General features: G+C 37.1%; 1 protein-coding gene across 3 annotated transcripts; it reads right to left on the bottom strand.

Moving 5' to 3' along the window:
* Nucleotides 1–73,909: 73,909 nt before the first annotated feature.
* Nucleotides 73,910–138,486, bottom strand: LOC131066067 (protein-tyrosine sulfotransferase). Of its 3 annotated transcripts, XM_058000741.2 has the most exons (13): nucleotides 137,893–138,486; nucleotides 136,857–137,037; nucleotides 135,508–135,579; nucleotides 131,292–131,580; nucleotides 90,432–90,572; nucleotides 86,566–86,670; nucleotides 86,299–86,452; nucleotides 85,838–85,866; nucleotides 85,623–85,691; nucleotides 85,326–85,445; nucleotides 74,816–74,971; nucleotides 74,131–74,261; nucleotides 73,910–74,026 (listed from the first exon to the last, which is right to left on the bottom strand). In XM_058000741.2, the coding sequence occupies exons 1-13, from the start codon at nucleotides 137,948–137,950 to the stop codon at nucleotides 74,023–74,025; spliced, it is 1,509 nt and encodes a 502-aa protein (XP_057856724.2). In that variant the 5' UTR covers nucleotides 137,951–138,486; the 3' UTR covers nucleotides 73,910–74,022. The 3 variants fall into 3 exon arrangements, with proteins under 3 accessions (XP_057856724.2, XP_057856723.2, XP_057856725.2); XM_058000740.2 differs by having other exon boundaries at nucleotides 73,910–74,261; XM_058000742.2 differs by lacking the exon at nucleotides 85,623–85,691 and having other exon boundaries at nucleotides 73,910–74,261; nucleotides 137,893–138,484.
* Nucleotides 138,487–144,179: the final 5,693 nt, after the last annotated feature.

Genomic DNA, 144,179 nt, shown 5'->3' with positions numbered 1-144,179 from the left:
GAATAGTCCAAAAGAACAAATTGATTTTGGGAGTGAGACCTTTTAACCAAGCTTTAGACCAAAAGGGATTCATAGGAGGGGAGGGGGAAAGGATACAATACATCGAAGACATAGTAAAAATACCTTTGGGGTTATATTTCCAGATCAGGGAATCCTCTTCCTTATTCAGCCAGAATGCAGACAATTGGGTTTTGAGCTTAGAGAGACTAGGATGAATACTATCAATGTTCTTCCAGTTGTTTCCATCCTAGTAATCTGCCACTAAGGTACCAAAAGAGCCAATACATGAGGGGGCATGGGAAACCCACTCATAGAAATCCATAAGGGGTTTGTCAAAAAGCCAGGGATCCTCCCAGAATCTAACTTTTCTGCCATTTCCAAGTTTCCATGTCACACCTTTAGCAATCACATCTTTACATTTAGAAACATGGTTCCAAATATGGGATCCATTTATGCTGAGATCTGAATTAAGAAAAGAAGAAAGAGAAGAGGACAGAAGAGAATACTTACTTCTCCAAATTTTGCACCATTCAGAATCAGAGTGAAACCATCTCCAAGCTTGTTTAGACAAGAGAGCTTCATTTAAAGTGCGAATCCTCCTGAGCCCCAGACCACCTTTGCTTTTTGGCTTGCAGACCTGATCCTATGCCACCAAGGACATTCTTTGCTTTTCCTCAACCCCAGACCATAGGAATCTTCTTTGAATTTTCTCAATAGCTTCAGCGTACTTGACTGGAATTCTGAATAGGCTAAGAGCATAAATGGAGATACTTTGAAGAGTAGCCTTAAGGAGAAGGAGCTTACCAGCTTGACTTAAAAGAGCCCCTTTCCAACCTGCAAGTTTTTTGTGAAATTTATCAACCAACGAACTCCAATAGGAGTCAAGAGGGGCAATCCCCATGGGGAGACCAAGGTAGGTAGCAGGAAGGTCAGCAATCTTACACTCCAAAATTTTGTTGATCCTTTGTTGTCTTCTCTCCAAGGTATTAATGAAAAAGACATCACTTTTGGCCCAGTTAATAAGCTGCCCTGTAGCAGAAGCATATTTACACAAGGTACTCTTCAGGACTTTAGCTTCTAAGATGCTTGATTCCCCCATAATTATTGTATCATCAACAAACTGCTGGTGTGAACAAATAAGGTCAGCAGAAGAAGGTTGGAGGCCCTTAAAGGATCCTTTCTACACCAATTTTTCCATGGTCTGACCAAAGCATTCTACCATAATAATGAAAAGGATGGGGGAGATAGGATCTCCTTGCCTAAGACCTCTCGAAGCTTGGAAAAAATTTGAAGGAGAACCATTGACAAGAACAACAAAGGATGCAGTAGTGGTAAGTTGGGAGAAAAGATCCACAACTCTTGGGGCAAACCCAAAGGAAGTGAGAACTTTTTGAAGAAGAGACCAGTCAACCCTATCATAGGCTTTCGAGAGGTCGAGATTAAGGATGAGACCCTACTTCTTCGCTTTAACAAGAGAGTGAATATTCTCATGACAGTAATAATGGAATCAAGAATTTGTCTTCCAGGAACAAACCCATTCTACTGGTGTTTAATTAAAGTTAGGAGAATAGACAAGAGTCTAGAAGTCACGACCTTAGATATGATCTTGTAAAAGGATTTGCAGAGGCTAATAGGTCTGAACTTGTCCAAAGAATCAGCACCTTGAATCTTGGGGATGAGAGGAATAAAAGTACCATTGATTTCCTTCAAGAGTTTTCTAGCCCCAAAGAATTCCTCAACCCCATTAGCAACATCAGTCCCGATAATGTCCCAAAACTCTTGAAAAAAGAGCATTGGGAAACCATCAGGACCATGAGCTTTGTTTCCATCAAAGGAGAAAACAGCATTTTTAATTTCTAAGATGGAAGGAATGGAAGAGAGAAAGAAATTATTTTGGGCATCAATGAGATGAGGAATGTTCTGAAGAAAAGAGGACTGAGCTTCAGCATCCAGACTTTGATCCCTCATTAGGAGGTCTGAGAAATACCTCTTAGCTTCATTCCTTATTTCATCTTCCTTGACCAGCTCCCCACTATCCACAACTAACTTGTTCATCCTGTTGGCTGCTTTATGTTTGATGGTTGACATATGGAAGAATCTTGTATTCTTGTCCCCTTCCTTGAGCCAAATGCATCTCGATCTCTGCTTCCAAAACATTTCCTCTTTAGCAATAATGTCATGGTATTTCTTAAGAATCTCATTCTCCTCAGCAATAGAAACAGTGCTGAAACCATCCTTCTGGATCTAGTCCTATATTTCTTTAAGGTTTTCCTCAATTTTACTCTTGGCCTCAAATATATTCCCAAAGTTGTTCTTATTCCAAATTCGAATGTTGTCCTTTACACTTTTGAGCTTCTTAACCACTTTAAACATTTTCGTTCCCTCAACTTGTATACTCCACCATTTTTTAATATATTTTTTAATGTCGGGGTGAAGGGTCCACATTTTTTCAAATCTAAAGGGATAGTTTTTCCTTCTATTGATCAAATCAGCATTGAAGGTGATTGGAAAGTGATCAGAACCAACCCGGATATGTGCAGACAAAGAATAGAAATACTGACTATACCAGTCATCAAAAATAAGAGTTTGGTCTAGGCGCACTTGAATAAGGTCATTACCATTTCTTCTATTTGTCTAAGTGAAATTACAACCCTGTATCTCTAGATCATTAAGAGCTTGGGAATAAATAAAGTCCATGAGGGCCATCCTACTTTCCAGCTGAGGAGGACTGCCTCCAAATTTTTCCTCCTCTTTCAAAGGCATATTGAAATCCCCCATAACCATCCAACTAAGATTTTTGAAGCTTTCCCTAGCCTGTCTAATCCTTTTCCAAAAAGAGTTTCTAGCCTTTAAGGTATCAGGAGCATAAATGTTTGTGAGAACCCATGAAGAACCATCTTTAAGATGCTCAAATTTAATACAAGAAAAATTACTTTCGTGAATAATGACCTAGCCTTTAACAGTATTAAGATTCCAAATAGTTGCAATGCCTCCAGAAGCACCCTCAGAACTTCCCCCACTAATATTACCATTTTTGAAGAACTTCAAAGATTCAACTTTTTCTCTACTCATTTTGGTTTCTTGAATAAGAAAAATGTCAGGTTTTCTATCTCTTATCATATTCCTAATAATATCATGTTTATGGGGATTGTTTAGACCCCTTATGTTCCAAGAAATTATCTTCATAGCTACTTACCAATTCCCAGCTCCTTGAGAGTTTTTTGAGTTCCATTTGCTATGTTTTTGCTAGCCTCCATATCTCTAACTTTGTGGTTAGAGGGTCATCTTGGGGAAGAGGAGACATATCCCACATCAACTTGAGCTATTCTGCTGGATTTCCTAATCAGGGATATTGAGGGTGTTGCTGCTTTCTTACTCCTGTGTTTAGGTTGCTTCCATTCTGTTTCTGACACAAGAGCCGCTTCCGGATTGATGAGGATTTTAGAAATTTCATCTTCACTACCCCATTTAGGAGTTCTGGACTCAATTGATATAATTTTTTCTATTCTTGAGTTCTGATCCGAATCCAAAAGACTCAATCCCAAAATTGCACACTTTTGGGCTTCTTGAATTTCAAAACTAGGTATGGCTACAAAAGAGTCTATCCTTTCAACTTGTGGATCTGGGATCTCACCTTCCTCAGGTTGATAGTCTCTAGCTTCCACTACCTTGTTTTCATATGTGTCATCAACCACTTCATCTTTTGCTTTTGGAGGATCATTATGATCGTTCAAATCCTTTTTCTGAGTTGTTCTTATGGGACTGGCTTTGGTTGTTTCATTTCTATCTGCTTCCTATACAGTGCGACTGTAGATAGAGTTTGAGGCTTCTTGCTGTTCCCCCAAAGGAGAAAAGCGATTGGAATTTTCTTCCTTATTTTCTGTGTTTTTAACTTGCCACACCCATTTCTCTGGCATATTCTGGCTTTCAATCTGAGGTTTTAACTGTTTAGGCTCTGCCTTTTGCTTTTTTGGGCAAGATTTTTCCCAATGACCTACCTTTTTACAATGGAAACATGCAAAAGGAATAGTTTCATATTCTATATGTTGCTTCCAAGCTCCCAGTTTTGAAACTAGGTCAATCTGTTCCAGCATATCTGCCTCAGGGGCTACTCCAACACAGAACCTTGCATGGGTTAATCTTCTTTTTGAAGCAGTGATTGGGTCTATAGAGAGCAACTCACCAAAAGAACTTGCTATTCCAGAGAAGATGCTTTCTGCCCAATACTCAAGAGGCAATCCTGGGAGCTTTATCCAAACTGGAACCTGCGCCAGAAGAGAATCATTCATGTTTAATTTTGGATGCCATTTTCTTAGAACCAGGGCTATCTTTCCCACCATCCAGGGACTCCCGCACAAGATCTTAACCTTATCTTCTTCACATGAAAAAGAGAAAGATAGAAGACCTTTGGGTAGTGCCAAGACCTCAACGTTTCCTTAAGGGGCCAATTTTGTTTAACAAAGGCCCTAGCAGCTTCAATGTTTGGGTGCGGACCCATAAATTTCCCTACCAAGGAGTTTGACATACTGTTGATATTATGGTCCAGAACCTGGTCAGGGATGGAGATAGAAAACTTACCACCAGAAGGGTCAAAAATGTTCTTAACAAGAGGAAGGGAGGATTTACCAGTTGGTCTAGATCCAAAAAGGGAAGACCATTTTTTCCCCTCCCTCCCGCTATCCATGGGGTCAACTAGTGGCATGGGGCCCCCATTGGACCCTTCCCCCAGATGCCTAGAAGAATCTGTTGTCATGACAAATAGAGTACCATCGGACTGTGAGTCAGCAACAGGAACTAGGAAGTCTGGGGGCTTGTCCTTATCGTCAATAGGACTAGCACCATTGATTTGGCCGCTCTCACCATTGGAACCAGGGTTCCCGCCTTGCTGGAAATTTGAAATTTGAGCTCCTGCTTCCACTCCCACTCCTCCCATTGATCTTGACAAGTTGACTTGTTTGTTGTAGCTTCTTCTCCTTCTATTTTGGTAGCCTTGTAGATGGTTTAGAGTGCTTTGTCATTTTTCATCTAGGAATTCTAATTCTTGCAAATGTGCTACTCTATAGTTTTCTTCGGAGACAATGTTTTTAGAAAGACTCTTAGGGATGGCAATTCTACTTCGATAGGTAAAATGGCTTTTGTACCATAAACCAGAGATAATGGTGTTGTACCTATTGTCATGTGGATACTTGTTTGATAAGCCCATAGAGATAGATTTAGTTGGAGATGTGAATCTCATCCACTATCATTTACAACTTTCTTTAAAAAATTTAAAATAGTTTTTTTTGTTGCCTCAGCTTGACAATTGCTTTGGGGATAGTAGGGTGTTGCAAAACGTTGTTGGATGTTAAATTGTTCACAAAGCTCAGTCACTTCTTGATTTTTGAAGGGTTGGCCATTATCAGGCACAATGCACATGCGTACCCCATACCTGCAAATAATATAATTCAGGATGAATTTAGCTATTTTCTTTCCTATTGTGAAAATCATCGGGATTGCTTCAACCCATTTCATGAAATATTCCGTAGTTGTGAGAATAAACTTATGTCCATTGGAGGAGGTAGGATTTATTTTTCCTACAAGATCTAATCCCCATTGTGAAAATGGCCATGGTGATGTTATTGGTTGAAGATCTTGAGCAGGTGCATGAATGAGGTTCCCATGTATTTTGCATTGCTTGCATATTTAGACATACTTGTAAGCGTCCTTTTCTATTGTAGGTCAATAATAGCCTGTTCATAACATTTTTTTGCTAGAGTAGGTTCAGAAGAATGTGCGCCATATGTTCCATCATGAACTTCTTTTAAGGTGATTTGTGCCTCCTCAATATCAAGGCATCTGAGTCAGGTGTTGTTTATACTTTTTTTGTATAAAGTATTAGCAATAATTGTATGTTTTTATGATTGTCGGATGAGTGCCTTCCTTTGATTTTGTGAACGATCAAGAGGTATATATTGATCATGCAGGTATGTGTATGTATCTTTGTACCATGGAGACTTAGTCCTATTATCATACACACATATTCAGTGGATGGTATTTCATAAGCTAGGACAATGAGTTGTTCCACTTGAAATTCAAAGTGAGTTCCATCGTTTGAGATATCCAAGAGAGATCCTACTATTGTCATTGCATCTATTACCTTGTTTTGCACTCTCAGTATTTGTTCAAATGTGATCTTGGTGAAGTGTTGCTTGTATTCTTCCACCAATTATTTATAAGGTTGTAACTTATCATCTTTTGTATTGTAATCATCATTGACTTGATTAATAATGAGTTGTGAGTCTCCAAGGACCTATAGGTCTTTGATCTTCCATTGTAGTGCAATGTGTAGTCCTACCATCAGGGCTTCATATTCAACAATATTATTGGTCCAAGGGAAGAAAATCTTTAATGATTTGGGAATTGAATCTCCTTGAGGAGTTATGAACCGAATTCCTGCTCCTGCTCCATGATTTGTATGTGAACCATCAAATAATAATTTTTAGTGTGTTTGTGTCAATAGTGTAAATACTAATTCATCTAGAAAATATGTCACCATTGGATAATTATCTTGTAAAGGTTCTTCTAAAAGTTGTTCTGCTATGATTTGTCCTTTTATAGCTTTTCTACTGACGTATTCGATGCCGAATTCACTGAGTATCATGACCCACTTTGCAAGTCTTTCGGTTAGTGCTTCTCTATTCATAAGGTATTTGAGTGGATCAAATTGTACAATAAGCTATACTTTATGATGTTGCCATTTTTGATGTTTATGTTGTGATTTTCATTGATGGACACAGACTTGCATTAAGATCCTCTTTATATGTATAAGTTAGAGCACAACCGGTATTTGTTTCAACCGGTATGTTGCAAGTATGTTGTATTAAAGTCATTAGACTATTGATGTTTTGCAAAATGTGTTTACCGATCTAAAGTGACATGTTGACCTCAAGCGGTACGAGGGATTAAAGCGGCATAACACATTTCGACCAGTCTTCATTTTTGTCAATCTGGCAACCAGTATTTTGTATGAACTGGTAATACTCCGTGATGAGTTACCAACCGGCATTTTGTGATGAGTTATCAATCCACCATTTGTTTGATGGTGCCGACACACTAGCGGTGCTTCTTGTGTTGTGTTACTGAGTATGTCTAGATTCATTGAACCTAGGAAATTGAAATGTAATCCTATTGGACAGACATGAAATCAGATTCCTTTAAAAGGACATCATGTCTAGGGTTTTAGGTTGTTGCTGAAAGGGTTTATGTTGTGACTAAGGTTTAAGGTGGTTGAGGAGTTGAAAAGAATATGAATGTGTAGAAGACTGAAGTAATGCAGGAGTGCATTAAGAACGAGCTATCAAGGATCTAACTGAGTAGTCCATGCTATTATATAGATCAAACACTTGTTGATTACTCACATCTTTGACAAGTCTATAGCCCTTAACCGGGTAGGCCCAAAAGCCTTTTGTAAAATCCTCTAACAAGGTGGTTCACCTCTGTGAATCTAAAATCCTCTAGCAAGGTAGTCCTTGATCGGACTTATCTCCTAACAAAGATTGAGATTCCTAATAGGATCTATTCTGGTGAAGAACATTGTAAGACCTTAACCGATCTAACCTTAACCGGTCTAGTTTCTATTCTGCAGATAGTGACTTGTGAGTTCCATCTCACCATGGTTTTTCCCATTTGGGTTTCCACGTCAAATATCTTGTGTTATGGTTGTATTGCTTTTTTTGGTGAATGCATTATTTGCATTTTGGTTTGCATGTGTGATAACCGGTCTGTCTGTTAAACTGTTTTACCGGTTTATCTTTAAACTATTTAAGTGTTTAAGTGCAAGATTTTTTGGTATACTAATTCACCCCCCCCCTCTTAGTATTCATCAATTGGTATCAGAGCCTACCTTTCTATAAGTTTAACCACTTGGAAAGAGATATCGGGGAATACACATTGAGGGGACTTACTCAATGGCTCACTCAATCTGAGCAAGCCTATGTTGATCTTATGGTCAAATAGAAGGCATCTCAAGCAAAAAGGAGAGAACATGCAGAAAAGCTGATGGAGCTATCTGAAAATAGTTCTACAGATGAAGCAGACATAGAAGCCCTAATTGGAGAAGTAAATAAGTTGAATGAATAAAACTCCAACCTGAGAAAGGAGTTGGAAGGACTAACTATCCGGATGTGTCAAGAGCTTGAGAACCGGAGAAAAACTGAAGACCTAGTGAAAGAAAGAGATTGTGAGATCTCCAAGTTGAAACAAGAGATGAGTGCCCTAAATGTTCAACTCCATGCAAGCAAGGTGGAAAAGGAAGACATACAAGGAGAACTTAACACTGCCATCCCTGAGAATGAAAATTTGTTGGAAACAAATGCTGCTATTTCCAAAGAAGTCTCTGAGTCAAAGGAAATACTTGCTAAGTTCAGCAAAAGTATTGTCAAGCTAGAGCAAAAACTTGAGTCAACTAGACCGGTAAAGAATACCAATGGACTTGGTTTCTCTGGACATGAGGAAGGAGAATCCTCAAGAACAAATGTTGAAGCATCAAAGAAGCAACCGGCATTCAAAGGTAAAGGTAAGCAAAAATTCAAACCTGTTTGCTTTAACTGTCTTAAAGAAGGACACACTGCTAATGTATGTAGGAGCAAAGCCTATAATAATTTTCCTTACTTTAATAACAATGTACCTAGATCCAATAAGTTCAATGGTCATTGTTATGCATGCAACAAATATGGGCATAGAGCATTTGAATGCAGGTCTGTCATGAATGACACTGGAAGACATCCTCAGAGGACCCAAGGAGTTGGTCCTGAACCTTTTGTGAATCAGAATCACAACTGGTTTAATGTCTTCAATCATCAGCCAAGAAGCGGTGACTATCAAGCGGCAACCGGATGGAGAGAAAATTATAAGATCTGTCATGGTCATGGTCACACTACTGCAACATGCAGAAGGAAGAATGGAAACATGAACGATGGACCTTGGAGAGCACCTGGATTGGTTTGCTATCACTACAACAAACCGGGTCACATTGCAAGATTCTACAAAAGCAGAAAGAGTATATCTGATAATATATCGGTCACTCAGGAAGGAGGAATTGATGTTGAAACAGTACAAGCGGACATGAACAAAACCTAGAAGAGGAAATCAGTAATGTTGGAAGAGGAACCAGTTTCTGCACCTAGTGTGGAAATATCAGAACTGGCAAACTAAGCTTCAAAAGGCTTAGCGGGAGCAAATGGCAAAAAAATTTCGAACCCCCGGTTTATACCGGCAAAAGACCTTAACCGGTATATGATACCTGTCGCTTGGCAGAAGACCGAAAATGGTAAAAAGGCAAATTAGGGTTTATACCCTAATGGAGGAGCATTAACGATGGTAGGTGAGGACTATGTTTAAAAGAATTTTTGAAATCATTTCTCACTATCAGTTTTTTAGCGAAGAAAAGTTTTTCAAAGAGCAGAGCGACGAAAAGGCGATTTGAGCAAAGATTTGGAGAAATTGAGAAACCGCGAAGGAGATTCAAATTCAAATAGAAAATGGTCAAGTAGAGAACACAAAGCGGTGATTCAGCTACCAATGAAGTGAGGAGTAAAGGAGAATCGGAAAGCCCTAAATTCGTGTGTTTTGAAAGGTATTTCTCGAGTTCTTAAAAATTCTACAATGGCTTCCGCATCTCATACCAGTTCTAGTGCATCTATTGAGTCTGAAAGTTTTATTCAACGGAAGTCAAAGTATAATGCCCTATCACAAGTTTTGGCTGGAGTGATAGTAGAAGAGGGAATCTCAGATTATATTGATTGTAAACTCAAAGACCTAGGGTCTCTAGCTATCCATACCCAACTAGGTCTTTTTTGTGGACAAGATAAGATGATAAAACCAGAGTATAGTATTTTGGAGAAGAAGAAACTCCACAATGTTGTGTACTTCCTGGAGGATTTCATAGAAGATCATATAAGGATTATTCTGAGCAGGGTCCATGGTGACAAAATGTACTTGGAGAGGACGCATGATATCACACCGCAGGCAATTCATGCAGTCACCGATTTCTGCAATACAGGAGAAGTACCAGCCCTAAGGACAGTTAGCAAAACTAAGATGTCCAAGCTCACCGGTTTAGTGAGTGACTCACGGGGCATGACTATAAATTCAATCAAGGATGATCTGGTTAAGTATGTCTGCATGGTGATAGGCTACCAGACGTTCTCAGCTAGCAGAATCAACTCTGTATCTGTTGCAGCGGTAAATGCCACTTACCGAATGATAAAGGAGGATGCATCATTTGACCTATGCACCGGTATGCAGAGGCAACTCCTATTGAACTTGAAATCAATCAAACAAGATAATGCACTGAGGTTCAAGTTTGGACAACTATTGGTTGGGTTGTTCTTTTACTTTTAAGGATACTTCCCAAGAGTAGGAGACATTCAGTGGTCTGGTGACCAACCGGTAACCAAGCAAATCAAGAAAAGCATTGAAGCACTTGGAACCGATTACCCTGATATTCTGAACAAGTATTTTGATGAGTTCAGAAGGAAGATGAGCCAAAGAGTGAGGATATCAAGAGACATCATCAAGAAATATGAAGATGGTATCTACTTCACCATCCAAGTAGACAAATGTATAATGGAGGCTCTTGAGTCTAGAATGGAAGAAGTGGATCCAATGGGCTATGAGGTGATGTACGACATGCTAGAAGGGTATGCCTCTACCCTTATTGCCTCACCGCTTGATCCTAAGGTGAAGAGAACTGGCACCTACCTGGAGAGGATAGCACCAGCAGTGAAAGAGAAAGGACTAGTAGTGAAGAAGGCAAAGGCAGTGCCTGCAGCATCAGCACTGGTTACTACTGCAACTCCAAAAGTGACCAAGCAGTCACTAGCTAAGAAGAAACTGGAAGCTGCACCGGCTAAAGTGTTCTAGAGAAAGAGGAAGACGAGAAGCAACTCTCCGAACTCAAAAGAAACTATGTCTGAGGAGCAGCCCAAAAAGGTGAGACAGACAAGAAAGAAGACACAGAGTGAACTAGCATCTTCAGCACCAATAAATATAGATATCTCCTCCTATAAACCTTTGACACATTGTCAAAGAACAATAAAGAATATTAGGAGAAAAGTGTTAAATGATTTACTTGAGTGTTTCGATGACTTCAATGAGGATGAAAAGGAAGCAGTTGAGAAGGAAATAATTTAGTATATGTGTAGTAATGACCTGTCACCCTCAGAGATTAAGTCTCAGACACCGGATTCTTTATATATGTCATTAGATAATAGATGGCGCATTGCCATAGAGAAAGAACAGGAAATTAGAGAGAAGGTTTTTGCACACAATACTTTCCCGACCTATCAAAGTCTAAATTATATGATGTTATTGATCTAAATAAAGGACTCTTCTTCACTAGAAAAAGAAGACTCTGGTTGTTAGAAGGTAGAATTGCTCATGTCGAAAAGGACACCCATTTGTTTATGCAAATTGTTGTCCAGACTCACAAAGCACGTTTGGCCAACCGGCAAGCAGAAGAAGAATTGGTTATATCCAAACCAGATGAAGCATTTGATGATGAAGGAAATCTGGTTATGGAACCAATCGACGCTATTGATTTCGATGCCCTAGATGTAGAACATGTCACTCAGGACATACCTTCTGAGGGAACAGGACAGGAGCATCAGGTCAAACAGGGCAATGAGCAAGCCGAGGACAAACAGGAAGCGGCTAGGGAACAGGCAGAGAAGAAGAAGAGAGATGAAGATGAGGAAAAGTGGAAAGAGGAAGAGAAGAGAAAAGAGGAAGAGGAGAAAAGAAAAGGTGAAGAGAAGAAGAGGCAAGAAGATGAGAGGAAAAAGAAAGAAGAAGAGGATAAAGAAGAGAAGAAGCAAAAGGAAGAGGAAAAGAAGAAGGAAGAAGAAGATAAAGAAGAGGAAAAGTGGAAGGAAGAATAAAAGAAAAAGAAGGAAGAGGAAGAGAAAGAAGAGGAGAAGAGGAAGGAAGCTGAGAGGAAGAAGAAGGAAGAGGAAGACAAGAAATAGGAAAAGAAGAAGGAAGTAGAGAAAAAGAAGAAGAAGGAAGAAGAAGATAAGGAAGCAGAGAAAAGGAGAGAAATGGAGAAAAAGAAGTGGAAAAGGACAAGACAGGAGAAGCGAAGAAGAGCACACAGATGGAGACTCCAAAGGCAATCGGGAGTCAAGCCAAACTAGCTGATATCACCAGTCCTATCGATCTCTAGTCTACAAGTGAATCGGAGCTAATGCAGAGCATCAAGGTAGCTCAAGAGCACCTTGAAAATATTCGACGGAAGAAGGAGCAGGATGTAATCCAAGCTGTTGTGGATACGCTTACTAATTTGATACTCGGTACAAATCTTCCAAACACCGATTCTTCATTAGCTAGACTAAAGCTCCTATGCATAGTAGTCAATGATCAAGTGCAGAGTCTTGAAGAGGCATCAAAGGCTAATGTCAAGAAGGAGCATCAAAAGGCTCTTAATATAGCTTTGGTGAAAAAGTTGAATGAGCTCCGGTCTGAACTGAAGAAAGAAAAAAAGGATATAAGGGATGCTTAGATGAGGGGAATATGCTACTCAGCAAAATCTGTCAACCCCATCTGTTCTATGATGGTGTGCTAGCTCAGAAGCAAAAACTTGAACAGGACTTGCAGTCCTACTTGAGCACATTCAAGGTGCCCTATGATTCCTTCACAACTTATGGGCAAACCGTTCACCGATTTCATATCCAATCAGCCAAAATGGAGCAATAAATCAACACAAGGTCTAGAGATTTGCAGGAACTTCAACTGGTTTTACTTCCACATCTGCAAATTCTTCAGAAGTGTTATCTGAACCTAGATGCCTTGACAGTTACATAGGAGATGAGCACAGTTAATGCCATGGAAGAACAGGTCTCCCAAATGCAAACAGAGAAAGAAGTGGCCACCTCCCTACTTAAGTCCTGGTCTCTATCAATGAAGCAATTCTTGTAGGACTATAAATCTATTTTTGACAAGTACTACTCCTTATTGTTATAAACTTTTATTATTTTTACATATCACATGGAAACAGGGTTGTTCAGCGGTACTTTGTCATTGTTGGCAAAGGGGGAGAAGTACTTTATTTTGGAGAAGGATAGGGGAGAAGTATCTGGTTTTAAAATTTTGCTATATGCTTTGATATATGCTCTGATATCTCAATGTTTATGCTTTGTATGTAGAATTTCTATTCATTGTATTCTTAAAGGGATAGTGTATATGCTTAGGGGGAGCAATTTTGCTAATGGCATGATTTTGTTGTAAAACACTTAGATGTCAAAATTTTATTTCCTAAGTGTTGCCATCAATGCCAAAGGGGGAGATTGTTGGCATTTTTTATGTTTATGTTGTGATTGTCACTGATGGACACACACTTGTATTAAGATCCTCTTTATATGTATAAGTTAGAGCACAACCGGTATTTGTTTCAACCGGTATGTTACAAGTATGTTGTATTAAAGTCATTAGACTATTGATGTTTTGCAGAATGTGTTTACCGATCTAAAGTGGCATGTTGACCTCAAGCGGTATGAGGGATTAAAGTGGCATAATACATTTCGACCAGTCTTCATTTTTGTCAAACTGGCAACCGGTATTTTGTATGAACTGGTAATACTCTATGATGAGTTACCAACCGGCATTTTGTGATGAGTTATCAATCCACAAATTGTTTGACGGTGCCGACACACTGGTGGTGCTTCTTTTGTCATGTTACTGAGTATGTCTAGATTCATAAAACCTAGGAAATTGAAATGTAATCCTATTCGACAGACCTGAAATCAGATTCCTTTAAAAGGACATCATGTCTAGGGTTTTAGGTTGTTGCTGAAAGGGTTTATGTTGTGACTAGGGTTTAAGGTGGTTGAGGAGTTGAAAAGAATATGAATGTGTAGAAGACTAAAGTAATGCAGGAGTGAATTAAGAACGAGCTATCAAGGATCTAACTAAGCAGTCCATGCTATTATATAGATCAAACACTTGTTGATTACTCACATCTTTGACAAGTCTATAGCCCTTAACCGGGTAGGCCCAAAAGCCTTTTGTAAAATCCTCTAACAAGGTGGTTCACCTCTGTGAATCTAAAATCCTCTAGCAAGGTAGTCCTTGATCGGACTTATCTCCTAACAGAGATTGAGATTCCTAATAGGATCTATTATGGTGAAGAACATTGTAAGACCTTAACCAGTCTAACCTTAACCAGTCTGGTTTCTATTCTGCAGATAGTGACTTGTGAGTTCCATCTCACCATGGTTTTTCCCATTTGGGTTTCCACGTCAAATATCTTCTGTTATGGTTGTATTGCTTTTGTGGGTGAATGTGTTATTTGCATTTTGGTTTGCATGTGTGATAACCGGTCTGTCTGTTAAATTGTTTTACCAGTTTATCTTTAAACTATTTAAGTGTTTAAGTGCAAGATTTTTTGGTATACTAATTCACCCCCCCCCCCTCTTAGTATTCATCATATGACTCAACATATAATGTCTCAGTTTTTATGATGCAAAGACTACTGCAAGACATTCTCTTTCTATCTATGTGTAGTTGAGCTCATACCCAATGAGTGTTCTATTGATGTTGTAGATGGCTCTCTCTTTTCCTTGTTCATCATGTTGTGCTAGGAGAGCGCCTAAAGAGGAATTTGTTGCAGCTATATATAGGAGTAATGGTTTCCCATGTACATGTGGAACCAATATTGAAGTGGACAATAGATATTATTTTAGTGTGTCGCATGCCTCTAGGCATTGTTGTGTCCATTTAAATGTAACACCTTTCTTTATAAGATGTTGAAATGGTTGGCACTTTTCTGCCAATTAGGCAATGAAGTGCCTTATGGACTATAATCTCCCTTGTAGACTTCTAAATTGTTTGAGCATAGTAGCTGATGGCATGTCTAAAATAGCTTTCACTTTCTTTGGATCTATCTCAATTCCGTGATTGGATACAATGAAGCCCAAGAGTTTTCCAGATGTTACCCCGAAGACACATTTTTTTGGATTTAGTCTTACATTGTATAGCTCAAGTCTATCAAAGATCTTAGCCAATATGCTTAAGTGACTATCCCTTGTTTTGGACTTTGCTAGCAAGTCATCTACATAATCTTCCATGATTGTGTGTATCATGTCATGAAACAAGGTGGTCATTGCCCTTTGATAAGTGGCACCTGCATTTTTAAGGCTGAATGGCATCACATTCCAGCAATATGTTCCCCATGGAAAAGTGAATGTTGTTTTAGGTTGGTCTTCTAGTGTAGTTTTGATTTGATTATAACCAGGAAAACCGTCCATGAGTGATAGCATTTCATTTCCAGATGTCAAGTATACTATGATGTCTATGTTAGGGAGTGGAAAGTCATCTTTGGGGCAAGCCTTGTTAAGATCTCTGAAGTTAGTGTAGGTCCTGATACCTCTAGTATGCTTGGATACTGGGACTAGATTTGAAATCCATTCAGCATAGTCTATAGGTCTGATGAAACCCACATCTAATCATTTTTGTAACTCAATTTTGACTAATAAGGCTATGTGAGGACGCACCTTCCTGAGCTTTTGTTTGTATGGTTTTACCCCTGGAAGTAAAGGCAAGTGATGTAAGACCAACTCTCGGTCTAATCCAGGCATATCTACATAAGAACATGAAAAATTGATGGGTCTTTGCTCAAAGAATTTGATAAATTTCTCTTTTTCCACTGGATCGAGGGATTTTGCTAGGTATATGTTACGAACTTTCTCAGCTCATCGATGTTGATTTACTCAGTTTCTTCTACTAATAATGTTGATCATTCTTCAATAGGTAGAGCATCTATTATGTGTTCAACTTTATTATCACTGTCGTGATCAAGAGAGGAGCTTGCTTCTCCAAAATATGTAGTTCTGTCTAAATCTATTGCATAACCAACTTTGTGATCATTATAAGAGAATCCATCCCTTGCACCCAAGAATTCAATTATGGCTTCATCATTTTGAAACCAATCTAATTGTGGCTTTCCTTCTTGACCCAATCAATCAAACATAGATGCATGAGGAGCAAGTCTTTGTTTCCTATTATCTTAGAGGATCCTAATATCATGCATACTTGGTTATGGTCTGTTGTTTCTTCATCATAAATTGGTGGTGGGTTGTCTTCATTGTCAGATGAAAATTTATAGTCATGAGAATCTATGATGCTTTCCATGTATGTTTCACTTTCTAAATCTGTGTCACTTATCTTCTCTTGTTCTGGTAACTGAGTTTGTTGTAAATGAGTGGATCTCCTTTGTATTGTGGATACCCTTCTTAAGCTTGATATTAGTCTTTGTAGTCTTTCTTCATCTGATTCAAATGGAGGAGTTGAAGTCGTTTCTCTTGGCAAAAGTATTGACAATAACCACGGATTTGGTTCATCTACTGGTGTTAAGCCTGTATCTATTACCATGTTCACTTGTGCAGATGATTCGGGTATTGTACTGCTAGATGTCTCTATGCTACCTTCTTGTAGAAGTTGCCTCATGTCTTCACCATCTGGTTCCATGATAGGAGATGTTGGTGGTCTCTTTCTTTTTTGAGATGGAGAAAAATACATCTTCATTGATGACTGATTTTGAGGTATGTATTATGAGGGTAACCTTGGCTTGTTCAATATAATATCCAATGTACGTTGTCTAGCTTTTGTTATTTGTGGTACATATTTATATCCCAAGCTTTGATTCTTTGGGTTTTCATGTGGTAAAACAGGTTCTAATATTCCTTGCTTTTATAGTCCTAATCCTGTGGTGCCATCATACCCATGTTTTTGTAACATCTTGAAGCCATTTCCATATTGATGTAGAGGTATCCTGGATACTACCGTGTCATCTTATTCTCTGTATATCCAATGATTGATATCTTCATTTAGATATTCTTCTTGTAGGTCTCCCCATCTAATGAAAGAGCAAGAATCTAAATACTTTACTATTTCTTTTCTTTTATCTTCCTTCATTGTTGTATTCTGAGGCTTCCCAAAAGACCTGGGAGAATATGATGATTGTTTGCCATCTGATGTGATTGAAATGGAATATTCTCCACAACCAACTTCTTTAATATGCAGAGAAGATGTGGTTGGTGTATTTTTCTCATTTTCTTTAATTGATAATGATTCCATTTGTAGGTCAATAGGAGCTTCTTGATTGTTTGGTACTTGATTGTCTAAGCTTTCCCTTAAATAATTACAGTGCTGACAAGGGTTTGGGTCACCATGGACAGTGATCTCTATACCATTCTATGGGAACTTTACACATTGGTGAAAAGTTAATGATACTGCTTGCATTGTATGTATCCATGGGCGACCTAACATCATATTGTACCCCAATTCTTTGTCTAGGACTTGAAAGGTGATATTTGTTGTCACTAGTCCTACTTGTACTGGTAAAGTCACCATACCCTTAGAAGGGCATTCCTCGTCATCATAGGCTTTGACATTAATTCTCTTGGTAGAATCAATATAATGTTCATATTATCCTAAAGCTTTGATCAAATACAGAGTGCATATGTTGAGGCCAACGCCACCATCTATAAGTACTCTTTGAACCTTTTTTCGATCAATAAAAGCTTATAAGTGCAAGGGATCATTATGCATGGGCCGGTTTGCAAGGATATCCTGTTCAGTGAATGCAACCTTTGAAGCTGCCAAGTTTCCAACCATAGATTGAAATGTGTTCTCATCAATATCTCTAGCAACAATTGAATCTTGTAAGGCTTTATCCAGGACTGCTTTATGAGCTATGCGCAATAACTCAAATAGTGAAATTTGGGCTGGAGTTTGCTTCAACTGATCCACCATATTGTAATTGTTAGTTATTGAAGGCCTTTTTGTAGGCACTCCTTGTAATGTGACTTTCATTTTTCTAGTGATGGCACAATCTCTATTTTTAGGGTTCACTATGATTGTAGCTACCATTTCATGTCCTTCACTTAGTGTGTTAATGGAATAGTCAAATGCTACATTGGTATAATTGGTAGTATTATTTTGTGCATTAGAACTAGAAGCCTTTCCTTTGTCATGTTTGACAAAAGGATCTTTGAAAATGGTATGATCTATATTTGGTGCTTTATTATTATCCACAGTAATGTCACCTCGATCAATGAGATCTTGGATGAGGTTTTTCAATTTGTAGCAATTTATTGTCTTGTGACCCTTACTGTGGTAATATTCACATAAATCATTGTCATTCCACCAAGCAGGCTTAAATGGACCTAGTTCATATGGCCTAGCTTCTGGTAAATTTATGGTGTTTCTCTGTATCAACTTCTTCAGTGTTGATTCGATAGGTTCTCCGAGGGGTGTAAAGTTCCTTCTGGGTGCATCTATCCTTGAAGGCCTTGGATTACTTGACTATAGTGCATTGGTGTTTTTTGTCAGAGATTGGTTCTTATCAGTTGGTCCTTGTAAAGATACTATTGGTTGAGGTCTATTTACAACACGTGCGTTCAAAACTCCATCATTTGTGATATTTTTGTTTCTACACCAAAATTTTGGTCTTTCATTATTTGTGCTGGTGGTTGGTCCACTATCCTTGTGGTGTTTCAATATCCCTTGTTCTAACAAGCCATTCTCACATTTGATGCCTTTATCTATTATGTCTTTAAAATTACTTAGGCATTGCATTTGTAATGGATATTTAATCGGCGGCACAAGATTTTCATTAAAGACGTCCACTTTCTCTTCTTCAGGGATGTGACTAAGACATCTATGATATAAGCCTCTCCATCTTTGTAAGAACATGGTGAAAGTCTCACTTTCTTTTTGCTTTGTTCCACATAAATCCATTAAGGTGATTTGATTATCCATGTTGAAGGAAAAGTTGGATATAAATAACTTAGCCAATTCTCCCCATGAGGTAATTTTTGGTGGAAGGTGTGAAAACCATTCTAATATTGTCCTTCCCAGGCTCTTGGAAAATAATCACATCAAGTAAGTATCATTGTGAGTTACTTCAATACATGTCGTGAATAATTCTCTTAAATGATCTCGAGGATCCCCTTTCCCTCTATATTTGTCAAACTTTGGAGTTTTGAAATGTGGGGGAAATGGTGGCATGTATAATTTTATGTCAAAAGGATACGGATAGAGATCCTCCATGGTGTAGCTCTTTTTATCATTACCTTCTTGTATACTGGCCATTTGCTTTCAAAGGTTTTCCATTTGTTGAGTCAGAATTTCTGTTTGGGTTATTGGTGTATTGACTTGATGAATGTTGCCCACAAAAGGAATAACATTTGAGTACCTTTGAGCTTGTTGAAATGTAGATAAACTAGGTAACTGTGTGCCATAAGTCCCATTCGGTGGTGTGAAGTATGCAAATTATGGAGTGGCATTTGGCTGAGCCAAACTAGTTGTTCCTTGATTCACATTCTGACTATTGTCGGTGGAACTGACTGAAACTGTTGGTTGAGTTATATTTGCCAAGGTAGTGGTGTGAGATATTGGAGCTTGCAGCGTCATATTTGGCATTGTCAATGTTGTAAGATTGGCACTTGTTGGTGTCACTGTTGACTATCCTGAGGTTGTACCCATATTAGCATTTTGAGATATACCTTGCGTTGATGTAGCAATTGTTGCTTGTGTCTGTGTTGTAACTGGAATTTGAGGTACATTCAGATTTAATGTCATACCTTGTGGCAATATTGTTGAAATATCTACCCCTGGTGGTAACTTGGCCCCATTTTGGACTAAGAGAGTGAGATATGAGATATCTTTCTCTATCACTATTAATGAGAGCGTTGAGAATCATAATGTTGCGGGATCTTGTTTGGATGTCTCTAGATCTTCCTTTGTCAAATTATGTCATATTTCATCAATGGAAGGCATCTTGTTCATGTTTATTGACATTGTTGTGGGTGTGTAACCTTGTGTTTGTTTTTGTGTGGATAGATCTATATTCCATGTTGGGTTGACCAGGGGGTCATTGTTAGGATCCATTTGGTTTTTTGCCTTTTGGGCACGTGTTAATGGCATGAATATTGTTTCGAAGTGATCTTGGCTCTCTAAAATCTGTATGCAAGACTTGGTTAAATACAACTAAATATGTTTCTATGATTTCCTAAAACTAAAGTGCAGACAACGTGATCTATGAATGATGACTTGCTATCTAGGATTCTGAAATTTGAAAACAATATTTTCAGCGTATTGTCGAAAAGCTTCAAATTCTACCTCTTCTTTAATTCATTTTTTGAGGTCTATGTCTATCTGTACAGATTTATGAACTTCTTCATCTATGACAGCCTGGACTATGTCATATTGGTCTTGAACAATTATTAATTCCTCAACAAGGATATTCAAACCATCAATTATTTCTAATTGAACTCTATTTGCCCCAAGATTTGGATGTTCAAATGGGAATTGACCATTTCCTTTTAGACCCATGCATTGAAGATTACTATGCAGACAATGCAGACCCTAGAAATGAATGATACCTAAAATGATTGACACTTTTCTTTCACGGTTTGAGAAATGTTGCTATGGTCTTCTCTACCAATTGTCTAATGGCTTCTTTCTGAGCCGCTCTTCGTATATTTTTCCTTAGTTTCTCATCGAGATGAATAGACTTTCATATTTCATCATCTATGACAGCCTCAATTGTATCATATTGGGCACAATTTACTCTTACTTCCCAAGCGAGGTTGTCTAAACCATCAATTATTTGTAATTGGTCATTGTTTGGCCCAAGATTTGGTTGTTCGAATGGGAATTCTCCATCTCCTCTAATACCCATGGACTTAGGTATGATCCCTATAATGTGGTGCAACACTAACCTTAAGACAATATAATAAAATGACTTGTGTGAGGACTTTATGTGATGATTCTAATGGAGCCTCTACATGAATTGAATACCTAGGACCTATGATCACTTGATAACATGTTCATCATCTTTGAATTTGTGCAAAAGGTTTGGTTCTAATGTTGGTTTTTATTGTTGACACTTGTCTTTGTTGAAGTTTTGTTTGATCTTGTTGAACACTGAAACTTTGACTATTTTGATTTGTATCTTGCAATGTTTTAAATTTGTTGAAGTATAGCAAAGGACACAGCAGTCACTTCAAAAGAATAAAACCATGAAAACAACAATTGCTTGGGAAAAATTTTCAAATTTCCATGAATGTTGGAATCTTTTTCAATATCCCATTTTTTTTCATTGCATTTGGCCAATTCAATATCAAATCAGATAGACTCTCCTAAGGTCAAAAGGTCACAAGCATTACCATAGCCCACATCTTGATACTCCGTTAGCTCAAACAGTCATGTCACACCCTAGGGTGCACCCATTTTTTTGCCTTTTCCAGAAATTAGACCAAAGAAAATGTGTTAGGCCCAATATGGAAAGCTAATGTACTGAGAGGGGAGGGGTGAATCAATACATCAAATATTTTCTTGAACAATAACTTTACTATTAAGCATAAACCAAAAACTGTTGTAATATAATATAATGCTAAAACAAATAAATAACAATCATACATGATTCACTTCATAACATATATATTTTGGTTACGCAGAAACTCTTGGTTAGAGAGAAAAACTGCGATGGGGATGGCACCCACAACTTCACTACTGCAATAATAAAGGTTGCTTGGTTAGAGCTACAAGTTTAGCTATTTCTGATAGCTTACCCTATTAGGAGTATCAAGATCGTTAGATCTACCTTGCTAAAGGATTTTACAACACTTATTCTAAAATGTTGCACATGGTTAAAGGCTTTACAATTTATAGACTTTGTTAGAGTCTTTTACCCTGTTAAAGGTTTCTCTTACAACTCAAAATATTACAATAAAATCTTTACAAATATCTACAACTTTACATCTGAAATGTTATAGCAGATTCTATGTGCTCAAAATGAGATTACCTTGCTTATAGCATACCTGAGTAATTCATAGATTAACTTGGTAAACCCTTATGTTTACTCTGTCCCTTAGCTGTTCTCTAAAATCTTTCTCAGTGACCTCTGAATATTTCTGACAATCATAACACATTGTGCTTTCTCATGATATTGCTTTTCAACTTATCTATCACACATGTCTCATATTCTTTTTCTCATCTATGATCCTTAAATCATTCTGCATATAAATAGATATCTTAGGACGGTGATCTTGTTCATGCATCAATCTTAAAAACAAGATTCATCGAATGAATAAATATACAAAATATTTCATTGGATAGATGACCTCAAGATCATACAAAATCTTTAAGGTGCAATTTCCTATGTGATAATGGTTCTTTGTTCCTCGATCTTGTAACACGTTTCCACACATGTGTCTAGGTTCAATGAATCTGGTAACACGTTTTCACTCGGTATATCATTTTTGTTGCTCGGTAGACATAGAGTGTTACTTGGTAGACAGCTCAGTGTATACTAGACTTTGTGACTTCTATCTTCTGTAACTGACTGCTTTAGTGCTTACCAACTGAATGTTCCGATAGTATTAACCGACTAGAGTATATAGGATGACTTTGGATATAAAACTAATGACAACTTAGTAAATAGTAACAGTCTCCCCTTTGTACATTAGTTTTGAAATGTTTGACAAAACTCCTTTCAAAGTCATAACTCAAAATCTATATACTTACAAAATTTGACTAAACTAACAGTATATACAATAGTCAGATATACTCCCCTTATCAATATATTGTACATAATTCTGATTTTGCATGCTCGGTGATCAATGTTCTACGTTTACTGCACTTGTTCTTTTCTCTTTGATCATTGCTCGGTGTTTACTGCTCCCTTGTCAAATTCAACTGTGCATTTGGATACTCTATTCTGCTCGGTATACTCCCCCTGTATACTACACTCCCCCTTTGATACTTTGATACTATACTCCCCCTTTTTGACAAACATCAAAACTAGTTACCATTTGGTGGAGGCAACTAGCCAAAAATGGATTTATACTTTGTCCTTGCATCAGTGAGAGCAATAGGGAGGGCATCCTTGACACTATCCATGAGTGAATTCTGAGTTGTAATCTCAGCTAGGAGTGAGATCGGACCATCTAGTGTGCTTCCCTCTGGTTGAGTGGATAAATGAGTGGCTCGGTTGATCTGCTCTTGAACAGATGAAAGATGAGGAATGAATAATGTCTGAAGAGTCATTATATCCATCCTGATCTTGTGCTCTTCATTTCGAAGTTCCAACTGTTGAGCCATAAGAGTTTGCAATTTGGTGTAGAATTTCTGAATAGAATTTGGCTTGGTAGTCAATATATTTGAGAGATTGGTGATCTCTTGTTCAATGACTTTAGTTTTATTTTTGATATCCTTAATGAATAAAGAGAATGTACAAAGATTTTGAAATAAATAAAGAATATGCTTAAGTTGATGGGACAACTCAGCAATAAATTTGACTAGTTTGACTTTATCGATAGCAATCGCTTTCTGTACCTCTTCAATCATTTTTGTAGTGAGCTCTTTGTCCTTCAATTTGCTCAAGTATTCAGATGCGTCTACTCCAGATGTCTCTATCAAATTAAGGAGTTCATCCAGTTGAATATGGATGGCTGCATCTTTTGTCATGGTAGCTTTAGGTAGCATGTTTGACAATAATGGCTTAACCTTCTAAAGTACATGGTTCCTTTTCTAAATAGCCATCTATCTTTCCTGTTCAGCTTTGGCTTTGCATAGCTCTTTGAATTCAATGAGTGCTTGCCCTTTCAGTTTAGAAATGTCAACATTTGGCAACACAATGGGATTAGATAGATCTATCTTGAAACTATGTTTCTTCATTTTCTTGTCTCTAGATGATGAGGCTTTCATCAGTTGAACTAGTACAATGGCTTTGGAGGCTTTATCATCCTCGATAGGTTGCTCGGTAGAGGCAACACTTTAGTCAGTTCCTATAGCCTTTGTTGTGTCCTTCGATGCTTCTGTGCTTGGGGTCTCGGTGGCAATAGTTTTTGTGCTTGCATGTGCTTGAGAAGTCTGTTCTCTAGTGGTTTGAGAAGTAGATTCTCCTTTGGTAGACTGTTGACCCCCTTTCCCTTGATCGGTATCCTTAGGATGCTTGGTTGGGACTTGTTGAGTGACCGGAGGATATGACTTGACTTGTTCCAAAACTGATTCACTAGATACCAGTTTGGCATAGGCATTGCCTTCTATCATTTCTTGTCCCTGATCCTCAAAATCTATGACATCCTCATCTAATTGAATAGTTTCAGTAGGATCTTGTTTGGTGATGTCAACTATTTCAACTTCACTTTAAGGTTCAGCATGAGGTTCATCATTCTTGAGTCAAAATATTTCTTGCCATTTTTCCTTAGTTTCATTCTCGACTTCAAGATAAAGACTGTTCATCATTTTCAATGCTCTCTTCTTTACTTGAAAGTTTGTCTATGAGGTCTTTAAATGTTCTTTAATGTCATCTACTGACATGTCTAGAAAGAGATGTACCAAAACTCTTTCTCTAAACTATTTCTCCGAGTCCATAGCATATTGCCACCTGGTGTCAATATGTGAATACAATGTTTTAGGAAGGAAATCAGTCACTTCTAATGGGACTATTTGGAATTTAAGTAGTGTACATACTACTGCTTCTTCTATTTGCCTCTTTTCATCTTCATTTCTGGAATCATATTTCACATATCTAAAAGCTCCAAATCCACCATATTGTTTTAGGTTAGCACAGAAATTATCAACACTATGTACATCTTCCTTTTGACTCTTAACAATCTGAAATTCGCTTGTGTCTTCAGACTCTATGTCACTTGACTCTTTGCTCAAAATGAGTCTCCGGGGTGTTTTCTTATAAGTCCTTGTGACCTTACACATTGCGACATTTTTCTGCTTCTTACTCGGTGACACTGCAGATGATCTAGTATTAGGTCGCTTTGCTAGAGGAGTCGGCGATACTTGTGATGAGTCTTGTTTCTTCCTTTTCAAAATTTTGTCTTTTGGGAACTCAGTGCTCAAAGTAACAACAGCTTCATGAGCTTCATATTCTTCCTCAATTGCAAGTAGTTCACTCTTGACAGGAGTGGAGGAAGAACCTTCTCCAAATTTCTCAGTTAACACTTTAATCATTTTAGTTGCTTTCCTTGTAGCCTTAGGTACTACAATGCTCATCTTAACTTTTTCTTTAACCTCTTCATAGGTTTCGTACCTGATTTCTGTAGCATGCCTTGGAAGTGCAAGAAAGGCATCTATCTATTGTTGTGAAATGTCAAAATCAATCTCATAACCCATAGGTGGCAAAGATTGAGTTCTCGGTCCCACTGCATTGACATAGAAGTAGTCGATGTCTACTTCAAAGCATATATCATTCTTGTATTTCTCCACTGACTTGGGTGGAATCATATACCTGTTATGCATCTTTTCCTGAAACTTGTTGAAGTAATCATCCATAATCTCATTAAAGTTATCACCTAGTTGTTTGATGAAGTCATTGATTTGATGGGTGATTGGTCGGTGTACCTCCCAAACTACATTACCGACTGATGGAAAGAATTTCTGAAAATAGAAAAACATGCATACCAAGACTGATCCAAACTTCAGTGTGTTAGCCAACTTGTTCTTCATTGACTTCCTTATGGTGTTTAGATTTTCAAACAGATTCTTCAACAATGCTTCACAAAGATCAATCTTCATTCCCTTCTTCACAATTTTATATGCTAAATCAACAATTGCAAATGGTACACTATTTTCCCTTGCCGATTGAAAGAAACAATAACCTATTACTCTAATGGCAAACTTCATCTCTACATCTGTGACATTATTCAGTTTTAGACCTCTACAATTGGATTCAACTCTGATTAAAGTGATCAATTCCTTCTGTGAAATCATTTTCTGAGCTCGGGCATGGTCATAAATAGGGTATCCGGTTATCAAGTGAATGATTTCCTTGGTGATTTTGAATGGTTGCTCCTCTAACCATGTGAAGTCATCATGAACTCTACTCAGAACAAACTTGACCCATTGGGGGTTGAAGACACGGGGATAGGTTAGGGCTTTGGTCAATCCCTTGACTTTAATATGTTCAAACTTGTTATCTAGTTTTCCATCGCTACACAATTCATCATATGTGTCCTTGATCTCAACATCACCTAGTTCCTCAACATGACATTTGGTAAAAAATCTAATATCCTCAACTAGCAGAACCCTATCCGGAATGAGTGAAAATGTCGTCTTATCATCCAGTTCAGATGCTACTTTGGGAGGTAGGGAATATTTCAATGAGGGCTTCTCAATGGTTTCAACAACAATGGGTTCCTGAATCTTTGGAGCCATTACAAACTCAGGATATCTACTAATGAAAAAGGCTTAGGGTTTGAAACTTAACCAACAAACACTTTCACTTAGCAAATATAAAACAGATAATCACACCGATATTTCCCAGTTAGCTAGCTCTTAGAAATGCTTGAGATCGATGTGTAAATACCTTGAAATTTGCTCGGGAGGTGTTTGATCGCCTTTGAATCACTTAGCTCTGCTCTCTGAAAACTTGGTAAGTGTGAAATGACCATGCAAAGTGCTTTAAGTACACATTTTACCTTGTCAGGCTCCATGCGGTTAGGTCAAAAAACATTAAATGCACTCGGTTCCACTAAACCGATTACCTTCCTTTTTGCCTTTTACCGACTAGACAAATTTCCTGCATTTACCGACTAGACAGGTCTCTTGCATTTACCAACTACTCTAGTGCTCCAGAAGACTAGATAGAATTTCAAACTAGCTAATGCATCTTAGCTATGCAGATTTTGGAATTAAGTATATGATAAAATAGGAACTGTTAAGATCTAACTTTGAGAGAAAACAGTCCCTTCATACCTTTACCGATTAATTCGAAGTAGATGCACCTAACTCGGTAGGTAAGGTGTTTTCTTCATTAGTTGATCCATTTTCCTTCTTTTTCCAAATCATCTGTAATTTGCTTCTTATTACCTCAGTATATCCTCTGGGTTGATCTCTGCAATCTGTAGCCAAGTGTCCAACTTTGTGACAATTAAAACATGCCATACCAGGATTTCTCCATGATCTTCAGTTGTTCATTCCAAACCTTATAAAGCAGTTGGCACTTATATGTCCATATCTTCCACAGCATTCACACCATATCCCTATATTGTAATCCCATGGTACTGCAACATATTGTCGGTTAGGATCTATGTGAGTTCGGTAGCTTCCAGTATTTGCTCGATGTGCAGACCACATATAGTTCTTCTATTTAAACCAACACTTCTCGGTACTATGTCCATATCTATTGCAGTTTTTGCAAAACCCCTTGAATTTTGCCTTCTGATAATTGCTAAAAGACTTTGTCCTACATTGATTAGATGTGTGGCCATATTTATTGCAATTGTTACAATAACCATTAGACCTAATGACATTCAGTTGCTTACCTTTTCTGATTTGGCACAAGTTGGCAGTATGTCCTTGTTTTCCACAGTAGTTGCAAATAAGTTTCTTTCCTTTGATGTTCTTCTTGTTTCTAGCTTGCTTTGATGATTCTCCTCTCTCAATGATGAAGATTCCTTTCTTGGTAGAGTTCTTTCTGTTGTAACTGAGTCCTGCATCTTTGTTGGGTCTACTTATATTCAGTTGCTCATCCAATATCCTTGATGCTTCATAACTCTTCTTCAGTGTTTCTTTGGCTTTCTTCTCTGCTTCAAGTTCATCAGTCAATCTTGATAATTCAAGCTTCAATGTTTGATTCTCATTATCCTTCAAATTTGCTTCATGATGCACATAACCCAATTGATCAGACATATTGTGATGAATTCCAGTCATCCTTGTGATTTCATCATTCTTTTCAGTCACTAATACTTCAAGTTGATGTTTTTCTCTTTTTGTATCTCTTATCTTATCCTCAACTGTTCTCAATGCATCTAGATTTTCAGTCATCTATGTGCTAAAATTCTCATGTTCTCTTTTCATTGCTTTTAGTTGTTCAATCAGTGCTTTGTTCTTTTCTTTCAATTCTCCAATCATCTCTTTAGTCTCTTCAAATATACTATTCTCAAATGATGTCTCAATTTGTTCCACCAACTCTTGTGAGTCCTGTAAATCATTAGACAACCTTCTTCTAAGTTTCAATGATTTTTGCATTTGTCTTTGCATGTCTGCAATCACTTGATTAGCATGATCCAACTCTTCTTGCAGATACATAATTCTCTGAGATTGTTTATAGCCTTCCATTGATAAGATCTTTTTCTTTAGGTTGTTAAACCCTTTTCCAAGATTGAAGCTCTGATACCAATTGTTAGGCCCAATATGGAAAGCTAATGTACTGAGAGGGGAGGGGTGAATTAGTACTTCAAATCTTTTCTTGAACAATAACTTTACTATTAAGCATAAACCAAAAACTGTTGTAACATAATATAATGCTAAAACAAATAAATAACAATCATACATGATTCACTCCATAACACATATATTTTGGTTACGCAGAAACTCTTGGTTAGAGAGAAAAATTGCCGTGGGGATGGCACCCACAACTTCACTACTACAATAATAAAGGTTGCTCGGTTAGAGCTACATGTTTAGCTATTTCTAATAGCTTACCTTGTTAGGAGTATCAAGATTGTTAGATCTACCTTGCTAAAGGATTTTACAACACTTAATCTAAAATGTTGCACATGGTTAAAGGCTTTACAATTTATAGACTTTGTTAGAGTCTTTTACCCAATTAAAGGTTTCTCTTACAACTCAAAATATTACAATAAAATCTTTACAAATATCTGCAACTTTACATCTGAAATGTTATAGCAGATTCTATGTGCTCAAAATGAGATTACCTTGCTTATAGCATACCTCAGTAATTCATAGATTAACTCAGTAAACGCTTATGTTTACTCTGTCCCTTAATTGTTCTCTGAAATCTTTCTCGGTGACCTCTGAATATTTTTGACAGTCATAACAGTCATAACACATTGTGCTTTCTCATGATATTGCTTTTCAACTATCTATCACACATGTCTCATATTCTTTTTCTCATCTATGATCCTTAAATCATTCTGCATATAAATAGATCTCTTAGGACAGTGATCTTGTTCATGCATCGATCTTACAAACAAGATTCATCGAATGAATAACTATACAAAATATTTCATTGGATATGACCTCAAGATCATACAAAATCTTTAAGGTGCAATTTCCTATGTGATAACGGTTCTTTGTTCCTCGATCTTGTAACACGTTTCCACACATGTGTCCTGGTTCAATGAATCTGGTAACACGTTTTCACTCAGTGTGTGTTCACTCAGTATATCATTTTTGCTACTCGGTAGACATAGAGTGTTACTCGGTAGACAGCTCGGTGTATACTAGAGTCTGTGACTTCTATCTTCTATAACTGACTGCTTTAGTGCTTACCGACTAAATGTTCCGGTAGTATTAACCGACTAGAGTATATGGGATGACTTTGGATATAAAACTAATGACAACTTAGTAAATAGTAATAGATTGCTACTCAATTGTCTCGTTACCCTGGTTGATATATGGTGATTGTCTTGGGGGCAGATTCTTCCCCACCCTTGCACTATGACAAAACAAGTGTTTGGTTACCGACTTAGTTTGGCTTCTAATTTTTATGGTGTTTAGACAAGGTTCCATTTGAGTGGTCACAATCAGCAACATTTTACACTTCGTTGAGGGAGGTCTCCCAGTTTGTAGAGGTTAGGCTCTATAGATTTTAATGTATCGTATAGGCACTAAGGGAGGCATAATGTCATTGTGACAACATGTAACACTCGTCGCATATGATTTTCATCACATACGCATTTATTTATAGTGTCTTAGATTACTTGGCTTTAGTCATTTCCACTTAGGTCATTCCCTCTCACTTAGCCTTATGGGCTACTTGGGAGGCAGGCCTTCTAAAGGTGTTATCCTAATGCAGAAAATGAAATAAAGCATGAAAAAGGTGGGTCTAGCTTTTTGATCACCCAAAAAAGGGGAGAGCATGTACCTATTACCTTGAAGACATGAAGAACAATGATTCCTTTTAAACCTTCATTCCAAACCTTCATATCAATGTTTTCTAAACTATTGGAGATGTTGCTCCAAAAAGGCATGAGGTTCATTTTAACCAACATAGCAATGATGAGATTTATGTTATTATTTTTAAAAGAACTAAAATGAAATGTTTGTCTAAACTACCCCTGCAAAGAAATCAAACATTGTTAGCATATGGTGGGTTGTCCAACCTAATTTTTCAATTACAGAGTTCTGTCTTTTTATAGATAGAAAGATATTCTAGTAAAAACCAGAACTGCAACAGAACAAAAAATGAAAAACTGAATCTATCAAATGTGACTTACCTACAAAGCAAATGCGAACTAATATAAGAGCAATTGTGAAATGATGTATCATCAATTGTGAATTATTGTGTAAGCAATTGTGATATGATGACTGCTCAATTGCAAAATGATATGAGATCAATTGCTCACCTTTTTTTTTTGGATTTTTTGAAAAAAAAAATTGAATTTTGAAATTTTAAAAGAAAAACAGAAAAAAAGATAGAAGATAGAAGGGTTATTCTGCAATGATATTGTCCCACACCATGTGAGCCATCACATCAATTTCATCAAATAATTTTGATAACTCAATGATGAACCAATAGTACCAAACCGATACTGAGAGGGGAGGGTGAATCAGTACAAACAAAATACAGTCCAAAACCGGTTCGATAGCAAATACTCCAAATGACTGGCAAGCAGTGATACTAGTTGAAACAGAGTGCAACCGGTAATACCCAGAATAACTAAAACAATCATAAATTGGTCACTCACTAAGCTTTCCTCTTAGCTCAATACTATAGTACCATTACACCCTCATGCATGAACAGGTAAACTATCATCTGATCTTCACAACAGTTAGTTCAATATGTTTTATAGACAAGCATAAAACACAGAACCATCATATGCTCAACAGGAAATAACAAAGCATCACAAGATAAAAGCATCACACATGACACACATATTTTTCACGTGGAAACCCAACTCGGAAAAACCACGATGGGGATGAATACCCACAAGCTACTTTTTGAACTCTTTAGAAGTCTTCTCTGTTAGGAGCCTTATCTGGTTAAAGACATTACAATAGGTTCTGCTAGGAACCGATCCTGTTAGGGTTCACCCGGTTAAGGGATGGCTACAATACCTGGTTAAGGGTTAAACCTAATTAGGGTTACCTTGTTAGAGGATTTCAAGAACTCAATAGCTAAAGGATCTCCAGAGCTCTATAGCTTCCCAAAACTCATTAACTTCGAGTTACCCTGTTAAGGGATTTGAATCAAGCCGATTAAAGCAACCCTGTTAAGGGATTTGTATCAAGCCAGTTAAGGCTACCTTGTTAAGGGATTTGTATCAAGCCAGTTAAGGCTACCCTGTTAAGGGATTTCAAAACTGTTGAAGTGGTTAAAGATCAACAGGAATTACAATGATCTGGTAACAGCACTCAATGCTAATGCAGATCCATTTTGGCTCCTCTTCACCTTCTGCACATTCACTTTGCAGGTATCTCTTCTCTCCTTTGGTCTAGCAAGAATCACGTATCACTTCCCCTAGATACACACTCACAAATTTTTCCAACAACCTTAGAAAGAAACACAACATCGACCTTATAGGAAATAGACAAGTTGGTAGCAAAAACCCTAAACCCTAAACCTGTTAGGTTAAGCAATTCAAGCAGTTCAATCCTGACCATTGAATCATGCTACATTAAATGCAACAATCTTGAATCGATCTCAAGACATTCTCCATCATCCATTATCCATTGATTTCATGGTTGCTGATAACCCATCACGCGTTATCACCGTTTGACAAACTTCGCACATTCCCGAGGTAGATAGGAATAGTCTTCTTCATGCAAGATCCTTCACGCGCACAAAGCTTACATGGCAACATGACCTGTACTCCGTTATAATGTTAACTCATCACACAAAGATCACCAATTGAGTCACACATGCTTGAGGTACTCCAACCGGAAATCCTGAAGTGGAAACTACCTAATAACCGGTAGTCACACAGTGCTTCCATGTGGCGGTTCATCTTGAACAAATATACCGCTTCACTTTGGTATATATACCGGTTCACACATATGCCGGTTCTCTCTTCTCACATATCACATATGCCGGTTCACTTCATATCACATATTGACATTAATGACAACATACAATATCATCATGTCCTTATACCGGTTCACATAATGCCAACAATCTCCCCCTTTGGCATTGATGGCAATATACAAAGATATCTCTTTGCTTCACATCTTCTCCCCCATTTGCTGCAGATATCTTTTCCACTTCACAACCATCCCTATTCCATTATGTTGCTCCCCCTAGGGAGTAGCATCCTTCAACACATCAATCAATAGAAAAAAATTGACTATGCAATACCTGATTGATGTGGAACAAATACTTTTAGTTCACCTCTTGAAGGGGCAGTACCCCTAATTCACCTCTTAAATGCACAAATGTAGTCTTTGGGAGAGGCTTGGTGAATATGTTTGCTAACTGCTCCTTACTGGAAACATGTTCCAGTGCAATCTCTTTATTCTGAACCTTTTCCCTCAAGAAATGATACTTAAGCTCAAAATACTTTGTTCTAGAATGTAAAACCGGATTCTTTGAGATATTGATAGCACTTGTGTTATCACAAAATATACTTACCAGTTCAGATACAGGGATTCTGAAGCCATTTAAAACATGCTTCATCTAGATTGTCTGAGTGCAGTTCATGAAAGCTACAACATACTCTGCTTCCACTATAGACTGAGAGATACAACTCTTCTTTTTACTCATCCATGAGACCAGTCTACCACCGAGAAAGAATGCACCACTAGTTGTGCTTTTCCAGTCATCCACATTACCTACCCAATCAGCATCTATGAACACTTTCAGATTGAAATCATTGCTGTATGGGTACCACAATCCATAGTCAACTATTCCCTTCAGATACCTAAGAATCTGCTTGACTGCAATCAAGTGGGATTCTCTTGGACTTTTCTGGAACCTTGCAGTAATGCCGACTACATGTGCAATATCTGGTCTGCTATGCACTACATAATGTAACTTACCAATCATTGATCGGTATTCCTTCTCATCAACCAGTGTGGAATCATCCTCTTTTGTCAATTTGCAACTGGTCACCATCAGTGTACCAACTGGTTTTCTATCTTCCATGCCAAAGGTCTTCAACACCTCTTTGACATATTTGGACTGAGTGATAAAGATTCCATCTTTCATCTGCTAGATCTGCAATCCAATGAAGAACTTAATCTCCCCTATGAGTGACATCTCAAACTCTTTCTTCATCTCATCAGCAAACTCATGACTCATCTTGTCATCTCCACCAAAGATAATATCATCAACAAAAACCTCACAAATCAGGATCTGATCTCCTTCAGACTTCAAGTAGATATTGCTATCTTCACTTGTTCTCTCAAATTCAATCTTCACAAGATGGGAATGTAGGCGCTCATACCATGCCCTAGGTGCTTGCTTTAGACCATATAAGGCTTTATGTATCCTACACACCATATCACTGTCTTCAAATAGGGAAAACCCATCTGGTTGCTCTATATATACCTCCTCTTCAAGTACACCATTTAGGAATGCAGATTTTACTTCCATTTGATATACTTTGAACCTTTTAAAAGCTACATATGCAAGAAGCATACGAACTCCTTCCAATCTGGCTACAGGAGAAAAGGTTTCTCCATAGTCTTCTCCTTCTTCTTGAGCATATCCTTTGCACATCAATCTGGTTTTATTCCTAATCATTGTGCCATCCTCATTCAGCTTGTTTCTGAACACCCATTTGGTGCCAATGACATTTTTATGCTCCAGTCTCGGTACCAAGGACCATGTACCATTTTTCTCTATCTAGTCAAGTTCCTCTTCCATTGCCTTGATCCAGTCTTCATCTTTATGAGCCTCTTTGAATGATTTAGGCTCCAATTCAGAGATCATACATGAGTTTTCTCTGATCTTTCTTCTTGTAAGGATTCCTGCATTCTGATCTCCTATGATCTTCTTAGGATCATGATTTAGCTTGACATACCGAGGAATGGTCTTGATTGGTTCTTCTTGCTTTTCCTCTTCATCCTCATCTTCATCAGTATCAGCATTCACTGGTTCAGGAACACTGTTACTAGTACTTGGTTGACTGACAACTAGTTCCCAAAAGGTTGCAACCAGTTCATTTACAGCTTGCTCACTGCTGGTTTCCTCAATTTTCTCAGAGGATTCATCAATTCTTATATTGATACTTTCCATAATTCTCTAAGTCCTATTATTGTAACACTTGAAAGCTTTACTCTTGGTGGAATATCCTAGGAATATTCCCTCATCACATTTAGCTTCAAATTTGCCATGATGTTCACTCCTCTTGATGTAACATTTGTTACCAAATACCCTAAAGTAGCTGACCACAGGTGTCTTACCAGTCCAATACTCATAAGGAGTTTTGTCCTTACCTTTCTTGATGAGTACTCGGTTCATAATGTAGACTGTAGTGCTCACTGCTTCTCTCCAAAAGGTGTGAGCTACCTTTCCTTGAATCAACATGGTTCTAGCTGCTTCAACCACAGTCTGGTTATTCCTCTCTACTAGGCCATTCTGATGTGGAGTCCGGGGGGCAGACAGTTGCTTTTTGATGCCAAATTCTTCATAGTACTTGTTGAATTCACCGGAAGTGAATTCCCCTCCTTGATCGGTTTTGAGAAACTTGATTCTTTTACCGCTTTCCTTATCCACTAATGCTCTGAAAGCCTTGAATTTCACAAAGGCTTCAGACTTGTCTTTCAAGAATGTGACCCACATCATTCTTGAGCAATCATCAGTGAGAATCATGAAGTACCTATCACCCTGCACACTTCTGGTTTTCATAGGACCACACAAATCAGTATGCACAAGATCAAGCAAGTTGTCAGCAGTGAAAGATTTACCTTGAAAGGTTGAGGAAGACATTTTCCCCAATTGACACTCTCTGCATAAGGTGTTGTCCAGTTTGCTTAGCACTAGCGACCCTCTAACTGCTTTGATCTTATTAGCCTTCACAATGTTACCAAAGTTTACATGGCAGAGTCTCCTATGCCATATCCAGCTATCATCAAGCTTAGCCATAAGACATGTACTTATATTTGCATTCAAATGAAATAGGTTACCTTTGGTCTGCATGTCAGTGGCCACCAATTTACCATCTTTTCCTTTGATTCTGCAAACTCCATTCTTGAATTCCATAGTGAGACCACTGTCATTTAGCTAGGCAACACTTAGAAGGTTGTGTCTGAGACTATCAACCCAATACACATTGTCAGCACTACTCTTTCCATTCAGAGAGATGGACCCTCTGCCTTTGACCATGCATGGTGCATCATTGCCAAAGCGAACCACACCACCATCATACTCCTCCAAGGATAGAAACTTTCTCTAGTCACCTGTCATATGGTGAGAACAACCACTGTCAATGATCCACTCATTGGAATTATCAAACCAGGAGACAAGAGCCTTCTTGTCTGCCACATCTTCCTTTACAGCAACAAACACAATGTCTTCATTCTCTTCATCTTCTGCTTCCTCATCTGTGACACCTTCATCAACTACCACAAAACAGTTTCTCTGGTTTCCTCCTTTGAATTTCTTGAACCTTTCTGGTTTGTCCTTGTTATTGCCATTAGGACATTTTATAGCAATATGTCCTATCCAGTTACAAGAAAAGCATTTCAAAGGTAGCTTACCTTTGTATTTACCAATTCCTTTAGGAAGCTTCCTGGCAAGGAGAGCTTCAAATGCCATCAGAATCACCTCATCATTCATTTCTCTGCTTTGACTAGGTTCCCCACTAGTGCTAGCCTCTTTTCCTTTTCTGGATGGTATAGCAGAGGCTTTAAATGCTGATTCAGTCTTTCAAACACTGTCATCAAAACTATTGAGCTCATAGGTTGTTAACTTGGCTATGATGGAGTCCAAGGATACTTTAGACTTGTCTATTGATCTCAGCTCCTGAATAGCAGCAACCCTTATTGCATAGACCGGCAACAGGGATCTCAAGAATTTGCTTACCACAGTGGAATCTTCTATTTTACCACCTACACTCTTGATTTCTCCAACAACTGTTTTGATTCTTATTCCATACTGTTGAATGGTCTCACCTTCAACCATCTACATATCTTCAAACTTCCCTCCCAGGCTTTCTTCCTTAGCCTATTTCACATGTTCATCACCACCATAGATATTTTCAAGAGCATCCCATACCACTTTGGGATTTACCTTGTCCTGAACATCGATAAACTCAATGTCAGATAGACTACTAATGAGGGCTTCCATGACCTACCCATTTTCTTGTATTTCTCTCTTTTGGTCATTGGTGAGAGTATCGGTAGGGACAACATAGACATTCTCAACATAACTCCAGTGTTGAGCACCCATGCTTCTGATGAATATCTTCATCCTATCTTTCCATATACTGAAATTCTCCCTGTTAAACTTTGGACCTTCCCTCTTCATCATTTGACTGGGATCTTTACCTCAAGCGGTTAAGCTTACAACATAGAGGACCTAGAGTGCTCTAATACCAATTGATAACTCAATGATGAACCAATAGTACCAAACCAGTACTGAGAGGAGGGGTGAATCAGTACAAACAAAATACAGTCCAAAACTGGTTTCACAGCAAATACTCCAAATGACTGGCAAGCAGTGATACTAGTTGAAACAGAGTGCAACTGGTAAGACCCAGAATAACTAAAACAATCATAAACTGGTCACTCACTAAGTTTTTCTCTTACCTCAATACTATAGTACCATTACACCCTCATGCATGAATAGGTAAACTATCATCTGATCTTCACAACAGTTAGTTCAATATGTTTTATAGACAGGCATAAAACACAGAACCATCATATGCTCAATAGGAAATAACAAAACATCACACATGACATACATATTTTTCATGTGGAAACCCAACTAGGAAAAACCATGGTGGGGATGGATACCCACAAGCTACTTTTTGAACTCTTTAGAAGTCCGCTCTGTTAGGAGCCTTGTCCAGTTAAAGACATTAGAATAGGTTCTGCTAGGAACCGATCCTGTTAGGGATCACCCGGTTAAGGGATGGCTACAATACCTGGTTAAGGGTTAAACCCGGTTAGGGTTACCTTGTTAGAGGATTTCAATAACTCAATAGCTAAAGGATCTCCAGAGCTCTATAGCTTCCCAGAACTCATTAACTTTGAGTTACCCTATTAAGGGATTTGAATCAAGCCGATTAAAGCTACCCTGTTAAGGGATTTGTATCAAGCCAGTTAAGGCTACCTTGTTAAGGGATTTGTATCAAGCTAGTTAAGACTACCCTGTTAAGGGATTTCACAACTATTGAAGTGGTTAAAGATCAACAGGAATTACAATGATCTGGTAATAGCACTCAATGCTAATGCAGATCCGTTTTGGCTCCTCTTCACCTTCTGCACATTCATTTTGTAGGTATATCTTCTCTCCTTTGGTCTATCAAGAATCATGTATCACTTTCGTTGGATACACACTCACAACTTTTGCCAACAACCTTAGAAAGAAACACAACATTGACCTTATAGGAAACAGACAGGGTGGTAGCAAAAACCCTAAACCCTAAACCTGTTAGGTTAAGCAATTCAAGCGGTTCAATCCTGACCATTGAATCATACTGCATTAAATGCAACAATCTTGAATCGATCTCAAGACATTCTCCATCATCCATTATCCACCAATTTCATGGCAGCTGATAACCCATCATGCATTATCACTATTTGACAAACTTCGCACATTCCCGAGGTAGATAGGAATAGTCTTCTTCATGCAAGATCCTTCACATGCACAGAGCTTATGTGGCAACACAACCTGTTCTCCATTATACTGTTAACTCATCACACAAAGATCACCGATTGAGTCACACAGGCTTGAGGTACACCCGAAAATCATGAAGTGGAAACTACCTACCAACCGGTAGTCACACAATGCTTCCATGTGTCGGTTCATCTTGAACAAATATACTGCTTCACTTTGGCATATATACCGGTTCACACATATGCCAGTTCTCTCTTCTCACATATCACATATGTTGGTTCACTTCATATCACATATTGACATTAATGACAACATACAATATCATCATGTCCTTATACTGGTTCACATAATGCCAACAAATTTGTACTTGGTTAAAAAATGGTGGATTGTCCTGTGATATTGAGCAATCTCCTATTTTTCTTCAATCTCACAGAGCCCCCTTTCTGCCCTTAAAAGCATTTGATAAGTCTTTTGTTGTCTTCTATGTTGTTTTACCTTCCTTGCACCTGAAATTCTGAAGGCCTCCTTTCCTTCCATTGGATTAAATACATCTTATATGCAGAAATTAATTTTTCCAGAATTTAATGAAATTTCAAGGTTAGATGCGCAAGATAAAATAATAGAGAAATGACATAAAACTTTTTTAATTTGAAATATTTTAAAGCAATTGCGATCTATTTAAGCAATTGTGATATGATGTCTGAGCAATTGTGATATGATATGATAGCAATTATGACATCTTATAAGCAATTGTGAATTTATGCATATGCAATTGCGAGATCAAGTTTCTTGTGCACGTATGGATCTACAAAATTTGTCAAAACATAAAATGAAGGTTAGAATATTTCACGTCAGGTTCACCAAATGTCATCATGCTTGAAATCATTAGAAATATTAGGCTAATTAGACTAAAAGGACGAATCACAAGAATCCTTAACTAATTAAATCGATTTTAAACACAATTCAATGAAATAAATGAAGGAAATAAGAAGGTTAAGCTAATTAGAACTCCCTATTCTCCACTTGTGCTTCCATTATTCTTCTCCATTGTTGTTGATGTAGGTGGTTCTCAGGTATTGCACTTGATTTGCTGCATAAAATAGACAACAATATTGAAGACTTTGATTCTAGACTAAAATTGAGAAAAGAGGTTGAATTTATAGATTTTCAACACAAAGGAGGTGAGAATTTGAACTCAAGTGTTGATTAGGAGATAACTGATTTAGATTGATCATTGAACTCAATTGATTGATTTGTTAACTCATTTGATTGAGTAGTCAACTGGATTGATTGGAGAGTGAACTCAATTAATTGACCGGTAGACTGAATAGACTAGCTAGTTGACTGGATTAATTGATTAGAAGACTGAATTGATTGGAGAGATAAGTGGATTAATTGATCAATAGACTGAATTGATGGATTAGTCAGAAAAAGGTGATTGAGAGTTAAAAGGGATAATTGATGAGTTAACTGGTTAGACAACTGATTTGATCAATCAGTTCTGATTTTAGCATGTGTTGTAGGAATTTGAAATTCAAATTGATTTTCATTTTCAATTTGGATTTGAATTTGGTCATTTGAATGCTGAAATGCACATGAAATTAACTAAAATTCAGATTTGGTGAAAATGTGAATTTGGAAGAAATGAAATTAGATGAAATGATATGAAATTTGAATTTGGGAGAAATGAAATGAAATTAATTGTAATTAATTCGAATTATAATTTGGGGAATTGGATGAATAAGTTAATTAATTTAAATGATTTAAATGAAATTATTTAAACTTAGGAAATAGAATTAATTAAATAATAAAAATTATTTAACTAAGGAATAAATTATAATTAATTAAATAATTGATATTTAATTAATAATTGAGATTTGGTTAGCTGATTAAAATGATTTGAGAATAGAAATAGAATAATTAGAAATGTTGAATGTGGTGATCAAAAGAAATAATTAATTAATCAAATAATTAAAGAATTACTTAATTAAATGGATGAATAGTTAGTGTAGAATTAACGAAACATTTTTAGGTGTCTACACAAGGTATAAAAATATTACATAGAGGGGTATGCACATGCATACAGGCTCATCGCCTAGAGCTCACTGCTCAAATGGAAGTCCCACTGACTTACACAACATTACATAATGATTTCAAATAGAAATGAACTTAAATAGTGCATCTGACCATGCTGGATAAGTTTCGGTTTAAGCTATGAGAAACCCCACTGAACCGGTGTTGTTGATACTATGTTCTGCTACCAATTAGGACTGCGCACAAATGCAAATACTTGCACACCAATTCACACACTATCAATCTCTTCCTTATTTGCATCTCAAATTGCATCACCATGATAATGAAATCCATCGCTAAATGATCTCCCTTATATACCCTTGTAGTCTATGCATCATGTCGGCCTCAAGATTAAAATATACCTATTAGCTTCTGGATCACAAAGTATATTATGCATTATCCCGATGATCATAATTGATGTCATCCTACACGCTACCTCCAATTCCACAAATGATTTTACCAGGTCCCATAATATCTTAACTAAGTCCTAAGTATGAGTTACTGGTACCAAGACTAACTAGTTAACAAGAATAAACAATAGGGTGTATACCGGTTGGCCCAATCAAGAGAAAATGATAAAGCAATGATTCTGGATGAGAAATACCAACACCTGAAGATGAGTTACCATCAATGACAACCCAAAATGCAACTTACCTTAGAAGGTGACTATCAGATGAGTGTCAATTGCCAACACATCCATAGCATGCCTGACCAAATGGGGGTTGATGTTTGGTAGGAAGATTCCACATTGCAATCCTATGATAAGCACAACTCAATAGATATGGGAGAAGCTTAATACTCATTTTCACATGTCTATCTATGCATTGTGTTGCAAATATGAAGATGATTGATGTTTCAGTATGGGTGTCATTGATGTCAACGTACTAGTTCTATCTTTCATGCTTGGTTCTTGCTTCCAATGTTCAGACTTATTGCAAATATATTCTTGATATGTTGGCACATCATTGGATATTTCTTTGAGATTCATATTTCATGGTTTGGTGGTCCAGAAGGTATTTTCCACAAGTCTATGTTGTGTTGATGATGCTTGTCTAATAGAGTTTGCAAAGCCTTGTATTTCTCATCATCTTCAGTTCTATTGTTGTGTTTATGGTTTCATGCTTCTAGTGCATATATCTCCATTATTCTAATTCGGCAAGTATTGTTGTGCTCCAGAAGTCTTCTTACCTAGTCTAGTTAACCCCGATTGTCCTTTTTTTTGGTCTAGTGATTGTGGCATTTGGATAATGTGTTATTGCATTATGGTGTGGTCCACTTTTCACTCCTCTTCACTGTGAGAATGCTTAGTGAGGACCTATTTTTTAATTATGGTTTATTATCTCCTTGGTCGACTAAAAAAAATTATTTTGGAGATCAATATATACAAAGAATGGTTGTAATGAAACATATACAAAAGGATTTGTAGAAGGAATTTGATTGTAAAATGAAGATCTATTTTTGATGTGAAGTGGTTGATCAATTTGGTTGTATGCTAATGTTGTTTGGCTCTGGTGAGAGTGAGCCTAACATTTCTTCCGGCATTGCAGCAGAGTGGTAGTTGTGCCTTTGTGGTGGATCTTTCTTTCTTCCTCTGGGCAATGAGCCCATCCTTTTTCTAATAGTTTTAGCAGGGCAGTGAGCCCACTTAGAGTGAGTAATTATGGCAATGAGACATCTTGTAAAAATTACCTTAATAGGTGTTTTTATTCTAAGAACTAACATTCTTCGTGGTTTTTCATGTGATCACCTATTCATGGTTATGCAAACCAAAATCTATATTTGTTGAATCTATTTCTATAATTAGTTAAATTTTAATTGACAACTGATTCATCTCCCTCCCCCTTTCTAAGTTGTTTGGATCATTCAACAATTGGTATCAAAGCTTTGGTTTCTAGAAAGTGAAACTAACCACTCGAGGAGATCTGATGGTACGTAAATTGACTATCCCTACCTTTGAAGGATGCGACTATAGTTTTTGGAAAGTAAAGATGCGAGAAAATTTGATTTATCTGAGTTACAAGACCTGGAAGGTTGTTGAGACTAAGTATTTAGCACCAGCAAATGCACCTACTACACCAAATGAGATTGAAGCTTATGAAGAAATAAGCGAACAAGGTATGCTACCTTTAGTGCTTTATCCAAAACTGAATTGGCAAAGGTCGTTGCTTTAGGAACTGCTTATGAAGTTTGGGAAAGGTTGAAAAGTATTTATGAAGGAAATGAAAGAGTCAAATTGTCTAAGATGCAGATTGCTAAGGGCACTTATGAGAATTTGAGAATGGAAGAAGGTGAAGGAGTTGCGAGCTATTTTCAGAAGGTCAACAATGCTATGAATGAACTCAAGGATCTTTGATGTGTTATGGATGAGAAGGATGTAATACAGAAGATCATGAGAACTTTACTAGAGAGTTATAGTGACAAAATATGAGCTATTGAAGAAACCTATGATCCAACAAAATTCACTAGAGAATAGTTGTTTGCCACCTTGACTATGTTTGAGATGAAGAAGTTTGGCATAGACAAAGCAAAATCAGAAATAGTTTTTAAGGCATCAGAAGCATCAGATGAAGATTCAAATTATGAGAGATTGGATGAGATGGAAGCAAATTTTGTGAGAAAACTGAAGAGAGGAACCAATAATATAAAGGTATGTTACCTCTTAAATGTTTTAAATGTGGAAAGATTGGTCATTATGCATCTATATTTCTGAAAAGAGGATCAAAACAGAAGTTTAAGGATAATAAAGGAAAATTCAATAAGAAAGCCTACTATGTTAAAGATGGTACTGGTATTTTAAATGATGAGTCAGATTATGAGGATGGTGTTATTTCTTCATGGTAGAAAAGGATGGACCTAAATATAAAATTGTTGAGATTCTTGCTTCAGCATTACATGTTAGGAGAGATAGAAACTAATGGTTGATTGATAGTGGATGTTCAAATCATGTGATTGGTGAAAAAATTAAGTTTGTAAAACTTGAAAAATATGATGGTGGTTCTGTAAGATTTGGAGATGATCAGACTGCTCAAATCATTAGAATTGGTTCTATTAACTTTGATGAAAAACATAACACTGACAGATGTGCGAAAATGGTTATTGTTGGAGTAAAAGGTAATTTTACTTAATTAGTTTAATTAAGTCACCTTTTATTCCTTCTTAAGATTCTCTTAGTTATGGGTTGTATGCATTTAATAATTAGAATAATTATTAAATACATTCTCATTTACGGTTGCACAGCTTTTAGGGTTGCACAATCTTCTTTTATAAGGATTGTATTGTATTTTTTTTCATTCCCTCTTTGAATGATTATCTTTTTCTTCAGAGCCATTATTGCTTTTTTGCCTCCATTCTTCTCTTGTGATGGGTATTTTGCATGTAGGTGTTCTTGGGATCTCTAAAGTTGTATTTCTCAACTTTTTCATGGTATTAGAGCTTTCATCTGCTGCTACTTGTTCTTGATTTTCCAGAAGATTTTTGGAGGCTAGGGTTTCAAGTTTTTCATATCCTTTTATTTGAATCTGGGGTTTTTCTTTGTTTCTGCAAATTTTGGGCTCAAACAAACCTCGCCATTGAGCTCAGAACACCCAAAAACCCCCATTTTCATATAAAATTTGTCCAATTTGGACAACTTTGGCCTCTGCAAATGTTTTTGGGTTTTTGCTCTTTTTGGGGCATGAATTTCAAGAAATTTGTCAACAAAAAAAAATTAAAATTGTTTTGGGTAGTTTAACGACTTGCCCAAGCCGCACGGTAATTACACTGTCGTGGTGATCAAAGCCACCATAGGGCTTGCTACCGCCGGCGGTTTAATAACCGCCACGACCAACAACAGTGGCCCGCAGTTTGTTAACCGTTGCGGTCAATGGTTAGCCTGCCCGCCAGCCGACCACGGCCACGGCCACCGCGCCCGCCGACCACCACCACCACCGCCAATAGCGCCACTTGCGCGCCACCTCCACCTACAGCTCTGCCCAATCACCACTCAGGCCCCTCTTGCAAGCCTTTTGGATAGGGGGTGGTTTTTTCACCATAACTTGGGCAAACAGAGTCATTTTTTAGACAATTTTATATTGTCGGAAATCTCTCTTTGAGCTCTTTTCAAATCTGGAGGTGAGAAGTGAAGTTTTTTTCATTTTATACCTATTTTTTTCCATCAAATTCAAAGCTCTTTTCTGACTCCAGGAGCCATAACTTGGGCAAACAAACTCCTTTTTTGGCAAACGAATAGACGTCAGAAAGGTATTGGAGAGCCCTATTTAGATTTGGGGTCCATTGTTCCAGAATTTTTACCAAGTACACAAGATATTGTCTGAAGTAATTTTTGTGCTCTTTCTTTTCTTTCTAGCTCTTAGATTGTACTGGGGTTTGGTTTTTCGTCTTCTGGGGGGTATTATTTTCTACTTTATGTAATTTACTTCAGAAAATTAGAACACCTAAAACTCAAAAAAAAAACCCATCTGCATCCTCTACCTAGTCTGAAAGATCACTTGATTAAAAAACACAAGAGCAGGTACAAGTACACATGGTAGATTCTTTAGTTGATCTTCTTACATCACAGAACTATCACCTCTCGAAAGCTCATATGACGAGGCTTCTCATATCAAAAGGGTTGTGGTCCTGTTTGGATGAGGCTCAACCTCAATTACAGTGTCTTTTTTAGATTCTTCTGCACAAGAATAAGATGGATGAGGCTATGGGTGTCATCTCCTTACATGTTTCAAAAAGCTTTCTCTTTCACCTTGATGGTTTGCTCACTCCTTGGGCTATGTGGTCCAAGTTTGCTGATCGTTTTGGTACCATCAATGAGTTAAGAGCATTACAGATTGAGGCGAAACACTCTTCTTTGTTACCTGAGTCCTTTCCTCAAATTGAGGACTTTCACAGCAAGTTTAAAACCACCAAATCTATACTCCACAGTTGTGGTAAAATAAGACAGACACAAAGTGTATCTACCTGATTCTCTCTAATCTTTGAGGTCCCTATCAGATATTTGCTTCTACATTTTGTTCTACTATGGATGCCTTGGGTGCATGTTTCACCATGCCTACATTTGACATGTTCTGTGATTACTTAACTCATGAGAAGGCTCACCTATCTCATTTGGACTCTCTCATGGGATTAAAGAACAAAGTGTTGGTTGCACAAACATCTAAAGAGAACAAGAAGCAGAAATCAAAGCCTAAGAACAATTCAGCTAGCAGTGAGAGTCCCTTCAAGCCACCACCTAAGTCTGACTCTAAACTGAAGTCCTATCCCAAACAAGAGAAATCTTCTAAGTCTGGTAAGTCTTCCTCCAAGACTAAGAAGAAATCAAAAGAAATTTACAGTTTCTGTAGCAAAAAGGGACATCTAGTTTCCCAGTGTTAGAAATGATTAGAGGCTTTGGGGGAAGCCATGTAGCAACATCATATTTCTTTTCCTCAGCCTCCTTCTTCCTCTTTTACAAGGAAAGGACATGCTCTTTCTGCACACGCTATTTCTTCTACATCCACTTGGATTATTGATTCAAGGGATTCTCACCATATGACACCCTCTCAGTAGTTTGTTACCTCACTTACTCATAGTGATACTTTACAGATTGTAGTTGGTGACTCAGCACAACTTTCAATTTCAGGTTCAGGTATTGTTCCATTGACAGGTGGTTGTATTCAAGATGTTATTATGGTTCCTCACATTTAGACATACCTCCTCTCTATTTATTAGATTTTTCATTCTCGCTCTGGTAAAACAATTGAGTTCTCACCACATGATGTGGTTATTAGAGAGCCTCATGATCCTGATTTGGTTGTGGTTACTAGCAGTGTTGATCCTTATTCTCGGTTATAAAAGTTTGATGGCTTTGAAAGTCCAAATGGTTTAGGGGTTTCTCTTGTAGAACATGCAGATTCAGTGAGGAGACTTTGGCATGAGTGTTTTGGCCATGTCAATTACAGATATTTATAATAGATGAGCACACAGGCACTTGTGATTGGGCTCCCTTAGATATCCTATACTGATGGTGTATGTCAAGGTTGTGCACTTGGCAAACATCACCGAGATCCTTTTCCTATAGGTAGAGCCACACATGCTAAAGCACCCTTGGATTTGGTATGTAGTGAACATGTCCTTTTTTACTCCATCTTTTTTAGGGGCCAAGTATGTGTTCACATTCATTGATGACTTCTCCAGATGTGCATGGGTATACTTTCTTAAGTACAAGTTTGATGTCTTTGATTTATTTCAAGTCTTTAAGACATTTGTAGAGAAGCGGTCTGGTCTTTGTATCCAAAGGATAAGCACAGATAATGGTAGAGAGTATGTGATTCAGGATTTTACAAATATCTGCACAGAGCATGGTTTGCAGCATCACTTATCAGTTCCTCACACCCCTTAGCAGAATGGTGTTGTTGAGAGAAAGAACAGAACACTATGGGAGATGGCCAATTGTATTCTTCAGTCACGTTCTATACAGCCTGCTTTTGGGCTGAGGCAGTTAATTGTGTCACTTATATTCAAAATCGGATGCCTCATAAGGCATTGTGCCAGATGACTCCTGAGGAGGCTTGGTCCCATATCAAGCCTAATGTTTCATCATTTTGAGTTTACGGTAGTGAGGCTTCGGCATTTTTTGTAGATTCTCAGAGGAAATCCATGGAGAGGATGAGTTGACCACTCATATTTATTGGCTATTGTGAGGATGTTAAGGCATATAGGTTGTTTGATCCTGATCCCGTGAGGTCCTATTTAGGCAGGATGTCCAGTTTGATGAGTGCCTTCCTCTAATGGATTCTACATCACCAACTTCTCCCTCACTGCCTCCTCCTCCCTCTTCATCTTTTGAGTATTCCTTATTCCTTGAGGATGATGCAAATGATAGTCCTCCATCTCCACCACCACCACCCGTAGCTCAGCCTTTGCCCAAGTGGGCCTGGTTTACAGTTGATGTCATTGGTTCAATTGCAAGTGATCCTTCAGATTCTCACCATACATGTACACAAACATCTAGTTCTAGTCTTCTAAGTTATGCCTTTTCGGATGATCCTCACAAAAATTTAGAGGTGATCGGTCATCCAAAGTTGGATAGGGCCATGGATGAGGAGTATTCTTCTTTGATGAAGAGTCATACTTGGGATCTTTGTACTCTTCTGAAAGAAAGAAAGTTGTTTCGGTGCAAGTGGGTGTATCATACCAAGTATGTTGCAAATGGTTTTATTAATAAGTATAAGGCTCATCTTTTTGTGAAGGAGTTTTCTAAGGTCAAGGGTATTGATTACTATGAGACCTTTGCTCATGTCGCTCAAATGAATTCTATTTGCTTTGTACTTTTTCTTGCAACTTCACATGGATGGACAGTTTTTAATATGGATGTGAAGAATGTCTTCTTGCATGGATACCTTCATGAGGAGATCTATATGGAGAAGCCTCTAGAATTTGTGCAGGATTCTTCTTTGGTTTGCAGACTCTGGGGTTCATTATATGGTCTCAAACAGGCCCCTCAGGCCTAGTATGAGAAGATGGACTCTTTCTTGCTTTCCACACTTGTCACCCATTGTCATTCCAATCTCACAGCTTACATTCAGTGTCAGGGGGATGATATAGTTATTCTTGTGTTATATGTTGATTATCTCATCATTACCAGTAGCTTGTCCTCCTTGATTCAGGATATTCAGAGAGCTTTGATGGAGAAATTTGAGATGACAGATCTTGGACTTCTGCACTATTTTTTGGGCCTACAGGTTATTCAGTCTTTTGATGGGATTTTCATACTTCAACAGAAGTATGCTCTTGATATGCTTCACATATTTGACATGCTTTCTTGCAAGCCTACACACACACCATTTCAGTTAGGTGTTGTTTTGTCTGCCACTTGTTCTACACCTTTCGTGTATCCTACCTTATACAGGCAGTTGGTTAGGAGTTTGTTGTACCTGACACATACACACTCGGATCTCTCCTTTGCGGTTGGTCTTGTCTCTAGGTTCTCCCATGAGAGCCATTAGCGAGCTGCCAAACGTATTTTGAGATACATTCGGGGCACTACACGGTTGGGCATTCACTATACTTCAGGATCCCGTCACATTGTTGGCTTCAATAACTCACATTGGGTTGGTGATGCTCATGATTGAAAGTCTACTTCTGGCTTTATTTTTTTCCTTGGTTCTGGCCCTATCACATGGTCTTGCAAGAAGCAGTCTACTATTGCATTATCATCTACATAGGTTGAGTACCAAGCAGCAATGTTAGCTAGTCAGGAGATTTTATGGCTTTGACAGTTGATGACTGAGTTTGGGTTCCCTCCTAATAGTTCCACTATTCTTTGGTGTGACAATCAGACTGCCATTCACATTTATCGCAGCCCAGTAGAGCATCAGAGGACTAAACACATTGAGCTTCACATGCACTTCATTAGATAGTCGATTCAGGATGGATTTATCATCTTGGAGTACATACCTATAGAGGAGTAGGTTGTTGACATCTTCACTAAACCTTTCGCATATTCGCGCTACCTTCAGTTGCACTCTATGCTTGGGGTGAAGGAAGTTGTCCTTGGGGGGTCTCATTGAGGCCTTCCTTTCCTTCATGTTTTTTTAGCATGCTTTTTCCATCTCTTTTTTGGAGTAGAGTTTTTCCCATGTGGTATTCTCTATTTCTCCGGTTTATAGAATTTTGGTTGTGATTGGGTACCTCATCAAGCTTTGTTGTCGGGACCCAAATTTTCTTTCTTCATGTAGTTGCATAGGCTATCATGCATTTAGTTTCCAGCTTCTCCCTAAGCTCATCTTAAGGGGGGTGTTAGAGTAAAAGGTAATTTTACTTAATTAGTTTAATTAAGTCACCTTTTATTCCTTCTTAATATTCGATTAGTTATGCATTGTATGTATTTAATAATTATTCTAATTATTAAATACATTCTCATTTAGGGTTGCACAATCTCCTTTTACAAGGATTGTATTGTATTTCTTTTTCATTCCCTCTCTGAATGATAATCTTTTTCTTTAGAGCCATTTTTTTTTTGCCTCCATTCTTCTCTTGTGATAGGTATTTTGCATGCAGGAGTTCTTGGGATCTCTGAAGTTGTATTTCTCAACTTCTTCAGTTACAATGTTGTTTTTTAGGATGGTGGTTTTCAGATCCAAAAGAGGTCTGGAACTTTCATTATTGTAGGTAAAAAGACTGGTGGAAACATGTATAAGTTCAAAGTTGCTACAGGACATTGTTTATTATCATAGATCAATGAAAGTTGGCTTTGGCACCAAAGGATGTGTCATATCAATTTTGATAATTTTATGAAGATCGATATGATATAAGTTGTGAGAGATTTACCAATATTGACTAAACCCCATAATAGTATTTGCAAGGAATGTCAAGTGAGAAAGTAGAAAAAAGGAAAATTTAGAGGAAAGGAACAATCATCTACTAGATTGCTAGATTTAATACACACAAACCTTTGCGGTCTGACCAGAACAAGGAGTCTACAAGGTGAGAGGTATTTCATGCTCTTAATCGATGATCATTCTAGAATGACTTGGGTTGCGTTTCTTATAGAAAAGTCAAAAGCATTAGAAAAGTTCAAGATATTTAAAGCTAGAGTTGAGAATGAAGCAGATAGGAGAGTTAAGTGTCTGAGATCTAATAGAGGAGGAGAATAAATTATTTCTGATGATTTTTAGACTTTCTATGAGAAATATGGAGTTAGAAGACAATTATCAGCTCCTAGGACACTTCATCAGAATGGCATAGTTGGAAGGATGAATAGGACTATTCAAGAGGTGGCAAGAACTATGATCAAGGAAGCAAACCTACCAGAAGTTTATTAGAGAGAAACTATACACACTATCATATATACCCTTAACAAATTTTTATTCAAAAAGAAAATTGGGAAGACATCATATGCACTAGGGTATGGAAGGATCCCATCCGTAAAGTACTTGCTATATCCAGAGAGATGAAGGAAACCTTGGAAAGTTTGATAGCAGATCATATGAAGGTATATTTATTGGTTATTCTACAAAGAGAAAAGCTTACAGATGTTATAACAAGAGATTGAATAAAATTGTTGAAAGTGCAAATGTGAAGGTTGATGAGAACACTTCAAAAGAAGTTGTTATATAATCAGGGTATGAATCTAATGAAGGAGAAGAAAAGAGAAAAGATGAAGAAAGGCAGAAAGAAAATTAGGTTGCTTCAGCAACTACATCAAAAACCCCAAGGTATGTGCAGAAAAATCATTTTGAGAATCAAATCATAGGAGATAAAAATAGAAGACATTACAAGAAGCAAAGTTATCGAACAACAAGTTCTTTTGTGTTTACTTTCTGAGACCGAACCTAAGACAGTTGAATAAGCCTGCAAAGATCAAAATTGGATGAATTCTATGAAGGAGGAGCTAAATCAAATCGAGAAAGATCAGACTTGGGAACTGGTACCTAGACCGAAAGATAAGGATGTTATTGGAACAAAGTGGGTGTTCTTGAATAAATTGGATGAGGATGGTCAAGTTGTAAGAAACAAAGAAAGATTGGTATGAAAAGGTCACACTCAAGTTGAAGGAATTGATTTTGAAGAAACTTATGCTCATGTTGCTAGAATGGAGGCTATTAGGATGTTTTTGTCTTTTGCAGCATATAAGGATTTCAAATTTTATCAAATGGATGTGAAGTTAGCATTTCTGAACGGAAAATTCAAAGAATTCTGCATTGAACAACCGAAAGGATTCAAGCTATCAGATGATCTGGATGTTGTTTGCAAACTAGTGAAAGGCATTGTTTGGATTAAAGCAAGCACCTAGATCCTAGTATGGAAGGTTAGATAAGTATCTAGACTGAATCAAGGTTTTAAAAAACAATCTACTAATTTTTCTCTACTTCAAAGGTGAATCAAGTAAGATCATAATTGTTGTTGTTTATGTGGATGACATAATCTTTGGTGGCAATTATGATATGTGCAAGGAATTTTCTAGTGAAATGCAAAAGGAATTTCCAATATCTATGATTGGTGAGTTGAATTCCTTTCTTGGATTACAAGTAAATCAGAACTGTAAAAGCATTTTTATTTCTCAGTCAAAATATGTTAAAGAATTATTGAAGAATTTTGGATTGGAGAACTCCAAACTCGTATGTATTCCCATGACTACCAAATGCAAGTTGACTAATGATAACAAATCCCCTAAGACCAATGCAAGCAAGTACAAATTAATGATTGGAGGATTTCTATATTTGAATGGTACAAGACTATATTGTTGGAATCAAGGAACACTGAGAGGGGGGGTGAATCAGTGTTCTGCAAACTTTGATATTATTAACTTATTCTTTCAACCACTTAACACATTTAATCAAAAGAAAGATGCAAGAACATAAAATAAACAACCACAGCACCATAACACAAGGATTTTATACATGGAAACCTAGTTAAGAGAAAAACCATCGTGGGGATGAAACCCACAAAATGAGTTACTCAAATAAGGTTTGAATGCACATGCATTCAGGCACACTGCCTAGAGCTCATTGCTAAAAAGGAGGCTCACTTCCTACAAAGTCATTTACAAAAGATAACTGAAATGTTTGAACTAAAGAACAGCATCTACAAATGCCAAAGTATAGTTTTGGCTAAGTACAATACACCTATTTCTTACACTTTATCTCTCACTGCTCTGTTACACTGTTCTGACACAAATCTAGAGCATATACTTCTAACCTGCACACGTGAAATTGTGCATAATCAATCACCAACACTTTTTCCATACCTAAAATGATCAATTACATTGATTATATATATCCTCAACATGAAATCATATCCATCACTAGTCGGCTCAAGAACATTAGAACATTATTGAAACGTGTGTGAATTGTCAGCTGAATTTGAGCATAAATATTAATGCGGACCAAAATAATTGCTCACACGTTACCAAAAATGTTGGCTAAACTTCCTGGATCACAAAACCAATCGTCAAAATTGCTTCATCAAATCCACACAATGATCAACTACACAAGTTGACTTATTCTTCACTGACAAATTGGAACCCGGTACTCAGGAGTTTTTAACTTGCACACCAATCATCACCGGAGACCAAAACTCTGGAATAAGATGTTCTAGGCATCCATCTACCTTCCTTAGAATCTACAACACAAAATGGTATCCTAAAACGAAATCTATGCCAAAATGTTAATCATTATCAGATGCTCTATTCTAGCCTTGTCGGACTTAAACAAATCATCAAACTGACTCCTGGTATGATCAAACCATGTAATGTCGATGGGAGAAACAACTTGGGTTGCCATCAATGACAACAGTTGACTAGTTGTACAGTGTCTCTTGCCAATAATCTCCTCCTTTGGCATTGATGGCAACACTTAGTGAAAATTGACTAAGAGTCAGAATCAGTACCAACATATGCACACACTCAAAAACTCCAAAACTCCCCTTGAGATGAATATTACATTTTTCATTGCCCTACACTCTCCCTTTGACATCAATGGAAAAGGTAGGGATCCACATGCTAAAATTCATACCAAAACTCTATATACTGTAGCATATGTACGCGAATACATTCCTATCTTACATAAACTTGAATATGTCTACAAAAATGTTTTTCGATGAGTTCAAATGACTATCCCAAACTTTCTTGAGACACTCTAAGATTGAAATGAGAGCGTTAAGTTTCCTTTTATCATTCACATATCTAACTTTTTGGTGCAATAAATGTGTTTACCCTAAACCTTCCAGATACCGTTCTTTCTCATACTGCTCCACAAAATTCATCTGTGGATCTTCAATATCCCTCAAATTCTTCCAAAAATTATCCCAAATCATCTACAATATCTCGATACAACTTCTTCCAACCTATCAAATTCAGGTATCAACTGCTAGCGAGGGGATATAGGATTTTCTTTAAAACTCCCCCTAGACCAGAGGCCTTAAATAAATTCTCAGAGAAATTTCCAGCATCGTCTTCAGGTACATACCCATTCCCTTCATTTGTCTCACTCTTCTTTACCCATGTCTTCTTCATTTGATTCTTGATCTCATCCACTTTTTCTTTTCCTTTATCATCTTTCTACACATTCTTGTTCTTGTCTGTCGAACCATTCCTATTCACATTCTTGCTTCTGCAGAATCTTGCAATGTGACCAGATTTGTCGCAATTGTAGCACACAACATTTCCTTGTCCAAACCTATAATTCCCTTGGTTTCCTCTTGATCTGCACTGATTAGCAATGTGACCAAACCTATTGCTAATTCCCAAACTTCAGCTTTGGACTTATCAAGATCTTCTAGCACAACTAGGATTTGTTGATGAAGACCACCGGAATCCACTGAATCACTTTCTCGGATCTTCCTCAAGTTGTTAAACTTCCTTCAAGGAACCAGGATCTGATACCAATTGTTGGAATCAAGGAACACTGATTCACCCCCCTTCTCAATGTTCCTTGATTCCAACATAGATATCATGTAAGTTGTTTGTCTGGCAACCAAATTTCAACAAGAAATAAAAGTCACATGTTGTTGCAATAAAAACGATATTCAAATACTTGAAAGGAATAGAAGATTTTGGATTGTGGTATCCCAAAGGATCATAATTTACTCTGAAAGCTTGCATTGATGTACAAGTGGTGGAGCATTTTTCCTTGGCTCATGGTTAGTGGCATGGTTAAGTAAGAAGTGGGATTATGTATCTTTATTAATCGCAGAAGCTAGGTACATTGCAATCGCTTCATGCTACACTCAAGTACTTTGGATGAAACAGACATTGAAGGATATTGGCATATTTTTTGATGAACCTATCTCGATCATGTGTGATAATACAAGTGCAATCAATATTTCTAAGAACCCAGTTTTGCATTCCAAAATAAAGCATATTTATATTCGATATCATTTCTTGAGAGAAAAACTAGTGGACAATGAAGTAAAACTTGAATATGTACATACCAAAGAGCAAGTTGTAGATATCTATACAAAGGCATTGTGCAAAGATACTTTTGACTATCTCCAGCAACTATTAGGGGTTATTCCCCTTGCTAGTTTGAACTAAAACCATTTGGCAGTGCATTAGTCCAAGACAATTCATGTATATTTTTGTTTGGGCTAATGTTTGGGGATTTCTCTTAGGGGGAGCAGAATGGTTTATGGGCTTTATTTCTCTCTATCTTTATCCTTGATGTCAAAGGGGGAGAATTTTGAGAAGTTGTGTTCTTGAGAAGCATGAGAAGTTTGGAGGAGTTTGGAAGTACATAGCTTTTCTAAGGAAGAGATGTGTTTGAGAAGTATTTTGAACATGATGTTGGAGAAATTGTTTGTCGTTGATGAATGTTGTCATCAATGACAAAGGGGGAGATTATTGCAAATGTGAAGATGATTGATGTTCCAATATGGTTGTCATTGATGTCAATGTACTGGTTTTTTTTTCATGCTTGGTTGTTTCCTTAGAATAGTTCAAACTTATTTTAGATATATTCATGATATGTTGGCACAATGTTGGATATTTCTTTGAGAATCATATTTCATGGTTTGGTTGTCCAGAAGGTATTTTCCACAAGTCTATGTTGTGTTGATGATGCTTGTCTGATAGATTTTTCAAAGCTCTGTATTGCTCTGCATCTTTAATTATTTTGTTGAGTTTACGGTTTCATGCTTTTACTGCATATATTTTCATTATTCTGATTCAGCGTGTATTGTTCTGCTCCAAAAATCTTCTTACCTGGTCTGGTGAACCCCAGATGTCCTATTTTTTTTTCTAGTGATTACGGCATTTGGATAACATGTTTGTTGGCATATTGGCATAACTGATAATATGAATGGATATTGGGATGATTTTTGATGATATTAATGAACCGGTATAAGGATTGTTGGTGATGATATAGTTGAGATGTTGTTTGATGACTTGATGACTAGTTTATGTTGTCAATCATGGCAACTATGGTTACATTGTTTTATCATGTTATCTAAGTCATCTATGATTGACCGAAAAGCTATGGAATGGATTTCATAGTTAACTGGCATATAGGACTTTAACCGGTAAATGTGAAACTGTGTTATGCTTAAGTACTTGGATCTAGAGATTGATGAGGAATTTGGTGTTGCGGTTTGGAATATGTGTTTAACATTGTAATGAGGTTATGAATGGAACCACATCATGTTTTGGTTATCAGAAGTCATGTTTGTGATTGATTGATGTATTTTCTATAGGGTTTATTAGGGTTTAAGAACCAGTATTCAAATTTTATAACCAGTAATGATTTTGAGTTCGACATAGTATTACATTATGTTTGTAAGTTGGTGATGGTGTGGCTGAATCCGCGTGAAGTGTTAAAATGTTGTTTTGGCATGATTAAAGATGGAATCTCTTGGGAAAAAGCAAAGAGAATAGAAGAATGTTTTAAGAGCTTGATTTCTTATCAAATCGAAGTGCGGTGATGATTTATGATCATTCAACAACTATAACTGATTTGTAATTTGTTGTAATGATCCATATAATGATCTGTAATGATTTATAAAGATCTATGATGATCTATGAAGTAAATCTTAGTATGAGGTTAGGGTTTTGTAACTGACTAAGTTGTAAAGTCTATTTAGGGTAAGTTTGTGATGATTTACTATGTCAGTGATCAAAAGAAGAGTGTGTGGCTGAACCAATGTGTGTGTCTACAAGCGAGAAGAAGATTGGAGCTAAAAAGGATATGTACAAATAAGTAGAGAGTGTTATTTTCATATCATACATCTGTTGTTCCCTAACAGTTGTAGCAGACTCAAAATCCCTTAACCGGGTAGGTCCTGACAAGCCTGATTGTATAAATTCCTTCACCGAGTGACTCATTAGCTTGGGTTCTAAATCCTTTCATGAGGTTACTCCTAACAGAGTAAAGCTCCTAACAAGGCTGAGGTAAATCCCTTAATCGAGGGACTCCTAACAGGGTTTTCTCCTAACCGGGCATAATTGTAAGCTCTTAACCGATCTAGACTCCTAACAGGGCGCATTCTAAAAGAGTGCAAATTCTTGTGGGTACCAATTTCCACTGTGGTTTTTCCCATTTGGATTTCCACGTGAAAATCTTGGTGTTCATGTGTTGATTGATTTCTTATGTGTTGAGTTCATATCTTTCTATTACATGCATATTGATGAATACTTAGAACAGTTTGATAAATATGATTAGCAGTATGATTTTAGTTATTACCAGTATTGTTTATGAGTTCTTTTGAGAAGTTTTTGTTGATTGTTAAGTTTTAAAAGTCTCTTGTAATTAGTGATTCACCCCCCTCTCAATAATTACTGAATCCTCACAAATAACAATTGGTATCAGAGCATTGGTCCTCTATGTGCAGAAGCTTAACTGCTTGAGGAAAAGATCCAAAGAAAGATGATGAAGGAGGGTCAACATTCACTAAGGATAACTACCAGATATGGAGTGATCAAATGAAGATTTATATTAAAGGAATGGGATCTTAGTATTGGCAACATGTGACTACTAAATATGTGGCTCCTACCGGTCCTTTGACTCCTAATCATCTTAAAGAACAACAAGAAAACATACAAGAATTGGAAGCAATCGTAAGTACCTTGTCTGATTCTGAATACATTGATGTACATCGATTAGAGACTGCACAAGAAGTATGGGAGAAATTAGAACTAATTTATGGTGGAGACTAACATGTTCAGAAAGCTAAGGAATAAAGTCTTAGAGGTAAATTTGATTACAGGAAAATGGTTGAAGGAGAGAATATAGCTTAGTATGGACAGAGAGTTAAGGAAGTTGTTGGTGGTATTAAAAGTGTTGGAGGAAAAATTGAAGATGACACTATTGTAAGTAAGATGTTAAGAACTATTTTACCTTCCTATTCTATAAGAGTTTCTGTTATTCAAGAATTAAGGTCAGTAAGTAGTGATAAGGTCACTGTTGATTCTCTTATTGGTAAACTGACTGCATTTGAATTAAATAGTTTTGGTAATAGTATTTCTAAGGCATCTGTAACCGATACACCTATGAGAAAAGGGAAAGAAGTATGCCACAATAATGATTGCAGATCTAGTCATGGCGGTAACAGAGAAGATGTGATGATAAAGAGCATCTAATGGAATTTGAAGCATTGTTGGCTAAAAGACTTCCTAAAGGCACCACTAAGTACAAAGGTAAACTTACTCTGAAGTGTTTTTCCTGCAACAAGATTGGACATATAGCTACAAACTACCCTAAAGGTGATTAAAAGGAAAAGTTTAGGAAATTTAAAGGAAAAGGAAAGAAACAGTGTTATGTTGTAGTTGATGAAGGTGTGACAGATGAGGAATCTGAAGATAATGACAATAAGGAGATTGTCTTTGTTGTTGTGAAGGAAGATCTGATCGATGAAAAGGCCTTGGTATCTCATATTGACTCTAGTGATGAGTGGATAATAGACAGTGGTTGTTCACATCACATGACCGGTGATAATAACAAATTCATATCTCTTGAAGAGTTTGATGGAGGTGTGGTAATATTTGGTAATAACTCACTCTTCATGGTAAAAGGTAAAGGATCTATTTCACTGGATGGTAAGATTAATGTAGATGATGTTTATTGGGTTGAAGGTTTAAAACATAACTTGCTGAGTGTTGGACAATTAAATGATAAAGGCTATCACCTTGATTTTAAAAAAGGAGTATGCAGGATCATGGGATGCAATGGAGATTTGATTGCTACTAGTAAACAGGCTAGAGTTAATCTTTTTCATCTAAATGCTAATGTGAATAGTTGTTTGGTGGCTAAAATTGAAGATAGTTGGTTGTGGCACAAAAGGTTATGTCATGTCAACTTTGATAATTTGATAAAGGTCAGCAAATTAAGTATGGTAAGAGGTATGCCCCAACTTGTTAAACCGGATAATGTGTTATGCAAGGATTCTCAGATGGGTAAGATGACTTCGACATATTTTAGGAGTAAATATTTTTCTTCATAGCATATTCTTGATTTAGTGCATATTGAACTATGTGGTCCTATGAGAACTAGAAGTTTCTTTGGTGATAAGTATTTTATTATTTTCACTGATGATTTTTCAAGGATGATGTGGGTAACTTTCTTGAAGGAGAAATCAGAGGCATTAAGAAAATTCAAGATCTTTAAAGCCCTAGTTGAGAAGGAAACCAGCAAGAATCTGAAGTGCTTAAGATATGACCAGGGTGGAGAATTTACTTCTAATGAGTTTACTAGGTATTGTGAAGAACATGGAATAAAGAGACAAATGTCAACACCTAGAACTCCATAGCATAATGGCATTGCAAAGAGGAGAAACATAACTATAGTGGAAGCTACTAGAACAATGTTTATACAAGGTGATGTTCCAAAAATGTTTTGGAGAGAGGCAGTTAGTACTATTGTTTATACTTTGAACAAGGTTCTTGTAAAGAAAGGCAATGACAAAACACCTTATGAACTTTGGCATGGTAAGACTCCTAATGTCAGCTACTTTAAAGTTTTTGGTAGTAGATGTTTTATTAAGAGAGATGATTTTACTAGAAAGTTTGATGCGAACAGTGATGAAGGGATATTTCTTGGATATTCTACCAAGAGTAAAGCATTCAAATGTTATAATAAAAGGACAGAAAATATTTGAGAGTCTAAATGTCAAAATTGATGAATTTTTTGACAAACTTGATGAGTCCAACAAATATGAGCCTAGTGATGATGAAGAATTACTTGTGTATATTGAACCGGAAGTGCAGAAGGAAGATGAGTAGAACAGTGCAGAAATAGGAGCTCAACCAGTGAGCGATGAAGAAGATGATGAAAATGAAGCAAAAAGCATTGCACCGGAACCGGTAATTCCAAGATATGTAAGGATAAATCATTCAGAAGACCAGATTATAGGAGACAAGAATGATGGTGTGCAGACAAGAAGAAAAATCAAAGAGAATTCATGTCTGATTTCAACGATTGAGCTGAAGACTATTAGAGAATCTTTGAAAGATGAAGACTGGTTGAATTCAATGAATGGAGAACTTGACCAGATAGAGAAGAACAATACATGGTCTCTTGTTCCTAGACGGGAAGACAAAAATGTTGTTGGGACAAAATGGGTATTCAGGAATAAACTTAATGAAAATGGTAAAGTTGTCAGAAACAAGGCAAGGTTCGTTTGCAAAGGGTATGCACAAGAAGAAGGTGAAGACTATGGTGAAACCTTTGCACCGATGGTAATACTTGAATGTGTTAGAATGTTGCTTTCATTTTCACTTTTAAGGGATTTAAGGTATATTAGATGGATGTTAAATCAGCTTTTCTGAATGGTATCATGGAAGAAGAAGTGTATATAGAACAACCGGAAAGTTTTGCATTGAGTGAAGATGAAAATATGGTTTGCCAAATACACAAGGCACTATATGGATTGAAGCAAGCTCCCAGAGCATGGTTTGAAAGATTGCATGCACATCTGATCAAGATAGGATTCTGGAGAACCAATGAGGATAGTAACATTCATTTGAAGACTGATGGAGACAAAATGTTAATTGCTGAAGTTTTTGTTGATGATATAATATTTGGTGGAGATGATGACATGCATATGTATTTTGCAGATGAAATGAAGAAAGAATTTGAGATGTCTCTTATTGATGAGATAAAATTCTTTATTGGTTTACAGATTCAACAAGTGGAGAATGGAATATTTATCTGTCAGAATAAGTATGTAAAAGAAGTCTTGAAAACTTTTGGCATGGAATATTGTAAACTGATTGATACTCTGATGGTGACAGGTTGCAAATTGTCAAAAAAAGATGATTCATCGTCTATTGATGAGAAAGAATACAGGTCTATGATTGGAAAGTTGCATTATGTTTTTCACAGTAGACCGAACATTGCACATGTTGTTGGATTGGTTGCAGGATTTTAGAAAGATCCTAAGGAGACACATGGTAGTGGTAAAAAGGATATTTAGGTATTTGAAAGGAACAGTTGATTATGGTTTGTGGTATCCTTACAATGATAATTTTTCTTTAAAAGTTTTCACAGATGCAGAATAGGATAGAAATGTTGATGACCGCAAAAGCACAATCGGTAGAGCTTTCTTTTTAGGAAAAAGATTGGTGTCCTAGATAAGAAAGAAACAATCTTCTATTTCACAATCTACAGCTGAAGCAAAATATGTGGCAGTATCAATGAATTGTACTCAGGCTATATGGATGAGACATATTTTGGAAGGTTTTAAGGAAGACATGTCTAAACCGGTGATTATTCATTGTGATAACACAAGTGCGATTAATATTTCAAAAAATCCTATATTATATGCAAGAACAAAGCACATTGAGTTGAAGTATCGCTTTCTGAGGGAAAGAGTACAAGAGAAGAAAGTAAGAAAGGAGTATGTGTCTAGCAAAGAGCAGTTAGCAGATATATTCACTAAACCTTTACCTAAGACAACCTTTGAATATCTTAGAGGTACATTAGGGGTTGTACCCCTGCACAAAATCAACTAAGATGCTAGTGATGCATCAAGCAAGTGAATTCATTGAATATCTTTCAATTTTGGATTGATGTGAAGTGGGCTACTCCTTAGGGGGAGCAGCTATGATGAGATAAATAGAGGTGACAGTAGCAAAGATGAAGACAACAGAGATATTTGCATCTTTGGCATTGTTGTCAAAGGGGGAGAAGAACTAGTTGAGAGGAAGACGAATTAGTTGAAGGTCAGCCATGAAGAGAAGAACTTGATAATCAGTAGAAGAAATACAAAGGAGGAGAAGAGCATAAGAGAAAGTACATAATAGATCAGTTCAGTTCAGCATGATAAGGTTTTCAGTGTTGCCATCAATGCCAAAGGGGGAGAATGTTTGCATATTGGCATAACTGATAATGTGAATGGATATTGGCATAATTGTTGATGATATTGATGAACTGGTATAAGGATTGTTGGTGATGGTATAGTTGAGATGTTGTTTGATGATGTGATGACCAGGTTGTGTTGTCATTGATGGCAATTATGGTTACATTGTTTTATCATGTTATCTAAGTCGTCTATGATTGACCGGAAAGCTATGGAATGGATTTGACAGTTAACTAGAAAATAGGACTTTAATCGGTAAATGTGAAACTGTGTTATGTTTAAGTAATTGGATCTAGAGATTGATGATGAATTTGGTGTTGTGGTTTGGAATATGTGTTTGTAATATTGTAATGAGATTATGACTGGAACCGCATCATGTTTTGGTTACCGAAAATCATGTTTGTGATTGACTGATATATTTTATGTAGGGTTTTAGTAGGGTTTAAGAACTGGTATTCAAATCTTATAACCGCTAATGATTTTGAGTTTGGCAGTGTATTACATTATGTTTGTAAGTTGGTGATGACGTGGTTGAATCCGCGTGAAGTGTTAAAATATTGTTTTGGCGCGATTAAAGATGGATTCTCTTGGGAAACAACGAAGACCATACAAGAATGTTTTAAGGGCTTGATTTCTTATCAGATCAAAGTGCGGTGATGATTTATGATCATTCAACGGCTATAATTGATTTGTAATTTGTTGTAATGATCCATATGATGATCTATAATGATTTATAAAGATCTGTGATGATCTATGATATAAATCTTAGTATGAGGTTAGGGTTTTGTAACTGACTAAGTTGTAAAGTCTATTTAGGGTAATTATGTGATGATTTATTGTGTCGATGATCAAAAGAAGAGTGTGTGGTCAAGCCAGTGTGTGTATCTACAAGAGAAAAGTAGATTGGATCTGAAAAGGATATGTACAAGAAAGCAAAGAGTGGTATTTTCAGATCATACATTTGTTGTTCCCTAACAATTTCAGCAGACTCAAAATCCCTTAATCGAGTAGGTTCTAACAGGCCTAATTGTATAAATCCCTTCATCGAGTGACTCATTAGCTTGGGTTCTAAATCCTTTCATGAGGTTACTCCTAACAGAGTATAGCTCCTAACAAGGCTGAGGTAAATCCCTTAACCGGGGGACTCCTAACAGGGTCTTCTCCTAACTAGGCATAATTGTAAGCTCCTAACTGGGCTAGGCTCCTAGCAGGGTGCATTCCAAAAGAGTGAAAATTCTTGTGGGTACCAATTCCCACCACAATTTTTCCCATTTGGGTTTCCACGTGAAAATCCCAGTGTTCATGTGTTGATTGATTTCTTATGTGTTGAGTTGATATCTTTCTATTACATGTATATTGATGAATACTTAGAAGAAAAATTTGATGAATCTGATTAGGAGTATGATATCAGCTATTACAGGTACTATTTATGAGTTGTTTGGAAAGAAGTTTTTACTTATTGTTAAGTTTTAAAAGTATCTTGTGATTACTAATTCACCCCCCTCTCAGTAATTACCAGATCCTCACAAGTAACAATGTTGCATTGTGGTGTGGTCCTTTTTTCATTCCTCTCCACCACGGGAATGCTTAGTGAAGACCTACTTTTGAATTATGGTTTATTATCTCCTAAGTCGACTTGAAAATCTATTTTGGAGATCAGTACATATAAAGAATGGGTGTAATAAAACATATATAGAAGGATTTGTAGAAGGAAGTTGGTCAAAAAAGGAAGATTTATCTTTTATGTGAAGTGGTTGATTAGTATGGTTGTGTGCTAATGTTGTTTGGTACTGTACGCAGGAAAATGTGGAGACCAAAATGAATAAATTGAGATCAAATAACCTACATACCAATGAGACTCTTGGTGTAAGTATAAACCAAATTAGACTAGTTTAACTCTCCAAGGTGTGTCCCATTGTTATCTATGTCACAGGGTCCCTAAAGCCAATGTTTTTCTCTCAGATCATTGAGCAAATGACTTAGGAATGACAACTCCAAGAATGAGTAATATTGTGATCTATATGCATTAATACATTCTAAGATCTATAGGATGTATTCAAACTATGATAATTAATCTAATATAAAGATGATAATATTGTAAAAATATTGACAAATTATCCTAACATGATATACTAGCATGGATATTCTATGATATGAAATGAAATGCTTTTAAATGCTATGATGATATTCTAACAAAGAGAGGCTAAAATGCTTAGTAAAATTAGACTATAATGTAGATGCATGAAAATTGGATCCTTAGAATGAAGGATGAGAGCTCTATTTATAGGGAAAATAGGGCAATGGAGGGTTGAGATTGAATAATCTCAACAGGGGCTAGGATTGAAAGTTATCAATCCATGTTTACAATTTTCAACAATGAAATGGTGACAATTGTCAACAAGAGGTTGCTTCAGAGGAGATACAAGAGGCATTAAATGCCTGAGGAGACATGAAGGTTACCCTAGGAGGTAAGGGTTAAGGTTAGGTTAGGGTCATCCATTGGATAAAGCTTTTACCCAATGGGTAAACTCTTGTGCAAGGGTTAAATAGGACAACTAGGGTCAAGGTGAGGGTTAAGTTAGAGAGAAAATATCTAACCATGTGGGAAGGTTGAATTAATCATTAATGGTTAATAGGACTTTGGGGGACAAATTTGTAATATTCCTTCCAAATTTGGGGAACTCAATAAGTTGACTTGTTGAATGGATAAAGCCTTTATTGCTTTTAGAAGACTTTCCTCCAATTTTGAGGAGTGACATCCTCAAACTTAGGGAAATGATAGGATTAAGGCTTATTAAGGCTAATTGATTAGGATTAGATGGGTTCTAGAAGAATAATTAGAAAGCAAGTGGGAGATGTAGGAAAGTGCAAGTGGGTGAGGGAAATAGGATTTTAATTAAAATAAAATTACTTTATTTCAACCAAAATAGATGCAACTTGCATAAATACAAGTGGGGGATTTTATAAATAAATTATCTATTATTTATGTGCAAAGGTTAATTTAATTAAATGTAAATTTAATTAAAAGGGAGAAAGGGATTTAATTAAATAAAGTGATTTATTTAATTAAAGGCTAGAAAAGGTTTATGTGAATTTAATTAAATAAATTGAGTGATTTATTTAATCAAATAGATGAAAGTGAAGAAATTAATTAAATAAAATTTAATTAATAAGGAGATGTGGTTTAAATAAATATTAAATATTTATTTAGGAAGGTGGTTAGATTTATAAGTCTATAGGTATCGATGGCAGTGAGCCTAAGGTTTCTTCTAGCATTGCAGCAGAGTGGTAGTTGTGCCTTTGTGGTTGATTCTTTCGTTCTTCCTCGAGGCAGTAAACCCTCCTTTTTCTAGTAGTTTTAGCAAGGCAGTGAGCCCATCTGCAGTGAGCAATTTTGGCAATGAGCCCATCTGCAGTGAGCAATTTTGGCAGTGAGCCATCTTGTAAAAGTCACCTTAACCAATGTCACCCTAATAGGTGTTTTTATTCGAAGAAATAACATTCTTTGTGGATTTTCCCTTGGGTTTTCCATGTCATATCTGGTGTCTCTTATGTGTGTATTTTTCATGTGATCATATGTTCATGGTTATTCAAACTAAAATCTATATTTGTTGGATCTGTTTCTGTAATTACTTAAATTTTAATTGATAGCCAATTCACCCCAACAACCCCCCCCCCCCCCACCCCGCCTCTCAGTTGTCTGGATCATTCAACACATTCAACCTAAAGAGAGTTTTCGTGAAGGCTATTGAGCTAATATATATTATATATTAAATCACATTGGATCGAAACAAGTGGATGATATTTTCCAAACTCAAGGGTTGCATAGGTTTTGCAAAGATAGATAAGAAGATTGTTGTGCAAGAAACCCCACTAAGATGATGGTAATTGTGCAACCTCCATTATTGATATGTTAATCGGTCATTTAACTCTTACCATGTTTTTAATTCCTCTACTACTAAGAGGAACCAGTCTACAACTTCATCCACTCTATCAAGAGAAACAAGGTTTACCTCTATAAAAAAAAAAAAAGTGTGGTTCTATATAATGTCTTGTAACTCTTAGATTGCAAGACAGTTGAGCATAACACGGTTTTGACGACATAATAGGATATATAGACATGACTCAATCAGGATGAACATGTGCATACATGGTTGGATAATGTTTAGCGGCAAAAACTGTAAAACTAACAATTCTAGTGGAGTATGCCAAACATTTTCATCACAATGAATTAAATTATCCATTATATTTTGCAGGTTAGTGTTACTTTATAGGTATTTACTTTGTTATTTGAACTTGATGATTGTTTACCTCCAAAGCTTTCACTTATTACGAGGATAGTTCAAATGTTTCACAAGTGTGGGACCCAACACAATTTGTGAAACAACCTTCAAGATTTTAGAAGTCGACTCTTTGGAGTTCGGGGAGGATGAAAAGGGAGAGGGGGATAAACATTAAAACTACTAAGCTAAGGTAAAACATCAATGCAAAACTTTTACAACACATCAAACTTTCCCTCATAAAAGCACAAAGAAATATCATTTGTTAGAATTGAGCACAACACAACATGATCCCTTCATTGTCAAGAGCAGAATAAAAAACATAAAGTTACACAAACATAGGGTATGATATTCAAATCCTCACCATGGGAAGCATTTGTCAAGGCTCGGTAAAATGCATAGATCCTTGGGGATTTTCACAATAATAAACCACTTCACAATTTCCATCCATCAAGAGCATAGTCTAATTTCCTAATCTAAGGAAAATGGAAGAGGAAAAGATCCTTACATGGTCCATAATTCACAAATCAACTAAGAATCAGAAAAGTTAAATTGAGCATATAGTAAACGCATTTGTATCTAAATGGCATGACATTTTTGTAGAAATAAAATAAGCAAAAACGCAAACGTAGGCACAATCTAACTGTTTTATTTAAGAACAAACATGCTAAGGTCTAAGCATGGCTACAAGTTACTAAGCTTAAAATATTTTCTTCTTCCCAAAAAATATTTTTAAAGTGTTCCACCCTTATTATAAAATGCCCATACGCTTAAATAGGAGTGCTAGACTCTGAGATGGAAAAGACTTTTATAGTTGAATCATTACCTGCATATCCACCATGTGTCGCCCTAATCATAGTGGTCATTGTAACCGTCTACGCATGAGAAACTTCTACGTCATTATTCTTCCCAAAGTACATGGCATGAGCACCACCGAGATTTACCATGATTTTTAATGAAATAGTCTAGCCATGGAGTCTCCTTTCCTTTTTTCAATGTGTGTTTATTAGTTTGGCTATGTGGTGCATCTAGGTTCATCTTCATTACCAATCAGCCAATGGTGTCCTTTTGTGCCCAAAATCTTTTGGATCCTCTGTATAGTTCACATGTGGCACTTTTCACTAACACTCAAAAGATTTCATACATTTTTTTGGGCCCACACATGCTTAGAGCATGTGACACACAAGCATCATCTTAGGTGTGAAATAGGTAGGTGGCAAAGGCCCAAAGAGGTGTTGGAAGAGATAACTTGTTTGTTCTGTAGGACGGGTGCTATAGAGACCGAACGACACTTTCTCTTTGAGTGCACTGTGTATGATGATATTCACGCTCAATATGAGTTCATCTTGAAAGTTGACAACATCTATTGTTTATTTGATGAGGACAAGATCAATCAAACTACTAGCTACCTAGTCAAGATACATAGTAGGAGATCATACATGGAAAGGAATCTATAGAGGTTTTAGTGTTGTGATTTTTTTTTGGTCCCATAGACTGATCAATCTCATGGACATTAGTAAAATCACTAATTCATTCATCATTTTAATCTTGATCTAAAATTCTACGGGGTCTTTGCGTGTCACACTCCACTACGAGTATCATTTAAACAATGAGGCCTTTCTAAAAATATGTGGGGACACTACATATCATGTCTATGGGTCTTAGCACTAATGAAATGTTGTGTGCCCTTGAGAGAGAGTGACATGCTTCCACATGACGATATTCCAAAAAGGGATGCACGCATTGAAGGGATGGGGTTTTTTGGTATCTCAGGTTAGAGATCTACCTGGTTGATGTGGATGGGATTTGCAATGACTAAATTAATAATATTAATTTATATACTACAATGTCTATTGGTAATTAGATCAATTGATTCCCAATTTTAAATTGTGGACATTTTGACTCTTTTTATGTATTTTTTACATAAATGATAAAATGCAACTTCTTTTACTCATCATTTTCATAAATGACAACTTGTTACTTCATTTACCATTTTTATAATCAGTTCTTTAAACAATAATTTTTTATATATTGTTTAATAGTCACCCCTTGCCATCCCTTAAACTCAAAGAAACATTGGTTTTAACATTTTAGGGGTACCCTATGGTGAAATGGTGGGGCTTCTTGTCTATAGTGTCAACTGTTGGCATATGGACACTCCAATGAGACATTGTGTGTGATTGAAGGTTTTGTCATTGATGGCAACCTTGCAATCCTATGGCACCGGCAAGACATTATACCGGCAAAACATTATTCAAGCAAGACAGTGCACCAGCATCAGCAAGATCACTCTACACCGGCACCGGCACAGAAGATGTACACCGGCACAGAAGAGAACATGTATACCGGCACAGAGGCCAACAGAATTTTGGATATGTAATATTTTGTTTATTATTGTAAGCTGACTTGGCAAATTGTAAAATGACTCTTGTATATAAAAAGAGATCATTCTAGACATTTGTAATATATGGATAGGAAGTATAAAGAAAATTATAAGGCAGACCTAATGTGCGAATTGTAGGTCAAGGGTATATGTAAAGAATAGAGCAAGAACCGGTACTGAATCTAGCATTGAAGATGCTATTGTAAAGCAGTACAGAATATTGGATTTGTGTAAATCCTCATTGTAAGTCAGTGTGACTTCTTATTGAGCAGTGTGCTCTAGGCAGTTGGCCTTCCTGCATGTGCAAGCCCCTATTGTAAGTAATATTCTCTTATTGGCCAGTAAGTGAATATTGTGGGTCACAAATCCCACCGAGGTTTTTTCCACACCGGGTTTCCTCGTTAAACATCTTGTGTTATGGTGTTCTTTTCATGTGGATGTTTTTGATTCTGTTATTTACATTAATTCTTGCATACCGGTATACTATTACTTTATGTTCTGCATGTTCTATTTCAAGAAAATCTATTACCGGTCAGATGTTGATTCACCCCCCCCCCCCCTCTCAGTATCTGTGGGAACCCTCACATCAACAACCAAGGTTCAAGCCGCATGGGGTCACCCTCTACCACATAAACAATTGAGATTACTTACCCTCTAAATTAAGCTAGCCTTAATTTGGAAAACGTTTTAAGAGGGACCATGTAGTGAAATGGTGGAGGATCTTGTCTATAGTGCCAACAAATAGGGTTCAAACATCACAAGGTCACACTGTACCGCATCAACAATTAAGATTGTTTACCCTCCTAATTAATCTAGCCTTAATTTGGAAAAAAATTTAAGTTCGCCAACAACATATTTGAGATCAATATTGTTGTCATCTTTTGATGTCACTCTTGTCTACAACACAACTCTTATTCTCTAATGCAATCAATTCAAATTGTCCTCTCACATGTTCTCTCGGCCTCCCATGTCACATTTTTGGGAGGTGCTCCCCCTCCAATGCATGTTGTTGATTTAGGTGTCACTATGGCTATGTTTATGCCTCATCGATGTAAACATTGGCTTTCCTTTTTCTTTTATAGCTTCTATTGGGATCAATGGTCTATGCTTTGGTTTGCCTTTTTCTTTTGGTGTTGTGGGTGAGGGTTGTGCCCCCACTTTAAGGCCTACTATATTATCAATGGTCAAATATTTGTTCATATGGTCGATTCTTCCAATGTTCATCCTTTGAGGAATAAATTTCATCATCTTCCTTTGCCAAATCCTCTTCAATTGTGGTTTGAGGCCAAGATGTGGTGGAAAATAAGGTCTTCTACCAATCTAGGTATCTAGTATGAAAATTCTTTAATATTTAGCCTTCTCTTCTTGATCTTCACAAATGGGTGTTAGATTCCTAGAGGCCTCTTATGGTAGGTAAGATTGATCTCTTTCCCTATGCTAATTTTTTTTTCTATTGCCTCCTTTGCCTCTTATGAGGATAAAAATTTGGTGTCGGGTAATGTTGTGGACTAGGGGGGAACACTCTCTCTCCATTAAGCCTTGGTCAAATCTTTTTTGACCCTCTTACTAATCCACTAAATGTGTGTCCAGTGTGAGTTAGACTTTTAAACCTCCCTCTACAATTTAGGGAGGTTCCATGTTATGAGACCATAGGCAACTCTATTGGTTGCTTCTTAAAATTTGATGATTCCATTTCCTACATGGGGCACTCTACTTTTGTAAATGATGTTCAATTTACATTCAATATGCAAGTTATATTCTAGTTGATATTATCTTGTTCTATGTATTACTGATTTAAAATATAAATCTGACTATCTTCTTTTGTATGGCAGGTGAGAGGAGCATTTATTAATTTCGATGTCCTTTCTCACAAATGCCATTTGATATATATAGCAAGTTGGGTACGATCAAGCAATGCCTTGACTGGTCATGTCTTTTGGACATGACCGATCTAGACATTACTTGATCGTGCCCCTTTGCTAATCATAATAATAATAAACGGTGTTTATTAAACAATTGATATTGATCGGTGTATGCTTATCTTAACACCTGATAACAATCAGTGTATGCTTACCTTCCCACCTGATATTAATCGGTGCATAACTTGATATCAATCGGTGCAAACTTATATTAACATCCGATACTAATCGGTGTTTGGTTGACCCAATAATCATTTCTTTATTATTAAATATGTTAACTGATATACATCGAATTGCATTGGTTAGCCCGATTTAATAATCGGAGAACACAAGTAATGTAACCGATATTAAATCGGGATTCTCTGCTATAGGATGATAATCGATAGTTAAGCATTTGATCGAACTAAGTAGATTGATCATATACAAATGAAGAATGGTTATCAAATGAAGGATTAATAGCTTGAAGTTTTTCATCATAATTATCGATAGGATAAATGATTGAATGAGAGACTTCATTTATCTCTCATTCAATCATTTATCTTACCGAAGCTATCATGCATTAACAACTTTTACTCGCATTCTAGAGGATATTGACATCTCCAAGGCTCTTCATTAGGATGTGATTTTGATGGTTGGGAATAGGTCTTAGAATCAACCTCTTGATTATGAGGGTCTACCCTTCAAATCTTGTTGATGCTTATTTATCAATCACTTGGTTACAAACTATCCTCTCTTGTGTTGTAAGAGCTATATGTAAATGGTGGAAGGATTTTAATGAAGATTACTGAATAATGCATGCTCCTGATTCTCCATCGAGTGATTCCTCCCAAGACGATGACATATCTTTTGTTGTTGGTGCAACTCTAACATGTCCGTTGGACCCTATTGTGGAACCTCCCACCTTGTCTTTGCAATCTAACCTACCCTTGGCTTCAAACCAACTCCAATCTCATGTGGTAGTTCGCCATCTTTCACCTCGTCATTCTTTGGCTCCCCCATCTCATGATGGGCTCTCAATGGGGGAATTGCCTTCTAATTCTCGTTGTTAAGAGAATGTGGATGTTAATGTCTCCTAAACTATTGTAAAGAGGAAGAAAGGTCTTCCTAAATCTTTAACTCAAACTCATGATCGAGTGTTGGGTATGAGGCCTACCCATTCTAGGATTGGTATTGTCTAAATGGGACTTCGAGGGTCTCAACTCTTCCATTTGCTTTTTGCAATTTCTCACAACTTGGCTACAACTATTCCTCTCTTTTGGTTGTGTTGTTCCTCTATTGTATCTAGCCTCCTTGGGCATGTTTTTCCTTGTGTTATGGTAGCTCTATAAAGGTTTGGGACCCTATTATCTTGTTTCCTTTTACTATTTAGTGGTCTCTTCTTAATAAAAAACATTCTAAGGCATCTACCCACCCTCTTGACAAGTTAAAAATCAAGAAGGAATTTCATGATAAAGCTAGGTAGTCCAAATTGCCTTCTTGTTTCTTGAAGCTCAACTTTGATTGGCTTTTAATAATAACCCATGCTTAGCTAGAGCTAGGGGCATTATTAGGGATAACCAAGGTTACTTTTTGGCAAGGGGATCTTTCTCTTTGGGGATATGAATTAATAACAAAGTGAAATGAACTACAAAGGTGGATGGCTTAAATATTGCCTATGCATAGCATTGAAAAAAGTTAAATATGGGAGAAGATTATTTATTGGTTCAAGGTCTATCTAAAAGGGCATGCTTCAATTAGTTAGCAAATTCATCGATAGTTGAGGCCTTATCTATTTGTAATGATTTCAAGTGCATGACTTTTTGCCACTAATACAATAAATTAGCAAATCTCCTCACCAATCATGGGATGGACATTGACCCTGTGTATTTTTTGTTGTTAGATAGTATGAAGGATTTGGATGATCTTGACACAACTGTTCTTTTTGAAGAATCCTCATAGTTATTTCTCTCGCATTAGCTAGTTGAGCAATGAGGATTGTTTGTATAACATTATCTGAATTTTATAAGAAGGCACTCAAGGGATTTGATGCAATCAATCTCATGCTTAAGGAGTATTTATGGGTGATTTTATATCATCTATGAAGCTTGATAAATGTCCTATTGCAATTGCTTTGTAGCTTGGATAGCAATTCATAGGATGTAGCTTTTTAGCCAAGTTTTCTTTTTACTTCATTTTGACAACCACTTTGTGGGATGTTTTAGTATTTGTGTTATGTCATACCTTTCATTTGTTATCAAAGGTATCTTTCAGTGATGGTGCGTGTTTAGAATGGGGTTCTAAGCCCCATTTCTCATGGCACAGGATAAGAAGGGATCAAAACCACGTGATCTCCTTCATGTGTCTAGTAGGAGGTGAAAGTTATTTTTTCTATTATTTGTTATCAAGATCTCTTATTCTAGTGAAATTTGTTTGAGTTAGGAGGGTCTTAGCAATAGAAATTGCAAACCTCATCTAGAAGATAAGGCAGTAGATGGTGTAGTGAGCGATTGGGTATGTGATTATCTCCTTCTTGAGGATATGATGGATGGCAATGTTGTGATTTTGCCTCCTTCTATGGTGGGTAGAATTTTTAAAAATCCAACCATCAAAGGGGAGGTTCATGTCTTGAACAAGCAACTACTAGCAATAAACCACTAACTCCAAATCTTTCATCTTTTAGCCTTCGCATATGATGGAACACTAGAGGTCATGAGTGTTTTCACTTGCGTAGTTTGGGAATGGTTTTTTTTTGCATAGAAAGGCCTCGAGGTGTGATCATTGGTGTCAAATGGTTGTAGCGATTCTCCATATAGTTTGTTATTATTGCCATCAAATATACATGCAACTCATCTCACTTAGATAAATACTTCAACATGTGATTATACAAATAAGTTGTGATTTAAACACATGACATACATTTTGTTAGCTATGTTGTATGCGCAATGGTGCTCTAATTTTAATGGCTCGCATTTATTTGAAAGTAAACAATATTTTGACATTTTTACTATTCTTATATGGTATGGATGCATGCATGATGGCTATACATATATATTCGATACCCATACATGCCCATTATTGTCATGTTAACTTCCCTCAATTATCAAACTAGTGTTGCTTTGCAAGTAAAGGTAAAAACATTTGGATGGCTTCAATCTCTCGCACAACAGATTCTCCAAGGCGTTGCAATGGTATTAAAAAATGGAGAGCTTTTTCCTTAAAATATTCTTTTTTTGTTGGTTCATGTTTGCTTTTAACTCAACCCTTCAATCTTTTTTGCAATGTATGCTTGTTATTTTGTTTCAATGGCACTAGTTAACAATGTTTGGGCTCAATCCCTCTCTTAGTTTGTGTATGTTATTAGTTTCATTATTCTATTCATATATTTTTTGGGGTTCAAATGTTGTATTGGCTCCATCCCCTTGTCTAGTCCTTTGATGAAATTTGTTTTAATCCACATAGCCCTCCACTACAAACTATGAATAAAATTATAAGGCATCTCTTATGAAGGTCTTGGCATAAATCTTAGTTGGGGCATATTAGTTATTTTAATCCAATCTTTAACCAAATTACCAAAATATTTTGTGTTAATGTCTATGGTGGCAATATAAGGCGTTAATGGTTCACTTTTAAAGTTTGCATCATTTCATTTAAATCACAAGTTGAGAGAGAGGACTCTTGTTATCATTCGTTAGGCGGTGAAACAAGTTGTTGGCTAGTTGGTCCCCAATAGATTTTTTGTTATTTTATTTTTTTAGCAATCATCATCTTGTGTTTGAATTATTTGATTATTGTTCATGATTTGCATTTGACTCGTTTGATGAATGACTTGCATGACTAGGTTGGTAGGATCAACTTGAAACTTTTGACTAAAACTTAAGTTAGTTTCCATAGGTGTGGAGGTAAAGATTGGAGTGCCATATATTTATATAATTCCTACTAACATGTCCACATTGGTGACTAGTTGAACTAGACAATATTGAGGCACTTCATTGACTATTAGTAGAGTTGAATAGAAGTGATATTGCTAGATCCATAACTAGTGCTAACATATATTCCCTGCATGTTTGGAATGGTCAATAATTTATTGTATCGCTTTAGAAGTGAGACCTTGGGAATCATTATGGTTATCTTGTTTGTTTTGAGAACCTCTACTAGCATTCTAGAGCTAAAGTTTAAAAGGTTTGATTGTTATATATTTGGATTAGCCTTTGCTAACCCCTATCATAAATGAATATATAGTTAGGTAAATTTGAGCTGTTTTGCCGCCGTGTTTAGCTGCTCATTTATATGTGAATTTGGACCCAAAGGTGAAATATGATGTACAATGGTTCAAAACCTTTAGCACATCTATTTAACTCAACTCAGCCCAATCCAAAAATTGGGAGTTATAAGAGAAAAGCCCTTGATTAAAAAAAAGTATTAAAACAAATCTAGAAATGTCTAAAACATGCATCCTAGTTAAATTTGCTTTAGATACAAGAATTGACATTTTTTTTTTAAAAATTAAAGATGTTTATTAGCAGATCTCATTAAATATTGCCCAAATTTTTATATAAGATATAGACAGAATTACTAGAAGTGCAAGAATTTGCAATTACTAATGGTAAATTCTATGTTTTTTTCTTAATTATTAACCTATTCTAGATAATTTTTCTTAATTTGAATATTGAAAGATTTAACAAATATTTGCATGGCTTTTTGCTTCTATGCAAATAATACTTACAAATACATTTACTAGACCCTTGATATAAATGTGGTGCTTTTGGCAGAGGCAAATTTTAATATTTCTCTTCTAATTTAATGTACATGCCTTACATCAAGGGCAAGACTCTCCAAAATCCTTCATAGGTGCGAGAGTCTTTCCCTATGCCCTTCCCCACTTCACCTTCAAGTACGAGAAGGTTAAATTTAGAAGTCACAGATGTGACAAAAAATGGGAATGAAGAACATATATTATTAAGAATTTAAATATCCAGTAAGAAAAATTACAATTTGATCTTTGAAGATCTCCCTCGAGCAGCTATAAAAACGACTACTGCAAAAATTGGTGCAATCAATACAAATGGCCAAAAGCTACTTAGAGATTGGCAACTTGAGATTCTGCTGTTAAAGTTGTCCTCCTGCTAATTCACATTAACTATCAGTGAAAAAAGGGCAGAATTTATAATACCAAAAAATGGCAAAATAAGTGAATGACCAAAAGCACAAATGGAGCACAATAATTACTAGTTATAATCGCTAAGCAAATTAAAACAGCATCTCAGCATTTTTAATAGGATGGGAAACTCAATTAATACCAAGCAAAAAACAAAAATTGGGACAGATATCCAGATTCCAACCAATACAGTAGAGAACACATCAACAAACTAAATAATTCTGGAGGTGAATGCTTTTGGAAAGTACCCGATTTAAAAGTTGTAACATTTTGTAGAAAACATGCTAGAATGAAGACAACTTTAACTTGTATCATTGCAAACAACATATCATATTACATCCTAAAACAGGCCAATGCAACTAAGAAAAATTGACTTGTTGACATGGATAGTTCAACTTAGCAATAGATGAATATAGAACAAAAATTCAATTCAACCCAACCAGTTAAAATCCAAAGGTAGCACTTAAACGGCATACACATACAAAATTCTAAATTTTATGAGCTGAAAGATTTAGATACCTGTGAACTTGACTCATGTAGAACAAAAGTCTTGTGTTCATTCAAAGCCTTCCGTTGTTGAGAAAATATATTCTGAGCATGTTTAAATAGCTCAACATCAAGACTGTTCAATCTTTCAATTTCTTTTATGGTACTTTCTGGTATACGAGTCCGTTCCTACAAAACAGAATCAAAGTTAACATTGGAGTACCAGTGAACTCATTAACAGAAGATCCTTCAAGCTGTTTAACTGTCTGATTTGAACCCCAAAATATAGCTGCATCCTGCCATAGTATTTCATATTTATTTATTTACTTATATGCTTTGACACACTAACCAACTATTTTGTATAAATGGTGCTTTGAGAGGAGAAGGATTAGAAGTGTATAGCCCTAGGTTAAATTCCAACGTTATGCTCTTTATATGTCAAGGAATACCCAAATTGGGGATAAGAGCAGATTTTCATATGCAATTAACTTTATTTCAAATCTGTGGCTATAGCCCCATTTAAAATATATTTATTAGAGTCACATGAATTCCATCCAGTTTGCATTATATTTCAGATCTGGCAAACTTTAATTCTATGGTGGATTATTCATAGGGAGTTTTTGTAAAACCATTATACATAATGAAATTGGTTTCTAAATTACAAGCACCCGCCTCCACCTCCTAGTAACTAGAATTTTGTCATCAGTGTGAATGTGATTGTGCTACTAGGGATTAGGAATCTTCCCACTTTCTCCTCCTAATAAAAGGGACTGCTATTCTGTCAGTGCGTACCTTCCGAAGGAAAAATGGTAGTACTACAGTATATACGACCATATTTAAAGGCTTAATTGTAATGTCTGTTGAACACTGCCGGATGCTGAGAGTGGAGCTGAATCAGCATGAACTAAACATTACCAATAAAAAATGCCATAGCACATTATTCAATCACATCAATAATGCTGCAAAGTTAATATCAGAGACAGTAAATGCATCCACACAAGAACACTAGATTTTTACATGGAAAACCCAAATTGGGAAAAACCACAGTGAGAATTAAACTCACAATATGTATATCAATTGTTTACAATAAATATGGCCACCAGCCAAAGATCTTACTGCTCTGGACTTGCTAACTAAGGTGGACAACCTTAGGCAAGATACAAAAGGGACTTGCTCAACTAAAGATCACTTCTTCAGGGCAAGGTACACAATACTTGTCCAGATACAATATGAAGTATAATTTGAACTCTAATGGAAAGAGCATCTAACAAATGCTGATAACAGTTCATAGTTTAAGCACTCATTTGACTCTCTTGATATATCTCCGGATTTATAATTTGCTTCAGATTCATACTACTTTTGCACTATCTGTCCTTATCACCACATTATTGTACATACCATTACAAAGCAATTATGACCTCTTTATACCATCCAGACCAATTGTATACATCATGAAGTCGGCTAAGGAAAAGAAAAGGTGTGATGTGTACATTACCACCGGACCAATTGTATACATCATGAAGTCGGCTAAGGAAAAAAAAAGGTGTAATGTGTAAATTACCACCAGACCAAAAACAATCAATTCCACCAATGCAGAATGCACAAAATCGTGTATATTCTTGGCTTCATCAACTGCAAGAGATCTATCCATTTCACATGCTACCAAGTATCCACAAACACCTTTAAGGGGTAGGTCGTTATACACTAATCCTTCATCTGGACCAAAATATGATCACCATATATTCTGGAACCACATCAAGATAATATTACTTGACCTTTTGAACCCCATTGGATAGAGCATGATCATCCGGATAATATCTAATCCATATATACATAAACTGTACACAACCAAACCAGGCTAAGAGATACCAGACTACTTCCGAACATGAGAGTTGACATCAATGACAAGCTAAGGGCATATTGGTAAAATCTTCCCCTTTGTCATTGATGGCAACACTGTGCCAACAATGCTCCAATACATCAAAATCTCTCCCCCTTTACAGCAATGACAAAGGGTGCACTTTCCATCAAACTAACTCCCCCTAAGGATAACAACTTATCAACATAAAAAAAACATGTACAAAGCAAGAAAAGAAAGATCTGAACCACTGACATTCACAGATCTTTTTGCAAGAATGGTGCGCTTTGGCCAGTTAATGCCCTAATGTCATTCTTTGTAATTTTGTAGGGTTTATCTAGGTACATAATGTCTCCATGAATTCTGCTTTAAATAACCCTTGTCTAGTCGGGATCATAAGAAAAATCGAAAAAAACCCTCCAAATGCCTAACTGTAACTTTGTGATGTTCTTGTACTCTCTTGAGAATCGTTCCATCGCTTTCAGACATTTTCTCCCAAAGGTCATTTAAGCTTGCATGGCTCACTTCTCCAATGTCTGCATGAATATAGGCTCAAACATCCTCTATGTATAAACAGTGAATTGGCACACTAGGAAACGCACCTTCCTTATCCTTTACAGCTGCAACAAACGGATATGGCTTCAACACTGGTCGTGGTTTGAGATCATTATCGACGACAACCGAAATCGACATCGTATCTACAACTAGGGCTTGCTTCTTCAAACATAGGATGCACACTATCGCTTCTTCACACGAGAGCTCTCAAATTATCAAATTGCAAGTGATCAAAATAAGCCCGAAAAACTAACATATTCACTTTTCGATGTACTGTTAGTCATAAATGCACCAAACCCTAAAAGATGATAAATACTCTGTTCCAATTGTGGACTTAACAAGATATCCGAAAATCACCGAAAATTCCTCTTCAAGCACTGTAATGCTGAAAACATTCTTCAGCATCAAACTACACGAGGGTTCGTACGATATTTCTTCAAATCTCCCCCTCAAACCTTGCGGTCTGATTAGTTTATGGAAGAGACCTTAGCACCTTCAATAGGTGCGCATCCATTTTCATTCAATTCTTCAACCTTGTCATCGGATTTCTTCACCCAAAGCATTTTCATTTTCTCTTTATCCTGATTGATATCAATTTTTTCTGTCATACCATTAGACTTTTGTGTTCTACGTCTCTAGTGTTTCGCAATATGACCCGTCTTATTACAATTATAGCATACCGAACCTCTCTGAGACTTGCCACTATTCGTGTTAATTTCAAACCTTCTATTAGACCTGCACTCAATTGCTTTGTGTCCATAAGTATTGCAACCATAGCACACTCCATTGAAGGATTAAGCATGACTCAAATTTTTGTATCCATTCCTCATTATCCTACTTCTACATTCAAGATGCTAAAAGGGGGGCTGAATCAGCATGAACTAAGACATTACCAATTAAAGATGCCAAAACACATTACTCATTCACATCAATTATGCTGCAAAGTAAATATCAGAGACAATAAATGTATCCACACAAGAACACCAAATTTTTATGTGGAGAACCCAAATAGGGAAAAACCACAGTGAAAATCAAACTCACAATATGTATATCAACTATTTACAATAAATATGGCCACCGGTCAAAGAGCTTACTGCTCCAAACTTGCTAACTAAGGTGCACAACCTTAGGCAAGATACAAAAGGGACTTGCTCAACTGAAGATCACTTCTTCGGGGCAAGGTACACAATAATTGTCCATATATAACACGAAATATAATTTGAAGTGTAATGGAAAGAGCATCTAACAAATATTGATAACAATTTGCAGTTTAAGCACTCATCTAACTCTTCTAATATATCTTTGGATCTCTAATCTACTTCAGATTCATACTACTTTCACACTATATGTCCTCCTTATCACCACATTATTGTACATACCATTACAAAGCAATTCTGACCTCTTTATACCATCCAGACCAATTGTATACATCATGAAGTTGGCTATGAAAAAAGAAAAAGGTGTAATGTGTGAATTACCACCAGACCAAAAACAATCGATTCCACCAATGCGGAGCACACAAAATCATGTCTATTGTTGACTCCATCAACTACATGAGATCTATCCATTATGCACACCACCAATTATCCACAAACACCTTTACAGGGTAGATCACTATACACTAACCCTTAATCCGAAACAAAATATGATCACCATATATTTCGGAACCACATCAAGATAATATTACTTGACCTTCTGAACCACATTGGATAGAGCATGATCATCCGGACACTATCTAATCCATATATACATACATTGTACACAACCAAACAAAGCTAAGAGATACCGAACTACTTCCAAACCTGAGAGTTGACATCAATGACAAGTTGAGGGCATATTGCATCGATCTCCCCACTTCAAAAAAAAAGATTAATAAATAATAATGATAAAAAAATTAAATACAAAGAACAAAAATAAAATTTCAATTAAAATATAAAAGAATATAATTAAATTAATGAATGGTCAAAAGAGATGGAAGGAAAAGTAGTGACTCCCTCAAACATGAGATATAAAAGGTAGAAGAGAACCTCATTTGAGAAGGGGATAATTTGGGAATCAGAAGTGCAGATCTGATTGTGAAAGGTTGCATCCCTTTCAAAGGGCAGAAATAATGAAGAGTTGCACTCTTTCAAAGGGTGCTAATGGTGAAAGGGTGGTCTCTTGCCAAAGGGCATACATGATGAAGAGGTGTGACCTGTCCCTCACATTGAGAGATATAAAGGAAAGGAATCAAAAGCCTCCAGTGATATCACTGTCAATCATATCAGATCACAACTATTATTAAATTACAGGCAGTAACATCCTTGTTCTTGGTGGTATGCATCGGGATGTGCTTAATATATGAAGCCTGATAATGTTCTTATGCAGAATTTAATAGTAATATTAATATAGACTGCAATATGTATGACAGTGATACTTAATTTCTTATATATTCATAATGCATGAGAAGTTAGTATACTCATAGCCTAATCCTTGATCTTTCGCTAATGCCTTTGTGAGGATAAGTTGGTTTATGTAGGGAAAGGCGGAGTAATTCAGTCACTACATGGGTAAATTCCAAGATGGGTAAGGACATATATTTCTGAAGCCTTGAGGGTGAAACCTGTCGTGAGGTATTCACACATCACCCCATTGCAAATGGGGACCCCACGTTTTGCTTTCTAGGTTGGTCAGCTTAGCTTAGTTGTTAGCGTCATTGTTATTAATCTTTGTATTGAAGGGATATAGTTTCTGAAGTAGCCAAAGGGTTCATCAGGTCAGGTTGTTCTCCTTAGGGTGGAGTGAAGACAGTCGATTGTGAGCAAGAAAGTAGATGGAGAACCCCTGGAATCATCCCTAGGTTTCTTGTGTTATCTAATCATATTTCTAAGCAAACCTTGGATATATGCATAGTGTCCTCTTACGTCCTATCCTTTCTCTAAGTCTAGAGCGAACTTGTTTTGAGGCCCATCCCTTACACCAAAGTCAGAGCGAAATTTATCACAAGGCCTGTCCCTTGCTTCTAATTTGGAGCGAAATTTCTCATAAGGCCCCCTTTTAAAGGTCAATTTGGCATGTTTCATATTGGAGTGGATGAAAGACATGAAGGTTGAGCTAATGAAACAAACGCAAGTGAAAAAGGGTGAATAAAGAGTCTACCTAAGGTCGTGTACCTTGCTCCCCAATTGGAGCGAAATTTGCCTTAGACCCTGTACCTCACTCCAAGTTGAGAGCGAATTTTTTCCTTAGGTCATGTACATTCCCCCTCAATTTGAGCAAATTTTGCATTTAGGTCCCATACCTTGCCAAGGGCCAAGAGCGAATTTGGTTAGATCATGTACCTTGCCTCAAGATTAGGTCGAGTTTGTCTTGAATATGTCCCTTGCATCATTTTTGGAGTAAATTCTTCCACCAAGACAATGTACCCTGCTCCTTAATTTGAGTAAAATTGGTAAAAGCTCGTCCCTCACCACACATTTGGAGCTAATTTTAGTCATGTACCTCACTCAAAGTCTAGAGCGAATTTTTTCTAAGGCATGTACCTTACTCACCATTTAGAGCGAACTTTTTCACAAGGTCGTGTCCCTTGCTAAGGATTGAGAGCGAACTTTTTCACAAGGACATGTACCTTGCTAAGGATTGAGAGCGAACTTTTTCATTAGGTCATGTGCCTTACCCTTCATTGAGAGGGAACTTTTTCATAAAGGCAAGTACCTTGCCCCAACCTTAGAGTGAACTTTTCACAAGGTCATGTACCTTACTCATCTAGTGGAGCGAATTTTTCCAAGGCATGTACCTTGTCCAAGCCTAGAGCGAATTTTACCAAGGCATGTACCTTGTCCAAGCTTGAGAGCAAATTTTTTTAAATCATGTACCTTGCTCTCTATCTTGAGCAAATTCCTCAAGATCAAAACATTTTGGTGCCAAAAATCAATTTAGGAGAGGTTGAAATGTTCAAGTCGGCTTCCCTAAAGGAATAAATTCAATTACATTTGCTCAAAGATCAAGTCGGCTTCACCCTAAAAGGACACATCTCCTCATTAAGACACCTATATAGGAGGACTCAAAGCATTCATTCAATCACCAATTCACAGCAAGTTCTTCCTTCAACAGCGAATTTCATCAGCAAGGCAAGGAACCCAATCAACATCATTAGCAAATCTGATCAGCATATGAGCAAATTTTGTCAATGCAGGAGCGAAATCAGTCAGCATTAAAGCGAGCTTAGACATTGAAGGTGCAGATCCAGTCATCAAGGGGAGCGAATTCCACCACTAAGTAGCCAGATTCATCATATAAGCAGAAGAATTCATCTCCTATACAGCAAACTCCCTTCAACTACAGCAAGTTCACTGACTAATATCACCCCTCTTTTGACCAGATTTAGTAAAAAATTACATAAAATCAGAGTGAGAGATCAATTTAAAACAGGATGTGTGTGAAGATCATATGTTATGTATTTAATACTATGCTTGCTTTGTTTAGCAGATATGCAAAGTAACACCTTGAAGAAATGAGAGGGGGAGGATTGCAAGACCTACACCGCTATGCAGATTCAAAGGAAAGGCTTCATCAACAAACACAAGGAAATCAAGCAAGGGAAAATCTCAAGATCTTCGAAGGCTCTCACCACATCATAGAAGCATGAGGATATCACAGACTATAAAGAAAGATCATCCAGCTACCTTAAGGCACTAGAGCATAAAGGAAGAATAACCTACATGATGGAAGAATGTTTTACAATCTTGAATTCCCAAATCGAAGTCAATGCGATGAAGAGCTACATTCAACCAGTTGTATCATTCATCAAGTATGTCAAGGAAGAATCAATCAAGGTCATCACACAGGCTACATCAAACATGATTGAAGAAGCGGATAGTTTCAGAAGAGTTAATCAAAGTCCACTTCTCATCAGCATTACATTGAGCAAATTGGATAATGTTGAGTATCAAGAGATATTGCTCAATATTCATTCATAATGATAAATCAAGTCTACAAGTGCAAGTTGAAGTGGCATCCTAGGTGGCGTCCCAATCACTATTCCTCCAATCAGAAAGGACCACATCAGCATGACTAGATCCAATGTACCTAGTTCATACATGAAGGCACAAACTTTGATGTACCTACCCTCAATATCTATTGGTCCACATTCTCTGAATGTAATTTTCTCATTGGCTAAGGAGAGTTTGTTGTGACAAACCCTAATTAGGGTTTCATTGTAAAATCTTGGCCATTGATGGAGAATCAATCCTAGCCGTTCATTGTAAATGAGCTCTCTATATAAAGCTCAAGCTCTTCATTTGTAAAGGTTAATAGTGAATAGTTAGTAGCAGAGAAATAGGAGAAGAATAGAATAGCAATTAGAGTAGAGTAGGAGGAGAAAGCAGAAATTGTTGCCTAAGTTGTAAATGAACTCCATTTTCATTGAAGTTATGGTGAGGTGTGTTTTTTCTTTACAATGTGCATGGTCTCTTGTTGGATCTTCATGTTAGATGATAAATAATTAGATTGACTGGAGGAATTTGTTGAATGCATTTGTATGGAATTCGTTTAGTCCATACCACTAGCCTCTTGTTGATTGTAAGGGTGCCTTGCGTGGTCAACTGGAGTGATATGAGCTTAACTTCAAATTGTTATGCGTCCATTGTTCATGCATTAACTTGAATGGTTATCAATGTTAAATGATTATGATTTGAACATCTTTGAAATGTCCTTAGAAGATTGCACTAAACTTGTGTCAAATTGTTCAAGTTGATGGTGAGACCTCACCAGTAGGATTCCATCTAATCATTCACTCATCTTCTTACATTCTAGGCCTTTGAATAGACTCTCTCAACCCTTTATCTTTTGCCATTTTTTCAAATTCAAGGTAGTTTAGGACCGAAAAGCATCACTATATTGCAACATCAGATGACCTAAGTTCGAGCAAATCAAGCATTTAGGCATTCAAACGTAAGTCCCCTTGTGATTCCAGCATAATCACATCAAACCATTGAGCTTATCCACATGTAGTGACCCTACATTCATGAAACTTGGAGTCTTCTCAAGTGATCCTTAAGCTAATCTTCAGCATTTGAGAGATTTTGTTCAAGAGAGGATAAGATACTTTTGGGTATTTTATTGTGTTTGATAGTGCATAAAAAACACATCAACAAGTCCCAAGATGGGCATAAACATATGTTCCTAAGTAACCTTGAGGGAGCCCAATTGTAGGCTAAATCCAAAGCGCCCTAGCACGGTAAGTCCACCATCTTCCATAAGGGTTAAGGAAGAAGTTAGGGCAAACCCTAAATTTAATTAGTTATTTATTGCATTTATATAAACATCTAATCTCAATAACCTTAATTAAGACATAATGATGTTAAATGATGTAACTATTGGAAAACAAGTAGCGTTCTAATAGGGGGCATTACAATTGGTATCAGACCTTTGATCCTACCATCCTGCAGGGTAAAGATGAATCAATAAATCAATCTAGTCAATGAGAAGGAATCTAACAATACTTTTATTCATGTGTATGCTCCATGTTTGCATATATCCAAGTGTATGCCTCATGTTTTCATGTGTATGCTCTGTGCTAGATAATTTTCCAGCATGTTTATTCCATGTGTGTTACCAAAGCCATTTCATATTGGGAATCATTTTGAACACTCCATGATCATTGCTTGAGGACAAGCAATCTTGAGTGGGGAGGACCATAATGTCCCCACTTTGAAATAGAATTTAATAATAAATAATAATAATACAATTAAAATACAAAAGAATAAAAATAAAATTAAAATTCAAATATGAAAGAATATAATTAAAATTCAATTAAGTTAATGAATGAACAAAAGACATGGAAGGAAAAGTTGTGACTCCCTCAAACATGAGATATAAAAGGGAGAAGAGAACCTCATTTGAGAAGGGGATAATTTGGAAATCAGAAGTGCAGATCTGATTGTGAACGATTGTGTCCCTTTCAAAGGGCAGAAATAATGAACAGTTGCACTTGTTCTAAGGGTGCTAATGGTGAAAGGGTGGTCTCTTGCCAAAGGGCATGCATGATGAAGAGGTGTGACCTCTCCCTCACATTGAAAGATATAAAGGAAAGGAATCAAAAGCCTCCAGTGATATCACCAGCAATCCGATCAGATCAGAACTGTTATTAAGTTACAGGCAGTAACATCCTTGTTCTTGGTGGTATGCATGGGGATGTGCTTAATATGTATGCTTAATATATGAAGCCTGATAATGTTCTTATGCAGAAGTTAATAGTAATATTAATATAGACTGCAATATGTATGACAGTCATACTTAATTTTATATATATACATAATGCATGAGAAGTTAGTATACTCGTAACCTAATCCTTGATCTTTCGCTAATGCCTTCGTCAGGATAGGTTGGTTTGTGTAGGGAATGGCGGAGTAATTTGGTCACTAGATGGGTAAGGACATATATTTCTAAAGCCTTGAGGGAGAGTCCCGAGATAGGCATAAACATATGTTCCTAAGTAACCTTGAGGGAGCCCCCTTGTAGACTGTTTCCAAGCGCCCTAGCACAGTAATTCCACCATCTTACGTTAGGGTTAGGGAAAAAGTGAGGGTGATCCCTAAATTTAATTAATTATTTATTGCATTTTATACACTTCTAATCTCAATAACCTAATTTAAGACATAATAATATTTAATAATTACAGGGAAACAAGTAGCCTTCCGGTAGGGGTCATTACATTAATGCTAAATATAACTTGCTTCAGCTTTTAAGAATGGACCAAACAAACTTTGGTGACATTAATGATTATGTTTGGTAATTGTCATTGTTATTGTTGATTATTTTGGTAAACTGAAAATGCGTTATATTCACGAATATTCTCCGAACTATATGTAAGCTTGAATTTCAATTTTCATTGTAATGACCATGCTGCTACAAAATAATGTTGATATGCATCAAATTTGCTTTAAATTCCAAAGATCAATAATTTAGAATTTTTAACTTCCAAATAGGCCTACATCAAAAGTATCATAATATATGATGACTTTTCCAAGAGGACAAGAAACATAGTGGCAACTACACATCTAGGGAAAAAGATGGTAGATGTTGCCATGTTGTGATGACACCTCCTGGGTTTTAAACTGCAAGTAAATAAAATTGTTTCTTTAAAAATACCTCCTTTGTGAAGTTCGCTGGTGCAAGGGCCTTCAATGAAGAAATGCGGCGCTGACCTTGACTAGACCTTGTACTATGGGCACATTTTTCATAAGTATCAAGCAGACTAGCAACTGTAAACTGCAAAATACAGAATGAAAACAAATCACCAATGTTTTCACAGCTACAATCACGATACTCAGAACAATGACATTTTGTTGAAAATTCAAGCTTGTCTTAAGAAAGAAGTTATGGAATCAGACATTTATGAAGACAGTTAAAGATGAGATGCATCCAAATAATATAAAACAAGCTCACATTTCCCTTTTGTTCTTTAGCATAATCAATAGCAGGGTTTATGTTTAATTTCTGGCCCTCAACACTGATCTGTGGTGTGAAAAGAAACACAAATTACATTCTACAATTAAAATTTCCTTTATCAAGGTGGTGGATAACACTAAATATTAGGCATTGTTCATCTAAATATTGCACCTAAGAACATTCACGTTACAAAACATGAGGTCCAAAATCACCTGTGCTTGACTTGTTTCTTTGGTCAAACCTGCAAGTAAAATTTAAAGAGTTGTTCAGAAAATGATTAAGTAAGAAATCTTCACCCATCACCTCAATCCAATTGTAAATTTTTTCCATGTATTATTTCCAATAGGTGGGTTCTAACATTTCAGCAAGCAGACCTCTCGAAGTTTTCAATCTTTGAAAGCTAGGGGATTTCATACTACAAGTTAAATACTAAATTATGTAAATCTTATCCAAACTAGTATCCTCAGGCTGCCTCTGTGTTCTTCTGTAGATAAACCTCTCACTCAGCATGAAAGAAAATAGGATCGCTTAAACCATGATGAAATGTCAGAAAATACTCTCAAATATAGAAACTCATTCCTTTTCACCATATAACAGATCAAGAAGGTATAGTTTGAATACAAGTGCAAGCATTCCCGAAAATCAATAAGATGGTATTTCTTAGCCTGCTGACCTGTCTTGTTACTAGCTGCATGGGAACTCCAAATGGAAAAGTTCGAAAAGTGTAAATGAGACAGCATTTCTGTGCCAAGCATATTTGCAAATATTGTAGCAGAATCCTTATGGTTCTCTGTAAGCCCTACATAGAACATTTGATCCAATCTCCTCTGCATTTCATCCAAACTTTGATCACTTTCATTTTAAGGTATCCTCGAAACATTAGAATTATACCATAATGTCAAGTAATATGTTTAAAATACTTTGAGATATTTTACAATACCTTTGCAACTTTCAATACATGCTTCCCCAAGAATGGGTATTCCACCACACATTGGCGTATTTCTTGTGCTTCTTCTAAGTGGGAGTTATTAGTGAGCCCTGCTACCTGTCAAAATATCTTATGAAAGAGTTTGTATAGGCAACCAAAAAAAAAATTAAATCGTAGATATGTAGCAATTGATTATTTTTATCAACACAATTCTTAAACACATCAGGGCCTGAGGCTGAGGTGGAGATGCAACTTGTGAAGAATACAAAATAAAAAGCAAATCTTAAAGATAGGAATAAGGAAACGGATCAGCAAAAACAATAGAGAAAATACTGTCTATTGATAAGTTGATAACTTGTTCGCTCTTACCAATACACAAGGCAAAGCAAATAAGTAATCCATTGAATGAGAATATATAATGAGCCTTTCGGAATTAGTTTATTTCTCATCTTTAGATTTTTTGTTTGGGTCTAGGAAATCTTTTTTCCTTTATAATGTTTCAAGAAGACTAATCATCCTTATAATTCTATGTTATCCTTTTGATCATAGAAAGGTTATATCTGCTAAGTGTATCACCTTCTTCTTCTTCTTTTAAGAAAAATCCTCTTATCTCCTATACTTGAAGACATTTTATCTAACTTGTCATAGTTAAGATTTATTTCAAGCCCGCAATCTTATTGGGTTGGTGGGGAAAAAATGAATGTAAAAATTTATATACCGACCCGTACAAATTTGGAGCTCAAAATTTATACTACACTCACAATTTGCTAATATGATTACCAGAATACTTCAAATGATCAGTTTGCACCCTTTGATGGCAGGTTTACTCAATCATCAATCTCAGTTTTAAACTTATAAAATTAAAAACATAATTTCTGCTTATTGCTTGATAATGAAAAGATCTAATTGACAGGAAAAGTAACAAAGCTTGCTAAATGAAATACCTTTAATAGAAGACAGAATCCTAAAGATATAAACATAGGAGAAGCTAAACATTTTGTTTTAACTTTACTATCTGAAGAAGAATAGACCCAAATAAAAAAGTTATACCGAGATCCAATAGTTACTTGGCAGTGCTGCATGTCTTCCTAAGAATGCATATTAAAATAGCATTTAGTCTGACAAGATAAGAATGAAATTTTTAAGAAAACATTATGTTACACAGGGATGCGTCCCCTGCCCCAGAACCCAACATCCCCGTCCCCTGCCGTTTCAGGGATGGGGGGGATGCCAAGGGGACATCCCATTGCTGTCCTCGCTAGACCAAAACTCCTAGGAAATGCTAGGAAACGTCCCCAGCCATTTGGAGACGTTTCGCCATCCCCAAGACAAAAAGGGGATGTCCCCTTGGCATCCCCCCATCCCCAAAATGGCTAGCCATCCCTTGTGGCTGGGAATGATTACGGGCTTACAAAAACAAAAAGAAGTGAGGGGGGATACAAGGACTTCTAGACCACAAAGGAACCCTAAAATGACATAAAGAGTTAAAACCAAACAAAACACTAACCCAACAACCAGGACTAGTCGGGCTACCATTGAATGATCCACTTTTACTAGAGGGTGATAGTGACTCAAATGGTTCAAGTCTTTGTATTTTGATGTTTGAGAATTCTAAATACATGTTTGAGACTTTTGGATATTGATAGATCATGGTTTTTTGATGTTCGAGACTGCTATTATAATGCTTTATTGAAATTTATTATGCTGTTATACTAGTACCCTCAAAATTTATTTAGCAATGATATTGTTGTTATCAGCTATTGACACATCTCTCTTTCCCTCTCTCTTTCTATAATATATTACTATATTTTGAATATATATATATATATATATATATATATATATATATATATATATATATTGCCGTCCCCTACCGTCCCCTAAAAATGGCCCTCTACGGGACATTCTCGAAATGCATCCCCTGTCATGCCCCCATCCCCCTCCCCAAAACGCTGTGGAACATTTTGCTGAGAAAGGTTCTACAATGGCAACAAGGCACAAAAAATCATGTCGAGATTAAGTACATAAAAACTAAAACACCAAACATATATTTTTAAAGAATACTAAAACTTTAAAATAACTCTTAAATAAAATAATTCTAACTCTTACATAAATAAAAATAAAGTAAACAATGTAAATAAAACAAAATAATTCTCGAGTAAAATAAAATAGCTCTTTAACTAAAAATAAAGTAAACAATGTAATTAAAAATAAAATAATTCTTAAATAGTTCTAAAGTTAATAAAATAACTCAGACATCTCTTGAGGTTTTTTAGAAAGATATATTTAAGATATCTATGATGTAGTCTTTAATACTGTGTCACTGCCTTGGCCATATCCATACTAAAGCTACATAGTTACCTCTACCTCGAGACTTGTATCTAACCCTGTTACTCATTTCCTGTACCAAGAATGCATCCCTGTTTCAGAGACACATATCCATCAGGAGATTTCAGATGAAGATTCTAGGTGTATGCATTTCCTAGAACCATCGTCCCTAGAAAATTGGTAAACTAACAAAAAAGAAATTTCTTAGATAAATTATATAGATTACATTGGTGTTTTTCCCATATGAAGAATGCGTCCCTGTTTCAGGGATACATATGCATCAGGGAGACTTCAGATGAAGTTTCTTATCATCTCTATACGTCTCCATGGAACCACCACCCCTTGAAAAATTTTAAACTTTCCAATATAAGTTTCTTAGATATATCATATAAATTACATTGGATTTTTCCTCAATTGCTGGTGTCTGGTTGAAAATAACTAAAGAAAGCCACTACTAAACTTTTAATTTTCCAATTTTTTGCACGAGAATTCAAAATTATTCCATGGCAGAAGATTATCTTATCCTAACCCAACGAGGTGCCACTAAGAAGAGATATAATAAAATGGCTTAGGAAGTTTGTGTGTACTAAAGTTCTATCAATTGATTGAATCAGTAAAGAGGATCACTCTAGGATAGTAGCTTTTGCTGGCTATTTATGTAGACCTAGCATATATACACATACACATACACCACATATGTGTGAATGTTAGTCTGTATATATGTATATAGCTGTCTCTGAGTATACTGGTACCATGGTATTTAATAGAAGTGTTCCCATCCCAAAACCCATCTCCTACACACAAGACACCCACCTCCCATCTCCAGGTTATTATGTAAATCTATCAGCATATAGGGAGGATTGTTTTTTTTTAAATCCCAAAATACTGCTAGACGAACTGCTTTCACTCATTCCTTTATCATACCAGTAGGTAAATGTGACATAAAAACAAATCCTCTGTAATATAATGATGTTATCTATTTGATTGTGACCTAGAACTCCAGACAAAGTTGGTCATCTTCCCCTGGCTATAGAATGTAATTAGACTGAATGTTTCACTAAAATGTCAAAATGCTAATGTTCAAGTATCAACTTCCTATTTTCCAAATATGGGTCACATGATTAATTACTGTAACTTCCATATATGTGGCAAGAATTCCATCCCTATTCAATACACTGGAAAACAGCAATCTTATAAAAGCATTTTCAAAATATAACAGACCATATCAACACATGGCAGCTATGAATATCTCTGACCATAAACTCAAACAGGGTACATGACAATAAATGAATCTTCAAAAAAGTAACCATGTGAAAAAAGTTGAAGGAAATAGAAATTTCATTTATGTGCAAGAGAACCAAAGAGCAATTAATGAGATTGTTGGGCTTGTGCATGTACAATATTAAAAATGGAAATCTCTGTTAAATACTAACGATGACATCTACAGATAATATTCCAACATGCAAAAAAGCAGTTAGAAGATGGGAATCAATCAAACATTACAAAATGCTACACAAATACATTAAGTAAAAATAAAAGTGCTTGATTACCTGAAATGTACCTCCATTATGTATAATATCATATGCTATAGGTTGATGAATATACTCATGCAATGGCATTACCATAGCTGGAAAGTCATAAGAATCTACATCCCCCTGCATAACCATCCTTCCTGGGTGCCTTGCATCACGCTGTTTATACAACAATTTGTGCCTCAGAGGTATATCTCCACATTTAGATAAATCATAAATATTAGAAGGAATTTTACAAAAATCCATTATCATATCCTGAAATTTGAAAGTTGAAACCAAAAGAATACCAACGGTAGCATTTTTGAGTTTTAAATGGACCCAAGAAGATATCCAAGACATCTAAGATCCACTAGAGAATTTAGGTTTCTCTTCACCTCTGATTGGTTGCTTGATCTAGCATTCATTAATGCATCTTCACTACTGTTGCAAGTTGTTCCAAATAAATTTGATTTGAATTATTCATAACACAAGCTAACATATCACATCAAGTTCCCAAATGGAAATTTAAATATTAATTTTCAGTTTCAAGATGGACAAAGTAGATATCATTAAAAAAGAAACACATACAGAGGACTGGTAAAAAAAGCTATTTCGCAGAATTAGTGTATAGACTACTTGAGGTGTCTAGTGAATGATCTTGAAACAAATAGGTGTTTTGAATCCGTTTGGACAGTTGGATTGTTAAATCATGTCCTATGTGTGCAGGAGCCACTGAAGAGTGAAGTGCTACCAAAGATGAGAGACAGTTATCCCTTGCTGATGAAGATAACGTTTGGCTGCAGAAGTTAGTGCTTGCTGTTGAAGTCACGAGGGTGCTGACAAAGTCATGGAGCAGGCTGTTAAAGTGAGCATGAGGCTATAAAAGTAAGCATGTGGCTGCAGAAGAGGACCCTTTGCTACTGAATTCATGCTAGTTAGCTGTCAATGTGAACAAGATACTGTTGAAGACAGTTAGAACTTGCTGAAGTGAACAATGGTTTGGTGAAGTGAATATTTGGTCCTTGGTGGTTGTGAGACTGGCCTATCCACGTGAGCAGGGTGACAGCATGGTAAAATGTGTGGGTGGTTGTTCAGTTATAACTGTAACTATAAGTTGCCAAAAGAGAGCCATGTATAAAGGCATGGTAAGCAGACATTAATGGTGATGCATGGACCAATGGAACTAGCAGGGAGTACAATTGGTATTCCGGAATGGTAGTTACCTCAACCTGGACGACCATTGGAGACATCTGTCCATGTTCCCAGGATCAATCGATTTCCCAAGGCAATAAGGCATAAGAAGGATTGACACTCTGTTGTGAGATTCAATTGACTTGTACAAAATACTCTAATTGTTGTGTCAATAGATAAATAGCAAAATTCTAAAGTGCTGGAGGTCCAAGAAACTTTGTGGAAGCAGGTTATTACACATGGGATTGTGTAGACCTAGGAAACTCAATAGACTTGACAAGCTTTCCATGTAATAGCATGGAAGAGTGAATGAGGTGTTTAGAACATTCACATGTTGGAGAATTTCTCTAGGAAAACTATGCTGTTATGTGTTTGAATCTTGCATTGTGCTATATTATATTTGTTTCTAGTGTAGCTTTTGTTTATGATTAAAGCAATTTAATAATGTCGTAGGCTGGTTAGAAGCCATTAGGGAAGACAATTAAGAGTATTATAGTATGGCATCAATATTTAATCCATAATTGATAGAGCACTAGGGTTATCAATAAGTAATAAATTTAGAAGTAGTAAGACAAAAATTTGCACTACCAATTACTGGAGAGCGAATTTCCCCTTATTACATTAAAATTAATATCCATTCATGTCTCGTTATGAACCTGACTAAACCTAGATACTAAACCCACCTGACTAGACCTAGATACTAAACCCACTCTGCAATATATTGGCTTTAGTTTTACAAAGTAAAACAATTGAAAATAGCCAAATGCAATTTTCCAGTATTTCTCCAAGCTATACAAAAGATGGGAGCGTGGAGTTTTGGGAACAGAAAAAAAAATCTAGATTTTAAGAGTGACTAATAAAATAATATAAAAAATTAATATTTAGATTTTTAAAACAGAAATCAAATAAATAAATTTAAAAAATAGATTAAAAGTAAATTAAAAGACATTGAAATTTCTAAAGAAAAAAATTTTGGGGGAAAAAATTATGTTACCCCGAGTTTCCGGGACAAAGACGACAGGGGACAGCAGGACGAGTTTCTGAGACGGCAAATTTTTTTGCCAATTTTGGGGAGGGGACGGAAAAGGGGACGGCTATATAAAATATAGGGAAAATTTCAAATATATAGGGAAATTTTAAATATTCATATGAAAAATAGATAAGTATGTATATATACATTATATTCATATGAAAACATGGACAAAGCAGGTATATGTACATTATAGAACCTTAACATACCACATTTGTGTTCAAAATTCATTGTCAATACTCAAAATGCATTCATAATTGAAAATTCATTGTCAATATGCCAACACTTGTTTGCATGTATTCATTGTTTCTCTGGTTGGAGGATATTTTGATAGTCTTCCATTACTATTATGACCTACAACCGCTTCTTTATGCACTACAAAGTTTTGGGTGTTTGTGAAATTCATTACCAAGCTATTATTCATATTTCTGAGTAATTTTGGTTATGATTCAGACCTTTTCACCTTTCATATCAGTGAAAAGTCCAATATTGCTGACCTGCAACCACTTTTTTATGCACTACCGAGTTCTAAGTGTTTGTGAAATTTATTACCAGGCTGCTGCTCATTATTTCTAAGTGCTTTTGGAAGTGATTCAGACATGTTTACCCATCATATTAGTGAAAATCCAGTTTTACAGACCTATAATAAAATTAAAAAATGCTTTTTCTAGCATTTGAGTCTTTTTTTTTTAAATGTGCTGGGAAAAGGGGAATGGCTGGCCATCCCGGGGACAGTTAGGGGACGTCACAGAGGTCCCCAAACATATTGGGGATGGGGGGACGTCCCCTTTGAGAATCACTACCGTCCCCAAGTTTCCAGGATGTTTTCCACAAAATTTGCAATTTTGGGGACAGTGGGGGGACATCTCCTAGCTGTCCCCGAAACGTCCCTGGTAGGGGGACAAGGGATTTTAGCCCGAGGACGTGTCCCTGGGTAACGTAGGGAAAAAATCAACAAAACCAAAAGTATAAGATTTTAAAAAAATTGGATTTTCAAAAAACATAGGTTAATGCAACAAAAAGATAAAAGAGAAAAGCCAACTGCATTTTAATAGTATAGAGATAAATAGCGAGCTATGTGCAAGGAAAATGAATCTCAAAACAAACAGAAAGAACAATAAAACAGTAAACCTAGACGAAGCACAAATTCAAAGAAACAATCAAGGCAAAACAAGGCAAAACAAGGCAAAAACAACACAAATTACCACCAAAACGGAGTATGTCAAACCTCCAGTTGCAACAATTTGCCTAAGAAGATCAACTTCAATGTGTGCTCATTAACAATTTTGGCAACATAATGACACTGCGATGCAAAATGAGTGAGATAGAGATAAAAATGGTTAAGAATAGATATATAGGTTGAGGGGAGATAAGATGGATGACTAGGATTAGATCATGAGATCAAGGGTGGAGATTGGATAGGATCTCTCACCTCATGAGATGGTGCCAAGTGGTACCATGATGTGAGAGGAGAAAATGAAAGGTACTTGACAAGACCCATGGGCATTAGAAATTCCAAAATATATAAAAGAGGAAAGAAGAAAGGAATTAAAAAATTCCTTTTAGGTGCTCGAAGAAGCAAGACCCACGTGCCCAAGTACATGGGGTCTTCTCCAAAAGGGGGTGAATTTAAGGTTGAGTGTGAGGAGTGAGATTGTGTGGGGATTTGAAGTGGATCAACCCAGCTTAATTAGGATTAGGGAATGTGCAAAAGATTAGATAGAGATTAGGATTAGATTACTTGAGCTAATATAAACTGTATAAACTGATGGTAGATGTGACATGTGAGGAGGGTAATTATTTAGATAGGATTTATTTATTTAACTTTTGAAAGAAGGGGATAAGTGTTAAGGGTAAATAATTAAAGGTAATTATTTACTTCAGGCAAGGACTTAGAGATAATAGAAGAGATAAATTAGGATGAAAGTTCAAAAAATGAATAATTAATATAGAGGATAAGGAATTGGTTGAAATAAGGAAAAATTGACCAAATTACTTGTCTACATTTCGCCCCTCTTTAGGATGGTGTTACAAAGTAGCATCATTTCAAAGAAGATTAAAAATTAGTTCTTAGAAGAAGATGGTTAGATTACAAAAGATGCCCCAGTTGTTTGAAGAAAACCCAGGAGATAAGATCATGAAAGTGAGGATGAGAATGCCCTCTCAAGAGGACATGCGGATTCAAGACAACATGGGTTTGCTCTCGAAATGGATGAGATGTTGCAAGCACGATTTAGGGAACATTATGGTATATGTGTGGTATGGATGCAGTAGCCTAGGATTATGATGTTGAAAACAATGGATGAAAAGATGAAAATGATTAATGGATAGACTAACAAATCTATGTTATGCAAAATGAAACTAAATGATAATGAAATGGATTAAAATGATAAGGGGTAGACTAACCAATCTATATGAAATTAGATGAAATGAGATGATGATGAAATGGATGAAAATGATAAGGGATAGACTAACAAGTCCATATTATATTATCATGTAAGATGAAATGAGATAATAATGCAATGATAAGAATGAATGCAAGGGAAGGTGAATGGAAGAAAAGTGGATTGAGATTAAGAAAAAGATAAGGGGATAGAAGAAGCAAGATGGGCAAGGATGAAAGTGCATGTATACTGGGCAAGACCCAAAGGAATTAGAAATCTCATTTATGGAAAAGGGGGAAAAAGAAAAGAATAAAAAAATTCATTTTGGGTGCTTGAGGAAGAAAAACCCATGTGCCCAAGTACATGGGGTCTTCTTCAAAAGGGGGTACATTTAAGGTTGAGTGTGACAGGTAAGATTGTGCAGGGATTTGAAGTGGATCAAACCCACTTAATTAGGATTAAGGAATGTGCAAATGATTAGGGAGAAATTAGGATTAGATTAGGGGGGCTAATAAAAAGTGATGGAGGATGTGACATGTGAGGAGGGTAATTAAATAAATAGGATTTATTTATTTAATTTTTGGAATAAGGGGATAAGTATAAGGGTAAATAATTAAAGGTAATTACTTACTTTAGGTTAGGACTTAGGGATAATAGAAGAAATAAATTAGGATGAAGGTCGACATAATTGAATATTAATGAATAATAGGGCATTATTCAATTAATATAGAGGATAAGAAATTGGTAAAGTTCTGGCTAAATTGACCAAATGTGGCCAATTTTAGGTGTCTAAAAGAGCAATTAAAATTTTCATTTTTTTAATTTTAAATCAATAGATTAATTCAAGATTTTTATTTTTTATTTTTTATTTTTATTTATTACTTTTTAAATTTTATTTATTAAATTTAAAGTGATTTAATAATTAATATTGAATTTTAAATTGATGTCTATTTAAAATTTATTTACATATTTGAAATTTCAATGTTACATGTTTTGTTTTTTGTTTTTTAAACTAGTTTTCTTTCTTTCCGGTATAAGGTTTACAATTTTGCTTGCTTGTTATTTTGCTTTTTGCTATGGTTTCCATCTTTGCATATCTAGATGGCATTCATAGGTAACCGTAGTGATGGCAAGGTTAAGCATCTACTTTGAGGCATGGCACACCAAGTCCTAAGGCAAAAATGGTAGTGTGCAATTATTATGGTTTGACACAAAGAGGAAGCATCGATCACCACAAATCCCTAGCAGGGAGGTACAACAATATAATTTAGTGGAAATGATATTATACAACAGATGAAGGTTGTCCTTGCTATGTACAAGGAAGATAAATCAAGATTAAAAAAAGGAGGAAAGCTAAGGCAATTATATCTATGATGAATTCTCCTAAGTGATAAATGTAGTGGGCTCTTGCCTTAGCTCACAAATATGGGGCTCACCAACAAGACAAAATTGTATCCGGGCGCAGTCATAAAGAATCTTTCCTCCTTGCAATACTCCTAGCACCCAATCTATGCTCAAAAGTACGATATCAAACCAGAAGTATCATGAGACAAACATTGCTAGCACTAATTTTGGTACTCTTACCAACATAACAATTCACATTGTCAAGAGCCCATATTGGGAGTCACTGGATTCTAGATGCTAGACGATGTATCCAATACTCCAAAGATTTGTGTGATTGCCATATCCTAGCTCAAGAAAAGGGGACAAGGGGGCTTGAAGCACACCTTGTCCATATGGTTTAAGTAGGCATTTGTTACATGAAGCTGAGTTAAACATTGAGATCATAATAGAAGATCAAATAAGACTTTGGCCCAAAAAGCACTACACTATTTTTTCTAGTGAATACTTAAACACCACACATTGATAAACTTCCTAGTGTCTTCAAGTGAAAGTTGGTGTCTTTTAAATCAACCGATACCTCTCATATAGTAAAATCACTAAGACTCATGCAATATGTTGGACAAGGTTGCCATGGAAGTGGATGTGGAGACTATACTCCAAGTTTTGACCAATAATGCAATTGCATATAAAGCAGCAAGAAAACTTCATGAGGGGATATACATGACCATATCTTAGCGCCCTTGTGCTGCCCATTGCATTGATCTTCCACTTGAGGATATGGTCAAACTCCAATTGGTAAAAACCATGCTTGAAGATGTGAGAAATATCATCACATACATCTACAAGCACCCTTGGGTGTGTTACCTAATAAGGGAGCACACCAAGGAAAGGAAATTGTGCAATGGCAAGCCACTCAATTCAACCAACTTCATCCCATTAAAGAACATTTCAGCCTCACAAAAGCCTCATATATACAATGGCAAGCCACTCAATTCAACACCAACCTCATCCCATTACAAGAAAATTTTAGCCTCACCAAAGCCTCATATATTTCCTTTCCATGTTGTGCTCCCTTATTAGGTAACAAACAGGAAGAGCACAAACAAGAGCCTCGAGCGAAACTTAAACTTATTGTTTATAATCTTACAATATGATCAACTCCATTATTTTGGAAGTTTGAATAACTTACTAATTTTTATTACTTTTTATTTTTTGTTGTCATTTAGGTTTTTATTATTTTTTAAAAACCTATACTATATGCTATTATGTGTTGTGTGCTGAAGTAGTACCAAATATTGCAAAAGAATCTCAATAAATTGCAATTAATTGAAATTTGAACCAGAAACAATTTTCCCCCCTTAGAAATAACATTTTTTTAGCAAAAAATCAGGCTAGATAAGCTTTTCCTTAGAAAAAAAAATCACTAGAAAAATCACAATTTAATAGGCAAAAATTGCATCTCTCATTTTTATCTTGATTTATAGTGACTATACATTAGCCATACATTTTCCACAAGTTTCTGGTTTAAAATTAGGATCTCTAGGTTTTTATAATTTTTGCAGCTATTCTTTTTCTTACTTTTCCCCAAACCCTTACCCAAATTTTTCAAAAAAATGCCAGTTTATTCTCGAGAATGATTTAAGCTACTATGGTGATCAAAGATTTGGTCAAGGTTCTACACTTGGAAGATCGATACAAAAAACTAATGGATTATATGTAGGAGGCCATCCCATTCCTATGGATCCAACAAAAGAAAATATGAATCCATTTGGCACATAATTGATTAGATGTGGCACAAGCAGCTTTGCCAACACATACAGACAACACCATACTTGAATCCCAAGCCTTTCTTCTCCATTTCCTTTAGGGTTGATGAGAAGGTTACGCATGGACTCAATGCATGCATGGAGAGGATGATGATGACATGCCCCTTGGAGACATAAATCTAAAGAAGTTGCAAACTTACATGAGTCCAAAGAAAAGGTTGTTTTCTTCACCTATATGAAGAGGAATGACCACACAAACAAGTAAAAAAAACTGATCATGCAACCAAGTAAAAAAAATTAGTCCTTCAAAAGTTAAATTGAAGATAGCAGAACTGTTTAATAAGTGAAATTGTAGTTTACTTACAAAGTTATATTCTCGTTGCGAATTTGTAGTGAAAAGATTATAGTGCAAGAACACCAATCTTCAAAGCCTTGTCATTTGTATTTTGTGTAGGCCCTATAGTGCTGCTAGGTGTGAGCACAATTGGAGCACATAAAGGCCATTCACATAAGTGCAACAAATTTACCCAAATGTACTTCAATGACTTCATTTATGTAGTAAACCTTCATCTTTGTATCAAAAAGGTGGAAGAGAGGGAGATTCATGATGCCTGTTGTCACAAAAGCTTGCACCCTTGTTGAACTATCAACTCAACAACCTTGTGAAACATGGAAACAACCCCGAAGTGTGGGACCTTGTGCAAGGGGGTTGAATCTCCGGAGAAGGTCGGCTTCCTTCTCAATCTAGGTGCAGGTGTTGAACCAACTCAACACTTCCAAGCTTACTCCTAAGCCTATCCTAACAACTTGCAGAGGAAAAGGGAAGAGGGAAATACTTAAAATAAAAGGAGCTAATGCACCAAGATAAGAGATTGTTTCTCTCCCTACTGAAATAACACAAAGAATCAACTAACATACCCAGGAGATTCACAAACTTCAGTTGTATGAATGACCCCAACACACGTGTGGAGGTCAGAATTCGTTGAATGTCAAGAGGGGAGAAGGATTCCCACAAGTCACACTCAGAAATAAATTAACACAACATATATGAGAGAAGAGCCACAAAACATACACTTATAATGAAGGTAAGAACACATACACAACATTCATAAGTTGAAGTAAGGCGAGAATGGTGATTTCAATTCATTCAAAGGCCAAACTTAGAGTTGCAAATATGCAAGATAAATGCAAGAGAAGTGAAAGAGCATAGAATAGCTCAAGCCAGCAGGGAGAGAACCCTTTACAATGAGGCTTAACAGCCTTTATATAGAAAATTGGTCACAAAAGTGATCAGGACCCCAATGTGTGCAGGAAAATGTCAGTCTGGGGCTGCAAGGAAGTGCACGCACTTGACTTTTGTACATACAAGCAACCTAGCCATACCCTGAAAAGGCAATCTTAAGAAGGGTGGATTGACTGACCTTCCAAAGTCAAAGCGTGCAGACATGACATAAAAAGCATGGCCCTGTACCTCCCTTGATGGAAATCCTGCCAAAATCATTAAATGCACCCCTGTAGCTCCACAAAAGAAGGTGCACAAGTCACAAAAGTTGTCGGAGCATTTAAAGCTTTGAGTGTTGATCACACCATCCGGAAGTGTTGCCAGCCGGAAGGAAGTCCGAGGACTTCGGAAACTCAAGTTCCCGAAGTGGGGAAGACAAGGAAAGAACTTCGGAACCTCGGGGTACCGGAGTTCCGAGGAGGAAGAAAAAGCTAAGGGAGAGCAGCAAGGAACTTCGAAACCTCGAGGTTTCGGAGTTCCAGGGAACAGAAGAGGAGGGGGAAAGAAAGGGAGGAACTTCGAAACCTTGGGGTTCCGGAGTTCTGGGGGAGCAGAGGAAAACGAAGAAGGAACTTTGGAACCTCGGGGTTTCGGAGTTCCGAAGAAGAAAAACAAGAGAAGGCAAAGAAAAGGAACTTCGGAACTGTTGGTGTCTGTTTTATTATCTACCAAACATTAGGATAGGATACCCGAAGGTATTCTATCCTCTCCTGAAAAATCACTACTGATTCCAAGGTCTATATGTGCGAACAAGCGACTTTAGTGGAATAGCTTCTTGGGTAGTGTATGCTGAAATTTTCAAGGGGGACTTACGTTTGACAAGTATTCTTGAACTGGTGGACTTAGATGGATTTAGCAATTTTAGGCTCTTCTTTTTTTTTTTGGAATTTTCTGGGATTTAGACTTTCAAAAGAAATGGAAAAAGAGATAGGGTTCAGGAAGGCTAATCTAATCCTATGAATTCTGGAGACGATGTCAATTGGGTGCTCTCGGGAAACCAAACCTTGCTTCGCCACACTAGGGACAACTACACAAGGCCGGTGCAATCTTCAATGGGTTGTGCTTATGATAAAGATGTTGGGATGCACAGGGGATGGGCTCAGACTAACTTTGCACGATAGAATGGAAATCATCCATTTACCAAAAGTATGAGCGGAAATACACCATCAATTGATACTTATCAAATCCTTCATTCAAATTAACAACAATGAAAGCAAATCTAAATTAATTTTAACTAAGTGTTGAGGCAATTGAAACCATGCAAATCATTCAAATAATAGAGATTACAAAGCAGCGCACATGCAATATATTATCTGGAAATGACCTTAAGCAACAATACATCAAAAACCTCACCCTTTTCAAATGAGAGGAGGCAACCTTATATAGTTTCTCAAAAATAAACGAATGGCCGAGATCAAACAGTGATCAAGGGCCAAGATTGAAAGTCCTAAACCCTAATTAGGGTTTCCCGAAATACTATCAGTTCAAGCAAATGAAAGAGTGACAAGTGGTGCAACTGCTAATTTTACTGAGGTGAGTGGCCACTTTCCTCTTTCAAAGATTCAACGTATCTGGACACCACGACCTTGACCTCCTCCATGGTGACATTTGGCAAACCGCCAATTTGGAAGTCGACGAGATCCACATCGTCGGCGCATGTAGCAAGGATGCCTTCCCACTCCGCCGCTTGGGTGAGGAAGTTGTCATCGATGGAGAGGAAGTTTGCAATCTTCGAAAGATTGCCTTTGTCAATCATCCCTGAATCGCGGAAGAAGCTTGTCTGAATCCTGGCTCTCAGGTTCTCTGCTTGTAAATGCTTCTCCCTTAGGCTTTCCTTCTGCCAGATCTCTGACGCCACCCGGAATACCTTGCCCAAGATTTCTCTAACCCTTGCCTCTGTCTCAAAACACTTGGTCTTGGATTTCTTCAGAACCTCAATCCGAGTGACCAAAGCATAGTACCACGTGTCGAAGTCGTACCTGTCTCCTATCTGTATGACGCCTGCATCCACTAAGCTCTTCTTTGACATGCCTCCGATAACCTTCAGGTGAGGGAGTATTTCATTCTGAATTTCATCCACTTCTTCCCAATTGGATGATAGATTCTGGATACAATCAATCAACAAAGAAGTTGCCTCATTTGCTGATACTAAGTTTTCTACCAGGGTGTCAGCACGTATCACAACATCTGAAATCCACTCCTTTTCTTGAGTGTATGATCCCTTCATCTCATCATAGTCCTTCATTGATCCCTGCTGAAGAGGCTGTGGTGGAGTAGCTGGGACTTCATGGTTGAGCGGGTTGGTAAGGTGAAGAACATACTTCCTCCACTGCTGGTTCTCTTCTTCCACTTTCTTTCTCTTTTCTTTCTCATGAGCCAGCCTTGTCTTTAGAACATTACAGGAGTCGTCAAAATATTGGATCTCCTAGTCTTGGGTAGGCTTACCCATCTCTATGGTGGTGATCTTGTAGTCATCTGCGGTGACATTGTCCCTAGTCTTCCCTTCTTTGGGCACTGCTATCTGGACTGTCTTGAATCCGACACTGTCTCTCTGGATCAAGGAGAACTTCCTGGCTAGTTTGGGCGGTTTAGCTGCGGCGGGTTCATTCACCTTCTCCAGGAATGCTACGGTAACCTCCTCGATCGAGTGGACATCCTTGGGAACCTTGGCCTTTATCCTTGCTCTGAGCCAATCAAGAATGGTTGATTGTTCTACAATGTTCCGATCAAACTCATCGTCTGCTTCTCCTGGGTTCACTGGTATGCCATCCAAGAAGATTATAGGGGCTTCATCCTGCCCTCTGTCTGGAGTTCGGAAGACCTTCTCCACCACCTCCTCAACTAGCTGAGAAAGCACTCTTACTTCATCATCACTCACATAGATGTTCATCTCTTGTTCCCCAATTGTACTCTGATCAGGCGCAATGGAAGCAGCACTTAGGATGGAGTGACTTTCGCTGGATTCTCTTCTCTCAACTACAACCCTTTTCCCTGGGCACTTTGTGGAGCTTCCACCCAACTCCTTTCTCTTTCGAGATCCAACACTTTCTGGATTCCAAGCATCACCGGCGGAGGTACAAGGGTGGACGGACAGAGTATCATCTACTCCCATTAATTCATAAGTTAGAAACACACCTTTGGCCTTTAACTGTTTTGTCTTTTCAGACGCCCACCACCTTGAGTACTCAACCACCGACCTCATGAGGTCTGCTAGATCTGACTTTTCTCCCTCTGTCCAATCTATCAAGACTAAAGGTTCATTCTTCATCTTCTCAAAACCTGGCTGCTGAAGTTCTAGGCTTTCTTCTACCTGATCGGCAACTTTGAATACTTCCGTTGCCCTAACCATACTTAAAGGAATTCTTGACCAGAACCTCTTCCAGATCTCGAAACTATTGGCTGCATTAGCCCAGTAGTCTTCCAGATCCAGTCTGTGCTCAAACGTTGTCCCTTCGATCTTCTTTATCCTATGGAATGGATCAAAATCTTTTCTTGCCTTGTATTGGTAAAAGGGATACCAGGCCAGTTCTTTCTCAGCGGTAGCTGCAGCTTGTGATGATGGACATGTTTCCAACCCATTACCAATTGTAAGTGAGGATGTCCCTGCCTTCTTTTGCTTATCCCTTTGAATCACTATATACTCCTCCAATTGTCTCACAACCTCGAGCAACACCACTCGGTTGGTAGGGTAAGCTGGAAGCTTGTATGGAGGACCAGAGAATCCCTGAATTCGGAGGTAAGTGAACTTTGGATATTGGATGTACCAACACCCGAACCGACCGATGAAGTCCATAGACTCTTGAGAGAGCCTCTGGTGCAGGCCACCTTGAAGGGTCCGAGTAATGTGCATCAGGAAGGCATCATTCACCCTTTTGAAATGGAACTTCTCCTCCATATGGAGCTGGGGATAGCAATCATATACCGGAAATTGGTTCTCCTTGTTCCCAACTTCTCTACAAGTGAGACCTCTGTACCTGTAGGTCCTGGCTAAAGAATAGAACAAGTAAGAACTCATGAAGAAAGTCCTATTCGCCTCCAGACCTTAGCTGGCTGTCTAGGTTGTCGCTGATCATACGGGCCCAGTCTATCATTTTTACTCCATTTATTATTTCATTAATGAAATAATACATCCAGGTTTCGAATGGAGCTCCCTGAGGATTTCCTATTATTCTATTGAGCAAGACAATCATGTCCCCAATGTCCTCCTTGAAGTATGCTCGCACTAGACTCTTTCTCTGGAGTTTGGAGGCGCCCTTCCTCGGCTTGTCTAGCCAGGAATGATTAACTATGGCATCATATTCTTCTAGGTGATCATGGTACAGACTGTCAGCTTCGTCCTTGGTCATATATACTGTGTTGTGGTACTCAGGGATCTTGAAGGCCTCTCTGATGGCCTCATCGCTAACATTCGCCAATACTCTTCCATCAGGTGCAACAATATCCTTACTGATGGGGTTGTAGTGTTTGGCACATTCAACTACTAGTTCATTGCACTGCATAGTGGGGAGGAAGCCGACAGCGTGCACAATACCACTCTTCATCATTTTCAGCGCAATGGTGGTAGGCACAAGGTTGTCTAGACCAAACATTCGCTTCTTAAACTCCCTCTGATTGATGTGTCCGAGGTTGGTGTCGCTGATGTTCTTCCACTTGGAAGTCATCCTTGACTCTGGAGGAGCATTTTTATCTACCTGGAACTTCATGGTGCTTAAGACCTGCAGATGAATGATAAAAACTTTAAGTTAGAAAAATTCTGCAGAATTTCGAAAAATAACGGGGCCGCGAAATGGCTAAGTGTTGGAAAATTTTCCATTTTTTCACTCTCATACTTAGCCACAAAAATTGAATTTTCACCTCCAGACCCTCAGCCTTGAGGTCGGTTGAAGTCACCATCAAGTGTTAAAATTTTCAAAAAATTTCATACTTAGCCAAAAAAAATGATTTTCTTTCTCCAACATTTTCGAAAAAAATCATTTATTAAATTCTAGAAAATATTCAGAAAATTCACAATTTTAATTTCACCTCTGACTTGGATAGGAATAAGGCTAGACTTTTCTCCAAAATATTGAGAAAATTCAGAAAAGATGCCTTTCTCCAGAAATCTGTAAGCCTTTTGCCAAAAAAGAATATTATCCCACTTCTAGCAATATCTAGAATTTCCTCCAAATGATCTTCAAACTGGCATACTTTACTAAGCTCTCCTTAGTAATTTTGAACATTTTGGTGTAATAATGAATTTGATAATGAAGTATTTGTAGACAAGGTTTAAGCAAAACCCCTAAAATCATCCAACTCATACTTCTAATTCTAAAAAAAACTTTCCCTTTTGATTTAAGTTTGAAGATATTCATTAATCCTCCAATATTCCCTTTCAAAAAAACTTTCCATTTTGAATTAATACCTCAATAATTTTTTAATATTCCCTCAATATTCCAAAAAAACTTTCCATTTTGGATTTATTTTGAGGATTTTTTTTTTTTATTTAGATATTTCTTCATTTTGGATTTAATTTTGAAATCTCTGTGGATTTTGTGACATCATGTTGACTTCGTTTGACCTTCCATGTGTAGGTTGATTTTTCGAATTTTATCTCCATCCTTTTCAAATTTTGGCGAACTTTGCCAACCTCTCCAAGGTATGGCGGACTTTGGCTATAACTCCTTCGTGGCCTCTATTAACGTGGAAAATTGACTAAGGCATTGGGGCGGACTTTGATGTTGACTCCTCCATGGCCTCCTTTACCTTGGCAGACTTTGGTGTTGACTCCTTCATGGCCTCTCTAGGTGGGGCGAACTTTGGAGTAGGCACCCTCAAGGTCTCCATCACCCTGGCGGACTTTGGCTACAACACCCATGGACCCTCCTAGCCTATGGCGGACTTTGGAGGTTGCTCCCAACACTTGGCAAGCTTGGGCGGACTTTGTTGTTAGCTCCTTCCTTGAGCGGACTTTGGAGACACCTCCTAGGGCGGACTTTAGGCATCCCTCCTCTTGGGCGGACTTCAACCTTAGCCCCTTCCTGGCTTCTCAAGCTTTGGCGGACTTTGGCTTGGCCTCTTCATGGCCCCTTCAACCCATGGCGGACTTTGACTTGGCCTCTTCATGGCCCCTTCAACCCATGGCGGACTTTGACCTTAGCACCCATGTGACCTCTATAGACTTGGGCGGACTTCAACCCTTGCTCCTCCATGGTCTCCATCAAGGTGGGGCGGACTTTGGCCTTAGCGCCTTCATGGTCTCCTTCCTCCTTGGGCGGACTTCCACCTTAGCACCCATGTGACCTCTGTAGACTTGGGCGGACTTCAACCCTTGCTCCTCCATGGTCTCCTAAGGCATGGCGGACTTTGACCCTTGCTCCTCCATGGTCTCCTCAGGTGGGGTGGACTTTGGAGTGGGCACCCATGTGACCTCCAAACTCATGGCAGACTTTAGGCAAGGCGCCCACATGGCCTCCTTGAAGTATGGCGGACTTTGATGAGAGCACCCACACAGATACCTAAGGCATGGCGGACTTCATGCATGGCTCCTTCATGGCCTCTTCAGCCTTCATGATGGGGTTTGAACCTGCGAAAACACTTCAAAACCCTTGTTAGCCAAACTTAGAAGAATTTTCAAAGAAATTTCAAAATTTCACAGTTTAATCTAATTTAGCCGGGTTAACTTGAAATTTGAAATCCATGCTTAGGTGGATCATCCGAAAAAGCAAAAAGCCTAAAATCTAGGGATTCAGCTTTTTAGATCAAAACTTGGAATTTTCGAGTTCCGATCGAAGCTGGCCAGTGGCAAAAGTGTAAACCCTAGGTTTGCATCCCGAAAAAAGCAAAAAGCCTAAAATCTAGGGATTTAGCTTTTTTAGGTCAAAACTTGGAATTTTCGAGATCTGGTCGGAGCTGGTCAATGGTGCAAGTGTAAACCCTAGGTTTGCATGCCAAAAAAGCAAAAAGCCTAAAATCTAGGGATTTAGCTTTTTAGGTCAAAACTTGGAATTTTCGAGATCTGGTCGGAGCTAGTCGATGGTGCAAGTGTAAACCCTAGGTTTGCATCCCGAAAAAGCAAAAAGCCTAAAATCTAGGGATTTAGCTTTTTAGGTCAAAACTTGGAATTTTCAAGTTCTGGTCGAAGCAAGTCAGTGGCACAAGGGTAAACCCTAGGTTCCCCTTCTGAAAAAGCAAAAAGCAAACGTCCCTAAAAAATAGGGAAAACTTTCTAAAAATAGCCATATTGGGGATCGGGCTAAAAAGGCAAAAAACGAAACTTCCTAAAAAATAGGAAAAAGCAAACTTTCTAAAGTCCAAATTCATCCAAATCAATTGCGATCTTCGTCCTTTGGCCTCTCTAAGCACTCTGGTGGTGTTCACACTTGGAATCATATAACTTGCGAAAACTAACTTTCAATCGTCAGGGCCTGAAATGCTCTGAACTGGACAAGGCTTGGCGAAACTGCAGCAAAAGGTCACAAGATACTAACAAAATCCTAGAAAGCAGGAAAAGAGAGGGTCCCCATTTGCAATGGGGCGATGTGTGAAAAAAGGTCACAACAGGAACCTCGGGGTTCCGGAATTCCGGGGAAGGAAGAAAAGGCTAAGGGAGGAACTTCCTCCGAGCAAGGCAACACCTCACACTTCATAATTCTTCTACTTTTCTCCATGATCAACTGGGGTAGCGCTAGTCCATGGATCGTGTCTCTGATCGGTTCTTACTGATGGACCAAGGGAGTTATAAAATGAAAACAATGCCATTAACTTGAATGACGTCAATCCATACACAAATTGGATTGCCAAAAAAGTGAATCCAATGTTTCCCACTAAGGAATTGTTGATTTTGAGAGGGAAGCAATGGACAGTGAAGCAAAAGCACTAGCATAAGTGGAAGACAACGCATTACAAAGGGCTTCACTAGATGATAATCATGACATTCTCAAGGATAATATTGTTCTAAAGAGGAATCTTTGTCATCCAATTCAAGGGAATGACAACAAAGGTGCTTTGGTCAAAGAAGAAATTTGTAAAATATTTATCTGGATTTTTTATTTTTGATGGTAATAATAATTGATCAATCATCATATCATATGACACTACAATATGCAATGTACTCCTTTTAAAACTATATGTATTTTTAATATGTCAAGTTTTGTGACGAGCCTCAAGTTGTCACATCCCCATAAAATTGACTTTTATGACACTAGTAATCTCATAATTTGGACTAGAGTGAAAACTTGTTAACTATGATGTTTTGTGTTGATTGTGTGTGCATGCATAAACAATTAAGATGATGATTACTGATGACTTTGGTTTATTTCAATTTGTTAAATCAAACACATGAATGTGTTTGTGACTAATCTAAACTAATCTCCATCTGGTGAACTTAATGCAAGGAAAATTGTCCATTTTGTAGTTGCTAAGGTGTAAGCTGATGCAGATTTTGCAGCTCTGTTAAGGAGGGAGGGTCCTAAAACCAACTTTGTGCCATAAACATTTGAGTCCGTGTCTTGTCTCAACTATAAATTTGACCAAAATGTAAGTACCTAGTGTACTATTGTGACAATAATGGTTTCATTTGTCTAAATAGTTCGAGTCTAGATATCCTACCAATATATTTGTCTAGTATCTAGGAAATTTGCTTGAATGAATTATCTTTAATACACATTTGTTAGAAATAAGTATTGCATATTTGCTAGAAGTTATTATTTAAAATTTCGACTATTAATTATAGCGAATATGCAATATTTAATTCTAAATATAATATAAATATATGTATAATATTATTCCCCTGCTCATGGGGTTAGGAAGGTTGATCCTATGTGTAACCCAATAGAAAGGGGTAAATTGGACAGCCCCAAAAGTGGGATGGTTGAAAATCAATTTTGACAGAGCATCAAAAGGCAATCCTAGGGTTAAAGGAGCAAGTTGTGTGATTAGGGACCATGATGTAAAAGTGATAAAGAAAAGATATAAGAGGTTGGGAGTGGGAACAAAACAACAAGGCAGAGTTTCAAGCTGCTCTCCTCAGACTAACAAGCGGTATAGAACTAAATGTGAGGCAGGTACATCTAGAAGGAGACTCATTAAAAAAGCTTAATGCCACCTAGAAAAATTGGACTCCTAATTAAAAATTGTGAAAATGGCTACCTCCGATTTGGAAACTCATCATTTAAATTGAGGACTTCAAGATTACACATGTCCTCAGGAAGGGAATGAAATGGTTGATGAGTTGGCAAAGGCAGTGAAGAAAGTACTAATGGGAACAGCAATGATGGTTGATTACGGGGAAGGTGATCCTCCAGATTTTGAGGATTAACAAAGGATAGTAAACCATCATTTTCCTAAAACTGAAGTAGAGAAAAGACATGTATTAATTGCACAAGGACAGAAGTCTTACTAGTTTCAAGATGCAAGTGTGCAAAATGAATGTCAACTGCAGAAGGGAAGCTTTTTTTAGAACTAGGTGGCTATCAGAGAGGCATATTGGAAATGTAGTTGTAAGAAAAATGAACACCCCATTGATACTAACATGCCAACGCAAACAGATGGCATTCCTAGGGGAATTATCGAAGACTCTTAAAGAATGTGTTCAAGACAAACCATGGTCTCATTATACATGTTGTTAAGCATGTTCTAGGAGAAGATTTTCTAAAATCCGAACATAGGTATAGGGTCAACACTGACATCTCTTCAATGTTTCTAGCATCGTTGTTGGACATGGGAGAGACTAAGGTGATGATGAGGAGCTCTGTGCAAGAGGTTAATTTGGAATAGATTTATGGGGGAGTTGAAAGACATACTAGAGAATGTGGTAGTGGGTGGAAGTATTCCTGTACCAAGAGACTTCTATATCATTAGAGTGATGGGCCACAAGGGAGACAAATTCCCTTTGATTTTCTCCTCCTCTCCTTCTCAATTACCAAGGCATAGAGTTTTAACAAGTAGATGTGTTTTGTTTCTGAAAAGTATGCTAGATGTGGTCCCAGCAGATGATCTGGGGTGGCTACAAAATTATATTAAAGAAAAGAAATTCGCACAGTTTGAGGGTAGTGGAGAAGCGACGACGGCGGTTGTGGTTTTGGAGGAAGAGAACAAGGTTGTGAATGTGAGCTTTGGCGATGACGTGGAAGGATTGGATGGTCAGGAACACAGCAAGTGCAGCCCAGAATGCCCCAAGAAACGTAGGGGGCAACCACTATTGGTCTAGCAGATGTGGAAGGATAGAATTATGATAGTTTTTTAGTATTACGTTTATAACCCAATTTTGTTAAGCTATAGGGGGCTACAATAGTTTGTCGTCAAGATTGTAAAGTCAGTGTATGGGTCTCCTTTTTGCGCACAAAGAGGTAGTTTATAGGTAAAAGTGGCCTTCTATTTTGTTAGAATGGAGCCTGTTAATGGGTGCCTGATGCTTGGCAGAAATTTGAACACATATATAGCTATAAAACTTTTTATATTTTAATACAATGGGTGCAGCCCCCTTGGCTGCTATTTACTGACCAGAAAAAATTATTGGTAACTAATTAATAATTTTAATCTCCAGACATTGTGTGGCATCTTTATGAAAAAATTTAACAAAATACATGTCAAAATGCTAAAGCTCTACCTAAAGGGGCTAAAATTTATTGTCAAACATGGTGTATGAGCAGTGTATAGGCACTCCATTGTGCACCAAAACTCTCTAGAATGAATCTGCATCCTACATATTTGGCACTGGAACATTTAGGGAAGCCACATATATTTTCTTATTCAGGGTATGGTAGACGGGGAATGAATGAGATTAATGGGCAAAAGACTGAAGTTCGGTGGCTACAAGCATGGAGGGGTCAAGAGGTTAAATGATGTCCAAAACTTAAATGAATGAAAAGGAAAGACCAGATTGGATGAAGGGCATTCAAAGAATATTGGTAGTGGTAGCTAGTAGTTGAAGCTGAAGATTTGAGTGAGTGAAATATATTGTTGTGGTAGGTCATCTTTATGGTTGGGCGCTACTCAGCAGAGGTTGCCAAGGTTTTTGGAGCAGCAGTTTGGGCATGCCAAACCATTTCATTGTGTTTTTTGCCCTTGTATAGTATAGTAAAACTACAGCCAACGAACTGACACTGTTTTTGATTTCGCTCTCAAATAAATAAGTGATTATATAGTAATAGATAGGCTGTACAAATGAAATTGACTGTGATTAAAACCAATGCTACAAATATTTGGCAGTTAATCTTAAGGTATAAATAATAGGCACAATGAGTATTAAAATTTGGGAAGTGTATCATAAAGGTTAACCATCCTAGCAAACCATAAGGCAAATTAAGAACAATGATATCTTGTGAAAACGGATATAAAGCTATTATTGCTAAATTGTAGAGGACATATGGAGTATTAAATTATAGGTTAGAATGAATTAAGAAACACTTGCATTCTCTACATATAGAAACACATCCTTGAGGAACACTACAATGTTCCCAAAACCATATTGTCCAAGGCTCCTAGCCATTATTTGCACGAAATTTGGAAAGAATAATGAAATACAATAACATAGACATTAGAGTTAAAGAAATTACCTTCTTGATCTTGTATTTCTTCCTATTATACAAATGTACTCAACTATGATGATATCAACTTTACGTACTGTCAATTGATTATGCTAGGCTTCACATCTCCTCACTATTCACATGAAAATAGGAAACTAGAATTGAATCCTCGAACAAATTTGAATTGAAAACCTATCTTTTGTGAGTAGCAACATGATCTTCTATAGAATTTGCATTGACTTTTCAGCTTCCAAAGCCTTATTGGAGGATCCAATTATCAAGCTAGTGATTTAGCCTGCATTTTCTTTTAAATACCTCATAGAGCTTGTGAAAGTCTTATGGGCCTCAAACTTGTTGAAGCAACCTATGTACCCTCCCAACAATGTTGAGTCCTTTAGTATTACTAGAGATTGTATTTTTGGACATTTTGTATTATCCACTTTGATAGTGTTGGAAACTTTCTTTCTCTAGTATCAGACACCTATGGTACATTCCTCATCATTCTTTCCAAGCTCCTTGCCAAGACAATAGATTCCAAGTTTAAATTTGCAATTATTTTACTTGTTATACTTTGGTCAAATGTTGTCACCCCAAAAGCGCAATTTGTTTTCTATGGTCAATCTTCTTTTGTTGATGGTCGTTCTTTGGCATCACTTAGATACAAACTATGTTTCAATTCATCGGTTACCTTTGAAAACTTCCAACAAGTTGTGTTCTTAGTATTACTATTTGCAATGCATCTCCTTCTATTTGTCTAAAGGATTGTGATTCAATTTGCACCCAAGAGACAATCAAAGGACAATACATGACCTATCCTAGTGATGAGAATCACATAAATGGTGTTATGAATTATTTAATGTATAATAGAACTGTTGTCATTTTTATGACACCCTCGGTCCACCAGTGAGAACCGATCAGAGATATGTTCTATGGACCAGCGCTGCCCAGTTGATCAAGGAAAGAAACAAGGGAATCATGAAATGTGAAGTGTTGTCTTATAGGGAGACGGAAGTCATAAACTCCGGAAACCCAAGTTTCCCAAGTCTTCCAAACTCTGGAAACCCAAGTTTCCAAAGTCTTCCAAACTCCGGAAACCCAAGTTTCGTAAGCCTTTTCCTTCTCGGAACCCCGGAATCCCGAAATTTCCAAGTTCCTAAGCCTTTTCCTCCCCGAAACCACAGAATCCCAAAATTCCCAAGTTCCTAAGCCTTTTTCTCCTCAGAACCCTGGAACCCCAGAATCCCAAAATTCCCAAGTTCCTAAGCCTTTTCCTTCCCAGAACCCCAGAATATCGAAATTCCCAAGTTCCTAAGCCTTTTCCTTCCCAGAATCCGAGAATTCCCAAGTTCCTAGGCCTTTTCCTCCCCGAAACCCCAGAATCCCGAAATTCCCAAGTTCCTAAGCCTTTTCCTCCCCGGAACCCTAAAATTCCCAAGTTCCTAAGCCTTTTCCTCCTCGGAACCCCAAAACCCGCAAATCTTGAAATCCCAAAATTCCAAGTTCTAAGTCCCTTTTCCTTCCAAACTCTGAAAACCCAAGTTTCCCAAGTCTTCCAACTTTCAACGACTTGCAACACTTCCAAATGGCGTGATCAAGACTCAAAGCTCTTAATGCTCCACCAACTCTTGCGACTTGTACACTTTATTTCATGGAGCTACAAGGGCGTATTTAATGATTTTTGTAGAATTTCCATCAAGTGGAGTATAGGGTCATGCTTATTTATGGTTAATTGTTGACCTTCATGTCATGCCTGCATGCTCTGACTTTGGAATGTCAGGCAATCCACCTTCGAGAAGTACTTTTCTTCTTGGGATTGCCTTGTCAAGGTATGGTTGGGTTGCTTGCATGTACACCATGTCAGGTGCATGCACTTCCCTGCATTCCCTAACTGACATTCCTCTGCACACACAAGGGTCAAGGCTTCTCTTCCTTGACCAATGGTTTCTCCTCTGTGACCATTTTTCTATATAAAGGTTGTGAAGCCTCATTGTAAAGGGTTCTCTCCCTGTTGGCTTGAGTTATTCTATGCTCTTTCACTACTCTTGAAGACTTGTATTTATCTTGCATTTCTACAACTGTAAGTTTGGCCATTGGCCTTATAATGGATTGAAATCATCATTCTTGCCTTCCTTCAACTTATGCATGTTGTGTATGTATTCTTACCTTCATTGTAAGTGTACGTTGGTGGCTCTCTCACATGTATGTTGTGTTAACGTGTCCTGGGTGGGACTTGTGGGAAACCTTCTCCCCTTTTGACACTCAGCAATTTCTAACCTCTATATATGCGTTTGGGGTCATTCATGCAACTGAAGTTGTGCATCTCCAGGGTGTTTCAATTGATTCTATGTGTCATTTTTTGGGTGGGGAGAGAAAGGTCTCTTATCTCGGTGCATCACCTCCTTTCATTTTAGCATTTCCTTCTTCTCTTTTCCTCTGCAAGCTATTAGGATAGGTTTAGAAGTAGAATTTGGAGTGTTGAGTTGGTTCAACACCTGCACTTGGATTGAGAAGGAAGTCGGCCTTCTCCAGAGATTCAACTCCATTGCGCAAGGTCCCACACTTTAGGATTGTTTCCATGTTTCACAAGGTTGCTAAGTTGATAGCTCAGCAAGGGTGCAAACTTTTGTGACAACAGGAACCTGGAAAGCAAGATGCAAAAATCCATAACACATTCAAAGAGTGCAAAATTAGCAAAAATGCTACTTCTATTCAAAATCAAAATAGAGATAAATACGTAAATGTATTTTTGTCATGAAAGATGCTAAGAATGAGCATTCTCATGACCAAAAAATGGGTGAACTACATCTTTCTTGATTTGGCTAGACTACATGGGCAACTATATCAACTTATAGAGCATGCTATTAGTTAATGACATGGAGTGCTTGATTCACTAGACCTAAGTGTTGGACTAACAAGTTAGAAGCTCTATTATCTCTCTCCCTCTTGTTGACTCCCCTATACATGATGTACAATGCTAGTTATTTATACATAAAGATCGACAACTAGTAGTCATTTCTAGCCAGCATGTGTCCAACGCATATGGTTGTGCAGCACATGTGGATAGGATAAGTGTCAAACCTGTGTGGTGCAACTGCAAATTACATGTGGTGCAGGACACCAACATGTGTTGGATGTGTATGATGCCAACTCTCAAATGTGTATGGAGCCATTTCTTGTGGTCAAGGAACTACCAAGTATTGAGCATATATAATGTGATGTCCCCAAAACGAGATCTTGAACAATATTCAATATTTATAATATTTTTGTGCATATGCAAACTGAAAGTAAAATATGAAAATGCTGATCATCTATGGAAATTTCCAGAAAAAAAATATATGTACAATAGTTGCAAATAAAATATGAAATTGAAATTCTATATTATGCCGACAATTATGATAATTTTCAAAATATTGTACCTATTTTAAATACTAAGAATGAATGCAAAATTTAAATCCAAACTCTATGCATGATTGTTGGTCAAGAATAAAAATTTTGATATTCGCACAAACCCTTATTCAAACAGCAAGTAAGTAAATGGCAGATCCAAAGGATAATAATGCCGCAACACATATAAACCCCTTATGAATGATTTATAACAGCAGAGGTTACTTAAAGAACTCATACACAGCAAAAATAAATTATTAAAAAATGGCAAATTAATCCCCAATGAGAGCACTTAATCAGGCAGTAATAAATGAACCTATGAAAAATATATTTAACTAAGTTACCGGTTCCGGTTCGGATTCAGGTTCGGATTCGGGTATGGATTAGCGGATTTGGCAAAAAAAAAAAATCTTGGGTACGGGTACGGGTTCGTCCGTATATATATATATATATATATATTATTTTTATTTTATATATATTCAATCTTCAAACATCAAAATTATAAATGTTCACAGTTCCCAGTCCATCAACAATCTAGCCAACGTTAGACTAGTTGTTTTGAATGAGAGAAACCAGTTTCATAAGGTTGGCCTATCAAATCTATCCAGCACCACACCCAAAGAAAAATCATGACCCTCATACCTGAGGCAAGCACATTCAATAACCCCTTGTTTACACTCAGCTAGGCAACTGTGGACAGTAGAAAATATTTCAGATCAAGGAATCCATACAAGGTATCATCCAGCTCAGCTAGGAGACTGTTCATACATCGCATTACAATTTTTTAGAGTACTGTAAAGGTTTCCATACTTGGTCTAACTTTGGATCTGCAGAGCAACAGATAGTTGTAATTCTGTTATTCCAGAGAAAATGATAAAACAGTTAAGTTGTCCTCATTTATTTATCTGTTCCTTTATAATTAATTTAAGTTGCAATCTAGCTATGTGAATCCAGGGGGAATAATATCTGTCGGTTGTAGTTTGCTGTGTTGAAAGGTCAGTGAAGTTTGGATAGTGTCACAATAACCCTAGGACATTACACCCGGGTCCTCCCTGGTTCGACCTAGGTCCCACCCGGGTCCTGCCCAGGCAGCCAGGACCCACAGGGAACCCAGCCGCCTGGGCAGGACCCAGGTGGGACCCAGGTCGAACCAGGCTCGGACCAGGACCGGGCATGAACCAGGACCAGGACCTGGGCATTTTAGGGAAGAACCGGTAACTGAGATATTTAATAACAAATCAGATCTGAAATAAGGTGCGGTAACAGCAATCAATTTCCAAAAAAAACAGAAGTACATCACCAACCATGAGGCATGTACAAGCTGCTTGAATGCTATAAATGTAGGCATATGCAAATTAAACCTCCTTCAATGCAAACAATACTTCCCAACCTCTGAAATTCTGCAACAATGATGACTCAAAACTCCAAATAATGCCAAATAATAATAAAAATAGTACGTGTACTATAGAATTAGAAACACTGTAGCAACATGTAAACTTGATACCCAGGCCAAAAAAATGTTGATTTGATGGTGTGGAATAATTTGCTTGCAAATATCAATTGAACCACAATAAATAAGCTCAAATGCAATCCTTAAGGTAGGATCGCCTCAATCAAAGATTAAGGGTTTTTATCCCCAAATCCGCTATAGAATCCAAGAGCGTTTCCGTACTCCGAAAAATTGCCAACCAAGGGTTTCCATATTTGAGAGTTCTAATTTGAAATTTGAATTCAAAATGATGATCATGGATAATGGATCCTTTGACATGAACCTTCACTTATTTTTAAAGGCACTGCACTTCAAGCCCTTGATTTTTTTTTCTTTTCTTTCCCCTCTGAGTCTTTAAAAACACTTTTAGGGCCTACAATAATATTTAAGTGGCCTTTTTGAAAATGCAGTGATCAGACAAAATTAAAACATTATTAGTATTTTTATTTCCCTTGCTCTATCCTTCAACCTATGAGAAAAGGGGATAGGCTAGAGGTCTACTTCATGGATCTAACCCTAAAAAGGGGACGTGACACATAACATGTGAATGTGAATGTGAATGTTCCAAGCATCACACACCAAATGCAAAGGTGCATACAGCAAAGCATGAAATGTAGCACAAATATACATAAGGGTGTAGCAAATGTGAGGTATGATGCTAAAGGAGCTTTGCAAAACTGCTGAAGCCTGCAAACAAGTAACTCCCATTATTGTATAGCTTGTGCACAGAACTGTTAGGACCAATGAACAGTTGGGTGTGAAGAAATACTTTTGGCTATGCATCTATGCACAAGGCATCTAAGCACACATGGGATGTAGCACAAGCAATGTTGTTAAATAGACCAATCCGCAAGGTTGTGCTCAGATCAGATCGACAACATTGTAAAGTATAATGCTTCAGAATATCTATATTCCATATTTTGTAATTCTTATCATATGTACACTTCTTCAAGTATGGTAAGCAATTCATCTGCTATGTAAATATCTACTGACTAGCACTGACCTATACAACCTAGAAAAAGATACAAATCACTCTAAAGAAGATTTCAGACATTTGTTTTGCCTATGTTGTCAGATAGCATTTATTAGAATAATAATATATTACACCATATGGAAAATTTATTAAAAAATAATAATAAAACTATTTTTGTTAATATATTTTGTGAATAGGTAGTTGGTTGGGCAACAGTTGAACAGTAATTAATCAACCAACTATTTGTAAATGTATATATTGCTTCTCATTAAATAATATGAATGCTCATTGCCGCAACTCTAACTTATAATATGGTATTAGAGCATTCACAGTTATGTGCTTGGGATGCCAAGGAGTAACACCCTTGAATCTTTGCTGATTATCACAATAAAATGTGTTTATCTAGGCAAGAAGTGCTAATATGCTGCAAGGGAAGTGTCAATGGGAGAATGAGACCAACGCTGTTACAAATAATGTGGAGTGAAGAACGGAGAAATTGGAATGTGCAATCTCCTAGAAAGGATGTTGATTGCCTCTAATTTCATCAAAATAAAAGAACAATCTGCTAGAATGGAAGGAAGGCAACAACTCCATGTCAAATTGAAGCAAAATGTGAATGTAAAGAACCTATTGGGATCACATTTCAAAAATTGAGAGAAATCAAATGACGATGGGGTAAGATCGTTTCAGTTTGATTGATTTCAATTATTTGAATTATTAATTAATACAGTGGAAAATAATCATGGGTAGCAAGGGATCCATGGGGAACAACGATGGTTACACCAATCGTATTAGGGTATGTAAAAAATGAACAAGAAGACAATTGTATTACATATAACTAGTCACCAAAATTTATGGGTACAAGGACAGGGACTTACTCCACATTCCTATAATAGAGTTTCCTAGCAACTATGAATATAATCAATGTTCCACGGAGTTTCTTGACTAGGGGACGCGGGCACACGGAGACAGGTTTCGGGGACGGGGGGACTTGTTGATGTGTATTTTGTACACGACCAAACACAAAATAAAATACCCAGAGATATCTTATCCTCTCTTGAATAAAGTCTCCGAATGTTGAAGATGTCGCGAAAAGGATCAATCGGGATGACTTCAAGGTTCTTTTTGTAGGATCTCTACGTGTGGATAAGCACCACTGGTCGTTGTGTATGCTGTTTCTTCAAGGGGCCTTACGCACTTTCAGAGAAAGCTTGTCCATGTTACTTTCTTTCCAAATGCAGGAACAGGATTTTCCTAACACTAACAGATTTCAAAAATGTCAAAAGATAAGGGTTTCAAGGAAGGAATACTTGAACTAATCCTAAGAATGACTCAATGAAGACTAGATTTGATAAGATTCTACCAATTTCAGTATCGCCAAGAAATTACAACTCTACTGGAATTGATGCGATCTTCTAAGGGGATTCGATAACTTTCAAATCATCAAGGATATAGATACTATCATAGAGATACATATCAATACTTCCAAGAATGATTGAATTCTTAATCAATCTCAATGTTTCCAGTTGACCACACAAGGCGTTCTTACAGTCAGTAAGAAGCTAGTGGTTTGGAATGTGAATCTTATCAAAGATCAAGCACAACACTTCGTCCTTCAAACTTAGAACTTAAATGCTATTTCAACTGAGAGTGATTCAAGAAGATAAACAATCATGAAGGTAGCCACAAGTATTGCAATAAAACACCATAACTTCAACATTTTATTGATCTCATAGCCAAATGGACAACAATTGTTCAAAATTCTTTCTTCACTACTCAATCTTGCTACAATAATAACTTTCTAACTTTCTTCTCTCTAAGCTCTCTCTCTTTTTTCTAACCTTTCTAACTCTTTAAAAATGAAATGAGTGAGGGCATATATAGCATCCTCAAATACAATGAATGGCCTGGATCAAAAAAAGATCAACGACTGAGATTTTGACACCTAAACCCTAATTAGGGTTTGTTACAAAAAAGTCCCCATTTAGATAAACATTACTAATCCATAGCCAATAAAGAATTGGCACAAATACCGAGGAGACATAGACCAATAGGAATTAAGTTGCCACATCATCCTATAACAACTTTTCATCTAGAATTTTGTTCCCTTTCCTATGCTCTTTCTTAGCATATTCAATGAATCTGGACACAATTCCCTCAATCTCAGCAATAGGAATCTCAAGAAGATTCTTCATTCGTTCTTCCAAGTGAAGGACTTGATCAAAAGCAGTGAGAAGAGTCGTCTCCCATCCAGGTTCGAGTTCTTTGGTCTTCTCAATCAAGAACATAGTAGTGTACATTTGATCTTGTTGCTTATCTATGATGATGTTCTCCTTCTTGCAAAAGATGACCTTGATTCTATCCTCCAACTCTTGGATGTCTACATCTGTCTCGATCTCGATCCGCCTATCAAGAATGGTACACAACACCTCAAACACCTTATCTTGAATTGGATGAATGATGCCTTCAACTCGGCTGCATCTAGTGTTGACGTCTTCAAAAAGGACTTCCTTCATCTAGAGCAGAGCTGACCATTGTAGGAGGCTATGGGTTCTTCCATCCATTATCTTTTCTTGTGCCAAAATCCGTCTTGGCGTTTCTCTTATCACTTGTAAGACTGGGATGATAACATCTCTAGTGTGAGTGAATGCAGCTACAATTATCATTAGATTATGGATAATCTCAAGTACCTGGATAGCTCGATGAACAGTCTTCATCATTCTTGTTGCAAATTCAATGGCTACCTTGTGAGATTCATCAATCCAAGAACTCATAAGTTGTACCAAGCTCTTCACCCTTTCTACTTCACCTACTAATTCCAGAGGGAGTGCATGTAAAGGAGATACTGTTGGATCCTAACGTCTCAAGGGCTGATTAAGATGACTAAAATAGTTCCTCCAAGCACTGACCTCTCTCTCAAGTTTCTTATTCTTTTCCATTTCTTCTTTAAGTTTGTCTTTAAGTGCTTCAAATGAATCAGTTGCTTCTTCCATTGCTTGCTCGGAGGTGAGTGGACCAAGCTCAAATGTTTCTAAGTCATACTCTTCTGCAAGAATCTCATCCTCATATTTGTCCACCACTGGTGTAGCCACCTGCACTTTCCTGGATCCTGTCTCATCTCTAATTACCTTAGACATCTTTGTGGCCTTTTTCTTCTCCATTACTTCATGAGAATTTCCTATAAGGCTTTCCAAGTCAAACACATCTTCTTCTTCTTCAACCACAACTACCCTTGTTAGTCTCTCTTTCAGCCAATCAGGAATGGCAAATCTTGTTTCCCTCACTTGTATTTCTTTAGGTAGAAGTCTATCTTCCCGGAAAGGAGATGTTGCTTCATCATCATTCTTTTCTTCATGTTGCTCATTAGCACCAACTTGGGGAGATTGACTTGATGAATGCTAAGGTGTCTGTCCTTTCTCTTGTTTATCATTTTGTACCATGGATTCCATAGATTCATCAATTTCATATACTATCTGCCTCTGATCTTCCCTTTGACTTGCTTCCTTTTCATGCCTAGAAGATGTGCTTGGTGGGCAATCAGGATTTGTTTTCTGCTTCTTCTTGGAAGGTTCTCTCTTCTCAGGTCCTTCTTTCCTCTTTGAGCCTTTGGAATGAGAAGTATTCTCACTCACACTTGCTTCTCCTTCTTCTGGTCTTGCTTCCAAAGTGAATGTCATAGATACATTCTGCTCCTTCAACTTTTGATGCTGTACATCCACCCATCTGCGAGTGCAGGCTAAAACGGGAGCCATCAAAGCTCTCAAGTCTAAAACCTCGAGCTCATTCCAATCTATCTTCACTTCTTTGTCTTCTTTCTCATAGGATGACTGGAGGTATCTACCATTATCCTAGGCTTGATCGGCTACTCTATAGATTTTGCATTTCCTGATGAGATCCAAAGGCAACCTGGAATGCATCTTTCTTTTGACCTCGACATCATCTTGGACATTCATCCAAAAGTCCTCCACCTAAGATTCATGCCTGTACTTCTTCCCAACTGTTTCTTCTATATGACCATGAGGGTCAAAATTCTCTCTCGAGGCAAAAGATGTGAATGAGTATAGAGATAATTCCTTCTTTGCATCTTTCGCGGCTTGAGTATTAGGACATACTTCAACTGAGTTCCCTAGTATGATGGGCACGGGGATTCCATTTCCATGCTTGTGTCTGGATGCCTTCGCATAAGTTGCCAACTGTCTAGTCACCTCAAGTAGTACTATCCTGTCTATTAGATATCTTGGCAACATGTAGGGAGGTGAAGGACACCCATGAACTCTGATGTATGTGAATTTTTGAAACTAAATGAAGCATGCACCATGCTTCTTCACAAGCTCTTGTGCGTCCATGGACAATCGATTGTGAATCCCACCTTGCAATATCCTGGTAATATTCATCGTGAAGGTATCATTGACTAACTTGTAGTCACTTCTAGGCGGATGATGCAATTGAACATAAGAATCACAAACTCTTATTTCTTCGGGTCCTCTTCCAACAACTCCTCTGTGAGGTAGTCCTGCATACTCAAAACCTCTGATCAAGGCATATACAACATATGAACTCATGTGGAATGATTTGGTAGGTCTTAGTCTTCTCAACTGCACATCCATATTGTTGCTAATGATTCTAGCCCAATTGAGCATTCCCTTTCCTTGGACAATCAGTTGTATGAAGAAGAACATCCATTTATCAAAGAAGAAAGCTTGAGAAGCACCTGTGACCCGATTAAGCAAGGTTATCAAATCCTTGAACTCTTCTTGGAAGTCGATTCTGTGCGGTGTATTTGGAATCTTGTTCAGGCGAGGTCTACTCTTGAGTAGCCAATTCTTGTTGATGAAGTTCAGGCAGGAATCAGAATCATCCTCATAGATCGACCGAGCTCCTTCTAGACTTTTGTAGACCATGTCTTTATGTTCCGGGAGATGAAAAATTTCACTTATAGCTTCCTCCGAAAGATAGGCCAAGATAGTTCCATCATCGGCCACGATCGTTCTTGAGTGTGAATCATAGTGCCGGGCGCACTCGATCATCAACTCATGACACTTGACTGCAGGAGAGAAACCTGCAGCTTTGATAATGCCACTCTCGATTATCTTCTTTGCAACAGGTGATGGCTTTCCGATGTAAGGGGCCTCTCGAAACTTCCTCACATTGAAGTTTCCTAGGTTGGTGTCTCCGACATTACTCCACTTGGACACGATCCTGGTCTCCAATTCATCATTCCTCTGATCTTCCTTGATGAGAGCCTGGCGAGTAGTAGATCCTCCGGCTTTGGGGGTCGTCATTTGATGCCTACACAAAAACTTAAAATTAGTCCTTGAGCATAATATCTTAAAGCATAGGATCTAAAAGACCTTTCAAGGGGATAATTTGGACATTAATTTGAAAGTGACATGATAAATCCAGGAATTATAAACTTTTCAAATTAATTATGAATGAAAATTAGATTTTTCAAGACTTAGACTTTAAAAGATTGCTATGAAATCAAAATAAGTCTTGAATAAGAACTTCAAACAATTTGATTCTTCATACCTCTTCTTGAATGCTTAACTATCAACCTTGGAAAATGGAAGGAAGAAGATCAAAATTCGTTGGATAAAGATTGAATTGTGGTCTTCCTTTGGATGAATTACGCCTCAATTAGCCTTCAAAAGAACTTCGCCTCCAATCTGCTAGATTTCACTCCTCCAATCTACTCCTCAAAATCGCATCTAGAACAATGAATGAATGATTTGCATTTTGAAACAATACTCCTCTCTTATATAGGGCGCTCACCCTAATTAACCATGAGGCCAACCTAGGTTTTTAGCAATAAAACAAATAAAATTCCCTTTAGAAAGAGGCCGACTTGCTTGTAAAAGCAAATAAATATGTTTTGAGCGCTCACTTTAATTTTTTTTAATTTTAAAATTAATTTTAAGGCTTGAAAGGTGTTCTTTCTCATTTGTTTTAAGGCTTAAAATTAATTGATCCAATTGCAAATGCCTTAATTCATGCGAATTTCATTTAACTTCTTGAATTTGGCAAATTTAGAGAAAATTAGGGAATATTAAGTTTTGATTGAGGCTTAATGAAGTTTCCTTTCTCCCTTAGGCATTGAAATGTCCAAAGTGATGAAGGTCTAGATTATTTCAAAACTTGTTTATTTCAAAAATTGAAATTTTCACAACCTATATTTTTGCAAATTTCCATGACTTCGTCTTCACAATTTTGCAATTTGCCTTAGACTTAATCAAACGAGGTTGAATGATAGATTTTTTGATGATTTCGCCCTGGACCCTTTGGAAGGGTCAGGAGCGATTTTTCCAATTAGGTCTTGAATACCTCATTCCCTTCACTCCAAAATCTCCCGGAAGGCGAGTTCATGTTTGTTTTGACCTAATCAACATCTTGCATTTCAATTTTTAGTATTTCACATGAGAAAATTGGGTGAAAATGTGAATTTCGCCCTGGACCCTTTGGAAGGGTCAGGAGCGATTTTTACATTTTAGGCCAAAATTCACCTTAGTCTGATCATTAACCTCTTTCAAGGCAATGTCCAGGGTATATTTATCTCCATCACTGAGTTGGCTCATCAAAACTTTGAAGGAAATATTGCATTTTTGGGGAATTTCGCTCTGGACCCTTTGGAAGGGTCAGGAGCGAAATTCTCTCCTGAGCTCAAAATTCCCATTTTTTGAAGGTCTAAATTTCTTCAAGGCATTCCAAATAGGTTCTTTCATTGTAGTCCAGGCCTAGTCTCACTCAAATCTGGAAGAAGAAGGTGATTTTAGGGTTTTTCGCCCTGGACCCTTTGGAAGGGTCAGGAGCGATTTTTCTTGCTTGGGCTTACTCCTCCATCATCTTGTCTTCAATCCACCCCTTAAGGCTAGGCAATGGTCTTCTTCATTCACTCCACCCAAGATTGGTTTGTTCTTGCAAGGCAAAATAGGGGATTTTGAGATTTTTGCCCTGGACCCTTTGGAAGGGTCAGGAGCGAAAATCCTTCTCTGAACTAGAATCATCATTTTTTGAAACAAACATCCACTCAAAGGTGGTCTCAAGGGCCTTTTCTACCTTGGTCTAGTTTTGCCTTAGCACAAACTTGAAAGGAACATGTTGGTTTTAGGATTTTCGCCCTGGACCCTCTGGAAGGGTCAGGAGCGATTTTTAGGTTTTAGGGCAATTCCTTCATCCTTTCAACTTCAAATCATTTCCAAGGCATAGAACATCATGCCTTACTCCTCTTTGAGTCCTGAAAACCAAAATCTTATCTTGAACTGCAAGGAAAATAGGAGGATTTGGAAATTTCGCCCTGGACCCTCTGGAAGGGTCAGGAGCAAATTTCCCTCTTAGCATCAAAACTTGCATTCTTGGCAATCCAATTCAACTCTAAGGCATTTCAAAAGTCCTCTCACACCCTTGTCTAAGTTTAGCTTTGCCCACATTTTGAAAAAAAGATGACTTTTGAGGATTTTCGCTCTGGACCCTTTGGAAGGGTCAGGAGCGAAAATCATGTTCTAGGGTCAATTCCTTCATCTTTTCAACCTCAATCATCCTCAAAAGGCAAAAACACACTTCCTCACACCCATTCAAACCATAAAAACCAAAAATTTATCTTGACCTTGCAAAGAAAATAGGTGTTTTTAGGAATTTCGCTCTGGACCCTTTGGAAGGGTTAGGAGCGAAATTCACCATTTGGCTCAATTCCTTCACTTTTTGATGATTTCTTGCAACCTCAAGTCACTCCCAGGGGCAATTCCTTCTATGTTTCACCTTATCCCATACTTGACTTAGCAAAATTTGATAGCAAAAGGTGATTTTGGGAAAATTCGCTCTGGACCCTTTGGAAGGGTCAAGAGCGAAAATTACAATCTTCACCAAAAAAAATTATTTTTTTACCTTGAAACTTCTTTGCTAAGTAGGATTTCATGTTTCATTGTGCTAGGAATAGAATTTCATGTCCAAGAAAGGCTAAAAAATGTGTTTATAAGGAATTTCGCTCTCGACCCTTTGGAAGGGTCAGGAGCGAAATTGCCTTTCCTGGCCAGAATCCTTCATTTTCATCACTTCTAAACATGCCCAAGGGTTTCAACATGCTCATTCTTCCTTTCATCATGCCTTTGACACCTCAATTTGACCAAACAATACAAGAAATACCTCCTATAGAAATTTTCGCTCTGGACCCTTTGGAAGGGTCAGGAGTGATTTTTTCATTTTAGGCCTATTCCATCATTAGTTCAAGTTGAATTCACCTCTCAAAGGAAGAAAACATTACTCCTCTCTCATCCAAGCCATAAAAACCAAAAAGTGACTTGATTTTGCAAGAAAAATAGGTGATTGAGGAATTTTCGCCCTGGACCCTCTGGAAGGGTCAGGAGCGAAAATTCCCCTTTTGGGCAAAATCCTTCATTTTTCCAAGTCGAAACAACCTCAATAGGTAAAAGCAAGTTATTCTCGTTTCATTCATGCCAAAATCCTGACCCTTTTTCATTGCATAATGAGAGCTTTTAGGAATTTTGCTCTAGACCCTTTGGAAGGGTCAAGAGCGAAATTCCCCTTTCTTGTCCACAATTCTTCATTTTGTATGCTTCCAAATCTTCAAAGGTATCAAATGATGTCCAATCTTCATTCCAAGAGACCCTGCACATGAAAACTTAGCCAAAGTTAGGAAGAAATAAGCTCTAATAAGATTTTCGCTCTAGACCCTCTGGAAGGGTTAGGAGCAAAATCTCCATTCCAGGCCAAATTGCTCAGTTTTCAAGTCTCAAACCACCTCACAAGGCAAAGTTAAGTCCTTTTCCAAGCTAAGAACAAGGTTGCAAGTCTGTCCAAGGCAAGAAATAGGGTTTAGGATGAAATTCGCTCTGGACCCTTTGGAAGGGTCAAGAGCGGGCATCAATCTTACTTTTCAAAATCCATCAAGTCCCTATCCAGGCAAGAACATATCAATCTAACCTCAAACATGCCCTAGAAAGCATCATTCAGTCAAAAATGAGAAGAAAAAAGAGGTTTACAATGATTTTCGCCCTGGACCCTTTGGAAGGGTCAGGAGCGAAATTGACATTTCCAGGCTAGATGTTACCTTGATTCGCTTCATCCTCCATCAAACTTGATCAAACCAACTCCTTTTCTTCACTGGCTCTGCTCAACTGACTTAGACAGGGAAACAACCAGGACCCTGACAAGAAAACCTTCTTTCAATCTAGACCTGACCTGAGACCTATTCTCCCTATCCTCTGATCTAACCAACTTGACTCCCCTAAAAGGCATGTTTCATTATAGCAATCTTGAGGCTTCAGGTAGACGACTAACAACCTCCCAAAACAAGGCTAGACTTAGCTTGAAAGAAACCCTAAAACGAGCTTCCAAGGTTTAGCCCTAATCTAGCCAGCCCAGGCAGATCACTCACTCACTCAAAAACCTAAAAAGCAGAGAGAAAAACAAGCAAAAGGAAAGCAAAACCTAAAGAAAAAAGAGGGGTTCCCAATTCTAATGGGGCGATGTGTGAAATGGTCACAACAGGACCAAGGGCCTAAATTTGGGGACGGCGAGGGGACGGTGGGGGGACGGCAGCGGAGTGGTGTTGGGGGGGTGGTGCTGATATAAAAAATAGAGGTGAGTTGAAATCTTCAAGGCAAAATCTGCAATATAACATCTTTGTGAGTGTCCCATGAAAGGCCAACTAGTTTTCATGAAGTTAAAGGTTGCAGTCAATATGTAACAGCATGTGACATATAGCAAGCGACCTAGTGGCGGAGGTGGTAGAAGTGGTGGTGCTATGGGGGGACCTTTCCCCCAAGTCCCCAAGTCTCGAAAATGTCCCCCTATAGGAGACATGGGTTTTTTGGGGGGGGATGCATCGCCAAGGAACACTGAATAAAATACACAAGAGCTTATGTGTGTAAGAGTTTATGTGTGTGAGTAGTTGCATGTTGGTGTGTGCATGTGCATGTATTGTGCATGCATGCATCTACATGTGTGCGTGGATGTGTATGTGCACCCACACATGTGCATGTCTATGTATACAAACATGTGTTTGAAAATGTATGTGTGTCTATGCACACATGTTCATGTGCATGTTGTGTTTGTGTGCATCCTTGTGTGTGTTGCATTTGTGTGCGTCTATGGAAGCATGTACATGTATGTGTTGAATTTGTGTGTATTTGTCAATGTACATTTGTTTGAGATTTTTTCAAATTTTCTGAGAGACACAACAAGCAGTGGTTCAAATATCATAAAAGATCAGGCATGAATATCAAAGTTCATTGAAAACCTTTCCACACATGATATATTAAATTTTAATTTCTGGCGATCCGCAACCAATCTGAAAAGCTATCAAATACTTACCTTTTAAAGGGTTAATTGCAAAAACCCAATAGTGTCTTTTGCCCTCTTTAGTGTTTATCATCTAGTCAAATAGCTAGTTAACTCTTGAGTGTCCCCCCTCCAAATTTTGCATGCGAAAATGAGGTGTGGATGTGAGGCGCGGAAGATTCATATTTATAGATTCCAAAATAGCTTTCACTTTTTATTATTTTACGAGATTTTGGTTTTTTATTTTTTTATTTTATATATTTAAATGTTGTTTTAAGTTCTTTTTGTTTTTTAGTTATTCTCAAGCATTGTATTTTACCAGACCTTCTAGAAAAATCAGTTGTTTCCATACTTAAGAAAAGTTCAATTCATTCAGGGGAAGATAAAAAATCAGTCAAATATCTAGAATTGAAAGACCCAGACCAAATCAGACAATTTTGGCCAGTCCAAAAAATCCAGATCCGGCTGCATCTGGTAATTATGCGTTGCACAGATGGTGTTTCTAAGATCACACTCTGAAACACTGATCCAGAAGACAGCCGATACAAGGTTGTTCCATCAGGCAACTTGTTTCTTGGCCTAAGAAACAGAAGCATGTTCCACAAAATCAGAAACGACAATGTTTTGATGAATGAGAAATGGCAACATTAGTTAAATATCTTCCTTGGAACAGAACTCAGAAATGGTATTGTTTACCATTTTGCAATTGAGGAATCAAGGTCTGAGATGTTGTGATTCTAAATAAAACCATTACATTTCTTGTCAACATGATTGACCTTTACTAGGTATTTTATGTTTATGGATTTTAAATTGTTTTATATTTCATATTTCAACGATTTTTCATTCTCCTTTAATTTTAAATTGTTTGGAATGGTTTTTAAACATTTTTTTCAACTTATTATTGAGCATTCAATCTCACAGAAGTGGGTGGGAAACGCCATCATTTTCCACTTGTTGTGGACCATTCAGCTTGTAGAAACAGCATCTTCTGAAATGCATTGAGAAAACACAGTTTCTGTGGGCCAAAACAGCCTGGAAACAGTTCTTAACAGCCAGAAATGCCTACATTTGCCAGCCATTAAGAAATATATTTCTTATGCTGAAAAACATGACCATGCAGACATTTCATCATGCATATATTGCTCAGCATAAGAAAGGATGATTTTAGCCACATGTTCCTTGTAACAGAGTTCAGAAATTAATGGTGTGTTGCTAGCTAGTTTGAATTGAGAAATCTAGGCCTTACATATTATGACTGTTGAATCAAAACATTATATAGCCACATGTTCCTTGTAACAGAGTTCAGAAATTAATGGTGTGTTGCTAGCTAGTTTGAATTGAGAAATCTAGGCCTTACAATTTATGACTGTTGAATCAAAACATTATATTTCTTATCAATAGAATTCATCTTTTTATTGTTTCAAACAAAAACGTTGCATAGATGTCATAAATCTGGGAAACAATAACTGACTTGTTCTTGGTCATTTTCCATGTTTCGCATAGAAATAAGAGGGCTGATGTGTTTGCTCTGACCCATCGTGCAAGCAATCCCAGTCTTTCAACAGAGACAGTAAATGCTAGAGGACAGTTACAAAGAATATAAAGACAACTATATCACCAATTCCAGAATTTGAACGTGTTAGTTTTTGAGAATTGTATCCAATACTGTAAATTTTAGCATGCGTAATTAATCAAAATACTAACACTAACCCTAACCTTAACTGTAATTCTAACCCTAACCCTAACCAAAACCATTATCCTAACCCTAACTAAAACCCTAATCCTAACCCTAACACAAATTATAATTATATTTATAATTCAAAATCTAACCCTAACCATAATTCTAACCCTAACCCTTTACTAACCCTGTCTCAAACCCTAACAATAACCTTAACCATAATTATTATTCAAACCCTAATTGTTACATAACCATAATTTACTTGTCAGTGGCTGACTAACTAAAATTGGAATTCTCAAAGAAGAACCCTATAAGAAGTTATAGCATAATGCATTTACCTATTTAAACTAATTACAATAGAGTTCAACTACTCACTCATCATAAGAAGCAATTTCACAAGATTGCATACACATGAATGGCGTTTTAGGCCCTATATTCATAAGCTAAATATATGAAGAACCTTCTAGGGCCCATCATCAACAGAGCCTGCTAAATTATTTTTAAAATAGTGTATGAACTTTTTCAAAGAGAGTTTTGCAGAAACTTAATAAAGTTTTGTGTGATACTATTGCATAAACGAAATCATATTAATGCTATAGATGTAAATGCTCTCACACTGTTTTATGTGCTTGCACTCGAGCAGTTGAGCTAATCCCAGCCAAATGTACTAATGCAGGTTTCACTTTAGCCTCTAGTCCAAAAATTCATAATTCCATTTCAGCCTATGGTCTTAATCAGGGTTGTGCTTTCCTAAATCCCACCCATTTCACATGACATAATTTCAGACAACATATCTATAACTGTAAAATAAAAACCATTGCAAACCTAGAAGCATCTTCACTTCAAGTCTTCCGATGTCACATCTATGATGAGTTGTATCATATATAGGTTCTGATCAATAAGGCATGTATTTGGTGCCTATTGCATAAGAAATGAAGATTCAAAGCAAAATGATAAGAGTCCATGATGACAGGGCACAATGTTGCCCATTGGGTTTTCAAGACTAGGCTTCACAGAGGAAGAGCTTGTCACAAACTTTATAACAATCTTGGCATAGCTTTAAACAAGTCATACTTAATCATACACAGTTTCTAATTTGCAATGTTATTCCATGGTATTTCTTACTTGTGTTTATGTCAACAAATAATTAGCAAGGTACCACTTTGAGCAAATTAGACCATGCAGATTGTACATCATCGATCAGATACTTTCTGCATTTGAGTTTGCCTTGTGCAGAAATAGCCTCCAATAATTTACACGAATAGCAGTTACATTTGTGTACATTTACTGGACTGTTACATCTAATGATTATTGCATTTGTTCCTTTTATATTTAGTAAAACCTTACTGCTTTGATCTACCATCTATTATTGGGATGCCGGCACCAATTCTTATTTGTTTGACAGTTTTGTTCCCAAATATGTTACTTGATTGTTGTTGCAGGCATTATTATGATGTATGTATTAATTTTTGACTAACTTCTTGATCATCACATAAAACTGGATGGCCTTCATTGTATTGAATCTATGATTTAGGATGCAGATTATAATATCTCCAATCTAAAAATTGTTATTAATGAACTGTGGCAGTTCAATTTTGTAATGTCCCCTTTTTCTTTGAGTGATAATTAATTAATTAAATGTTAAATAGTCCTAAGTCCTATGGGATTATTTAAATTTAATTAATTAGCAGCTGAACATACTTTATTTTATAAAGTGACTTTATAATAATGTCAATGACAAATTATAAAGTAAAGTCACTTTTGAGGGGAAAAGTAAATTAAAAGAGAAATAAAATAAAGTATTACTTTCGAAAAGGAAAAGTATTATAAAAGGAGAAAAAAGTGCAATGAGGATTCATTCTTGACTTGTTATTTTGAAAGAAACTTTTCCTTGAGAGCTTGAGAGCTTAGCTTGCAGGTTCAATAACCCCTAGGACGGAAACCCTGGAGGTTTTGGCTGTTTGGACGAAAACCTAGATCAGCCCACTTGGTGAATTCATCTCAGGATTCACAGTTGCACATCATTGACCAGTTTTCATGGAGATTCGATGATCTATCTAGCAGATTTTCAAGGGGTTTGTTAATTTATGCATGGAGGCATTCCAGAGCATGTCTTACCTACATTTTCTGATTTGTAACAGCAGCATGTGTTTGTAAACAGCCATACATTTCTATATCAAAAGAATTTCATTGGCTTATTTAGATTCTGTGTATTTCACTGATTGATTTCCTTGAAAATCTATATTGTTCATCTTGCATGTTCAATCTGCATGTTTGCATGTCGCAATATTATATTATGATGAAACAAAACATGAGTAAAAATGAAAACCCAAATCAGATTTGAAGCATTGTCCGAGACTGGGATATTTCAAATTTGAAAAGAACTAAGCTACATGCACATTTAAAATTTCTTTGTAGAACTTTGTTTCAACATAAAAACATGAAAAGTTTAAAGGAACATAAAATGTCTTAACAACTAAAGCTTCAAAGGTCATAGCAGATGACAAAGAAAAGAATGCAAATTTCTACAAAAAGAATTCAACATCACACAGGAAAATGAAATATATGATAATAGAAATACCCGAGCAAAAAGGTCTTTGCGCATCCATGGAACCAGATACTTCCATGGCCAAATATCCAAGGTGCTGACACCTATCATCTTTGTAAAATTTCGTCGTTTTGTGCGGATGGATGATGATAAGTTTGGGTGTATCAAAAACCTAGATGCAACCTCAATAGAAAATTCATAAGTGCTAAGAACCCGGTCCACAGGGTTGCGCATTATTGTTACAACAGATGTTTTCTCACTTGGCAGCATTGACATGAGGCTGTAATCATCATGAGTTACCACTAACTTGCATCCTGGCTCGCTGCACAAGCCATGTTGATTAAAGGTCAATGCTCTCTCAAATAGTGAAAGATCCAATTTGAAATAAGGAGATCATATGTTTCACTCATATTATTGAGTTAATTCAACTCAAAAGATTCAAATTATAGAGAGCTGCAACATGGAGGCAAGCAAACAGAACTGAAAAACATGCCTACCATGATGCAAAAATCAGAAAAAGATTCTTCTAAACAAATGATTTCGTATAAAATTAATATATGACAAATTTGGTCCTTACTCCTTATAAGGTTAAAAATTGAGACAGACTAGTACACTCTTTGACAAAAGATGATGATAAAGTCAACATTGATTTCTGGAGAAAACTGCAATCCATATAGGCTATACCTCCTCCTTCACACTGTTTGATTTTATTTTAAAATTGAGTATGGTAAAGAATATTTCTTCTGAGGAGATTCTAATTCATGGCACTTTTATACATTTCACACAGCACTACTTTTCATTCTGCAATTACCTGGTGAACATCAATTTCTGTGGAATATTGCAATCTATCCATATTCTAGACTATCCCTCCTCCTTAATACTGTTTGATTTATAAATAAATATGGTACAGAAAATCTTTCAGAAGTGATCCTAATATATGGCACTTCTACATTTTACACAGCACTGCTTTTCATTCTGCAATTACACAGCCCCTTTCAATAACAAATGCACGATCATATTTATATAGTTTCTATGTGCTTAAATAATCAAATAAAGCCAACCACCTTTAGCTAGTACAGTATCAAAAAAGGCCAGAGATCCATCCTTCCATTGCCCAAAGCATGACTTTCCACTCGATGTTTCACAATTTTTCTGGCAAGCATTGTTCTACATAATTATAGTATGGAGGAAGAAAGCTATGTTTCTTCAGATGGAAATTTTCATTTTCCAGGGATGAGCAATTCAGATCATTATACTGATAGTGGTATTGAAACAATTACGATGAAATGCCTGAAATACTCTGCACTAAGCAGTAGGCTGATCTGTTTGATCTCTATAACTCAATGAAAAGATGCAAATCCAAAGCATATATCCATCTACATTTTTCATATATAGACCCTATCATAAACTCTCAGTTTAATTATGATATAGGTGAATAGTGTTTTGCTTCTTTAGTTGATACCAGGTGCCTAACATGGGATCGAACGGTCATATTACAGTTTAAGAGAAATTTAAGAGCAGCTGGTAGATGTTCTGTTAGATCAAAATTCACCTTATCACTAGGTGTCTCAAGCTTTGTAGCCCCGCCCTTATGCCTCATACAATTGGCAGTCTGACTAAAGGCTTTTTAGTTTTGGATCTATGGCATCCTTGAGCTTTAACAAGTCAACACAAAGTCCAACAGCTTCTGGCAGCCCATTATTGTCATTTTTCTTTTTCAAACTAAGATAATTCATAGTATTATTTAAGTTGGGCCCAATAATTTCTAATTTTAAGGGAAAACTTAATAGTATCATTATACTTAAAATTAAAAGGTGTTTATAAACACTAGTGTTAAAATGAAAAGTATTATTAAATACTTCAAATAAAATAAAATAAGTATTGAAAGTACTTTTAAATATGTGGAGGGAAATTTAGGACCCAAGGGCCTAATTTGAAAAGGCATATCAAGGAGGTGCATATATTCATTTGGTATCATCATTCAAGTTATTCTTTGATTCCAATTTTCAGATTTGGGCAGTGTGTTCAATCTAGGGCATCCAGAGACAAAAACCCTTGTTTTACATTTTGGGTGATTCCTTCCGGGATCACAAATGCACTAATTTGTTGAGGATTTGAAGACATTTTTCAAGTTTATATGTTGCAGCTACAGTGTCACTACAGTGATTTGAAGATTTCATCATTTGGAGGGTTATAAACTTATATCGTGGTTTGCAAACTCTACAAGCACTTGCTGAGTTGCCGAGTACTCTATGTTTTTCTACTACACAAGTTTTAACAAGTATAACTCATGAGTTTTTACAAATGCAGAAAAAATGTGGGTACAACTAGAAGTTCCGATGTGGGTAAAACACTGGTTAAAACATGTTTTTCATACTTTTTTTGCTATAAAACCATGTATTTTCTCTTTGCTCCCCCGCTATTGTCAAGGTTCTTCAAAATCTACCAGCCCTTTCTCATAATTCTCATTTTTCAAAATCTGCCAGCCCTTCCTCATGGTTTAATTTGCTGAGTAGAAAATTTTGGGCATGCCGAGCACTCTTCAAGTCTGAGTCTGCAACCTATGGGTTATACATTGCTGCTACAGTGTCGCTACAGTTATTTGTTGAAGATTTCATCATTTAGAGGATCATATGTTGTTGCTATAGTGTATCTACAATGATTTGTTCAAAATTGCATCATTTGGAGGGTTATACGTCGCTGCTACAGTGTTGCCCATCATATTTGAGAATTTCTACACTGTAAAGGAACTTTGGAGAGCTTTGTGCATCAAAAAGTGCTGGATGAATTGCTTATGACATTTCCAGTCAACCCTAGCTGATGCACTATCTTTGGAGGAGTAAAATCAGTAAATCCCAGCCCTAAAAGCAGTTAAACAGCTATTGGTTTACATCATTTCCAGCCACCAACAATCATCCTCAGCATTATACCAGTCATATAAGGTGCATTTCCAGCATTCTAGAAGGTTACATCAGTCATACAAGGTGCTGTTATTGTTATCAAAATGATAGTGTTGTGCCTAGATTCGGAATAATTAATAAATCATTCAGAGTTTTTTATCAGTAGTCATATTGCACAACATCCATCATTGTTCACTTGTGATTTGATTTAGGAAAGTGGCAATTCTGAAAATTCATTTTCCAGCTTGCATATCAGCATTGTCATCATTTTTCCCATCTTGCAATTAAATAAAATCAATATTGTTGCTGCTGTCATATTGATTTCTAACCAGATCTGAGTGTGATTTTAAGCTATTTAAGGTTTTATGTGAAGTTTCTAACTTGGTAGTTGCAACTAACATTTGTATTACAAGTTTTAGTTGCTGTTTGGGTGGTGTGTTATAAAAATAATCAGAAAATATCAAAAATTATAAAAGGGGGACATAAAAATTATGGACCTCTCCTGGAATGTTGAGCTTTGCATGAAAGCAATAAATGAATGCAACTTTTAGATAACAGCAGGACATATGCATACCACAAGACATGGTGGATATTCTAACTAAAATCTAGTTTATAATTCAAGCTGCCCTTTTTGATGTTCCAGCATTTTTCCCATTACAAACCCCCTATCAAATAAAAGGACTCAATCAAACATAGGTAGTCAGGATAAGCATAGACATATGATATGCTCTACTTTGAGCAATGCTAGAGCTTTGTGTCAACCTGAATTTGTGTGACAATATTTTTTCTTCTGCCAAAAGGGGCCAATTTCACTTCAAGGTCAGAAATGTTGTAGTCTTCAAATACGGATATTGTTTCTAATAAATTGCACTTTGACAATATACTGGCCAAGGGTATTAACTGGCAAGGTTAAGAATTGATTGTCTTTGCCTTGCCGCCTCTATCCTGCCCTGTGTGGTCAATACCTGCATAACCAGCCAATTATTTTTTATATCATAGTATTAGGTCTGAAGAGAGAGTAAATAGAATGGGCTATTTAGGGTGATGGACTTGGTCGGCATCTCCCTCAAATAATTTTTGTAGCAAAAGTAAGTATTTTCACATTGAAAACAGTTTATACAAAGAAAAGAAAAACTCTTAGAATCAATGGTCTGTTTACTTCATGCATATTACCTTACCACAAAAACTTTGGCCAAATCTATTTCATATGTCATGAAAGATAAAACTAACTCTAGACCAACTTAAGTTATAAACTGGAGAAACACACCAGCAACCATCTTCAAGTTAATGTATGTTAATGCAATAATGCTCATCATAAGTTAGGCTAAAATAAGCATGCAAAACATTACCTTGGGTCAAACCGAAGCTTGTCATAGGATCGTGGGCATTCCTGGTCTCTGGGAACCAAGTTCCGCAAAAAACTGCAAAAAGCAACCAGAAATCAATAGTTTGAATTCATGTAATTGAAAACAACAGTATAATCCTAGATGCTACATTTTATCAAGGAGAACATCACCATCTTCCATTAGCAGACTGAATGACAAGACCCACAAGGTTTGATGGTGCCAAATCATAGTATCCCAGGGTTCCTAGATTCTGGGTTCTCTAATGTACCTAAATTTATTTTTAAAATGTTGAGGCTTGAGGCTAAGGGTTAAAACGGCAATCCATGCTTGATAGGACTCTGATCTCGGAGCTTAGTTATGGAGAAACCTCCAACAAAGGATAACAATAACTTCCAGAGGTCCAAATCTGACATCAAGAATGAGCAAGGGAAGAACAGTAAATTAACTACAGTTCCAACTATATAGTATATCACATCCTTGTCAATGATCAGCTCAAAGCATATGTAATCTTTGTTAATTCACAAAAATGCATTCAACCCATACAATGTCAATTATGCTGTCCATCAGATCTCCTTGAAGCTTATATAAAAGACATTTTTTGGTGTTTAAAGGCTATATAGCAACATGTCTACAAACAATAATCAAAGGGCATGAAAACAATAATAATTGTCCTCAAAAAGAGAACTAAAAGTGATTGGTTCAAAATACCTAGTATCACAAAAAAACACAGCAAAGCATTATGTAATGGCAGCAACCATTCTATAATTGGGATTACACCGTGACAGCCACCATGTCAGCATTTTAAGGGAGATCACGGTTATCATCCTGAATGGTCCAACCTCTCAGTGGATTTCCAAGTGTTGGGACTTGTCTTCCAAATTTATTTTCGATAGCCTTGCTGCTGCTTCTTTTGTTTAAAGCATTCAAACAAAGACACAATTTATTGCTCTACAGAAGCTATCACAATTGTCTATACAGCCCCTAATAACATACGTACCAAGAAGGGAAACTTCTGAGGAACTGAAATCTCTTTTAGAAGTATAAAATTGTTGAAGAATCTTCCCAGCTTAGTATATAAGAAATATATGTATCATGGACTGTTGCTAAATAAAACTCAAAGGGTTCAATATTTATATTCTTGAAAATAGAATAGAGCTAATTTCTTTTTGGAATTTCTTGTAATGAACTACTATTATTTCTGAAAATTTTGTGAAATATTAGTCAGTTGCAAATATGCCATAAAAACACCCTGATACTATATGCAGTCAAAGGCTTTTTTTGCCCATACAGTACCTTCTGGAAATGCTCCCATGCCAAAAAAACTAAAAACAAAAATGAGCAGAAGAAATTACCAGTTGAAATAGTTTCTGCCCCCGGTTCTTGGAACATGAAGAAAAAACAGCAAGTCCTTTAACTCCAAATTCTCTTGCTCTGTTCTTCCCTCCAATTCCAGCAATGATTTGTCAGCCCAACTCTTGACAATACCTTCACAATTCCTGTAACTATAGTCGCTGGTAGCCAACCCATTTTTTCCTGCATAACACAATGATCAAAACGCAATTTTTTTAATGATCCTTTTCAATATTAATAGGAAAAGGAGAGAATGGTTTGAGATAACTACCTACAATTTTCCATAAAAAGAAAGCAAAAAAAATGAAATTTAATCCATAGGTACTGGAAATGATAATATGAAACCCATGTCAAACCCATTCAAATATAAGAATCTTAATTCAAATGTTATCCAAAAATAGCTCAAAAACCAAATACCCCGGTTATAGTCAATTTGTTCTGAAGGTTTTGGATAATTGTCATCACAAACCCATGTCAAATTAATAGAACATTCAGAAACCCATTTTACAAAAAAACCAAGCACAAAAAAGCACACAAACAAACAACATCAAGTTGTAAGGGAAGTTGTTCCAAAAATGTTGGACAATATTGAGTTCCAAAGATGTGAGAGACAATTCCCCCAGTGTCATGATGAAAACAGCTCGCACAGCAGTACATGGCGCATAAAACTGCCCATTGTTTTAGGTGTCGAAGAATTCAAAGCATAAATACTAACAAAAGCCCTCTAAAATACACAATTGATCAATTCATAAAACAGTGTGTTGTATTGTCTCGTAAATTTTCTAGCAAATGCCACATACAAACTTGGTAATAGCTTCAAATCTGACCAGTGTTGTGCCAGCAGATACAGAAGATATTTGCTGCAGATAGATGATGATAAATGGAAATCTCCTACGATAAACATCTAAAACATAGCCCAAATATATGTTGGAGTCAAATTTTCTTTAACTTGTAAAATCCATCATTTATTCTAAAAATTAATCACACCGAAAAATAGCGGAGAGAGTGAAAGTTAAGTGACTATCGCAGACTGCTCACCCAATAGTATTACAAGCAGCAGGAGCATGCTCATCATTTTGGGTGTTGAAGAATTCATTCGAATTTCAGAGATATAGAACACAGAGAAGCAAACAAATCCCAAAGATGAAGTGAGTTTGACCAATATTGCACAGAACCCGGAGGATTGGAACTTAGGATCTCAATACAGGAATTCTGCAGTGCAATCCAACCAAATATAATGGACTATATATATGATCTCAACCCGCCTTTCAGGCCTGTTTAGCAAAGAGGTCATTTGTTCCTCGTTTCCTGCTGCCAAAGTGGCTGGAACCTGATACGACAGTGGATGGCCAGCTGCTGACATGGCTAGGGCTTTCTAGCAACATGAACAATGATGTGGCAGATGACATGGAACAAAAGTCGAAGGCTCCCAAAAAACGTTGGTAACGAAGTGGCATGGAGACTGAAAAAACTAGGGTTATTGGTCGGCTTGAAATGAGGCAGTCATTTTAATGTGATGGTGGTGTGGGAATGCGGGTGGGGCCATTGGAATGGTGGGGAACCAGAAAGGGACAAGCCCACAACCCAAGCCACATTTGTTTTTAAAGGGCCTTGTTTTCTTGTTCTCGGTAGTACAGTTTGCCCAATGGAATTTTGTATCCCCTAGACTGGTATATGTTTCCATTTACATTGTCGAGAAGAAAAATAAAAATAATAGTTATTGTTAAATAAACAAATAAATCAAGCAATTAGTTTAAAATTTAGCACAGATTAATGAGTTGAGATAGTAACTTAGTTTTATGTAATTTGAAGGCTTTTCATTGTAGATTGTGTTGACGATTCAAAATGATATTCTATATAATTAGATTTCGAATTATGTAGATTTAACTAATTATAAGATTATTTATTCTCTGTCTTAGTTTAATTATGTAGTTGTAAAACTAATCCCATCAACTATATATTCGACCCTGATTTTACAAAAATGACATGTTCTTTTTTATCACTCAAAATGTGTTTGTCTTTCATATTTGAATGTGTACCTACAACTTGGTGGTTTTTAGAGATACTGAGTTGGAGTTTGTTATGCAAGAGTTATTCTCCTTAATCGAACCCCTTAATTTGATTTAAGGGTTTGAACAAGGATTAAAGACACACCAACCAATCATATGGTATGCCTAGTTTATCGCTAATACAATGAAGCTAATTGATTATGCAATAATGTGTTATACTTTCTAAGCAACAATGTGATAATCAAATAAGATATGCGTGATGGACCTTGAATTATTAGGGTTTGTAGTTGTATGCAACATAGGGGAAGCATACCAATATTGGTTATAGCTAACTTCATGCACCCACAATCCCTAAATGGTACATTGAATTTCGACGATTTTTTTTATTGTCTTTGAATGTGACTTAACTACTAGCTAAGGTTCTAGCTTTTGGGTAGTAACAACACACGTTGTGGGATTGTTTATGCACAAGGGTCAAAAGTTACACATTTCAAAGTGTCATATGATACCTACTTAAAGATATTCCAATAACTGTCCACTCAAAATTGACAGTACTTGTGGACAAATATCCCAATAGTGGTGCACAAATGTCCCAGTAATAGTGCACAATTGAGCCAATTATGGATTAAAAAAAGCTAAAAATTGATCAGCTATTAGTACATGTGAAACTTATTAATGAGTCTTTTATTATTATTTTTTTGGCTCCTTTAAATTACTAATTGGGAGGGTTGGGTGCACAAGAAGTGATTGGTTATTGGAACGCGATCCACTACTAGTGCTCTTCCCCTAGTAAAAGAAAGTTTTTAGTCATAATAAACTATTTCCACATAGCCCCATGAGAGAAAAATATGCAAAAAAAATTTAGAATATACAATACAAAAGAATATACAAACATACCACCAAGATGACTATAGAGAGGAAAAAGTGAACCACTCCAACAAGTAGGCAACCACCTATCAAGGACTCACTAATCAACCTCTCCACTGGGGATGCAGTATAGAGTGTAGAACTGTTAGGTACCCCTTAGATGTCACTGAATGTGTCATAGAGTCTCTTTGATGTAACCCAGTGAAAACTTGTTTGAGGACGCATGCACAAGTCTAAGATAACAATTTGGCTCACTAGTGTCCTATACAGAAAAAGTCACAAAGTTTGTACAGAGAACAAACTATGACGAAAAAGTGCACAGATAATGATACCAAATAAAATAATAAGACAAAAAGAAAGTACAACTAAATATCAAATAACATGAAGGAAACATGGAAGAGGAAGTGTGTTCTCATAGCCGGTCCACACTTGAAGTCTTCAAGTAGCTCCCCAAATCTACTCGGCAACTTGCACACAAGGTGAATGAGGAGGAAAAGGTTGTGGTTGTGTTTTTAGAGGCCTGCCACAATCAGACCCTCATTTTGGTGTTTTCACCTCCACTAATAGCCAAGATAGATAGATAAAATGATAGATGAAATGGTAGATAAAAGATACAAGAATAATAACTTAATGAATATGCTATGGAGAATGAGAAACAAAGGAAGAAGAAGACTCCCCTTCCACACCCAAAGTGAGAAGCCTACCAGATGAAGAAGGATAAGTTGGTCTTCCTTTGTAGTAACAATACTGAAAATGAGTGAGAGCTAAGAGAACAACTAGAAAGGTTCAAAGTGAAATAATGAGCAAGCATAAGAGTGAGTAGAAAAAATGAAGACCGAATTCAACACCCAAGAGAGAGCTAGAGAGGCAATTGGAGAGTCAAAATGAGCTCCAAAAGGGAAGATAAACATGTTGGGATGAAAATAGGCATCGGTGGTCATGGAGAGGCATTACAAGCATCTTCCAAGCGCAGGTGTAATGCTTAAATAGCCACCTTTAGGCTATCAAATTCACAATGTACGAGCATGGCACGTAGATGTCTCTGTGGTGTGCTAGTTTCTATGAGTCAAACAGTTAGCAAGGTCGAGAAAAGGACAATGTGGAGGTTAACAAGGCAAGTGAGATGGACAAAAAGACAAACCGGTCAAGAAGGTCTCCAATCAACGTAAAGTGAAGGTGCTTATGTAGAGTAGAATTACATAGGGTGCAATTTATAATAGTACAGTTTGCCCCCACTTTAGTGAGCATATTACTATCAAGATGCAAGCTAAAGTAGAGATATTACTAATATACAAAGGGGAAGCAAAGTCCTCTAACTATGCGAGGGTGCCCCCAAGAAAGATTGTTGAACCTTCAAGTGATGCTACTAGGTTGTTCCATCAAAACATGTTAGGCAAAAAAGCAAAACTAATGATACGACAAACATTGAGATAAATAAATACCAATCAAAAAGATAAATAGATTTCATCGGTATGGGTAGAGAGTTGTGTTATGCTGTATAGCCATACAATAAGGCGACCATAGATAGAGTGGATTGGCCCCCGCAAAAGGTGATAAGATAAAAAGATCCAATGGTTTGGCCCCCACCAAGGCGATAAGATTCAATGATTTGGCCCCCAACAAGGCAGTAAGATAAAAAGATCATAGGATAGCTAAGCTAAGATAATCATGATGTGAATGTGGAGATGCATGAAACATGAACTACAAAGACAAACAAAGATAAAGATATGAAATCCACCCCTTAGAATGGTACGTGTGAAACACATGTCATTCTAAGGAGGAGAGATGTTGTGTCATGTCAACATAATGAGATTTTTCTATGGAATGCCACCTTGCAATAGATGACACAACACCCCCAACATCAACAAAGCATAAAGACACAAGGAGATATATTGATTCGACATCAAAACCCATAGCAATGAAATGAGAAAGTAAATAGATGTGTATGGGTGTTACATCATGGTACCAAAATTTACGAATCATATGAAGAAGGCATAAGAAAACAAAGAGAAAAGATAAAACGGGTCAACATGGAAGAGAACCTAAATGCCCCAACACTTTGCATTGTTCCCGATATTGAAAACAAAAATATGATAAACAGAAGAAAAGTGATTTAACAAATAGAGGATTTTTTACAATAGAAAATCTCTTGTTTTCGAGCAACTACGAGGTAACTTAGGTCCTCTAGGAGAACACAATAGATAAAAATAGATAGCCTCCCATTTTCAAGTACCAACAAAGTAGCTTGGGTCCTTTTAGGAGGGAAAAAACACATAAAGCAAGCACGAGGGAACACAGACAAACACACCCTAACTAAAAGATAAAGAAAAGGAGGCATTGTCCTACAAGTTTTCCACTGAGAGATCATCATCCTACCAATCTTCATCATATGGTGAGGGAGGTCAAGATTGAAGAGGGACAATTGCGAGGCCAATGTTGGGTGCGATGCTAAAAGTAAGAAATAGGGACGAGACCACTTCCACATTCTTGTCCCAGAGCTCATGAGAGGAGAGAGAGTCAATGATCATGTGAAGATCATGGACAACACAAAGATATCCTCTAAAGAGTCAAACAAACAACCCTCATCACAAGAGGTAGGTGACTTGGCCCGAGGTAGCGAAGCAAGAGTTTCACTTTGACCTCTGATAAAGAGGCAGAGATAAACTTTGGAGAAGGAAGAGCCTCCTCAACAAAACATATAGAAGTATACAATAAAATTGAAATAGAGATAGGTAAAGTAACAAAAATTGAAGGCATCAGTGCTGACTTCCAGCAATGAAACTTAGGCATGGGGCCTTTCTCAAACTTCCACTTTAGTTTATGTGGAGGTGAAGGCCTTTGATCAACCGTAGTAGGCTCAAGTACCCTATGAAAACTCTAATGCAAAGGCGGCTATGAAGTAGGCACTACCTATGTATGCAACATATCCACAAGCTTGGAAAATGGAGGAACATCAGGTAAAGAGGTGATGAGGGGAGGCTCCAAGGAGGGAGAGATAAAAACTTGTACCCTTCTAAGGTGAGGCTCATTAGTAGTCCCCAGAGCATGTGGAAATAGCACAAAGGATGAAGTGGGAGCAGAGTTTATAGGATCAATATGAGCAAGGGTAAGCACAAAAAAACTAGGGGCAAGGACGCACACCACCAGTTCACTCACAACTCTCACAACAACCTCACACTCATGGTCCATCATCTATTGATGACACTTACGCTCACATGCTTTCTAATTATGGCATAGATGAGGTCTAGGAATGAAAGCATGGGGAGGTTCAACAACATTGTGCTCAATGGGAGAGGCCTCCCAAGTCAAAATTGGCAAAGGAGAAGGCTCAATCGATAAAGCAAGATGTGAAACTAATACAAGTCTCACATTCACAACCACATGCACCCTTCCTCATTTTATTCTAGGAGCAGTCTAAGGAATAGGGGGTACCCTTAGAGGCTATGATGTGGAAGCTAATGGAGATCAATGAATGTGAGGTGAACTCCTACCCTTATCATATTGGGCAGGATGAGGGATATCGGCAAGGATGAGAAGCTCGAAGGGAGGACAGGATGCAGATAATAACAATGTGAATGTCTTTCCTTGGTTTGTATCAGATACAAACACGAGAACATAAGGCACCATTGGAGGTTGGGTGGTCCTAGATTAACAAGGTCTACCATGGGGAATAGTTTTAACCTCAACCCCCAATGAGCAAGGGACAAGAGATAAAAGCCATTGCAACATAGGAATATCTACTGAGTGAAAACCAATGCAAGAGGGGGTAAAGAGATTGCAGGTTGGGTCGATGAAGAAGCCAACTCCCCTGTCTTATACTAGTAATATGATTTATACAATAAGTCTCCATGAGGAAGCATGGGCCCAGCCGAGGATGGTATGCATAGTGCCCTCATGAGGAAACTTTAATCATTTATGTAACATTGAAGGGATTGCTTCCATGGTGATCAACCAAGGCATACCTAGCTTAACCCGAAACTAGTCAAATTAAAGAATAACCACAAAAGTAGTTGAGACCACTTTGGGTCTCACAAGGACCATCAAAGTGGTATTATCGAGAGGTGGAACGAATCACCTGTCATGTGTACAAACAAAGGCACAACACTCATCATATCTCACCCTATGCCAACCATTAATGAAAAAGGCCTCCTTCATGATAACATCAACTCAACATGAAGGATTTGTTAGAACCTATAAAAAATGAAGTGATCTTCCTATGTAAGGTTGTCATATAGGCTTAGAATACCCATTATTATGCATTTTGGTTCCCATAGACCTCAGTAGTACTGCCTAGATACATTTAAAGTTGCCAAAATACAAGCAACTTGTCTAATAAACAAAGCCCAACATTTTATTTTAGCAAAACACCTCAAAATAATATGTTGGCAAGACCCCACTAAGTCATACTTATTAAACTACTACTCTTCAAATTGGCATCACAGAGACCTT

Source organism: Cryptomeria japonica, chromosome 11 (assembly GCF_030272615.1).
Source record: "Cryptomeria japonica chromosome 11, Sugi_1.0, whole genome shotgun sequence".
NCBI classification, from domain to species: Eukaryota; Viridiplantae; Streptophyta; class Pinopsida; order Cupressales; family Cupressaceae; genus Cryptomeria; species Cryptomeria japonica.
The sequence above is the reverse complement of the archived record's forward strand: the minus strand, read 5'-3'. Positions and strand labels throughout refer to the sequence as shown.

Coding starts and splice junctions, on each gene's coding strand:
- LOC131066067 (XM_058000740.2), bottom strand. CDS start 137,950: ATGAATTCTTCAACACCCAAAATGATGAGCATGCTCCTGCTGCTTGTA. Junction 137,038..137,892: donor GCTGCTTGTAATACTATTGG/GTGAGCAGTCTG, acceptor TGTGTTATGCAG/GAAAAAATGGGTTGGCTACC. Junction 74,262..74,815: donor TACATGAGTCAAGTTCACAG/GTATCTAAATCT, acceptor GTGAATTAGCAG/GAGGACAACTTTAACAGCAG.